Here is a 103,038-nt window from a genome sequence, read left to right as displayed (position 1 = left end):
TTGACTATATACCACAAACCCCCGAGGTGCCTTGCTGCTATTATAAACTGGTTACCAAGTCATTGGAAAAGTAAACAAGTAATTTTGTGTGGTATTTTGTCTGAAACACCACTATTTTTAGTCTCAGCATCCAGTACTTAAACTACTCAATTTATAATTACAATTAGATCCTCTGAACAACATGCAGTAGGCCTAGTATTTATTTATGGTTTTTATTTAACCTTTATTTTAACAGGGAAATCCTACTGAAACCAATGGCTCTTTTGCAAGGGAAAAGAGCGGTAGTCACCGCTGTCCATGGTGCTGAAATGGTCCAGACTCTGCTGTGCGGAGACTTATACAATTGTTTTCAATTTTGTATTATTTTATTTAATCTTTATTATTATTATTATTATTAACCTAGGCAAGTCAGTTAAGAACAAATCCTTATTTACAATGACGGCCTACCCCGGCCAAACCCGGATGACACTGGGCCAGTTGTGCACCGCCTTATGGGACTCCCAATCAAGCCCGGTTGTGATACAGCCTGGAATCGAACCAGGGTTACTAGCGTTTAAGAGCAGTTGGAGGCCACGGAATGAGTGTTGCATGGCATTGAAGCTCATTTGGAGGTTAGTTAACACAGTGTCCAAAAAGGGTCAGATGTATACGGAATGGTGTCGTCAGCGTAGAGGTTGATCAGGGAATCACCCGCAGCAAGAGTTACATCATTGATATATACAGAGAAAAGAGTCGGCCCGAGAATTGAATCCTGTGGTAGCGACTGCCAGAGGTCCGGACAACAGGCCCTCCGATTTGACACACTGAACTCTGTCTGTGAAGTAGTTGGTGAACCAGGCGAGGCAGTCATTTGAGAAACCAAGGCTATTGAGTCTGCCGATAAGTATACGGTGATTGACAGAGCCGAAAGCCTTGGCCAGGTCGATGAAGATAGCTGCACAGTACTGTCTTTTATCGATGGCAGTTATGATATCGTTTAGTACCTTGAGTGTGGCTGAGGTGCACCCATGACCAGCTCGGAAACCGGATTGCACAGCGGGATACAAAATGGTCAGTGATCTGTTTATTAACTTGGCTTTAGATGACTTTAGAAAGGGAGGGCAGGATGTATATAGGTCCATAACAGTTTGGGTCTAGAGTGTCACCCCCTTTGAAGAGGGGGATGACCGTGGCATATTTCCAATCTTTAGGGATTTCGGATAATACGAAAGAGAGGTTGAACAGGCTGGTAATAGGGGTTGCAACAATGGCGGCGGATAATTTTAGAAAGAGAGGGTCTAGCCCAGCTGATTTGTACGGGTCCAGGTTTTGCAGCTCTTTCAGAATATCTGCCATCTGGATTTGGGTGAAGGAGAAGCCGGGGAGGCTTGGGCAAGTAGCTGCGGGGGATGAGGAGCTGTTGGCCGGGGTTGGGGTAGCCAGTAGGAAAGCATGGCCAGCCGTAGAGAAATGCTTATTGAAATTTTCGATTATCATGGATTTATCGGTGGTGACCGTGTTACCTAGCCTCAGTGCAGTGGGCAGCTGGGAGGAGGTGCTCTTGTTCTCCATGGACTTTACAGTGTCCCAAAGCTTTTTGGAGTTAGAGCTACAGGATGCAAATTTCTGTTTGAAAAAGCTAGCTTTTGCTTTCCTGACTGACTGTGTGTATTGGTTCCTGACTTCCCTGAACAGTTGCATATCGCGGGGACTATTCAATGCTATTGCAGTCCGACCCAGGATGTTTTTGTGCTGGTCAAGGGCTGTCAGGTCTGGAGTGAACCAAGGGCTATATCTGTTCTTAGTTCTGCATTTTTTGAAAGGGGCATGCTTATTTAAGACGGTGAGGAAATTACTTTTAAAGAACTACCAGGCATCCTCGACTGACGGGATGAGGTTAATATCCTTCCAGGATACCCGGGCCAGGTCAATTAGAAAGGCCTGCTCGCAGAAGTGTTTTAGGGAGCGTTTGACAGTGATGAGGGGTGGTCGTTTGACCGCGGACCCATAGCGGATGCAGGTAATGAGGCAGTGATCGCTGAGATTCTGATTGAAAACAGCAGAGGTGTATTTGGAGGGCATGTTGGTTAGGATAATATCTATGAGGGTGCCCATGTTTACGGATTTAGGGTTGTACCTGGTGGTTTCCTTGATCATTTGTGTGAGATTGAGGGCATCTAGCTTAAATTGTAGGACTGCCGGGGTATTAAGCATATCCCAGTTTAGGTCACCTAACAGAACGAACTCTGAAGATAGATGGGGGGCAATACATTCACATATGGTGTCCAGGGCACAGCTGGGAGCTGAGGTGGGTCTATAACAGGCAGCAACAGTGAGATACTTTTTTCTGGAGAGATTCATTTTTAAAATTTGAAGCTTGAACATTTTGGTAACCGATCGCTGCAGCTGTACATGGTCCATCTGTAAATAGCCCACCCAATCTACCTACCTCATCACCAGACTGTTTTTATTTAATTTACTTTTCTCCTCTTTTGCACACCAGTATCTCCACTTGCACATCATCATCTGCTCATTTATCACTCCAGTGTTCATTCGCTCAATTGTAACTATTCGCTCCTATGGCCTATTTATTGCCTACCTCCTCATGCCTTTTGCACACACTGTAAATAGACTTTATTTTTTCTACTGTGTCATTGATTTGTTTATTGTGTTATTGGCTTGTTTATTGTTTACTCCATGTGTAACTTTGTGTTGTTGTTTGTGTCACCCTGCTTTGCTTTATCTTGGCCAGGTCGCAGTTGCAAATGAGAACTTGTTCTCAACTAGCCTACCTGGTTAAATAAAGGTGAAATAAACAAATAAATTAAAATTGGGCCTTTAAACACTCCCGTTTCGTTTTTAACTATATGAGCAGGATTTATCCACTCGGCCATTGTGTGCACTGCGGAACATAAAGTGCTGTACTTGTTGACATATTTAGAATTTTTTTGTGACATTGTGTAATGGTCGTCGTATGAAGGAGAGGACCAAAGCGCAGCGTGGTAAGTGTTCATCTTGGTTTTTAATAAGAATAGTGAACACTGAAACAAAAACAATAAAACAACAAAACGAACAGTCCTGAACGGTGAAATAAAACACAGAACAGAAAAGAATCACCCACACCTCAAAAGTGAAACCAGGCTACCTAAGTATAATTCTCAATCAGGGACAACGATTGACAGCTGCCTCTGATTGAGAACCATACCAGGCCAAACACAGAAATCTCAAATCATAGAAAAAGGAACATAGACAACCCACCCAACTCACGCCATGACCATACTAAAACAAAGACATAACAAAAGAACTAAGGTCAGAACGTGACACATAGCCATTGGCCTAAGTGAATGTCGATATTTACTACACCGTGCGGATCTAAATGGCGTATGCAGTGTACTGTGATTTTTCTTACCATCATTCAGGCCTCTGTTGCGGACATTATATATTCTGTTCCCGAAGAGACAAAGACAAAACATGTAATCCAACCTTCGTTTGGATGTTAGGCGACTGAGGGTTCGGAAAGCCCGAGTTGATTACCAGGGACAGAAACTGTACTCTGGAGATCTCATTGTTCTCTATATAATCGACAGGGAGATGCTTTGTGGAACCCTGCCTCTTGCATTTTGAGTTCAGCTTGGAGAACCCTTTGGAACTGCATAATATCGTGGTGGACATACAGGACAATAATAATAATAATGATAACCCTCCCATTTTCCCAAAGGTTTTCATCAAATTGGAAATAAGCGAGACCGCTCCAACTGGGAGTCGATTTAAAATAGCCTTGGCTCGAGACTTAAGTACTTTGTGTTGGAATCAAAAGGCAGTAAAGAAAGTTGTGGAACATGTTTTGAAAAATAACCTTGACCGAGAGAAAGAAGGGGAGCATTCTCTAACACTGACGGCAATTGATGGGGGTAATCCTCGTCATATAGGTTGTCGGCATATATGTTAATGGTAACGCCCATGTTTTCACACAAACTCTTTATACAGTTAACGTGATTAAAAATTTAAGTCCAGGCAACTCTGTTGTCAAGGTTACTGCATCTGATAATGATGAGGGAGCAAATGGTCAAAAAGCGTATTACATGAAATGTGTCTGAAAGCAGCAAGGACAGCAAAGCAGCAAGGACAGCAAAGCAGCAAGGACAGCAAAGCAGCAAGGACAGCAAAGCAGCAAGGACAGAAAAGCAGCAAGGACAGCAAAGCAGCAAGGGTTTATTCCACATTGACCAAAACAGGGGGGAGATTACAGTAGTAGGCGAGCTTGACCACAAAAAGGCCTCGTCTTATGAAGTGATTCAGGCGGAGGTCAAGCTTGGACACTGCAAAGTCCTTGTAGAAATAACTGACATAAATGACAATGCACCCACAATAACTGTAAAATCCGTTACCGATTCCAGAGAACGATCCAGCAGGCACTGAAATAGCTGTTATTAATGTTAAGGACAAGGACCATGGAGAGAACAGCAGAGTGAAGGGCTTCATTGTGGAAAACCTACATTTTAAACACCATTTAGAAACTACTTCACCTTAATGAACAGAGCCCCCCTGGATCAGGAGTAAATATCTGTGTATAATGTCAACATAATAGCAACCGATGGAGGAACGCCGTCCTTGTCATCAAGTGTTATTTTGATTTTCTACGTTTCTGATATAAATAACAACTCACCTGTCTTTGAAGAACAATCCTACAGCACCTATGTGACTGAAAATAACACACCTGTCTCCTCTATGTGTTCTGTTACAGCCAGAGACCCAGACTGGAGACAGAACGGTACTGTGGTATATTTTATATTACCCAATAAAGTCAATGGGGTTCCGGTTTCATCATTTGTATCCATAAACGGAGACACGGGGGTGATCCACACTGTTAGAGCATTTGATTAAGAGCAGTTAAGGAGCTCCAAAGTCCACGTTGTAGCCAGAGACAATGGTTCTCCTCCACTCAGCAGTAACGTGGCTGTGAGTGTCTTCATAACAGATGAGAATGACATCTAGTGGAAGTCCTAGGAAGTGCAACATCATTAATTTCTCAAGGGGATTTTAATGGGAACTGTGGTGAATACATACCAAGCTCAGATTTCTCACTTCCTGTTTTGATTTCTCCTCAGGATTTTGCCTGCCATATGAGTTATGTTATACTCACAGACATCATTCAAACAGTTTTAGAAACTTTAGAGTGTTTCCTATCCAATAGTAATGATGATATGCATATATTAGCAACTGAGACTGAGGAGCAGGCCGTTTACTTTGGGCAACTTATTCATCCAAGCTACTCAATACTGCCCCCCAGCCATAAGACGTTTTAAGGCAGTTATACAATTACAAAATGTTACATGACATTACATTTCATAACACTTTCCACAACCCATGAAGTGTGTTCCCTCAGGCAACTACCACATACTGTATCTACAATACAAAATCCATGTGTATGTGTGTGTAAAGTGCTTGTGTTATCATGTGTGTGCACTGTAGTTATTTATACCCGTTACTATTCTAGATGCAAATTATAATATTCCAGTACTTAGCCAGGACGTCTATATGGTCAGTGTGGCCGACAATTCTCAATTAGGTTCATTAGTTATTACTCTGACGGCAACAGATGCAGATGAGGGAGCAAATAGGGAAGATATGTACAGTTTTGGACCCATCTCAGTGGAATTTAATACATTATTTTATCTTGACCCGAAAAATGGGAGACATCAGTCTAGCTGGACGGATGGACTTCGAAAGAGTCCATTTATGAAATAAGTATCCAAGCCAAATATGCCTCAGGATTGAGGTCATTTGCCAATATAGTCGTAGAAATTCCCCGCTAATACATTGGACATCTCTGACCAATCCCATCCCTGAAAATGTGTTACCTGGCACAGAGGTGGGCATTATTAATGTACAGGGAAATAGGCAGGTCCCCTGCTCCATTCAACAAAATGTTCCTTTCAAACTAAACCCCTCAATCAAAAACTATTATTCTCTGGTAAATACAGATGAGCTAGACCATGAGATAATATCAGATTATAACCTGACAGATTGCATATTATAACATGACAGCATGCTGCAGGCTGATCAGACACTGAAGAGGAGCCCAGGTAACTTATTAGAAGGAGTATCAACGCTGCAGGAGACTTTGAGGTTACCCACTGCACTGAACACAGACGTCAATTCAATATCTATTACACATTGGTTCAACCTAATATCACTGAAATGACGTGGAAACAAAGTTGATTCAACCAGTATGTGCCCAGTGAGATGCCTTTATTTAGGATTTATGGGAATGGTAACATGGTTTTCAGATGAGATCTTACTAATTTGCAGTTTGTCTAATAGCAAACGTGCAAATCTGAAATGCATTACCCTATGTTTTGTTAGCAGGTATGTCAGCAACATATGGTTTGGGTTCTAGTATTAAGAGCATTGGGCCAGTAACAAGAAGGTTGCAGGTTCGAATCACCAAATCGACTAGATGAACAATCTGTCGATGTGCCCTTGATCAAGGCACTTAACCTTAATTTATCCTATAAGTCGCTCTGGATAAGAGCTTCTGCTAAATAACAAAATAAAAAATGTGGTATGGCAGTCTGGAGCAAAATTAAGTCATCAGAAGACTAACTACTGTTCTTCTTTTGGCCTGAATGTATTTATTATTGGTCATTGGCTGCATCTACTGTACTTCTATTAGCCTGAATGTGTCTATTATTGGTCATTGGCGGCATCTACTGTACTTCTATTAGCCTGAATGTGTTTATTGTTGGTCATTGGCGGCATCTACTGTACTTCTATTAGCCTGAATGTGTTTATTATTGGTCATTGGCGGCATCTACTGTTTTTCTATTAGCTTGAATGTATGTATTATTCTAGGCTGTTATTTTGTATCGTGAGAAATAGACTAGAACATTCAAATCAGGCTACGTATTCTATTCCGTCTGTAGCCTACTGGTGCATATCGGCACCTTGTTCACCCCTAAACTGAAATTCAATAATGTGTAAGACACATCTTCTCACTACTACTCAGTAATATCAATGTGGCATGTTCTCCTTTCCAGCACTGTATCCGAGGTTTTCTTTTTCTGCTAAATTCAAGTTTTTCTAATATTTTAATATATTCCGTTTCAGTAAAAATTACTGTGACTTAAATCAATAGATTCACACATTGAAAATACATATCCATCATGGTCAATTCCGAGGAAGCTACGCCAGTAGTGTTTCAGAACCACACAGATGGACAGCGCCACCGAGAAGCGTATTTTTCAGTGGGACAGTGCTCATTCTCGACCTATCAGTTTTTAAAAAAAATATCCCCCTAATACTTAAGTATAACTAGATATATTTTGTAAGTAATGTTTGAAATTGAATAACACATTAATCCCATTTGTATGCTATATTTGTTTTACTTCCCAGCGGGCAATCACGCTCACACTTTTTATTGAAACAGTCTACCCTAAATCTCATGGGACCTTATAGTTTTACGAGGCTTCATTTCTAAAAAAGAAAACGAGTTCAATTACAAATCCAAGAGCCTGTTGGTAGATGAACGCGCTTCCTTCTGAGTGAGCCTCATGATGCCGATTTAGGATAAAACGCAGTTAGGATAAATATAGGATAATATAGGATAAAACACAAACAATTTGTTTTGGGTGTTCATTCAAACCCAGATGGTGGGAAATACAGTGAGTTAGTTGTAGAGAAGGAGTTAGATCGAGAACAACAGCAGGAGGTGACATTGTTACTTACTGTGGTTGATGGTGGGACTACACAGAGATCTGGTACATATACATGTCACTGTTCTAGATGCTAATGATAATATTTCAGTTTTTACAAGTTTTACAGTTTTTACGTTTACAAGGTCAGTCTACCCGAAAATTCTATTTTAGGCACAGTACAGTGACGGCTACTTATGCAGATGAGGGACCTAATGATGAGGTGATCTATGAACTCAGACGTATAAGTAACAAAGCTGGGAAGCTGTTTTCTATGAACAAGACAACCGGGGAAATAAACATAATTGGCCCCATTGACTTCGAAGAGGAAACATATTACGAAATAAGAGTACAGGCAGAAGATGGTTTGGGTCAGCCTTAAATTGTAAAGTTATTATCGAAATCACAGATGTGAATGACAATGCACCAAACATATTTATCAAATCGTTTAGAAATCCCACCCCTGAGAATGTGTTACATGGCACAAAGGTGGGCATCATTAAATGTACAGAATGAAGACTGAGGGAAATAGACAGGTCAGCTGCTCCATTCAACAGAATGTTCCTTTTAAAGTAAAACCCCTCAATCAGAAACTATTACTCTCTGCTAACTACAATCAAATTAGTTTGTGAAATAGTATCAGATTTTAACTTAACTATCACTGCCACTGACGAGGGGTCTCCACCCTTATCCTTCTCAAAGACTATTAATTTATCTGTGTCAGACATGAATGACAACCCACCTGTATTTGAAGAACAATCCTACAGCGCCTATGTGACTGAAAATAACAAGCCTGGCTCCTCTATGTGTTCTGTTACTGCCAGAGGCCCAGACTGGAGACAGAACGGTACAGTGGTCTATTCTCTATTGCCCAGTGAGATCAACGGTGTTCCGGGGTCCTCATTGTTATCCATTAATTGAGACACGGGCGGATCCAAGCTGTTCGATAATTTGATTATGAGCCGTTTAGGATCTTCAACGTCCACGTTGTAGCCAGAGACAATGATTCTCCTCCACTCAGAAGTAACGTGACTGTGAGTGTCTTCATAACAGATGAGAATGATAACTCTCCCCAGATATTATACCTTGCTCCAGGAGGGAACTCCTTGATGACCGAGATGGTCCTTAAAGCTGCTCTGGTGTGTTCCCTGGTTTCCAAGGTGATAGCTGTTGATGCTGACTCTGGACAGAACGCCTGGCTTTCATATCAGATAGTGAAATCGAATGATCGGGGACTTTTCACTATTGATCTCCACAGTGGAGAGATCAGGGCACAGTGGGACATTTCTGAATCTGACCGTATGAAGCAGAACCTTGTGATATCAGTGAATGATAACGGACAACCCTCTCTCTCTACAACCTGTGATGTATATTTACTAATATCAGATAACTTGGCTGAAGTTCCAGAACTGAAAGACATGGCTTCTGAGGATAGTTTCAAACTAACTTCCCATTTGATCATCGCACTGGTTTCTTTCACCACTTTTTTCCTAACTTTCATATTGTCATCCTGGCCATTAGGTTCTGCCATAGGAGAAAGCCTAAAATGTTGTTTGATGGAGGAGTCGCCATTCCCAGTGCGTATTTCCCTCCCAACTATGCAAGTTGAGCCTATTGGAGAAAGTACACTTACTCAGAACAGTGCATAAGATTGTGATGAGGTAAGATAACAGTGGTCTGATATAATTTACTGAGTTACCAAATTGAAATGTGCAGTTTGAATATCCACTTAAGGCTCATAAGCATTTAAAGCATGGTAGGATGGTAGCATGTTTAGCCTAGACTCAATTCAATAAATGTAGTAAACTGTTCCAGTGTGCTTACTGTCTGCCATTGGTTTTGCTCCTCTCTTTAATGATAAATTTGTCCATGAAATTATTTTGATTCAGCGCCCACTTTTTAATGTTTTTAACCATTTCTGGACATAGTGAAACTTGAAATGGGTAGCCACAGGCTCTAAATATTTGCCAAAAGTGTCTTTCTGTCTTTTTTCGTGTAGAGTCGACGCAAGGTTTAAGAGATCCTATGGCAACCGTTCGCCTATTCGAGGTCGTTGGTATTTCAGCACCACTATTATGGACAGCGCCCACATCTCTGCAGGCTTCCGGAATGGAATGACTAAAAGACAATTATGGTTGATCGGAAAATGAGTACGGACGCAATTGCGTAGCCTCCAGAGGCATGCAGAGGACAATTTGAGGTCTGTACCGCGTAGCCGTGCAGATCCCAAATATCGTAACAATGCGTCGGGCTCCGTATAGCTCCTCATTGACATGATAGATTGACGGTAGGTGGGGGCGGGAGGTCCCGTATAAACACAAACTCACTTCCTGGACAACTTCCTTCACAACAGCCCTGCTCAACAGCTCTGCGCTGCTCCGTGAATCGCAAGAAGTATGAATGCCCTGACTTCTGCAGAGGCCATGTCACCATAAATGCTGCATGGCCAATGCAGAGGACAGATTTACCCTCCTGTTGTGTTCGTTTCATGTTAATTAATTATGTGTTCCCGGTCTAAAATGACCGCACCTTTATAGCTGATTATAAATCCATATTAATCCATATATGATCACATAATGTTGTGTTAGATTTTTTTATCAACTTAAGTTATTGTGAACATTACAAGTTTTGAATTTCTATTTGCTATTTGTGGCCCGTAGGCCTCATTGACCTGAGCTCATACAACTCGTTTTTGAGTTTAAAAAAAAGCATAATGTACGGATTATTCTGACTATAACAAATACTCAGATGAAACATATTGTGCTATTTATCACAGACGACTTTGTGTCAAAGTTTAACAAGGTCTCTCTTCTCCTCACCAGTGTCATTATCAAAGATATGATCAAGAGCCTCACATGCAATATATCGTTTGGCCATTGTGGTGCCACAGGCATCAAAAAGCATTGTATACTAGAGCTGCGAGAAAAGTTCTATATATTATTGAAACAATGCTGTGATTGTTTGTGAGAATGCCAACAGGTGTGGTTCCAGTGGGGAAATATTATCTTGGGGAAAGGTTCCCGTGGGGGTTGCAGTGGAAGCCAAGAAGGGGAGTGAGGTGTGTGTGCTCAGACACACATGCATGTGGGGTCTGGGAGAGGAAGTGTGTGCATCTGATGAATGTGCATGTGCCTGAACTCAATTTTCTACACTAATTGTAGTCTCACCCATTAATTTCTAATGACAAGTAATTTTTTTGACAGGGAACATCACAAGTGTACAAACGTTAAATAAAACACCCAGAATGTAGTGAAAATCATCCAAATGTATTTTGGGTGTCCAGATTCCCTGTGTGGACAAAGTCATGGAACCTTATGACAATCAGATTAAATTAACTACATTTTTCAGAGAGAAAACTTGTAAATCCGTCCAATTCGACCGGAACACAGCAGGAAGGTTAAAGATATCGATAGTTTAACTTTTTCTGGTCTTACCTTTTTCTAAGGAATGTCATCAGGGATTTTTACGACCATTTTAAATCATTATTTCATATGATTATTCGTTATTTTACATATCAATGGTGCTTCAGGAAAATGTATCTAATTATTTGAAATCTAGCATAGATACATCCGTTTATAAAATGGAGGATTTACTTGAGACTATACAGTGAATACGGATTTGATTTAGTGTGATGTTTGTTTGTTTGTTAATACTCTGCTGCTGTTTTTGCAATTCTTTGTGATGTTTTCCAACGTCTTGCGAAGTCTTCTGTAGTTCAATGTCGGATTTTATGATAGCAGACTACCGTATAGGCTACCTCTGACTTTGATTGTTTACTATAATATAGCCTAAAGCGTGTGAAGTGTAGACTATCGCTTATTTCATCAACTGTCAGACATAGAAAAATGGGTTTCTAAAAATGTTGAGCCTCAAATCCACCCCCCCCCCCCCCCCTTTTTTTACAGTCAGTAACGGCAGTGTTGATATAAATACTCAGTGTGTCGCTATACACCAGGCGTGAACAGATATATCTCTCCTCAGCCTCTCCTCCCACAACCGTAATATTCAAAGCAAGAAAACACCCTCTGCGTGACATAATAATTTCACTGGATAATCTGGTTGTTGGCGCTGCGTCTCTTCTCTTCGTTTAGCCTACTGCTGTACAACCTATATTATTTCATTTAAATATGTTTTCATCAAGAACAACCAGACTATGCAGCATTTCAGCAGGATTACCTCGAAGATGGGACACAACCTTTTCTCTGACTCAATACTGTGTGTCTCTCCTTTCTCTGTTAAAACTGAACACGAGCCACGGAGATGTGAGCTATTCTATTCCGGAGGAGATGAAACGTGGATCTGTGGTCGGAAATGTAGCAAAGGATTTCGGGTTGGATGCTAAGAGGCTGTTGGCGCGTGAAGCTCGTTTAGACATGGATGGCAGCAGAACCCGCTACTGTGATATCAATGCTAACCCGGGGGATTTGATTATCGCTGAAACAATAGATAGAGCTGTGCGGTCCAAGGTTTCGTGTACTTTGAAATACGAGCTCGAACTTGAAAATCCTTTAGAGTTACACCGTATTACTGTTCAAATTCAGAATATAAATGACAATTCACTGGTCTTTCCTAGTGACCACATAGAATTAGAAATGAGAGAATCAGCGGATAAAGGGCAACGTTTTTTCCTAGATGAAGCCCATGATGAGGACATCGGATTAAACGCAGTTCAAAGCTATACGCTCGAGAGGAATGCACATTTTGTTTTGGCTGTTCGTACAAATACAGTCGGTGGTAAATATGGCGAGTTGATGTTAGAGAAAGAATTGGATCGAGAACAACAGCAGGAGGTGACGTTACTTACTGCGGTTGATGGTGGAACTCCACAGAGATCTGGAACTGTAGTGATACACGTCACTGTGTTGGATGCAAACGATAATATTCCAGTATTTAGTCAAGACGCCTATAAAGTCAGTCTTCTGGAAAATTCTCCTTTGGGGTACCATGGTAGCTACAGTAAGTACCACGGATGCTGACGAGGGACAACATGGGGAAGTGAGCTATGATTTCAGTGGTATATCTGATAAAGCAACGAAGCTGTTTTCTATTCAAAAGGATACTGGAGATATCAGAGTAATTGGACTAATAGATTTTGAATTGGAAACATATTATGAAATGCTTATCCAGGCGAAAGATGGATCTGGTTTAGTTTCCATGACAAAAGTAATTGTTGAAATCACAGTTAGAAATTACAATGCACCTGTGATATTCTTAAATCTTTGAAAAATCCCATCCCTGAGAACGTGTTACCTGGCACAAAGGTGGCATCATTAATGTACATGATGAAGACTGGGGGAAATAGATAGGTCCGCTGCTCCATTCAACATAATATTCCGTTCAAACTAAAACCTTTGATTAAAAACTATAACTCTAAATTAGACCGTGAGATAATATCAGAATATATTTGAACTATCACTGCCACTGACGAGGGTTCTCCACCCTTATCCTCCTCAAAGACTATTCATGTATCTGTGTCAGACGTGAATGACAACCCACCTGTGTTTGAAGAACAATCCTACAGCGCCTATGTGACTGAAAATAACACACCTGTTATGTGTTCTGTTACTGCCAGAGGTCCAGACTGGAGACTGAACGGTACAGTGGTCTATTCTCTATTGCCCAGTGAGATCAACGGTGTTTCGGTGTACTCATTTTTATCCATCAACGGAGACACGGGGGTGATCCGTGCTGTGAGAGCATTTGATCATGAGCAGTTTAGGAGCTTCAAAGTCCACGTTGTAGCCAGAGACAATGGTTCTCCTCCACTCAGCAGTAAAGTGGCTGTGAGTGTCTTCATAACAGATGAGAATGATGACTCCCCCCCCCCCCCCCCCCCCCCCCCCCCCCCCATATTATACACTGCTCCAGCAGGGAACTCTTTGATGACCGAGATGGTCCCCATAGCTGCTCTGGTGTGTTCCCTGGTTTCCAATGTGATAGCTGTGGATGCTGACTCTGGACAGAACGCCTGACTTTCATATCAGATTGTGAAGTTAACTGATCCGGGACTTTTCACTATTGGTCTCCACAGTGGAGAGATCAGGGCACAACGGGACGTTTCTGAATCTGACAATATGAAGCAGAACCTTGTTATATCAGTGAATGATAACTGACAACCCTCTCTCTTTTCAACGCGTGATGTAAATAATTATGAGGCATACCTGACAACGGGCTCACGCACAGTGACTTCAAATTTGTCAGATCTTACAATGACAGTGCACTGCTGGCTGGTCTTGCACTAAAGAGGAGTCCAGATGAAACCGGTGAAACAACTGACATTGAATCAACATTTTTGACTATGGTAATGAAAAAAGTTATGTCAATGACATGTGTGATACTGGTGTAGATAAAGGGTGGGAGAGAGGAAATTTGAGAGGTATTTGTTTGGTCTCCTTCCAGTAGTTTCAACTGTGTGTGATGATCCATACTAGAATTCCTTCATCCATGAGCAAGAGGTGGGATCACAGGTATAACACCATGAGAATTGGGTCAAATAGAACCATGCTCCCAGGTAGAGGTAGACAAGGCTCTTGGCTTGTGGCAGTGGGGAAGATGAGCGGTGAAACACAGGTCAATGATTACTGAAAGTAATGCTCCTTGTCTGTTGCATTCATGCTCCTTGGCTGTTGCATCCTTTGACCCATCATTGGACAACTGGGCGACCCCTGGGTCATCCCGTCATTCCATATTACCAGATTTTCACTTTGGCCTTGGGTCAGAAGAGGCTCAAAGCCTTTAGGGTAAAGTTAACTCATTCTGGAGATGGATACAATTGTCACACATTTAGATTTTTAACCATTGAAGAATGCAAATCAGGAGACATTTTCGTACTCATGCAGCAGTATTTGTTCTGCCATGAAAACATTAGGGACTAAGCTATGTCAGAAACGTTTTAAAGGAAGCTAAATGCTGAAGACATTTTTAACATCTAACTGTGTTAATGCCTTTTATTTTCAGGTAGATCTTGCTGATGATAGCTGTGCACATTTCTATGGTCTTAAAGAAAACCTGAATTTGTCAATCAAGGGCAGACTTTTCAACTCTGGTCTCGAGCAGAATCACCCAGAGTTTAATGTCTCACCCAGAGGTGGAAATGACAATGTGAAGAGGCAGTGAAGCATGAAGCCGTCTATCCCATAGTACAACTTCCACATGTTCCCCAAAACAACCTACACACGTCCTGCTGCAGGCTTACACATCTGTTATTTTGGGCTATGTGAAGACACTAGACTGTTGACCCTGGCATCACACCATGATAAAGCTAGTGTAAAAAGGCCAGCCTGTTTTCCCTGAGGTCAGCCCAGGGTCATACTCGCAGCTTCCAAGTCTCTAATGAAGAACATGTTCCATCCAAGTCTATATGCCAGTCAGAACCAGCCTTCTCTTGCACTCCTCTGTGTAAAGCATACACAGAAAAGTGACACTTTGGCTTAAAAGTGGCTCAAGACTACAGCTTTAGGCCCAATGGAGATAAATATCCAGCTATTTGTATTATTTGTCAGGAACACATACTTTTGTAATGGCTTTTTTTACAGTAGTAATGTGGCTTCTTATAGGGGTCTGAAAGAGATAACCATAGATGTATAACACAATTCTGCTATAGGTCATTCTTCTTGTAAGTGCCTATAAACCTGTATTTTGTTTTTAACACTCTTCTTTCATTTGTTTCTTGTCTTTTTACCCTCTCCCATTGAACCACCATTTGGACATCTGAAGGTAAAAAACATATTTTCTTCTTCTTTACTTGTAGACACAGATGCAAATTAGGGTCTCCCAATGAAATGGGTGGCTCGTGCAGTTGCCATGTAGGCCTACACAATAGCAGGTCATTGTACAGGCCTTACTGTGTAACCCTTTTCATGATTACATGTCTATCTGATGTTAAACTCAGTGGTTCCCTCAGTTCCTTCAACATTGGACATTGACCATTCAAGCACACTGCTCACACAGTAACACACACAGCAGTACGAACACAACTTGTCGTTAGCACACAACACAGCAGTCCATCGTATTTCTCACCAGTTACACACAGGACATTGTACTGAAAAGACATCCCAGTAGTGGCCCACAAAGCAAAATCACTCACACACAATTGACCAGTAACACAAAGTATACTTCACGCTGAACTTCACACAGCTCAGCACTGCAGACACACATACACACATACTGCAGTATGACAACTCTGCTCAGCACTGCCACACAATTCTAAAGTAGGTCGGGAGAATGATTCTTTTTTAGATCCACAGCTTTCCATCCCTGCTCAAATATATTTCTTATTAATTTAATTATGTGGCATCTGATCTCGTTGATCACCAGCAAATCTATGTGGCTTCATGTGTTTAACCCTGACTGCAACATTTCATAATTCACAGCACCAACCAATATACCCAAGTCTAAAATATCTGAAAAGCTGTAGTTAATGTTTTATTCATCAAAGTACATATTTTGTATAATGATCTGGTAATGCAATTTCAATTGTGATATTGGAAGAGGTGTATGAATGTGACAGTGATATTCTAGTGCAGAGGACCCTAGACTATCATGCCTGCCGGTGATTGTTAGACTGTGGTAAAGACAAGCCTTGATGTCTCAAGGATGTGTAAGCCTGCAGCAGGACGTGTGTAGGTTGTTTTGGGGAACATGTGGAAGTTGTACTATGGGATAGACGGCTTCATGCTTCACTGCTTTGACACACTGTCTGTCTCATCCTGTGATGACCTCTGACCTCGCTCTGTGGGAGGCCAGTTTCAACCCTAGTTGGCAACTAAGTTGGCAACTTTGATGAATAAAACATTAACTACAGCTTTTCAGATATTTCAGACTTGGGTATATTGGTGGGGCTGTGAATTATGAAATGTTGCAGTCAGGGTTAAACACATGAAGCCACATAGATTTGCTGGTGATTAATTGTTCGTTATTGATATATGGTGAAACAGTTATAGCATACACATTTTTAAGTCCTGAAACAGTATTCATGTTTAGTATTGGTCTGAAAGAAGCTCTAATTGTGTTGGTTTCAGGTTGGAGCTGTCGCTCTCCATGGTGCTGAAATATCAAACGTGCTGCATTCAAAGACCAGTCTTAGGCTTGTAAGTGCTCCAAATTCGTTTTAAAAAAGAAAGTGTTATAAAAAGTGTTTACTGACAATACACAGTGCAATATTCTTACATTTGCTGATGTAGGTTTAGTTATGGACTGTGTAACAATACAGTCTGTCTTTAGTTGGCTGTGTATGATTTCGACATGATGATAGTCTGCACTCTGGACTCTGAGTGCCGCTGTTGGACAGTAAGACGAGTTATAAGCTTCAAATTCACAGAAGCTCCTGTCTGATGGATTCATATGAGCTGATACAACATTCGGGGAAGATATCTAGAATCAAACAGGAATGAAAATCAACACGGATAGATTACCAATATAGCTGATTTATATGGACTAAGAGAGAGTTGTGCACCAGAAGGCTACTCAACATTTCTGTTCAGAAATGTAAATTTTTGCTCTTTTTCCGAAATGTTTGAGGGAAAGCAAAATCGAACACCACAATGGCAAGCACGATTGATTATTGTGTGTGCCCTCTTGTCGCATATGGTTCGATGCCAGGTGCGACATTCGATTCCAGAGGAAATGGTACGAGGGTCTTTGATTGGGAATCTCTCAAAGCATTTGGGAATAGATATCCGAAGACTAAAATCTGGCCGGGCCCGCATTGTTAGTGAGGAAAAGGATTGTGTAGAGCTGAACGCAGACAAAGGGATTCTGATCGTCAAACAGCGCATAGACAGAGAGGAGCTGTGTGGACACGCATCGCCCTGTAGCTTCAACTTCGAAATGGTTCTAGAAAATCCAATGGAATTATTTAGTATAACTGTGGAAATACTTGATATCAACGATAATTCACCTGCCTTTGCGAATAAGGAAATTACCCTGAATATCAGTGAAGTAGCGTCGCCTGGAGCTCAATTTATTTTAGGCAGTGCCGTGGATCCTGATGTCGGCTTAAATGCCCTGCAAAGCTACAGTCTTAAACCTTCGACTCATTTTACTTTGAAAGAACAAACGTTTGCTGATGGTGGTAAATATGTGGAGATGGTTTTGAAAAGTCCTTTAGATAGAGAGGAGGAAGGTGAAATGTTTCTAACATTGACAGCTGCCGACGGAGGAAATCCGCGGAGAACAGGGACTGTGAGCATAAAAGTGAATGTTTTGGATGCCAATGATAATGCTCCGGTTTTTAGTCAAGCCCTATACAAAGCCTCTGTTTTGGAGAACTCCCCTAAAGGGACTTTAGTAGCAACTGTGATTGCGACCGACGCAGATGTGGGCAGTAATGGTCAGTTAGAATATTACATTGACCAGCTTACACAACAAAATGCTATAGTGTTCACACTAAATCCAAGCAGTGGAGAAATACGAGTATCAGGTTTACTCGACTATGAGAAAACTAAGCAGTTTCAAATTAATGTAATTGCCAAGGACATAGGTGGCCTCTCAAAATCTTGCAAAGTAGTAATTGAAGTGATAGATGTGAATGACAATCCCCCCGTTATAGCATTGACATCTTTTTCCAATACCATCCCCGAGGACTCTCCCCAGGGGACAACTGTCGCCATTGTTAACGTGAAAGACTTGGACTCTGGACAAAATGGTAATGTTAATTGTTCCATCGACCATTCTCTTCCCTTTAAGATAACATCTTCATTAGCGAACTATTACACTTGACTAACAAACAGTGTTTTAGACCGTGAGGTTGTGTCTGAGTATAACGTCACAGTGACAGCGGTGGACAAAGGTCTTCCCTCATTACGTCACAATAAGACCCTTCGCATAAGAATCTCTGATGTGAACGACAATGTGCCAGTGTTCGATAAAAGCGAGTACACAGCTCGGATATTAGAAAACAACTCCCCAGGTGTGTCAATTGGTTTGGTCTTCGCCAAAGATGAAGACTGGGGCCAGAATGCCAGGGTCTCCTATTTCTTGGAGGAATCGCAGGTGGGAGGAAATTCTATTGCATCTTTAATATCGATTAATTCTGAAACAGGATTGATTTATGCAGTGAGATCCTTTGATTACGAACAAATCAAAGATTTTGAATTCCAGGTTAAAGCGCAAGATGGAGGCTCCCCTTCACTTAACAGTAACGTGACTATAAAGTTAATAATTCAAGATCAGAATGACAACACTCCTCAGGTTCTCTACCCAGTACCGACGAGCTCTCTGGTGGCTGAAATGGTGCCTCGTTCAGCAGATGTGGGCTATCTTGTCACTAAAGTGGTGGCTGTTGATATGGACTCTGGACAGAATGCATGGCTCTCATATAAACTGCAGAAAGCGACAGACAGGCCGCTGTTTGAAGTAGGTCTACAGAATGGAGAAATAAGAACTGTACGCCAGGTCAACGATAAAGATGTTGTGAAACAAAAGCTCACTGTTGTAGTGGCGGACAACGGGCAGCCCTCTCGATCAGCTACAGTCAATGTGAACGTGGCAGTGGCGAACAGCTTCCCCGAAGTGATCTCAGAATTCACTGACTTTACGCATGACACAGATTACAGTGACAACCTGACTTTTTATCTAGTTTTGGCCTTGGCTGTGGTCTCTATCCTCTTCATCTCGTGTGTATTAGTTATAATATCAGTTAAGATCTACAGGTGGAGACAATCACGTAACTTCCATTCCAATCTCCCAGTGATTCCATATTATCCACCCCGTTACTCAGACGCTGGAGGGACAGGAACTCTGCAGCAGGTGTACAACTATGAGGTGTGCATGACTACTGACACAAGGAAGAGTGACTGTAAATTCGCCAGACCTTTTAGTCAGCACGTTTTAATAATGGACCCGGGCTCTACTATGACCAGAGACCAAGTGATCTTGCAACCTTCTCAGAATGAGAAAAGTTTTCTGGATGACCCGGATTCTCCTGAGCAGGTGAGACGCTGACATTTTACAACTTCAAGTATTTCGGCCACAATATTTGGAAATACTCAAATACACAGAACATAAGTATTTAAATAGGCATGAACCCAGGTCGGGTATAGGTTATTTAGGTTATTGAGATCATATTTTATCATCTTGTTTGCCTGTCTTCATCCTGAATTAAACCCACGGGGTTTGCTCTTATCCACAATGTTTGGGCTTTTCGAATCGTGTTGTAGAAAAATGACATGCATGTCAAAGTTTTTTGTATTGCAATTCGTATAAAATGTCATATTCATTCTGTCACAGCACACCTTCGTGGACCAAAATAAAATAATAGTCGTTTCTGTTGAGGCTGTACTTGTGAGTTTGCAGTGTTTGGTTATCCATATTGATCCACTGTATGCCATGCATTCGTGTAAAATAGAAATGTCTCATTGGTTCTTTCTGGGCTGGATCTAAACTAGAGTCCTATGGGAGGTTCTGTCTGTAGAGGAATGATCAGGTCTGTAGAGGCATAGTCACTATTAATTCGGTGCATTTTCATGTTTTTAACTGTTAGAGCCGCTGTTGGTTAACAATAAGTTTTTATATTGGCTCATGGGTGGCTGCGCAGTGATCCCTGCCTCAGTATTGCTATACTCTGCAGCCGAGAAGGATACATGCAGGCATTGGCATTATTTTATTTTGGAATTCATCGGGTTGTCAATAGAATTACGACTTTACCACTTAAATAGTCATTACAATGGATAGTTGGCGTTTGTTCGATGTTCCACTCAGCCTGTGGAGGAAAGGCTTTGGTTACAGATGGCAAGTACTGTGCATCGTTTGTTGCGTGATCTAGGTTAACAATGTGACAGGACAAGCACGATACTCCATCCTAGAGGAGATGGCAGAGGGATCTTTTGTCGGTAATATTGCGAAGGACTTGGGTTTGGAGGTCAGTCGGCTTGTTACTGGTAAAGCTCACATTGTAACAAAGGGGAGTCGTCAGTATGTTGATCTCAACAGAGACAAAGGCACTCTGGTTGTGAAAGAGAGAATAGACAGAGAAGAGCTCTGCAAGCAGACTACGCCTTGCAGCTTTAGTTTTGAGGTTATAACCGAAAATCCCATCCAATTGTATTGAATAACAGTCGAGGTCCGGGATATAAATGACAATGCCCCTTCCTTTTTGAGAGATAGTGTTAACCTGAAAATTAGCGAGTCTGCGCTGTCTGGAGCTTCTCATTAGATAATGCAATGGACTCGGATGTGGGCATGAATAGCTTACAAAACTATGCACTCAAGCCATCAGATAATTTTAAATTAGCAGTACATAGGAACACTGATAGTAAATACGTCGAAATGATTCTGCAGAACCCATTAGACAGAGAGAGTCAGGAAGATATTACGTTGCTCCTTATAGCAACCGATGGGGGGGATCCGCAAAAATCCGGAACTGTTCTCATCCACGTTACAGTGCTAGATGCGAACGATACCGCTCCAATCTATTTACAAGGCTGTAGTGAGAGAGAACTCCCCAAAAGGCACACTGATATCAACAGTCAACGCTGCGGATGCTGATAATGGGTCGTATGGAAAAGTATCGTATTCCATGGCCTTAAGAGATGCAAAGGAGTTGTTTCAGATAAATGCGGAAACAGGAGAGATCAGTATCAGACAAATTAGATTACGAAGAGCAAACAATTATCAGTTGAATGTGAAAGCAAAAGACCACGGTGGACTTTCTGATATATGTAAAGTTGTTATTGAAATTATTGACGAGAATGATAATTCTCCAACAATACAACTGATGTCTTTTTCCAATACCATAGCAGATAATTCCCCTCCTGGAACTACAGTAGCCGTGATAAATGCAGAGCATGCAGATGCTGGAAAGAATGGCGTGGTGCACTGTTCTATAAACCCAGATATCCCTTTCAGAATGGAGTCGTCAATGACCGACTATTATAGCTTAGCAACTGATGGCGTCCTCGACCGAGAATCGATTTCAGAATACAATGTCACCATAAATGTATCAGACGACGGGACACCGATTCTCTTCAGTAATAAAACAGTGACAGTGCAAGTGACAGATGTCAATGACAACCCACCCGCCTTTGACCGCTGTGTCTATGAGGCATTTGTACCGGATAACAATTCCCCGGGGATCTCCATATTCATTATCAGGGCGAGTGATGCTGACTCTGGACAAAATGCGCGCTTGTCCTACTACCTGGAGAACAGTGAGATAAATGGGGCACAGGTCTCTTCACTGGTCTCGGTCAATTCAGAGAATGGGGTTATTCATGCTGTGCGCTCATTTGATTATGAACAAGTAAAAGAGTTTCATTGTAATATAACTGCGCGAGACGGAGGGTCCCCGCCCCTCAGTGCTACTGTTACTGTGCACATTTCTATCCAAGACCAGAACGATAACGCGCCTCAGGTTCTCTTCCCAGTACAGACGAGTAGCTCTCTGGTGGCTGAAATTGTGCCTCGTTCAGCAGATGTGGGCTATCTTGTCACTAAAGTGGTGGCTGTTGATGTGGACTCTGGACAGAATGCTTGGCTCTCATATAAACTGCAGAAAGTGACTGACAGGGTATTGTTTGAACTGTTTAAAATAGGCCTACAGAATGGAGAAATAAGAACCATACGCCAGGTCACTGATAAAGATGCTGTGAAACAAAGGCTCGCTGTTATAGTGGAGGACAACGGGCAGCCCTCTCGATCATCATTCAGTCAATGTGAACGTGGCAGTGGCGGACAGCATCTCTGAAGTGCTCTCAGAATTCAGTAACTTTACCCATGACAAAGAATACCACGATAACTTTACTTTTTATCTAGTTTTGGCCTTGGCTGTCGTGTCTTTTCTCTTCATCTCGTGTGTAGTGGTTATAATATCGGTTAAGATCTACAGATGGAGACAATTTCGCAACATCCACCACTCCAATCTCCCAGTGATTCCATATTATCCACCCCGTTACGCAGACGCCGGAGGGACAGGGACTCTGCAACACGTGTACAACTATGAGGTGTGCATGACGACTGACTCAAAGAAGAATGGCTGTAAATTCGCCAGACCTTTTAGTCAGAACGTTTTAATAATGGACCCGAGCTCTACTATGACCAGAGACAATGCGACCTTGCAATGTTCTCAGAATGAGAAAAGCTTTCTGGGTGACCCGGATCCTCCGGAGCAGGTGAGACAGGCTGTACAGAAATATTACATGCTTTGTTTAGTGAAAGTACACTGCTGAGCCTGCAATATGTTTGGATGTTTTTCTTGTCAGTACATTCTGGAAATCCTTTGTGGGGTCCTGATGGGGGGGGGGGGGGGGGGGGGTGTATGTGTATTGTCAGCACATTCGTCAGGCCAATCAAATGATGTATTTGTTTCATAATGTAGTTTATTTAGTAGACCTAGTTAGTCTTGAAAAAATAAAGCACTTGCAGGGTGCTGTTTCGTGAAGAAGAATGGGCCTACTAAACTCAGCAAAAATAGAAACGTCCCTTTTTCAGGACACTGTCTTTCAAAGATAATTCGTAAAAATCCAAATAACTTCACAGATCTTTATTGTAAAGGGTTTATTCACTGTGTCCCATGCTTATTGAATGAACCTTAAACAATTAATGAACTTGCACCTGTGGAACGGTCATCAAGACAATAACAGCTTAGGCAAATAAGGTCACAGTTATGACAACTTATGACACTAAAGAGGCCTTTCTACTGACTCTGAAAAACACCAAAAGAAAGATACCCAGGCTCCCTGCTCATCTGCGTGAATGTTCCTGGCAATTCTGGTGCAGTGCATAAGGAGGAATGGCACTGCAGTACTTAATGCAGCTGGTGGCCACAGCAGATTTTGACTGTTACTTTTGATTTTGACCCCCCCCCCCCCCCCCCCCCCATGATTCCATTTCTGTTAGTCACATGTCGTTGGAACTTGTTCAGTTGTTGAATCTTGTTACGTAAATATACACATTGTTACGTTTGCTGAAAATAAACGCAGTTGACAGTGTGAGGACGTTTTTTGTTGTTGCTGATTTTACATGATAGTAGCAGTGTCTTAAAGTTTCAGCACCACGCTTAGTGGACATTGCCCCAGTCATACTAGGCTGTTCCGCCACGAAGCAGGCAGCTGCAGTTTATTTTTGTAGGTTTTATTTACTGCGTTGTGGGACGCGTCCTTTGAGGCCATTCATTTGCTTTTGTATTTTGTATTTTTCTTTTTGTCTACAAAACTTGATCCTTCTCAGCACAATAAATTATGCCGATGAGGTTCTAGAAATAGCTTCCTAGCTTCATACATTTACATTACATTCATGATATACGTTTCAGGATTGATTTTGTACCTCTGTCTCATCATCAGGGATTTAGCATGGTTGTCACCATTATTTTGTAGATCATTGCGCTATGTTGCTCTATTGGACACAGGGAACTAAAATGTTATACTTGGTGTTGCATGGGTGTCTTTCTTGGATTTGGACTGCAAGGGCCGCTGTTGATCATGGGAGGGAAATAAGAACCAAAAAATTACATTGCAACGATACCTCCCCTCTGTATACAGTTAGAGAGAAGGAAGACAGAGAGAGAGAGTCGAGAGAGCAGCATAGGACACGATACAAATATTTCATTTGGATTCAGGTGGAGACAATCAAGTAAAGTCTATTCCAATCTCCCAGTTATTCCATATTATCCACCCCGCTGGGGGGACAGGGACTCTTCAACACGTGTACAACTATGAGGTGTGCATGACTACTGACTCGAAAAAGAGTGATATGAAATATATCAGGCCCATCAGTCAAAATCTCGTGAGCATAGACGCCAGTGGCAGAGACACACTGGCCCATGTATACAGAGAGAGAGCATTGTTGGCAGATTCACCCGACGAGGTAAGGGCATACTGAACTCTGGCTCTTAAATTATGTTATTTACAGCATTTATGATCATGATGATTGATGTATTTAAACTACGCATAGCATATGTTGTAGGCTGTACTATATTTATACTTGAATACAGCTTTGATCAGTGTATGATGCAACCAGTTGACGGTGTGAACTGACACACTGATTGATGACATCACAATAGGCTACCAACTCAGTCCTTTCTCATGGTTTTCCCGCATGATGTTATAATTCAGGACTGTATATTCCAATTGATAACATCACAAACGGTTGGCAGTTAATCGTTTACTCAATGCTTTCTGTTGTCACATTCAGTTACGCACAATAATGACGCCCTGGGGGAGATGTTACTAATTTATTAACCGGTAACATCTCCCCCAGGGCGTCATTATTGTGCGTAACTGAATATGACACTTGAGCATTGGATCATTTGTCGGCATCGTTGGCACTAACAACAGAAAGCATTGAACCCTTCCGTGCATTTTCAGCAATATATGTTTAGTGGATCTGCTAAGTTAACATGTGAGGATTGTCATTGTTATCAAGTACATGTACGATATCTTATCTAGTTTTGGCCTTGGCTGTGGTCTCTTTCCTCTTCATATCGTGTGTATTAGTTATAATATCAGTTAACATCTACAGGTGGAGACAATCAGTCTTGTCTCCCGGTTATTCCATACTATCCACCCAGTTACACAGACGCCGAGAAATAACACTAATTGTGAAATATGGCTATCAAAAACGATCTGCTGAATGTTCAGGCCAGTGACCGGGGTGGTCTTACAGACAACGCAAAGATCGTTATTGACGTGTTAGATGTGAATGATAACACCCCAAGGATTGCTATGGTGTCATCATCGGTCTCAGAAGACAATGCTACACCACGGACAATCATAGCTGTGAAGATTTAGATTCGGGGAGCAACGGCAGAGTACTCTGTTTAATCAATGATGACATCCAGTTTAAAATGATGATATCGTTAATAATAACTATAGCTAGCAGACTGATGCTGCATTAGATCGTGAAACAACTCCAGAATAAAACATCACCATTACAGCCACTGATCAGGGTGTGCCCCGATTATCTAAAAACTAGACTTTTATGGTAAAAGTGACAGACGTGAACGACAGCATGCCCATCTTTGAACAGAGCGCATATGATGCATTCCTTAGTGAAAACAATTCACCCGGCCTTTCCATATTATCATTACGGGCCAGTGACGCAGACTGGAAACAGAATGCCCGTGTTTCTTAGGTTTTGAAATAATCCTCGGTTAATGGGGTGTCTGTCTCTTAATATGTATCAGTTCATTCTGAACGTGGAGTCATCCATGCAGGACGCTCGTTAGACTATGAGCGGATAAATGATTTCCAGTTCCGCGTAAAAGCGCAAGATGGAGGCTCCCCTCCTTTGAGCAGTAAAGTGACTCTGAAAATAATAATCCAAGACCAGAATGATAACGCACCTCAGGTTCTCTACCCAGTACAGACTAGTAACTCTCTGGTGGCTGAAATGGTGCCTCGTTCAGCAGATGTGGGCTATCTTGTCATTAAAGTGGTGGCTGTTGATGTGGACTCTGGACAGAATGCGTTGCTCTCATGTAAACTGCAGAAAGTGACTGACAGGGTATTGTTTGAAGTGGGACTACAAAACGGAGAAACACGCCAGGTCACTGATAAAGATGCACTGAAACAAAGAATCACTGTTGTAGTCGAGGACAACGGGCAGCCCTCTCGATTGGCTACAGTCAGTGTGAACGTGGAGGTGGCTAACAGCTTCCCCGAAGTGATCTCAGAATTCACTGACTTTACGCACGACAAGGATTATAATGACAACCTGACTTTTTATCTAGTTTTGGCCTTGGCTGTGGTCTCTTTCCTCTTCATATCGTGTGTATTAGTTATAATATCAGTTAACATCTACAGGTGGAGACAATCACGCATGTATCAGTCTAGTCTCCCGGTTATTCCATACCATCCACCCAGTTAAGCAGACGCCGAAGGGACAGGGACTCTGCAACATATGTACAACTATGAAGTGTGCATGACGACTGACTCAAGGAAGAGTGACTGTAAATTTGCCAGACCTTTTGTTAATAATGGACTCGATCTCTACAGATACTTTCCAACATGCACAAAGAGAGAAAAGTTTCCCAGATTCTCCTGAAATTGTGAATTTGCCCAATGTGTTATGTTGCTTAATAATTGTATTAATTAAATGGTTTTATTTAAATTAGATTAGATTGGGACTTTGTATGTGTATTATCAACTGATTTACTAATGTTTTTCAAAGAGAGCCTCAAGTCTTGTTCATTTCAGCACCACCACTCGTGGACAGCGACACTGTCGGACACAGTCCCGTAGCCTCTTTCACGTATTATTTTATAGGGCACCGTAAGTCTGTTAACAGGTTTTATTATAACAGAACGATACTAAACCTTAATTAATATTTTGTTTAACGTTAGGTGTATTTTTACATTTAACTTATTTTAAGTGAGAAGTAGTTCTGACTGGGGATGACAACATATAGGCCTGAATGTGTATCTCGCTCAGTATTGTCTTACATTGACGTGTTTTTTGATCAAATGTGTCACACTAGAAGATATAGTAGGCCATACATTTTACATAATTAATGGTTTGGAGTGTCATTTTGTACAGTAGAAGTGCGCTCCTTGCAATGGTCTGTGAGTGCCGCTGTTGGTTCAGACTGTTGAATGTGGCCCAGTGAAATGTAAAAAGCACCTCCCATATCAGTGAGCTCTTTCTATCTGAAGGTTGCCAGTTGCTTCAGCCATATTAGAAAACAGACTCGCCAGAGTTACACGCCTGAAGCAGGCGGAACGACATGTTTTGTGATTAATTGAAGATCGTTTGGATACTTCTACTTCGTTGTCTTTGGTCTGTGTAGATTAGTTTTTCTGTTGGTCTGGACATTTATGTAGTATATGAACTGGATTTTATAAAATGTCTGCTAGGAATCTGGTATGCGCTTTTGACAGCCATGCGTCACTATGGCTTATCCTCGTTTCATTTGGATGTATAGTCCATGGACAAGTGAGATATTCTATTCCTGAGGAGATGGCGAAAGGCTCGGTCGTGGGTAATGTCGCAGAGGACTTGGGCATTGATCTGAAAAGGCTGAGGAGCGGCCGAGCTCGTATCATAGCCGGGGACAATAGTCCCTATGTGGAGCTGAACACAGACAAAGGAACACTGGCAGTGAGTGAGAGGATAGACCGAGAGCTCTTGTGTAAACAAACTTCTCCATGTAGTTTCAGCTTCGAGCTAATCTTAGAAAACCCTATTCAGCTTTATGAAGTTACCGTATAAATCATGGATGTCAATGACCACGCTCCTACATTTCCCAAAGATGAAATATATATCGAGATTAGCGAGTCAGCCCTCCCGGGAGCGCGTTTCTTACTAGATAGCGCATTTGATCCAGATGTTGGAGAAAATACAATACAGAGCTACACTCTGAAACCCACTGATCATTTCATTCTGAAACAGGAAACTCGTGCAGACGGAAACAAATACATAGACATTATGTTGCTGTCGCCAGTAGACAGGGAGAGCCATGAGGAATTGTCCCTCGTTTTAACCGCAATTGATGGTTGCCATCCACCGAAATCAGGCTTGATGAAAATAAATATCCACGTTTTAGACGTAAACGATAACACTCCCGTATTTTCCAAAAAGCTGTATAGGGCGTCAGTTCCAGAAAATGCGCCTAAGGGAAGCCCTGTGGCTAAAGTAAGCGCAACTGATGCAGATAAAGGCATAAACGGAGAAGTGACGTTTGCTTTCAGGTACAGCGCAGACAGTAACAACGGGCTTTTCCGAATCGATGCACAGTCAGGTGAGATTTTCGTTTTTGGACATCTAGATTTTGAAAAAGCTAAAAAGTACGAGTTAAACATCGAAGCCAAAGATCATGGCGGCTTCACTGATTCTTGTGCCGTGATTATTGACATAATTGATGTGAATGATAACATACCTGTCATATCTTTAACATCATTCACGAATCCTGTTTCTGAAAACTCTCCACCTGGCACAACAATCGCAGTGATTAATGTTAAAGACATAGATCCGGGAGAAAATGGACAGGTGCGTTGTAGCATATCAAAAGATTCCCCCTTTGTCATTAGGTCATCATTACGGAATTACTATACGTTATTGACAGATGAAGAATTAAACAGGGAAATAGTATCAGAATATAACGTTACTATAACTGCCACAGATGAAGGCTCGTCCCCTCTCTCTAGTAACAAGACTATTACCTTACTAGTGTCTGACGTCAACGATAACACACCAATATTTGAGAAGGAATCTTATATTACAAATATAGTGGAAAATAATTCACCAGGTGTATCATTATTTACCGTAAGAGCATCAGACGCTGATTGTTGCCAGAACGCACGCGTCTCCTACATCCTTGAGGACTCCGTGATTAACGGGGCACCAGCTTCCTCCTTAGTTTCAATTAATGCTGAAACTGGTGTTGTATATGCGGTGAGATCATTCGATTACGAACAACTTAAAGCATTCAAAATCAATATTAGAGCGCATGATGCTGGTTCTCCTACTCTCAGTGGCAACGCAAGTGTGCATGTACTTGTCCTGGACCAGAATGACAACCCTCCTCAGGTTCTCTACCCAGTACAGACTAGTGGCGCTATGGTGGCTGAAATGGTACCTCGTTCAGCAGATGTGGGCTATCTTGTCACTAAAGTGGTGGCTGTTGATGTGGACTCTGGACAGAACGCCTGGCTCTCATATAAACTGCAGAAAACGACAGACAGTTTGTTGTTTGAAGTGGGCCTACAGAATGGAGAAATAAGAACTGTACGTCAGGTTACTGATAAAGATACTCTGAAACAAAAGCTCACAATTGTAGTTGAGGACAACGGACAGCCCTCTCGATCAGCCACAGTCAACGTGAATGTAGCGATGGCTAATAGCTTCCCCGAAGTACTCTCAGAATACCCTGACTTTACGCACGACAAGGATTATAATGATAACCTGACTTTTTATTTAATTTTGGCACTTGCTGTGGTTTCACTGCTTTTCATTTTTTCGATTATTGCTATAATGTCCGTGAAAATCTACCGGTGGAAACTATTCTATAAAACTGCAGCAAATCTTCCCGTTATCCCATATTACCCGCCCGTTTACCAAGACGGAAACCTGGGAACCCTACAGCATGTATACAACTATGAGGTGTGTGGAACCACTGACTCTAGGATGAGTGATGTGAGGTTTGCGAGGACTTATAGCCAGAACACACTGGTGGATGTGAGTCGAATGGGGACAATGCAGCGAGAAGAGAGAAAGCAGGAAGACGCTGATGTCGATGGAAAGGTGAGACACCCACCCTCCCCCTATCCCGTCCTCTGTTCAGATGTGTATGTGTATCTGAATGACTGGGTTTATATTCTGTGTACAATCATGTGTGTGCTCTGGCCTCTATATGATCAATTCAAAGTTTACAACTGGAACATACATTTATAATGTATTGTCTGTCCGTACATACTACACTACAATTTTCATCACTTGAGTAGGTTTTTGTAAAATAAGCCAGGTCAAATTCACAGTTTATTTGTGATATTTTATGATGTTAGATACTTTTCAAGATGTGTTCACTTTTAGAGCAAATATGTGGAACAGGCCATGAAGCTGGCAAAGTAATTTGGATTTTTCGGAAATTGTGATTTCTGATAGAAGCTGTGTAGATTGTGAAAAACGTTTTTCTATACACATGTAATATCTCCATTATGCGCTTAGTGCCGCTGTTGACCGGTACAGCAGTAGGCATACACGAGTGTAATTTTGTCCCTGCCTATACAGTGTGGGTGATATTAAAGTCGCAGTGACATGCGCACAATCCTCTTTGCTTTGGGAGAGTGAGAACACTGTCTAAAACGGATGTCACTGGAATAACAGAGGTAGCACATATATTTTGATTTGCTGACTTGCCTACATATGAGTGTTATTGGATTTTAATATTAGATAGCTGTGCAACGCATATTAAGAAAAACATGCATTTTCTTTGTTTTCGTGGAACAAGAGGATCCGCCATTCGGAAATGGCAATTGCATCTTCTCATTTTCTCAGTCTGTTTTTCAGTGTCTGTGAACTGCCAGTTCCGCTATTCATTTCACGAGGAGATGACGACTGGTTCGTTCGTGGGGAATATCGTTCAGGACCTAGGGTTTCAAGTTAAAAGACTCAAATCAAGTCGAGCGCGTGTTTTTACGGAGGATAACCGTGAGTATATCGGTATCAATGTGGACAAAGGGACTGGTTGTGAAAGAGAGGATTGATAGACAGGAGCTGTGTGCCCAAGTGGCTCCATGTTCATTACATTTCCAGATAATTATTGAAAATCCCATTGAACTTCTCCGTATTGACGTAGAGATATTAGATATTAACGACAATACTACAGTATTTTCTAATAAAGATATTCGAATAGAGATTAGTGAGGGGTCTCTTTCAGGAGCCAGGTTTCCGCTAGAGAATGCTATGGATCCTGACGTCGGAATTAATTCCATTCAAACATATTCTCTCCTACCGAGTGATCTGAAACAGCATTCACACGCATAGGGAAGAACATATGTAGAGATGGTGCTTGCAACGATGCTTGTCACGGTGAAACGATTGAGCAACATACCTTGGTGTTAACTGCTGTGGACGGTGGTAATCCACAGAAGTCCGGTACTGTTAAAATATATATAAAAATATTAGATACAACTGACAATGCACCTGTTTTCAGTTCTGGGCTTTATAAATCCTCTATCTCCGAAGATTCTCCAAAAAGAACCGTGATTTTGTGAGTCAGTTCTACCGATTCAGATAAAGGGACACGTGGCCAAATTATGTATTCGTTTTCACATGCTAGTGGCGGTTCAGATCTTTTTAGTGTAGATCCCCTTACAGGGGAAATTACAGTTACTGGACAATTAGATTTTGAGCGTAGTAAACAGCATACACTAATTGTGCAAGCAATTGATCGGGGGCGTCTATCAGATACAACTGATCGACGTTTTAGATGCCCTTTTCTAACCCGATACCCGAAGACGCACCTTTAGAGAATGTTATAGCAATGTTGAACGTTAAAGATTTAGACTCCGGTAGAAATGGACATATCAAATGTTCCATCAACCAGGATTTACCATTCCACATTAAGTCATCATCCTCCAGTTTAGTCACAGATCAGATGTTGGACCGTGAAATGATTTCTGAGTACAATATTACAATAATAGCAAGGGATGAGGGGTTTCCTTTGCGTTCTACAAACAAGACATAGAGAATATTCGATGTGAATGATAATGCACCATTATTTGAGAGGCACTCATACACTGCTTCTGTGATGGAGAACAACTCTCCAGGTGTTTCCAAATTTTCACTAACAGCCAGTGATAAGGACACCGGCAACACAGCACGGATTTCATATTGTATAGATGATTCATACAAAGATGGACTTTCAGTATTCCAATATATAACTGTCAATTCAGAAAGTGGCGTTATACATGCAGTGCGTGCCTTTGATTGTGCCATTAAAGCGCAAGATGGAGGCTCACCGCCTCTGAGCACGGATGTGACTTTAACTGTTTTAATGACTGATCAGAACGAGAACGCGCCTCGGGTTCTCTACCCAGTACAGACTACTAACTCTCTGGTGGCTGAAATGGTGCCTCGTTCAGCCGATGTCGGCTATCTTGTCACTAAAGTACATAATGGAGAAATAAGAACAAAACGCCGGGTCACTGATAAAGATGCCGTGAATCAAAAACTCACTGTTGTAATCGAGGACAACGGGCAGCCCTCTCGATCAGCTACAGTCAATGTGAACGTGGAGGTGGCTAACATCTTCCCTGAAGTGCTCTCAGAATGCCCTGACTTTACGCACGACAAGGAATACAATGTTAACCTGACTTTTTATTTAATTTTGGCACTTGCTGTGGTTTCACTGCTTTTATTTTTTCGATTATTGGTATAATTTCTGTGAAAATCTACCGGTGGAAACAATAAATTATTCTATAAATCTTCAGCAAACCTCCCAGTTATCCCATATTACCCTCCCGTTTACCCAGACGGAACCCTGAGAACCCTACAACGTGTATACAACTATGAGGTGTGTGGAACCACTGACTCTAGGATGAGTGGTGTGAAGTTTGCGAGGCCTTATAGCCAGAAAACACTGGTGGACGTGAGTCCTATGGGGACAATGCAGAGTGAAATGAGAGATCAGGCGGATGCTGATATCGATTGAGAGGTGAGAGGGCATATTGAAATTAATATTTACTCCTGATCAGGGTTGTTTTTATATGCTTTGTTGGGTGTTGATGCATCTCTCTCACCATCGTCTCCCTCTCTTTCGGTCTAATGCTCTCTTCGCTCAATTGCTCTGTCTCTCTTTATCTCTCTGCGTTCGTGTGAGCACAAGCGTTGTCATTACGCATGTCTTTGTATGCGCTCCACTGCATCTTTGTCTTATTTATCTTCAAAACTATTCCTGTAACACATTCTTATCAAATATTTTATGACACTATGGTGGTGAATTTTGTATTACGAAATATCTAAATGTCTCACGTCAACATTTATTCGGTATTTTTAAGTGTGATACATTTACATGCCAAAACCTTAATTTCTCTAGTATTGCGATACTTTGTTTGAACCCTAGGTGCCGCTATGGGTCGCATGTAATATAAAACACAATCACACCGTGGTTCCTCCCACAATAATGCGTTTAGAAACCCACAGAAGCACAGTAAAGTGGAGCTCCAGACGAGAGAGTAAGGACCCTTGTCTGTACATTAGGTGTCCAACTGCTCTTTGTTCAGTTAATGGACGCCACATTTACTGGATTCTTGTCAAATACATTCTAGAATTTATTTTCAGCCTTAATATTGTGCTTTGGCTTCAGATTTTTGTCGTGAAATGGCAATGAGAAAGAACAGACTCTTGGAGTGGCCGTTGTGCGTGTTCGTGGTTTGCGCGTTCTCAGTTTACCCTGTGGCCGGGCAGGTCCGCTACTCCATCCCGGAGGAAATGACCTTGGGATCCTTTGTTGGAGATATAGCAAAATATCTGGGACTGGACCCGCAACGGCTCGTAGCCGGGAGAGCTCGGATTTTCAGCGCGGGCGACAGTGAGTACGTAGGGCTGGACCGAGAGAAAGGACAATTGTTGGTAAAAGAGAGAATGGACCGGGAACAGCTATGTGCGGAGATGCCCGCATGTAGCTTCAGTTTCGATGTGATATTAGAGAATCCAATGGAACTGTTTCGAGTTACAGTTGAAGTACTAGATATCAACGATAATAGCCCCGTCTTTCCGAAGAGAGAAATTGAATTGGAAATCAGCGAGTTAGCCGTACCTGGTGCTCGTTTCTCTATCGAAAACGCGGTAGACCAAGACGTGGGCGAAAATGCACTTCAGAAATACATGTTAAACCCCACAGACCATTTTAATCTTAATGTTCAAGGTAGCATAGATGACCGTAAACACATAGAGATGGTACTTCAAAAACCTCTGGACAGAGAAAAGACAAAGCATCACTATTTGACTTTAACTGCTGTCGATGGTGGAGACCCTCAGCGGTCTGGAACAGTTCAAATTCACATCGTCGTTCTCGATGCAAATGATAATGCCCCGGCATTTAGCCAAGCTACATATAAAGCATTTGTTCCAGAAAATGCAGCGAAAGGCACATTGATTACCACAGTAAGTGCAACAGATGCAGACGAGGGATCTAGCATCAATATAGAGTATTATTTTGAGCATGCCACCAAAAGTATTCAAGAGCTATTCACAATCGACCCGATTTCAGGCGAGGTAAAAGTAGTAGGGGATATAGATTATGAAAAGAACAAACAATTTCAAATAAAGGTAAAAGCCAAAGATCATGGTGGCTTAACAGACTCATGTAGCGTCGTTATTGATGTTATTGATATTAATGATAACATCCCGAAAATAACCGTCATGTCATTTTCTAGTGCCCTACCCGAGGACTCGGTCCCTGGCACTATTATAGCCATGATTAACATCCAGGATCTTGATTCCACGGAAAATGCAGAGATAACATGTTCCATTCATAACAACCTTCCTTTCAAGATGGAATCATCTTTATCAAATTATTACAATCTGGTGACAGAATCTGTATTGGACAGAGAGCAAACAGCAGAGTATAATATAACAATCACGGCAGTAGATGGAGGCAGTCCGCCGCTCTCAAGTAAAAAGACACTCAGTTTAAAGATATCGGATGTGAACGACCATTCACCCCAATTCCCCCAAGAAAGCTATGATGCCTATGTGTTTGAAAACAATGTCCCTTCCCGGTCTTTCTTTTCTGTGAGCGCTACAGATGCAGACCGGGGATCAAATGCTAGGGTATCATATTTCCTTGAGGATGGAAGTTTAAACGGGGCTCCACTCTCCGCATATTTGACAGTAAATTCCGACAGTGGGGTCCTTTACGCGGTGAAGCCCTTTGATTATGAGCAAATCAAATCTTTCAAAATCAATGTCAAAGCACAAGATGGAGGCTCACCCCCATTGAGTGGCAATGTGACTATAAACATATTCATAAAAGATGAGAACGACAATGTGCCTCAGGTTCTCTACCCAGTGCAGACGAGTGGCTCTCTGGTGGCTGAAATGGTGCCTCGTTCAGCAGATGTGGGCTATCTTGTCACTAAAGTGGTGGCTGTTGATGTGGACTCTGGACAAAATGCATGGCTCTCGTATAAACTGAAGAAAACAACAGACAGAGCGCTGTTTGAAATAGGCCTACAGAATGGAGAAATAAGAACCATACGCCAGGTCACTGATAAAGATGCAGTGAAACAAAAGCTCACTGTTGTAGTGGAAGACAACGGGCAGCCCTCTCGATCAGCTACAGTCAATGTGAACGTGGCGGTGGCGGACAGCTTCCCTGAAGTACTCTCAGAATTCATTGACATCACAGTGGACAGGGAATATGACAACAACCTGACTTTTTATCTGGTGTTGGCCTTGGCTGTGGTCTCGGTTCTGTTCATATTCTCCATCATTGCCATTGTCACAGTAAAAATCTACAGATGGAGACAGAATCGATTATTCTATAAATCTGCAGCAAACCTCCCAGTTATCCCATTTTACCCTCCCGTTTACCCAGACGGAACCCTGGGAACCCTACAGCGTGTATACAACTATGAGGTGTGTGGAACCACTGACTCTAGGATGAGTAATGTGAAGTTTGCGAGGCCTTATAGCCAGAACACACTGGTGGATGTGAGTTGCATGGGGACAATGCAGAGAGAAAATAGAGAGCAGGAGGATGCTGATGTTGATGGAGAGGTGAGACCCCCCCTCATACATTCACATACATTCACCCTATTCTCTTGCCTCTGATCAAGATAACATTTACAACTGAAAGATGTTAGTAGCATGGTCCAAACTGTGGTATGTTGTATTGGTGGCTGGACTACAGGCAAGCACACTTTGACCCTCTTCCAATCTGTGTAATGTCTGTCTATCTATATGAAGGGGTGCAGATACACACAATGTATCTTTGGAGACCTTTACCTTTATAATGTGTAACAGGTTCTCCTACTATATATCAGTGAAGGCACTACATGGTGCTGACTAGAGTGTTATCGGTTTCTGTGTTCATCTCAGCTTGGCCTATCAGTACCTAAAGGGCATTTGGGCAGCAGGTAGCCTTGTGGTTAAGAGTGTTGTGCCAGTAACAGAAAGGCTGCTGGTTTGAATCCCTGAACCAACTAGGTGAAACATCTGCCGCCGTGCCCTTGAGCAAGGCACTTAACTCTAATTGCTCCTGTAAGTTGTTCTAGATAAGAGTGTCTGTAAATGTAGAGGTATTAGTGAGGCCAGATGGCTCATCATCAGGCAGCCTGTGATGTCATGATTCTGTGTTAACCTGTTATAATTTTTTCCTGATATACACTGCAACACCGTGACTATGATCCTCAGTTGATTACTCTTTTCCCTTCTTATTTACCCCGCAGGTGTGTAGTTAAAAGAGCATGTTATAAACTCACAGTATCAGTTTCCTTAGGTCTCTTCTGACTGACTGACTGACAGACTGATCGACTGACCTGACTGATCGACTGACCTGACTGACTCACTGCTAATACTATCAAGTCATTGTTCTGAGGAGCCTTCTCCTTGCTCTCTCCCATTGATCTTCCCTCTCTCTCGCACTCTCTCTCTCTCTCTCTCTCTCTCTCTCTCCTGCCCCTCTTTCTCTCATCTTCCATCTCTCTCTCTCTGTAAAACACCATAGCACTTGGACACACTGACCCACTTTCCCGCTCACACACTACTCTAATAATCTGACATACTGCAGTAATGGGCTTATAAGTCTCTTCTATCAGACTCTGGGCTTCGTTCCACAGCAGTGTTACACTCATGCCTGTATAAACACTGCACCGGCTCTGTATTCAGAATGAGTCTGTCTGTCTGTCTGTCTGTCTGTCTGTCTGTCTGTCTGTCTGTAACCTAGGTCACTACTTGTCAGTCACAGTAGTAATGGCTGACAGGTTGTAAGGATTTTTAGATTAGAGCATGTTAGTGAGAGTTAGAGAGATTTATCATCTGCCTGATATCCGCCAGCAACAGCGTCACATCTTTGCCTCCTGTTTAACCACAGAATCCTGCATAGATACTGAGGTATTAGATGTGTTAGAAAAACTTAGGACTTGTTTTATGGTTGTGTGATTGAGTGTTTGTGGTTATGTTCATGTTAGGGTCCCTGTCCCTGAATGTTTGCTGTTGGGTTCACGAGAACAGCAGATTTAGTTATTCTGTATTGGTTGTTGTATTCAGGTGACTTCAAGATTTACAGAGAGAGCTGTGTGACGCAGTCACTAACTCTCCTCTCCAGCATCCCAGAAAGATTCACCTTAAGGACATGCAGGTTGTCATGGTAACACTCTGCAAACAACAAGTGCTGCAGATTCCTGACAGAAGAAATGTTGGTTATACGGTGGAGGACTTGTAAATAATACACATGATGGTCTTGTGCTAGCGCATTTGCAAGTGCAAAGAAAGAGCAACAGAGACAGAGACAGAGACAGAGACACAGACAGACAGACAGACAGACAGACAGACAGACAGACAGACAGACAGACAGACAGACAGACAGACAGACAGACAGACAGACAGACAGACAGACAGACAGACAGAGTCAGACAGACAGACAGACAGAGACAGACAGACAGACAGAGACAGAGATGGAGAGAGTCAGACAGACAGAGACAGAGATAGAGAAAGAAAGAGACAGACATAGAGACAGAGAGAGACAGACATAGATAGAGACAGAGATAGCGACAGAGATAGAGAGAGACAAACAGACATGGAGAGAGAGAGTTGACAAGCAGAGCCACATCTCTTCTGTCATTTAGTCTACCCCTAACTTCTTGTGTGACATGCCACTCAGGCCAGCTGCCTGCATACTCCTACAGTTACACAAAACACCATGATGTTAGGAAGTGGGCTGTAGTCTGTTTGTCCTGACTATATTCTCATTGCACTGGCCTGTTTAATTGCTTCACAATCCAAAACTGACCCAGTTGGACTTGTGTGTAGTTTGTGAGTGATGAAACACTATGTTGTGTTCCATTTTGTTTCCTCTGTAACTATCCATCAACCAATCTGTCCTAACCCCATTACACTGTTGCACTTATTTAATATTCCAATGTACTTATACAACCATACACCTGTAATTACATGCAATCGTATTCTTGTTTATATCTCTGTCCTTCTCTCAGACCTTCACATCATCACAAGCACTCACTTTCCCGTATCGGACCTGGGGGTCCTCAGTGTGTGTGTATTTGTCTGTTTACCAGCAAGTGACTGGGTTGTGTATTAGTGGTGCTGAGCACACTGTGTGGAGGCAGAGGGAGGGAGTGAGGTGTTGTTGTTCATCATGCAGCAGTAGGAGGAAGGCTGTGGGAGGCAGGTTTCACTGCAGCACTCGCTTCTGTTCCTCTTCAGTTCAATCAAAGTATTCTCTTCAGATTAGATGTACTGTACTGTATATGCTTACATACACCTAGATACACGAAGTCACAGGATCTATTCGTTTAGAAAGTCTATCTTGCTCTCTTCCCCCCCCTCTCACTCTCTCTTTGTCTCTCTCACTAACTCACTCAATCTGTTTCTCTATTTTGTCTTTCTCAATCTCTCTCCGGTAACAAAAAGCTTTTGACTATGTCACATCCGTATCCATTTCTACTCCCCATAGCCCTCTAGCTTGGTTCAACACCACAGCTTAATACAGTGAGCTATAGACTAGATGTGTTTTTACAGAACACTTGTCCACAGTAAACCCTGTCCTTACAGAGACTGTGTTTGACAGTAGACCTCTGGCTTTACTCTTATAGCTTTGGATTTTCCTGAGCTATATGTAATAACAGAGAGTTAGAATGCAATGAAAGTGTGCTATGCTCATCTTTAATTATGAACATACACTGCACACAGCCCATCAACACTTAATTTGCACTGCAGCCTTTCCCTTTGGCTCAATCCTTCGAATTGAATGTGTTTCTCTGTGTGTGGTTCTCAGACAGTTCTCAGACAGTCTTCCACCCCACCCTTTCGCTACAACACAGAAGCAATAACATATTCATTTTCAGGAGGAGAGGTGGGATGTGTTGCCATGACGACTGGCCGAGTCATGGTGAAGACTGTACCATTCCTTAAGAATTTTTGGGCGTGGGGGGGTGCAGCTAAACCTCTGCGGGGTGTTTGGTGGAAAGGCACTGGGAAGCAACCCCTGCCATGGGCCATGTTTCAGTCTTCACCAGCCCTAACCTGCAGTGGGGCAGGGCAAGGTCAGCAGGAGAGGGAAATGTGTGTCTGAAACTCTCTATCTTTTTGTCTGCGGGTATATTACCCTCAGTGAAGATGGTGTTGTTCCTGGTGCAGGTGTTTGTGAAGATTGTGATATTTATTACAAAAACATACTCTCCTCTGTTCACTAGTGGATTACAGAGATATTCACACCCTTGCATATCTAACCATGTTCTGTTAGCTATTGTAAGGACCAAACACAGCAAAACAATACAAATAACATGCATAATTGCTGACATATTATAAGATACAGTATATTTTGTGTTTGGTAATAGCAAACGTTTTTCTTTGGTTATGGTAAACATGCTTGTGTTTCCCTGGATGGCATTCAGGCACCAACCTCATGATTATAGGCCCCTGAATTTTCCCTGACAAAGGGACCTGACCAGGAAACCTCAGGGCCCTACTCATGAAGCATAAGGGGAACATGAAGATAACACTAGTATCTCTCTCTCTCTCTTTCTCTCTCTGTCTCCCTCTCTTTCTGTATCCCCCTCTATATCTCTCTCACTATCTATCTCTCTCTGTTTCTCCAACTTTCTTCACCCTCTCTTGTCACCCTCTCTATCTTTCTCCCTCTCTCTCTCTCTCTCTCTCTCTCTCTCTCTCTCTCACACACACACACACACACACACACGCTTAGACCAACATAACATGCAAAATAATCATGTTTAACACACAAGTATGAGTTGTAAAGGGAAAGATCAGCACTGTTCATCATAAATATGTCACAAACAGTCCTACAGATTTTGACCATCTTATTATTGGTTGACATTGAATTATCTCATTACTGAGAAAGGAAGAGAGAACATTCCCATGAGCAGTGTATGAGATAAATTAAAATATATGTAATGAATGTGTTGGTACCTGTATCAATCACATCTTTCTTTGGGTAAAGGACCATTCAATCATTATTTTTATGTACCATAGAAGGGGCTTTACATCTTGTTTATGTATTCAGCTATTGAGGCCCCACTCATGAATGATAAAGAAGTATCTGGTCACGTGACAAATGGTGGCATGAACTGCAGACATATATATATATATACGCAGTTCCTTGAACATAGCGGTTTGGGGCCATTTAAATTAGTATTCTTCCTCAGGAAATGCTACCAAGCTGTTTATCTAAGAAAGTATATTTTCAGTTAGCTCGTGTTTTCCATTCCAGTGAGAGGAAACAGGAGCGCATTGTTTATGCAACTCTCGTGCTGCCTGTTGTCTGCCTCATGCACCAGCGTGAGCCGTCCGCGTGTGTGACGCTGTCCACCCGCGTGGTGCTGAAATGCTCCGCTCGGTCTGTGCAGCGCGTTTGGGTCTCCTTTCTGCCTCAGCCATACCTATTTTCAGGGATTGAATAATGTTGTCCTGCAGCAGTGGGTCCTATTCTGCCTCTGATCATCGTGTGAAATACGACTATATTTATCTTTTGTCGGCCTGGCCCATATTACATGACACTGTGAAATGGTTAATGAGCATGATTCATAATTTAAACGTTATTTTCATCTAACTGCAATTCGAGCTCCCGCAGTTTCCAGGGAGATTTAGATCATCTATGTCCCCTGGTTGTAGCCTATTGTCGTTAAAAATCAGTGTGGACAAATTGATATTGTGACACATAGTTTAAGGACACAGATAGGACAAATCTATATAGCCTAAAGACACAGATTTACATTATCTTTGCTAAATACTTCCTCAATCAGTTAGATAGGCAAATTAGAAAAGTAATGAAATACACTGAGTGTACAAAACATTAGGAACACCTTCCTAATATTGAGTTGCACCCCCCTTTGCCCTCAGAACAGCCTCAATTCGTCTGCGGCATGGACTCTACAAGGTGTCGAAAGCTTTCTACAGGAATGCTGGACCATGTTGACTCCAATGATTCCCACAGTTGTGTCAAGTTGGCTGGATGTCTTTTGGGTGGTGGACCATTCTTGATGCATACGGGAAACTGTTGAGCGTGAATAACAGAGCAGAGTTGCAGTTCTTGACACACTCAAACCGGTGAGCCTGGCACCTACTACCATACCCGTTCAAAGGCACTTCAATATTTTTTTTGCCCATTCACCCTCTGAATGGCACACATACACAATCCACGTCTTAACTGTCTCAAGACTTTAACATCCTTATTTAACCTCTCCTCCCCTTCATCTACACTGATTGGAGTGGATTTAACAGGTGACATCAATAAGGGATCATAGATTACACCTGGATTCAGCTGGTCAGTTTATGTCATGGAAAGTGTATGTTTTCTTCATATTTTATACACTCAGTGTATGTACTACCGCTATGTAAATACACACTACTAAATCGTGTGTGTGTGTTCGTGTGCATGCATGTGTGCGTGTATGTGTGCGTGAAACCTCTATCCTCCTCTTCACTTCCCTCTCTCACGATCCTTTCATTCCCAGCCCGTTACTCCCCCCTCCCGTTCAGATTGAGCAGGCTACTGCGGGGATGAGCGAGACTGGCTTCCTGCTCCTTATGACGCGCTATGAGAACACCACTCTGTGCTTCACTCTCATTGCCACACGACGGCAGAAAGTAAACGGAGGGCTTAAAAGGATACAGTTCTGCTAAAATAATAATATTAATAATAGTACTATTAATGATAACAAACATAATATAGGCCTATATTTGCATTCATTATTTATTATTTAATTAAGCATTTATAGAATTACCACATCTGTTTAGTAAAATAGCACCTTTATTACTTCTGAATCAAAGTAACATATTTTATTGTGAGTGAATACATTGTGCTGCTCATATGTTTCTGTGTTTTAAGCGTTCTTCTCCAGTGTAAACATAGTGTGCCTTTAAGATCAAGTGAACCAGTGATTGGTCTGTAGCAGAGTGTTTTTTGCACCAATACTGTGTAGAGCCATACAAAGGGATCTACTCCCTCCCCTTAGCCTCAGCATCTCATCCCTTAGCCTACAATGCTCTACAATGCTCAGATGTGGGAGCTAATCATGCACTGACTGGAAACAAAACACAGTCTGTTTGAAATTCGTGGAAATGTTTACGTGAATAATTTTTATTTCCATATTGTGTGATGGTATTTCCTGCGAACAGGAGACTGACTGAATGGAACAAAGGACAATGAGTATTCGTGGCCTTTTGAGGTGGCAAGTGTTCTGGATGTATCAATATGTTCTCCTGTGGAATACAATAGAGTCACAGATTCGATACACCATACCTGAGGAATTGAACGTGGGCTCTGTTGTTGGGAATATAGCTAAGGACTTTGGTTTGGGAATACCTGAGCTTTATGACCGTAAACTAAGGATAGCCTCTGATGCTGGTAACTAGTATTTCAGTGTGGATTTGGAAAAGGGTGAACTGGTTGTCAATGAGAGGATAGACAGAGAGGAGTTATGTGGAGAGAGCGTCCCTTGTATGTTACCATTGGAGGTTATCGTTGAACATCCCTTACAGCTGCATCGCATTGACATCGATATACAGGATTTAAATGATAATTCTCCGAGTTTCCTTACAAATGAAAGGTGTTTCAAAATAGCTGAGTCTATCACTGCAGGTGCGAAATTCACAATGGAAAGCGCACATGACCCTGACGTAGCCTCAAACTCCTTACGGTCCTATAGTGTCAGTGATAATGATACGTTCTTGTTAAATGTGAAGACCCAAGATGGCACAAAAATACCAGAGCTTGTGCAAAAGACTTCATTAGACAGAGAGAAGAAGGCAGTTCATAAGCTCGTGCTCACCGCTGTAGACGGGGGGAATCCTGCACGATCTGGCACCTCTGAAATCACGGTCATAGTGTTAGATATTAACGATAACGCACCCCAATTTGAAATACAATTTTATGATGTATCTGTCGCTGAGAATACACCAGTTGGCACTACGGTTCTAAACGTCAGAGCAACTGATTCTGACCAAGGACTAAATGGAGTGATCGAGTATTTCTTTGCAGACCAAACCCCCGATACAATAATGTCATTACTTGATGTTGATTTTAATACTGGAGATATAACTATCAAAGGGCAGCTTGATTATGAACAAATACATTTGCATAAATTCGACATGATGGCAAAAGATAAAGGCAATCCACAAATGGAGGGACAATGCAGTATAAAGATAAAGATTGCTGATGTTAATGATAATGCCCCTGAAAATATTATAACCTCACTCACCAGTCCAGTACCGGAGAATTCTTCCCCTGGAATGGTTATTGCATTGATTAGCGCTAAAGACTTAGACGGTGGTGAGAATGGCAAAGTAAAGTTAATCATGACACCGGGCTCACCGTTCACCCTGAAGCCCTCCGTCTCCAACCATTACGCACTGTTGACCAACGGCCCATTAGACCGAGAGACGTTCCCGGAGTATGATGTTGTCATAACCGCAGTTGATTCAGGGTACCCACCTTTATCTACAAAGAAAACCGTGACTGTGGAAATCTTAGATGTAAATTATAACCCTCCAGTGTTTTCCCAGCCCTCGTATACTGTTTATGTTAAAGAAAATGGCACCCCGGCATCTATCCTGCGCTCAGTGTCCGCCTCTGATACAGACATGGGTGAAAATGCCAAGATCTCCTATTCTATATTAGACTCTAAAGTACAAGACGTGTCAGTCTCCTCCTATATGTACATAAACTCCGATAACGGCAGCATCTACAGCATGCACTCGCAAGAGGCAAAGGATCACGGCTCTCCATCTCTGAGCAGCAACGCCATATTTGTATCATGGACCAGAATGACAATGCCCCCGCTGTTATTTACCCCTCCGCTGTCATGGCCTCTGTCTCCCATCGGAAGATGCCCCGGTCCGCTAAAGCAGGCCATCTCGCCACTAAGATATCGGCAGTGGACGCAGACTCGGGCCATAATGCCTGGATTTCCTATAGGCTGGCAGAGGCCACAGACTCGTCTCTGTTCAGTGTGGATCTTTACACAGGTGAGGTGAGGACAAAACGCACTGTTTCAGAGCAGGATGACTCCTCTCAGAGGCTGCTTATAGAGATGAGGGACAATGGGGAGCCGGTCCAGTCCACCACAGTCACAGTGAATATACTGTTAGAGGACTGGCTACACGAGCCCATATCGGAATACCGCCAGAAAACAGCAGAGCCCATCAGGAGAAACAGTAAATTCACCTTTTATTTGATCATCTCTCTGGCGTCAGTGTCCGTCTTGTCTTTTTTTTGTTTTCTCATCTTAGTGGTGAAGTGCGTTAGAAACAGTAGGAGCAGCTCGAGTTGCTGTATCAGATGGGCTGACTCTGACGGATACAAGAATCCCAAAAGAAACCTGCAGATCCAGCTCAACTCTGATGGCCCTATTAAGTATGTGGAGGTTCTGGGAGGCCAATCATTTAGGTCGTGTCTCTCTCCAATGTCAGAGTTCAGTGACTTCACCCTCGTTAAGCCCAGCAGCACCATTGACTTTAAGGAAATGTTAATCGTGCTTGACGCATCTTTACCTGATAGTACGTGGACATTCGAGAGCCAGCAGGTGAGCATAGACTGAACGAAGTGCTAGACATCCAGCCAGTACTCATCCCTCAATTTTTCATAGGAATTGGGACAGTGCAATGTTATTTATTTATCAATGTGGTAGCCTACTTTGCGCATATGTTTGCGTCAATTTCAAATATTTATTGAATGACTCAATTGACGAAAACTGTTACTTTCGTGGCAATTATATAATAATATCTATATTGTTTAAGTTTCTAGTTGTGGGGACTCATTGAATTTGTCTCCTGGTGGCAAAAAGTTTTACCAGATTTATCAAAGCTTTTGCACATTTTTTTCTCCCGTAAGACCAAGAGAAAACGAAGATAAAGTTGTATTGTCTATTATTATTACCTCCCTCATCCTTTCATTTTTATTTGTGCCTATTCATCTTTTATTTCAGTGTACATAACACGTTTTGATGTGTGTGTGTGTGTGTGTGTGTACTTGTGCGTGTATGTGTTCGCCTGCACGCGCGTGTGTAGCGGATGTGGCCCAACTATTGAGAGTCGCATCCTGCAATTGGAGAGTTTCCTGCCTTTGTTTGGAGACCCAGGCACCTCCTCTGAAAAAGTGTCCTTTCAGAAGCTACAGGACCCTTGCGCGTGGAAGGGAATCGGTGTTACCTTCTTTTTTATTTCCTTTAAATTATCATATTTGAAAGTAATTGTAGCTCTTGGAGCGTTATTTTTGTTACTGCGTGGTTCAATGATAAAATAGGATATTTCCCCGAAATGAGGAGTTGAACAATCTGAGTTTTGGAGACAAGAAGAAAGGCCTTGGGATGGCCGGTGCTCTGGCTCTCCTCTCCGCTTTATACAGCGCATCACTTCCTGCTGAACTTTCTTATCCCGTATTGGAGGATTTAAAACCGGGGGCCTTTGTCGGGACATAGCGAAGGACTTGGGCCTCGGCGTACTAATTCATGTGAACGGAAACCCACAAGTTGTCTCTGAATCTTTTGCCAAGTACTTTGACGTGAACGTGAGTTTTAGCAATCAAACAAACTATGGACAGAGAACGTCTTTGTGTATTAACGTTGCCATGTTCTCTTACTGTTCAACTTGTTTTTCAAAACCCTCAGGAATTACACGGTTTTGTCATCAAAAAATATTTATCTTGAAGTGTCTGAGGCTACCGCAACGGGCACTAGGTTTCGTTTGGTCAGCACACCGGATCTAGATGTAGACATGAACTCATTACGCACATACATCCTCAGTCCTAACGACTTGTTCATATTGAAATTTGAATAAAAAAGTGATGGCAGGAAATCCCCCGAGTTATTACTGGAGAAACCTCTGGACAGTGAAAAGCAGTCAGTATTCCACCTGCTGCAGTCAGTATTCCACCTGCTGCAGTCAGTATTCCACCTGCTGTACTCAGTATTCCATCTGCTGCAGTCAGTATTCCACCTGCTGCACTCAGTATTCCACCTGCTGCAGTCAGTATTCCACCAGCTGCAGTCAGTATTCCACCTGCTGCAGTCAGTATTCGCACCTGCTGCAGTCAGTATTCCACCTGCTGCAGTCAGTATTCCACCTACTGCAGACAGTATTTCACCTGCTGCAGTCAGTATTCCACCTGCTGCACTCAGTATTCCACCTGCTGCAGTCAGTATTCCACCTGCTGCACTCAGTATTCCACCTGCTGCACTCAGTATTCCACCTGCTTCTTACGGCTGTAGATGGTGGACAACCTGAGAAATCAGAGACTCCTTCTGTTCTTATTAATATACTAGATGTCAATGGCAATGCTCCAGTACTTGACCAGCTAATGAAAACAGCTAGTTTGTTGGAAAACGCTCCACCAAGCACATTATTGACTAAACTCAGGGCATCTGGCTCTGATTCTGGTCTTAATGGGGAGATATCTTAACTCTTTAGTAAGTACTGATCCGAGTGAAAGGAGAGGTGGAGTATGAAATGGCTGACATTTATGACATCACTGTGCATGCCATAGCCCCCGCCATGGAAGGCTCCTGTCACATTCAAGTCAAAATCAATGACAAGAACGACAACAACCCAAAGATAATCATAAATGCATGATCTAAAGTGGTCCAGGAGGACGTATAATCAGACACTGTTATAGCCTTCATCACTTGTAGAAATGGGGAGGTTGACGTCCGCATTCCCTCTGATCTTTAATTTTGGTTGATACCCCCTCTGAGGAGCACTATGCCCTGGTTACAGATGGCCCTTTGGACCGAGAGGCTGTGACTGAATACACCATCACAGTGACAGCCACAGACTCCGGCTCCCCCCCTCGCACAACAGTCCATTGTGGTCGCTCTTCCAGGTGTAAATGACAACGACCCCTCTTCTCCCAGTCCTCCTACTCTGTTGATATAGCGGAGAACAATGCCCATGGTGCTCTCATCCTGACTGTGACTCCATTCGACCAGGACCTCGCCCAGAACGCCCACCTCTCCTTCTCCATCCTGGATGTTGAGGTGCAAGGCTCGGCCTTGTCCTCTTTGGTCTACATAAACTCTGAGAACGGCGACCTGCATGCCATTCGTGCCCTCGACCATGAGCAGGTGAATGTGTTCTAGGTGCAGAGCTCCAATGTGACCATGCATTTATAAAATAGACTTAGGATCAATTTTGATCTTAAGTATGACTTATGCAGAAAACCACTTATAAGTAGTTATTTATACAACTTTACATTGACGTGGGAATGTCAAAAGTCTAGACTTGATGTAGGTGATTTTCCTGCTGGTTATGTATGGATATGATTTTTTTCCCTTGCAGTTTGATGTCAGACCATTAATTTTCCACATCAGCCACAGTTCTGTCTTGCTGCTCCACCTGGTTCACTGCAGCGGCGACACACTCCCAAGATACCTGTTTGGCTTTGTTTGTCAACCCACTATTTAGTCCACCGAATAATACGTGTTGCCTGTCTTCAATCTCCTCTACCATCGCTGTGATCTCGTCTTCCAAGAAGTTAGCTTTTCTCTTTTGATCCATGGCTATTCCTGACTAAACCCTCATTTGCGCTAGCATTCTATAAACGGAAATTGCGGATTGTAAGGCACGTTCAGGTGCCGTCAATTTGAAGTTAATTTGAGATTTATAGATCACAGTAAGTTATACATAAGTTACAAATGGGCTTCTTAGAACCTGGTTAAGCAAGGCTTTTTATGCTCAGTATCTTTTATGAATTCAACATAAACACACTGTCGGAAATGATCTTAAGACTAAGTTCAAGTATAAATCTAAGAACATTTTTATAAATGAGGCCCCTGGTCAACAGGGTGGTGTGTGGGGACCCAGACAGTGGGCACAACGCCTGACTCTTCTACAGCCTCTCTGGGAGGGACGCAGGGCTCTACGATGCGCACAGCCCATAGATTTGAAGAAGAAGATGCTACGTTCAGTGCTGGTGCAGGACAGTGGCAAGCCTGCTCTCTCTACCAGTGTGCCAGTCAATATCACTGTGTCTGAGAAGGGTGCAGACACGTCCTCCCAGCTCAGCAGGGCTCTGGCCTTACCCTGGCTCTGATTGGCTATCTGGCCTGTGTCTCGATTGTGTGTTTGGTGACAAGCATTAGTGTGGTGATGCGCTGGATGAGATACAGAGGCTACCTGACTTGGTTGGGCCTGGGCCCCAAGCAGGCCCTTCACTCCCACTCTCATAAAGACCTCCACCTGCAGCTCAACACGGACAGGTCGCTGCGCTACATGAAGTTGGAGGGGGGGGGGGGGGGGGGGGCAGCAGTGACAGGGACAAATGCAATAGCAATGCAGCCTATGTGAGGGCTCTCTCAAACTAATGAGATAAGACCGTGGCAAGACTTAAACGTAAGAGTGCATCTCTGTATGTGTGAATGTGTGTGGGTGTTTAGATGTTAAACCACTTGTGGTTACCTCTCAGGAAAATACTTAGCGATTTAAAGACACTTGTGAATTCTCAGGGAAGTACAGAATGTTTTGTTTGTGATTAAGTGCTTAAATCCCAGTGGTGTATCCTCTTGTCTGCCAGGGGGAGACTGAATATTTCATATGACTGCGGGGGGAACGATCTCTGTACTAGACATGCTATTACACCGAGGGTGTTCTCACTCAACATGTGTTCGTTTGCACAGTGACAGGGATGGGGAGGGACATGGTGAGTGGGATGTGGGGGTATGTGGCAGTATGGGTCATAATAATGAGGATATTGAGGTCAGCTGTTGACCTTTGACTGCTTACTGAATGAGGTAAAGCTAATAGATTGGGGTTGTTGCATTGAACCTATAGCCAGTAGCCACCACTCATGACCTCACCAAACAGAGTGCCTGACTTTCTCTCTCTCTGACTTTATGTGACTCATCCCTTTAATTGGCAACTCCCTGAGTCAAGCCTCAGTCATAAATAGATGGAAATACACCTTCATAGAGAGGAGAGTTTTTTGCTGTATACTATTCACATATTTGACCTGCTTTTAATCAGACCTATATATGTCATATATCGCTGAACATATCTGTTTATTGAACTTCATGACCCCTTGTTGCTTCATGTGAAAGTACAGTAATAACTCCTGCATGGCACATCACCCATTCATAGAGAGTAGTCCAGTGTATGAGAGTATTACAGGCCTGGCCGTAGGGCTTCGCTAGGCTGCAAGCCTGGCAGGGCTCAGTCTGTGTAATCCAGCCCAGGGTTTAGAGGATCAGTGGGGCAGGGCAGAGCTGCAGATTACTGCCCCACTGACGGACTCTCTCGCTCTCGCTCTCGCTCTCGCTCTCTCTCTCTCTCTCTCTCTCTCTCTCTCTCTCTCGCTCTCTTTCTCTCTTTCTTTTGGCTTTGGTGTCTCTCTCCCTCAGCCTGGCTTTGGCTAATGATCCAGGGTTTGGAATGATATATTTCCTAATCTATAGCAGATATAGCTTGAGTGGAAAAGTCCTTTGTCAATAAATTGGGAGAACTGTGGTTAAATATTTAGCACTATTAAGCTTGTTTTGAAGTTGCTTGTAACAGGAGTATGTTTGATCCTTCCTCTCAGCGGACTCACTCAAGCACGTCACTGGCAAAATAGTCTGTTCAATAATTCACATGTTCTCTCACACTGCTTTCTCTATCGCTCTCTCTAGCACTGTCTCTTTCCCTCTTGTCTTCTATCCCATGTGACATCTTGTCTCTTCTTGGCCCACTGAAGGACAAAATGGCTTCCAGAGCTGATGACTGAAGATGACATGCCATCAGTGGCATTCTCTAACAGTATCTCCTCTCTCTCCAGCAAAATCCACCCAACAATGACTGGCGCTTAAACCAGCAGGGACAGAGACCTGGACCCAGTGGGTAGGTGTTCAGCTTCTTTGAACATATACATCACACGTACACACACACACACACACACACACACACACACACACACACACACACACACACACACACACACACACACACACACACACACACACACACACACACACACACACATACACACACACACACACACACACACACACACACACACACACACACACACACACACACGCACACCCTCATTCCTATACACATTCACAATTTAATTGAATTTCCACAATGTGAATTAATAATTTGTGCCTACGATATGCATTCCATTGAAAGACATGAAGACCTAGGCAGTTGTGTGTTTGAACAGAAAGTACACATTGGTGCCCCACTACTCTCCACACAGATCCAATAACACTGAATAATGGGTCATCTCATGGTTGTTATATGGTAGTTGTGATAGTAGTTGTGAGTCCTTCAGTAGTAGTTGAGTAGAAGTGATTAATACTGTAGATAGTGTGATGATTGTTTCGTTGTCAGTGTGCTTCCATAAGAAATCAATCAATAGAGATCGGATGACTGTTGTGTGGGTGAGGTTAGAAGTACGCTAGAGTAGAGGTAGGGTCAGCCCTCTGGTTGTGGTAGTGTTGTGAGTATAAGGCCTGCTTTAGTTTAGCAATGTCTTTCACACTGTATTGTCATTTCAGACAGTAATGGTAGATGTGACTTGCTGCCTCAATTGCTTTTGTAGAAGATGCTTGGATTATCTGATACATCTTGATTAACAGGTTGTGGCTCTATTGGTGGAGCAAATGTTGAGCGTCTGAGTGTCTTGGAATTATTAGCCACTGATTGCATACTGTATCATTCAAAGAAAGTGAGACAGTAGATTCCTTAACGTTATTAGTCATTGCGCAATTTCTATTTTGTGGCGGCACAAAATAGAATGTGACACACCATTGTATTGTAGTTCCTTTTCTAGAAACTGAAAAGGAACCTTCTTGGCTAATGAAGGAGTCCATCTGATTGGCATGGGGCTGAAGGAGTGATGGCCAGAACTGTTTCCCTGTCTGTGTTTCAGCACATACAGGTACAGCACCAGCACCCAGGAGATATGGACACCGTACGGGAAGGCGAGGTAGAGTGGAGTAGGTAGAGCAGAGTGGGCTGTGCTGAGTGTGCAAGGTGGCCCCCTGGTCTTATACGTGATGCTGTCTGACTGACTGTAGGCTTGGTGCAGCTGTGTGTAGTCAAGCCTGGCTTCTGGCTTTTGAGTGTGTGATAATCTGTACATGCTCTTGCAGTCTAGCTGTGTAGCTGAAATGGGTTGAGGCTTTGTGGTGTTTGTTTTATACTTTGGGTTGTTAGGCTTCGCTGAACTGTGTAGTTTGTCCTTTAATTCGTAGTGTAAATTTACGTGTTCCTGTGGTTCTGTCGGTCTGTCTCTGTCTATCAGTCTGTTTGTGTGTGAGTGTATGTGGTTTTGCTAGCGTATGTGTGTGTTACTGACTCCCCTATGGCTGTAATGAACCCAGCAAACTAAAATCAAAGTATCTCCCCAATCCTGCATTTCAAATTTGAACATATTTGATGGGTAAATTAAGGGATTGAGAAGAACCATATAATATCAGATCATCTTCAGCCACTCTCCAATATAAAAACATGCACACATTCTCTCGTCGTCTCCCTCTTTTCTTCCTTTCTCTCTGTCTCTCACTCTCCCACCCACACAGTAACACACTGCATGTGTACAGGACACATAGCATCCAATCAGCTCAGTTAGTCCTCACTCTGTGTGATTGAGTGTGTGTGTGTCAGCTTGCGTATTGTGGATCTGTGCTACCTAATAACATCTATAGCACGTCTTGCTCTAAGGTATTCTCCCAGCGTCCATATTGTCTGTGCTCTGTGATGCTTCGGGACCACTGCCCACTCAAAATGGCTGCTGGAGGCTGAGTGTTGCCATGCTGACAATCATGATGGGAACAGAGTGTCCTCTGTTTTGTGTCTGTGTGAAAGAGCGAGCGAGAGAGAGAGGTTCACATTACATGAGAGTGTGTGTGTTCATGAGAGAGTGCGAGACACAGTGCATGAGAGAGATTTGTGTGTATCTGTTATACTAACTTCTCCCCTTCCTCTCCTCCAGAGCTGGCCCCCATCCTGAGGGGGCAGGTGGTGTCGTAGCTGGAACAGGACCCTGGCCCAACCCCCCCACCGAGGATGAGCAGATCCAGGCTCTGATGTCTGCTGCCAATGGTGAGTCTGCTGCCTACATCTCCCTTGCCTTCTCTGTCTTTAGCTACCTCACAATGTTACCTCAATATACGAGAGAGAGAGACTTTGTCTTTCTGTAATGAAACATTCTCATGTCATTAAAACCTCACCACCATCCCATGAAATAATAGTAAAGGGTATGTTATCCCTCCACCTTTGACCCTGTTCCTCCTTGTTAGCCAAATAGCCAACTTTGCCTGAGCAAACAGAAAATTCAACAAAACACATTTGGCCTTTTCCTTGTTTGAATACCTTTACCCCATAATGAACATTCCAACAGTAAAAAACACCTTAACCTCTCACACAGACATTTCAACAGAGGCATTAATGGCAATAACCTAGCGCACACAGAAAACATATGAATCACAGTTTCTCTCATAATACAGAAAGGACACCCCTGCCAGACTCCCGGTTCAATCTGTGCCAACCAGCTGTTAGTGACCTGGGCTCCATGTAGAACCCTCCACTGGAGGTCCCCTGACCTCTTTGGTATTGGGGGGGTTTGTAGAGCCCCCTCCATCTAAAATCCACCATCCTCTCAGACCCACATAGCCCCTGCCACTGATGTGCCTTCACTCCTGTTAGGCTCCTAATGTTCCTTACCTTAATGCAGAGGTTGTAGATGGCTTTACCTCCCACCCCTTCAAACTACCCTAGGCTCAGAGTGTTCAAATCTAAAAGGTCCTCCAGACCCCCTTATCTATCCCCAGTCTCTGCCATCTCCTGCAGTGGCAGGAAACATTGGTGGCTCCTCCCCCTTTGGCCGCTCAAACACCCCCCTTACTGGCTCAGACAGCGTCTCCTGAACCTCTTCCAGGAATCTCTCCAGCAGCCTAAGATACGTTATTCCTGTTTGTTGTGCCAGGACTTCCAGGGTTTTCCACCGCTCCTCTCCCAACATTCGCAGGTCACCCAGCGTTAGTAAACCCGTTGCAATCAGTTGCCTTTGGTTCAGTCGGCCACCCTGCAATCTCAAAGGGATGGCTGGGTTGTGGAAGATAGGCTCCTCCCACACCCACAGTCCAGGCTCCACACCCCCTCCCTGTGTGGGCCTTAGCAGCTGCCAGGCCCTCAGCACTGCAGAGTAAAAGTCTGAGAGACCTGCTGTACTCAGCTTCTCCAGCTTCATGAGGAACAGCTGCCGGTCCAATCCTAATCCGTCAGCTCTCCTCAGCAGCGCGCATGCTGGTTCCCTCCAGCCGACATCAGTATGGTACAGCAGTCTCTGCACCGCCTTTAATCGGAAAGCAGCAACCCTGCTCTCCAGTTCCACCAGGCCCTGTCCTGCTTCGTGGATGGTCATGTACAACACTGTCGCCCTCAGCCAGTGATAGCCCGACCAGAAAAAGTCCACCAGCTTGCGTTGCAGGTCAGACCGGCGGTTGAGGGCAGCCAATTTATGCCAAAGGGAAGATGCCAGCAGGTTGTTTATTATCAGCACCCTCCCTCTATATGACACTTATCTCTCTCTTCATCACTCAATATCTAGGTTTACCTCCACTGTATTCACATCCTACCATACCTTTGTCTGTACATTATACCTTGATGCTATTTTATCGCCCCCAGAAACCTCCTTTTACTCTCTGTTCCAGACGTTCTAGACGACCAATTCTTATTGCTTTTAGCCGTACCCTTATTTTACTCCTCCTCTGTTCCTCTGGCGATGTAGAGGTGAATCCAGGCCATGCAGGGCCTAGCTCCACTCCTATTCCCCAGGCGCTCTCTTTTGATGACTTCTGTAACCGTAATAGCCTTGGTTTCATGCATGTTAACATTAGAAGCCTCCTCCCTAAGCTTGTTCTATTCACTGCTTTAGCACACTCTGCCAACCCGGATGTTCTAGCTGTGTCTGAATCCTGGCTTAGGAAGACCACCAAAAATTCTGACATTTTAATCCCAAACTACAACATTTTCAGACAAGATAGAACTGCCAAAGGGGGCAGTGTTGCAATCTACTGCAAAGATAGCCTGCAGAGTTCTGTCCTACTATCCAGGTCTGTACCCAAACAATTTCAACTTCTACTTTTAAAAATCCACCTCTCTAAAAACAAGTCTCTCACCGTTGCCGCCTGCTATAGACCACCCTCTGCCCCCAGCTGTGCTCTGGACACCATATGTGAACTGATTGCCCCCCATCTATCTTCAGAGCTCGTGCTGCTAGGCGACCTAAACTGGAACATGCTTAACACCCCAGCCATCCTACAATCTAAACTTGATGCCCTCAATCTCACACAAATTATCAATGAACCTACCAGGTACCTCCCCAAAGCCTTAAACACGAGCACCCTCATAGATATCATCCTAACCAACTTGCCCTCTAAATACACCTCTGCTGTCTTCAACCAAGATCTCAGCGATCACTGCCTCATTGCCTGCATCCGTAATGGGTCAGCGGTCAAACGACCTCCACTCATCACTGTCAAACGCTCCCTGAAACACTTCAGCGAGCAGCCCTTTCTAATCGACCTGGCTGGGGTATCCTGGAAGGATATTGATCTCATCCCGTCAGTAGAGGATGCCTGGATATTTTTTTTAAATGCCTTCCTAACCATCTTAAATAAACACGCCCCATTCAAGAAATTTAGAACCAGGAACAGATATAGCCCATGGTTCTCCCCAGACCTGACTGCCCTTAACCAACACAAAAACATCCTATGGCGTTCTGCATTAGCATCGAACAGCCCCCGTGATATGCAGCTGTTCAGGGAAGCTAGAAACCATTATACACAGGCAGTTAGAAAAGCTAAGGCTAGCTTTTTCAAGCAGAAATTTGCTTCCTGCAACACTAACTCAAAAAAGTTCTGGGACACTGTAAAGTCCATGGAGAATAAGAACACCTCCTCCCAGCTGCCCACTGCACTGAAGATAGGAAACACTGTCACCACTGATAAATCCACCATAATTGAGAATTTCAGTAAGCATTTTTCTACGGCTGGCCATGCTTTCCACCTGGCTACTCCTACCCCGGTCAACAGCACTGCACCCCCCCACAGCAATTCGCCCAAACCTTCCCCATTTCTCCTTCTCCCAAATCCGTTCAGCTGATGTTCTGAAAGAGCTGCAAAATCTGGACCCCTACAAATCAGCCGGGCTAGACAATCTGGACCCTTTCTTTCTAAAATGATCTGCCGAAATTGTTGCCACCTCTATTACTAGCCTGTTCAACCTCTCTTTCGTGTCGTCTGAGATTCCCAAAGATTGGAAAGCAGCTGCGGTCATCCCCCTCTTCAAAGGGGGGGACACTCTTGACCCAAACTGCTACAGACCTATATCTATCCTACCATGCCTTTCTAAGGTCTTCGAAAGCCAAGTCAACAAACAGATTACCGACCATTTCGAATCTCACCATACCTTCTCTGCTATGCAATCTGGTTTCAGAGCTGGTGCACCTCAGCCACGCTCAAGGTCCTAAATGATATCTTAACCGCCATCGATAAGAAACATTACTGTGCAGCCGTATTAATTGATCTGGCCAAGGCTTTCGACTCTGTCAATCACCACATCCTCATCGGCAGACTCGACAGCCTTGGTTTCTCAAATGACTGCCTCGCCTGGTTCACCAACTACTTCTCTGATAGAGTTCAGTGTGTCAAATCGGAGGGTCTGCTGTCCGGACCTCTGGCAGTCTCTATGGGGGTGCCACAGGGTTAAATTCTTGGACCGACTCGCTTCTCTGTATACATCAATGAGGTCGCTCTTGCTGCTGGTGAGTCTCTGATCCACCTCTACGCAGACGACACCATTCTGTATACTTCTGGCCCTTCTTTGGTCACTGTGTTAACAACCCTCCAGGCAAGCTTCAATGCCATACAACTCTCCTCCAGTTGCTCTTAAATACAAGTAAAACTAAATGCATGCTCTTCAACCGATCGCTACCTGCACCTGCCCGCCTGTCCAACATCACTACTCTGGACGGCTCTGACTTAGAATACGTGGACAACTACAAACACTTATGTGTATGGTTAGACTGTAAACTCTCCTTCCAGACCCATATCAAACATCTCCAATCCAAGTTAAATCTTGAATTGGCTTCCTATTTTGAAACAAAGCATCCTTCACTCATGCTGCCAAACATACCCTTGTAAAACTGACCATCCTACCAATCCTCGACTTTGGCGATGTAATTTACAAAATAGCCTCCAATACCCTACTTAACAAATTGGATGCAGTCTATCACAGTGCAATCTGTTTTATCAACAAAGCCCCATATTCTACCCACCATTGCGACCTGTATTCTCTCGTTGGCTGGCCCTCGCTTCATACTAGTCGCCAAACCCACTGGCTCCATGTCATCTACAAGACCCTGCTAGGTAAAGTCCCCCCTTATCTCAGCTCGCTGGTCACCATAGCATCTCCCACCTGTAGCACACGCTCCAGCAGGTATATCTCTCTAGTCACCCTCAAAACCAATTCTTTCTTTGGCCGCCTCTCCTTCCAGTTCTCTGCTGCCAATGACTGGAACGAACTACAAAAATCTCTGAAACTGGAAACACTTATCTCCCTCACTAGCTTTAAGCACCAACTGTCAGAGCAGATTACTGCACCTGTACATAGCCCACCTATAATTTAGCACAAACAACTACCTCTTTCCCTACTGTATTTAATTAATTAATTAATTTTGCTCCTTTGCACCCCATTATTTTTATTTCTACTTTGCACATTCTTCCATTGCAAATCTACCATTCCAGTTTTACTTGCTATTTGTATTTACTTTGCCACCATGGCCTTTTTTTGCCTTTACCTCCCTTATCTCACCTCATTTGCTCACATCGTATATAGACTTGTTTATACTGTATTATTGACTGTATGTTTGTTTTACTCCATGTGTAACTCTGTGTCGTTGTATGTGTCGAACTGCTTTGCTTTATCTTGGCCAGGTCGCAATTGTATATGAGAACTTGTTCTCAACTTGCCTACCTGGTTAAATAAAGGTGAAATAAAAAACATAAATAAAAAAAACATGGGACAGGAAACACCTCCACCTGGCCAGTCTTGACACCACTGCCTATGTTAGCCCCTTCCAGTTCTTCCTGACCCACCTCTCCGAGCCCAGGTATGTTTTAATCCCTTCACAACCCCACGACAAACCCCCTGGATGCAGATAAGGTGCCCTATCCCCCCATGCCCCACACAACAGAGCTTTGCTCTTGCCCCAATTTGCCTTAGCTGATGAAGCTCTCTCGTACACCTTCAGTCTAGTCTCTAGTGCCTGCATATCCTGACCATCCCTGACCGTCACAGAAACGTAATCTGCATATGCTGACACGGCTATGCCTGTCAACACACCCATGCCTGTCCAGCAGACTCCCTGCAGTCTCCTACAAAAAAGGCTCAATGGCTAGTGTATATAAAGACCCCAATAGAGGGCATCCTTGTCTAATGCCCCGTTTCATCCAGACTGGCCTACTGAGCCCCCCTCCCACCTTGACCATACATGATGTCCCAGCATACAACATCTTCACACTGGTCAAAAAACTTTTCCCGAACCCCAAAACAGATATCACATTATACAGATACTCATGGTCCACTCTATCAAAAGCCTTCTCTTGATCTAAAGAGACCAGTCCAAAGTTCACATTAGAACCTCTCAACAAGTCCAACATGTCCCTGATTAAGAACAAGTTGTGTGTGAATGACCGTCCCGGTACACAATATATTTGGTCCTTGTGTACTATAGAGTCCATATGGGACTTCATTCTGTTAGAGAGGACCTTGGCAAATATATTGTAGTCCGCACAGAGCAATGCCATAGGCCTCAGGTTCTTAAGTTCACACAAGTCTCCTTTTTTGGGCAGGAGAATCAGAGCCGCCCGACGGCAGCTCATCGGCAACTCTCCTACCCCGACGCATTCATGCAACACGCAAAAGAAGTCCAGTCCAATTATTACACAGAATATTTTATAAAACTCCACTGGGAGTCCATCAACCCCAGGTGCAAGGCTAGGGGACATCTGGTTTACGGCCTCTGTCAGTGGATGGGACAACAGAGGAATGTCCATTTCATCCCTCTGTGCCAGAGAGAGCTTAGGGAGTTCTGCAAACAAAACAAACATAGGATCACACAGTTCTGCCCTTTACAACTCAGTATACAACTCCACAGTTCGCTCCCACATCTCCCTCACCACAGAGGTCACTCGCCCATCAGACAGCCGTAGACAATGCATACCCTTGGCTTCACCGCTCTGTTTCTCCAAACCTAAGAAGAAAGAGCTGGGAGCTTCCATCTCTTTGAGCATGGAGAACCTTGCTCTTACAAGTGCTCCCTTCACTTTAACCTGGAAAAAACTGCCCAGGTCCCTACGTAATTCAGCTAAATTAACCTACATTGCCTTGCCCCACCGTCTCTATCTCCCTCTCATTAATACAATGCTCTAGTTTCCCCAATACTCTCCTAGCCTCTGAGGATGACGAAGCTGTATACTGTTGACAGATAAGCCGAATTTGGACTTTCCCCACATCCCACCATTGACTCAGAGACTCATACTCCTCTCTTTGCTGCCTCTACCTTTCCCAAAAAATCTGCAAACCTGAGCAAAAAGTGGCATCTTGTAAGAGCTTTACATTAACTTCCAATAGGATGCATGCCGAGGCCCTGGTGAAACAGACAGCCGAGCCATGGTTAGGTGGTGATCGGAAAAACCCATCGGGAGAATGGTAGCGCCCAACAGCCTATTGCTCCGATTCCTGGACATGTAAAAATGATCAAGTCGGGCTGCACTCACCCTAGCCCCAAATACCTTCACCCATGTATACTGTATTTTGTCAGGATGTTTAGTTCTACAAACATCCACTAGGTCGAACTGATTAATCATGGCTCTTCACACTCCCACTGAACGTAAACAAGGCTCATCCCCATTTCTGTCTTTCTTAAAATCTATTGTAGAGTTCCAGTCACCCGCCAACCACCAGTGTCTCCTCAGGCACTACCTGTGAGAGTTCCTGTCTAAGACATCCAAATAGAACCCCCCTCTCTCTCCCTGTGTTAGGCGCATACACATTTATAAAGACAAAACCCATGTTGTTAATTTCTGATTTTACAACAAACAACCAACACACCTCCTTTGAGGAGCAAATTTTTACAGACAGACCCTGCACTAAAATGTGTCCCATGGCTCAACACATTTGCCCCTTTCCACCAGATCCCCCAAATCAAGTCCATTCACTACATCACTATGCATCTCCTGCAGATACAAAACCTGTACTTTCTTTTGTTTTACATATTCACCCAACACACTCCTCTTTCCCGCATCTCTGGTGCCATTTATATTAAGCAAGCCTACCCAAAGAGTCTCCATAAGAAGTGGGAGAAAAGTCAGCAAAGTAAGAGACCAATAGTAAAGCTCAAAAAGCCACAGTGCCAGAAAGAAACTATTAATCTAAACAGTGTCTGAAGGTAGACCTTACACACTGTTGTGACCCACTTCCTCAACCTAAGCCGTTTCCTGGGTGAGAGGACACCATGCCCCTCATTTTTCATAGCATGTTGTACTGATCTTATAAACTTTCTCGGATCAGAAGAAAAAGCCTCAAGATTAACTTTTTCACTTGGTCTCATTCAGGAACCTTGTCAGTTCCTTCACCGTGTACTTTGACCCCTCTGCTTGACTGGCAGTCAGCTCCGGAGTCTGAAAAAAAGCCTCATCATCCTCTTCCTTAGACTCACTTTCCTCTTCCTCATCTCCATCTCCCATCCTGACAACTTGCCCTTCCTCTCTGGTGAGGGCCTCCCCCCCCCAGCACCAGGAAAAGGTTCCCTGGTGCCTTGGACCACAACAGACTCTCCCCTCCCAACTTCTTTATTCTCCCCCTTTTTCCTTTTCCACTTGACAACCTCCTTCTCCCCCTAGTTTCATACACTTCACCACTATACTCTCCTCATCCACTAGCATAACCTGACTAGACCAGCCTCATCTACACCACCATCCATAACCTGACTGGGCCCAGCCTCATCTACACCACCATCCATAGCATGACAAATCCCAGCCTCAGCTACGCCACCATCTCTAGCCTGACTAGGCTCAGCCTCATCTACACCACCATCTCTAGCCTGACTAGGCTCAGCCTCATCTACACCACCATCACTAGCATGACTAGGCCCAGCCTATGCTGCCTGTATCTCATTGCCCCCTGCACATTGACCTCGATTTCACCCACTGGTGTTTGTACCCTCACCTTATCTACAGCCTTTATGTGGGCACGCAAAGCTCTATTGCCCCAAATCCCCACACTCAAAACCCCCGTAGACTATCTGTGCTGGCAAACCCTGCGTAGAACCCATCCGTTTATTACGGATGACGTGATCATCATAATAAACTGAGGCAAATTTGCAACTACCACCCTGGTCGAAGGGGTAAAAAGAGGCAAAATTGGCACCAACACACCCCTTACCAATATTCCACTAGCAATGAGCCTACCAACCAAATTTGCTCTTTTCTTGAACACAACCAACAGCTTTGTTCATTCCGGAAGTATAAATTCAGCTCCTACCTGTTCACCCACCGAGAGCAGGACCTCCTCCACCTTAACTTCATTCTCAGGAACACACCTGAAACCATGCCATAGTGACAGCCTCTCCTCCACACTAAGCTGAGAAGCCATCAGACACACCACACCAAAACTCTGTCCTTGTCATGTATTGTCCTGTTCCTGTTCTTTCTCTTCACCCTGTCTCCCTCTGCTGGTCGTATTAGGTTACCTTTTCTTCCCCTCTTTCCCCCAGCTGTTCCTTGTCTTCTCTAACTACCTCGTTCACCCCTTTTCCCACCTGTTCCCTTTTTCCCTCTGATTAGGTCTCTATATCTCTCTCTGTTTCTGCTTCTGTCTTTGTCGGATTCTCGTTTGTGTTACTCATGCCTGAACCAGACTATCGTTGTGTTTGCTGCAACCTTGTCCTGTCCTGTCGGAATCTGCCTGTTAATCTAACCTTGTCCTGTCGGAATCTGCCTGTCCATCTGAGCCTACGTGTGTTTCGTCATTAAAGAAACTCTGTTTTGTTAATTCGCTTTTGGGTCCTCATTCACGCACCTGACAGAAGAATCCGACCAAGAATGGACCCAGCGACTTCGGATCCTCTCCACTCAGCCGTCGAGATCCAGGGAGCGATGCTAGGCAGACACGAGCAGGAATTGTCTGCTGCTCGACATGCCGTTGAGACCCTGGCCACCCAAGTCTCCAACCTCACAGAACAGGTTCACCATCTCCGCCTCGATCCACCGGCCACTTCCAGGGCTTTCGAATCTCCGGAGCCCAGAATCAATAACCCGCCGTGTTACTCTGGGGAGCCCACTGAATGCCGCTCGTTCCTCACCCAGTGTGATATTGTGTTTTCTCTCCAGCCCAACACTTACTCCAGGAGCACTGCTCGTATCGCCTACGTCATATCTCTCCTTACTGGACGGGCTCATGAGTGGGGCACGGCAATCTGGGAGGCAAGGGCTGAGTGTACTAACCAGTATCAGGACTTTAAGGAGGAGATGATACGGGTTTTTGATCGATCTGTTTTTGGGGAGGAGGCTTCCAGGGTCCTGTCTTCCCTATGTCAAGGTAATCGATCCATAACAGACTACTCTATTGAGTTTCGCACTCTTGCTGCCTCCAGTGGCTGGAACGAGCCGGCTTTGCTCGCTCGTTTTCTGGAGGGTCTCCGCGCAGAGGTAAAGGATGAGATTCTCTCCCGGGAGGTTCCTTCCAGCGTGGATTCCTTGATTGAACTCGCTATTCGCATTGAGCGACGGGTTGATCTTCGTCACCGAGCTCGTGGAAAGGAGCTCGCGTTCTCCGTTGCCCCCCTCTCCGCATCACTACCATCTTCCTCTGCCGGCTCGGGTGCTGAGCCTATGCAGCTGGGAGGTATCCGCATCTCGACTAAAGAGAGGGAACGGAGAATCACCAACCGCCTCTGTCTCTATTGCGGTTCCGCTGGTCATTTTGTCACTTCATGTCCAGTAAAAGCCAGAGCTCATCAGTAAGCGGAGGGCTACTGGTGAGCGCTACTACTCCTGTCTCTCCTTCAAGATCCTGCACTACCTTGTCGGTCCATCTACGCTGGACCGGTTCGTCAGCTTCCTGCAGTGCCTTGATAGACTCTGGGGCGGAGGGCTGTTTTATGGACGAGACCTGGGCTCGGGAACATGACATTCCTCTCAGACAGTTAAGGGAGCCCACGGCCTTGTTCGCCTTGGATGGTAGTCCTCTCCCCAGGATTCAGCGTGAGACGCTACCTTTAACCCTCACTGTCTCTGGTAATCATAGCGAAACCCTTTCTTTTTTAATTTTTCGTTCACCTTTTACACCTGTTGTTTTGGGCCATCCCTGGCTAGTTTGTCATAATCCTTCTATTAATTGGTCTAGTAATTCTATCCTCTCCTGGAACGTCTCTTGTCATGTGAAATGTTTAATGTCTGCTATCCCTCCTGTTTCCTCTGTCTCTTCTTCACAGGAGGAGCCTGGTGATTTGACAGGGGTGCCGGAGGAATATCACGATCTGCGCACGGTGTTCAGTCGGTCCAGGGCCACCTCTCTTCCTCCACACCGGTCGTATGATTGTAGTATTGATCTCCTTCCGGGAACCACTCCCCCCCGGGGTAGACTATACTCTCTGTCGGCTCCCGAACGTAAGGCTCTCGAAGATTATTTGTCTGTAGCTCTTGCCGCCGGTACCATAGTCCCCTCCTCCTCTCCCGCCGGAGCGGGGTTTTTTTTTGTTAAGAAGAAGGACGGGTCCCTGCGCCCCTGCATAGATTATCGAGGGCTGAATGACATAACAGTGAAGAATCGTTATCCGCTTCCTCTTATGTCTTCAGCCTTCGAGATCCTGCAGGGAGCCAGGTTTTTCACTAAGTTGGACCTTCGTAACGCTTACCATCTCGTGCGCATCAGGGAGGGGGACGAGTGGAAGACGGCGTTTAACACTCCGTTAGGGCACTTTGAATACCGGGTTCTTCCTTTCGGCCTCGCTAACGCTCCAGCTGTCTTTCAGGCATTAGTCAATGATGTCCTGAGAGACATGCTGAACATCTTTGTTTTCGTTTACCTTGACGATATCCTGATTTTTTCACCGTCACTCCAGATTCATGTTCAGCACGTTCGACGTGTCCTCCAGCGCCTTTTAGAGAATTGTCTTTTTGTGAAGGCTGAGAAGTGCACTTTTCATGCCTCCTCCGTCACATTTCTCGGTTCTGTTATTTCCGCTGAAGGCATTAAGATGGATCCCGCTAAGGTCCAAGCTGTCATTGATTGGCCCGTCCCTAAGTCACGCGTCGAGCTGCAGCGCTTTCTCGGCTTCGCGAACTTCTATCGTCGTTTCATCCGTAATTTCGGTCAGGTGGCAGCTCCTCTCACAGCCCTTACTTCTGTCAAGACGTGCTTTAAGTGGTCCGTTTCCGCCCAGGGAGCTTTTGATCTCCTCAAGAATCGTTTTACATCCGCACCTATCCTTGTTACACCTGACGTCTCTAGACAGTTCGTTGTCGAGGTTGACGCGTCAGAGGTGGGCGTGGGAGCCATTCTTTCTCAGCGCTCCCTCTCTGACGACAAGGTCCACCCTTGCGCGTATTTTTCTCATCGCCTGTCGCCGTCGGAACGTAACTATGATGTGGGAAACCGCGAACTGCTCGCCATCCGCTTAGCCCTAGGCGAATGGCGACAGTGGTTGGAGGGGGCGACCGTTCCTTTTGTCGTTTGGACTGACCATAGGAACCTTGAGTACATCCGTTCTGCCAAACGACTTAATGCGCGTCAGGCGCGCTGGGCGCTGTTTTTCGCTCGTTTCGAGTTCGTGATTTCTTATCGTCCGGGCTCTAAGAACACCAAGCCTGATGCTTTATCTCGTCTCTTCAGTTCTTCAGTAGCCTCCACTGACCCCGAGGGGATTCTCCCTGAGGGGCGTGTTGTCGGGTTGACTGTCTGGGGAATTGAGAGGCAGGTAAAGCAAGCACTCACTCACACTCCGTCGACGCGCGCTTGTCCTAGGAACCTTCTTTTCGTTCCCGTTCCTACTCGTCTGGCCGTTCTTCAGTGGGCTCACTCTGCCAAGTTAGTCGGCCACCCTGGCGTTCGGGGTACGCTTGCTTCCATTCGCCAGCGTTTTTGGTGGCCCACCCGGGAGCATGACACGCGTCGTTTTGTGGCTGCTTGTTCGGTCTGCGCGCAGACTAAGTCCGGTAACTCCCCTCCTGCCGGCCGTCTCAGGCCGCTTCCCATTCCCTCTCGACCGTGGTCTCACATCGCCTTAGATTTTGTCACCGGACTGCCTTCGTCAGCGGGGAAGACTGTTATTCTTACGGTTGTCGATAGGTTCTCTAAGGCGGCTCATTTTATTCCCCTTGCTAAGCTTCCTTCTGCTAAAGAGACGGCACAAATCATCATCGAGAATGTTTTCAGAATTCATGGCCTTCCGTCAGACGTCGTTTCGGACAGAGGTCCGCAATTCACGTCTCAATTTTGGAGGGAGTTTTGCCGTTTGATTGGGGCTTCCGTCAGTCTCTCTTCCGGCTTTCACCCCCAGTCTAACGGTCAAGCAGAACGGGCCAATCAGACTATTGGTCGCATCTTACGCAGTCTTTCTTTTCGCAACCCTGCGTCTTGGTCAGAACAGCTCCCCTGGGCAGAATACGCCCACAACTCGCTTCCTTCGTCTGCGACCGGGCTATCTCCTTTTCAGAGTAGCCTCGGGTACCAGCCTCCGCTGTTCTCATCTCAGTTCGCCGAGTCCAGCGTCCCCTCCGCTCAGGCTTTTGTCCAACGTTGCGAGCGAACCTGGAAGAGGGTCAGGTCTGCACTTTGCCGTTATAGGGCGCAGACTGTGAGAGCTGCTAATAAGCGTAGAACTAAGAGTCCTAGATATTGTCGCGGTCAGAGAGTTTGGCTCTCCACTCAGAACCTTCCCCTTAAGACAGCTTCTCGCAAGTTGACCCCGCGGTTCATTGGTCCGTTCCGTATTTCTCAGATCATTAATCCTGTCGCAGTGCGACTTCTTCTTCCGCAATATCTTCGTCGCGTCCACCCGGTCTTCCATGTCTCCTGTGTTAAGCCCGTTCTTCGCGCCCCCGCTCGTCTTCCCCCCCCCCCCCCCATCCTTGTCGAGGGCGCACCTATCTACAGGGTCCGTAAGATTTTGGACATGCGTCCTCGGGGCCGTGGTCACCAGTACCTAGTGGATTGGGAGGGGTACGGTCCTGAGGAAAGGAGTTGGGTTCCCTCTCGGGACGTGCTGGACCGTTCGCTGATCGATGATTTCCTCCGTTGCCGCCAGGTTTCCTCCTCGAGTGCGCCAGGAGGCGCTCGGTGAGTGGGGGGGTACTGTCATGTATTGTCATGTTGTGTCCTGTTCCTGTTCTTTCTCTTCACCCTGTCTCCCTCTGCTGGTCGTATTAGGTTACCTTTTCTTCCCCTCTTTCCCCCAGCTGTTCCTTGTCTTCTCTAACTACCTCGTTCACCCCTTTTCCCACCTGTTCCCTTTTTCCCTCTGATTAGGTCTCTATATCTCTCTCTGTTTCTGCTTCTGTCTTTGTCGGATTCTCGTTTGTGTTACTCATGCCTGAACCAGACTATCGTCGTGTTTGTCCTGTCCTGTCGGAATCTGCCTGTTCATCTAACCTTGTCCTGTCGGAATCTGCCTGTCCATCTGAGCCTACGTGTGTTTCGTCATTAAAGAAACTCTGTTTTGTTAATTCGCTTTTGGGTCCTCATTCACGCACCTGACAGTCCTCTTCCACCCTAACTTTGAAAAAACCTGTGGATACTGCATTAACCCTCCACCATAGAAAACAAAAATTGAAAGAAAAGACCAAGGACAGGATCAAGAAATGTTAGGACAGGGCCCTCCACAACAAACTCTCAGAGAGAGAGAGAGAGAGAGAGAGAGAGAGATGAAGAGAGAGAGAGAGAGAGAGAGAGAGAGAGAGAGATCTCCTCTGAGGACTGATGGTGAGATAAAGAGCTCTCTGCCACTGGGTAGAGCTACAGAGAGAGCCCTGTTGGAGAGCAGCATCTCAGGCACTAGATTCTTAGTGCATACGACTTTGTTAGATCATGGTGTCAGTTGTTAAGGAAACAACCCATCCTTCCTGTGTTTGCCTCCATTAGGACACACAGAGAGAAATGCTGCCAATTACACATGTGTAGAGCACAGTGTGATTCACTACAGTCCCTGTGTATGAATGAAGCAACACAGAGGGCTATGGGACACAGAGCTCTTTGTTTCAATGCTCCCCAGCTGCAGTCACTCAGAAACCTGTGCACTGCCTCTCTCTCTATTACTGTGCGATTTGTCAGTGTAGCTAATCCTCAATTCTAAATGATATTTGATTATATCTGAATGTGCTGTGTGAAGTTATTTACATCTGATCTCTGTGTGAGAGAGCGGAGGTTCTATATGTTGTGGGGAGGGCCTGCCTGGCTCAGAACGCCAGTGCTGAGTGCTGAGCTGGAGCTGCAATGCAGTGCAGCAATGACTCTCAGTGAGTAACGAGTCACTCTCTCTTCATAGCAGCACAACACACCCAGCTATAACCCTCTCTCCCTCTCTCCCGTCTCTCTCTCAGAGGTGAGCGAGGCGACGGCGACCCTTGGACCCCGCTACAACGCCCAGTTCCCCATGCAGCATGTGCCCGATTACCGCCAGAACGTCTACATCTCTGGCAGCACGGCCACCCTGACGGCCAACCCCCAGCCGATGATGCCCCAGCCGGCCCTGCAGGGCCCGCCACAGGCCATGCCCCAGGTTGACGTCCCCAACGCTGCCCAGACCCCCGCCAGCAAGAAGAAGTCCACCAAGAAGGACAAGAAGTAAGCCAAGCTAACACCAAACCCAATCGCCACGGACACCAAGACCCTTTACCCCCATACTGCAGAGCATACTCCCTCAATAGAAGCCTTGATCCTTCTTTTTCTTATGCCATTCTATCTGATAGTTCAATCTGATATTCCCAGCGTTGTGGATGTAGTGAGCTTATGTCAAAATGTTGGTCGTGGGCAATTGCTGTACTTCTTACTCCTATGGTCATCACAGCTCTCTTCAGGCAGAGGTTACTGGTTTGTGGTGTATGTGGGATGGGAGGGGTGGAAGAGTGGAGAAAAGAAGAGGGCATGAGCTGTATTTTGGATTCAGATGGATTTCAGGTACCTGGAATTCATATAGTGATCGAGCTCTGCGTTATAGCATTCTAAAGAAAAAAACATCTGGTTGTTTGTTTTCATTGAAACCTTTGATGTTTCTCTAAAATGCCAAGTAGTTGCTTCTTATGGTGACATAAATTACGCTACCTTCTTGTTTATTTTGAGAACTTTCTTTAGCTCTTTAAGGAATGAAGTAGACAAGACGTGTTGCATGATTCATCCTAAAGATGAAGAACCACTGAAGATAAGCCTACACTAACATACATTTGAAGAAAGAGGCTAGCTCAACTTCGTCACAAAAATACAAATTTCATGTGAGAATGCACACCGTGGCATTAACATTTTAAAATGAAAGGTTCATTGTAGTTATGTGACTAGTAAGCATAAGAACAGATTCTGATTTTGTGTTACTTATAATGGTGACCATCAAAGTATATCCAGCTGCTTTTTAAAATCTTGTCCAAGCAGGATTCTGTGGTAACTTAAATCATTTATCCACGATTGTAACCTTTTTCCATCATTATTGGTAGATTCCTGTACTGCATTCAAACTGAACTTTGTTTAAATAATGTAACAGTGTAAAGGTGATGGATCAGTGTTTTATAAACTTAGAACCAGCATTATTTCGATATTGTATCAGCGTTGTTGTAATGTTCTATTAGCGTTATGCCGAGCTTGCCCAGTGTGATTGGCTCTGCACTGTGGCCCTCTCTAAGGCTCATAGACAGAGTCCTGTGACCACTACCCCAGGGTTGTGGGTTACGGCTAGGGTTAGACAGAGTCCTGTGACCCCAGGTTTGGGTGTGTGGTAAAGGCATAAGGAGGGGAAAGGGTGGACAGTCTCTGTCCTCTTGCCACATGTACAGTATCTCTATGACAGCCTGTAAATGTGCTCTAATCACTTCTTCAGCCCAGACCACAGGTTCAGTACACTACAACTCCAGGCACTGTAGGACGTTCTGTAATGGACAGTTTACAGGAGCCTCTGTAGAAGCCTTGTTGTGCGTTCAAGGCAATATCAGGACCATGGACAGAGACCACCTCCCTCTCCTCTCTTAGAAGCAGTCTGGGGCACAGAGAATGTTTTCAGCCCATCCTTAACCCTGCCAAATCCTCAGCTGCACTGACACTCTGCCCCCATGTAAATAAGACACAGCCAATCTGAGAGAGAGACATCACTCTCTCACCACAGCCACACAGTTGGCTAGTACTGGAATGTTTTGAATATTTTTCAGGAAATAAATCTGAGAAGAAAATAGAAAAAAAGAAGTTATTAAATGTAGTGGTGTAGTGACTAAGATTTGAGTAAACTGACTCGACCAAGATGTAAATAAAACTTTCAAAAGACAGTCGTAACTAGAGGCTTGTGAAATTTTTCTTGCATATTTTTGTGTTTTCTCTCAATCACTTTCTTTCTTTGGTCACACCAAACTTTAAATCTTAACACACAACACCCACATGTCTTTTAAAGTGTGATTCCATTTCCCTGCACCTCTTCCTGTGTTTGTGATTTTGATCAATTGTTTATGCTACTGGAATGCTCTTCTAATCCTCTTTATTCTATTGTATTATCTTCCGGATTAAAATGCTTAGCGCTTCTTTCTCCCTGTTACACTTATTTTATATGCTAAAATTTATATCGCTGTTTATTTCTTTATGGTTTTTGTTTATTCTCTGCTCACTGACATTTCCAAATAAAAATATATTTTGAAATGATGTATGTGTGTGGCCGTCTCTTTAGAATTGGTGTGTTTTTTACTGATGAATGATGCTTTGATAGCTGGTAAGAGGCAGGGGATTATCATAGCTAATGGCAGTGTCCTTATTGGATCCTGTCTGTTGGAGTGAACTGAACTGGAGCCATGGCTCTGTTAGAAGTAATCCACTCTTTGTTCAGCACAGTTCAGCCACAAACGATGGAGTGGAGCGGGACCCTAATCCTGTACCTCACACACGCCTAGTCCCTCCCACTTTATAACATTCTAAACCTCAAATGCCTAGTCTCTCCCCTTTTATAACATTCTAAACCTCAAGTGCCTTGTCTTTCCCCCTTTATAACATTCTAAACCTCAAATGCCTAGTCTCTCCCCCTTTATAACATTCTAAACCTCTCACATACCATTAGAGTTAATAAGGTACCTTGCAAACTCAGCATGTAGCAAGACCATCAAAGTAAGTGTGTCTCTGCAGCTCACATATCAACAGCATAGAATGACACGTGTGTGGATGAACTGCTGTCTGAGTGATGGATCCCAGTCCATTTTCCCCTCTATGCTCATAAATCACCATTATACCCAGATCAGCAGTTCTGTGGGCTCTTTAAATCCATAGCGCTCTGAATCAGACCTGACCCATTTTCAGCCCACATTTAGTCAACTGGGGAATGTGAAGGCAGAAAAACGTCAGAGAGACATGGAACAGAACAAGGCTCCACAGAGAGTTCGGAAGTAGGATATAAACTCAAAGCCATTTATAGTTATTTTATCCTCAGAAGATCTGCAGGGGAAGGAGATACCCTAAACTGTGGACACTTTATAATGCCATTATAATGAATTATATCCTAATGACATCTTTCAACAACTTACATATGCTTTTAAAATATGATATACATACATAATGCCTTCATATAGACAATAAAATGTTGCTTGATTTAGGATCAAATACAGTGACCTTGTTTTGGGCGTTCAGCCAGTAAACTAATCCAATCAGGTAGTTTGATTCCATCATAAAGGTGTGAGATTAAGGACTTCTTAAGGACACGTTTTATGACAATGACAACGTCCTTTACAGCACAACCTATAAACTTTCATTGTGTAATGAATTCTACATCAGTGGACACAGAGGACGCAGGCATCTCACTGTAGGTCCCACATTAGCACTGGCCTGTCTATATATAGCTACAGGAACTGCTGCAGTGGCAGACACACTCACTGAGTCACTGGGAGTGACATTGGGAGGAATTGGAATGTCAATGTGAAACCCCTCTCCCAACGATATACAGTATGGGAAGGTGTTAACAATTATTTAACACAGGTTGGTGATACACAATTAGATACAAAAATGCTCTTATAAAAGCAATTTGAATTATTATTATTATTATTATATTATTTTCAACTATTGTGAAATATTATTTACAAAACAATGCAATACACTTCTGTCTTTAGTAAAGCAGTAACATTAATTTCAGAGCATTGCTTTCATGCAAGTCATCAATTCCCATACTATTCCACTTTATCTGGCTGATGAAGTAAGCATAGCACATCTATCTTAATACAACAACAAGGATGAATACCACGTGATATTTTAACAACATCTTTATTACAGTTGTACGACATAAAATTAGCAATAATCCTACAAAAAAACTATATTTTGAATATTCTATACCTTGAAGAAAATAAGGCCTCCATTTTCTTAAATCAGATGTTCTCGACTCTCCTGCTGCGGACACAAACTGTCTGCCACCTGACACACTAGAATTACTTCAGAGCTGCTGTGGTTGCCAAGGTAATGAGAGAAAGCCTGGGATTTGATGATGCAGATCACTATTTCCTCAGCTGCTCATGAGGCTGGGAATAGAGCGGGGGTAGAGCACATGAAAGACTGTGTTGACATCAGCCCTAAATACATGCACAGAGGTTAAATCAGAGGTTCTATGGAAAGTAAGGGGATTGAATAGTTTAATAGAGAGAAGAACACAATAAGGTACATGGAGAAAATATATGAATGTAAGACTGCATAGTAGGCTAAACTAATGTTAAGTTCCTTGCCTATGCACCATAGATGAGGGGAAATCTATCTCTATCAACTCAAACCAAACTGAACTACAGTTATAGACTAATAGAATATAGTTTGCAGTCATCTCTCTTCCTCCTCCACAGTCTCACCATAAACACCACAGGAACGCAACGTCAAACATCATGACGGTGTTCTTTCCCCAGAAACCCTTAAATCCTGGTGCACGTGTAACCCAATTAAGAAACAATCCCCTCATCGGAGGACTGGAGGGGTTGTTGTTGTAGGGGCTGAAGTGGGGTTAATCAAATCAAATCAAAGTGTATTTGTCACGTGCGCCGAATACAACAGGTATTCACCTTACAGTGAAACGCTTACTTACAGGCTCTAATCAATAGTGCAAAAAAGGTATTAGGTGAACAATAGGTAAGTAAAGAAATAAAAACAACAGTAAAAAGACAGTGAAAAACAGTAGCGAGGCTATATACAGTAGTGAGGCTATATACAGTAGTGAGGCTATAAAAGTAGTGAGGCTACATACAGATACCGGTTAGTCAGGCTGATTGAGGTAGTAAGTACATGTAGATATGGTTAAAGAGAAAATGGTTAAAGAGTAAAAATGTTTATTATATTTAGCAGCATTGGAGGTCCCCAAGAACACAGTGGCCTCCATCATTCTTAAATAGAAGAAGTTTGGAACCACCAAGACTCTTCCTAGAGCTGGCCGCCCAGGCAAACTGAGAAATCGGGGAAGAAAGGCCTTGGTCAGGGAGGTGACCAAGAACCAGACGGTCACTCTGACAGAGCTACAGAGTTCCTCTGTGGAGATGGGAGAACCTTACAGAAATATAACCATCTCTGCAGCACTTCACCAATCAGGCCTTTATGGTAGAGTGGCCAGACGGAAGCCAATCCGCAATAAAAGCACATGACAGACCACTTGAAGTTTTCCAAAAGGTACCTAAACTCCATGAGACCATGATTGAAGAAACAAGAGAGAAACAAGATTCTCTGGTCTGATGATACAATGATTGAACTTTTTGGCCTGAATGCCAAGCGTCTGGAGGAAACCTGGCACCATCAGTACAGTGAAGCTTGGTGGTGGCAGCATCATGCTGTGGGGATGTTTTTCAGGCAGGGACTGGGAGACTATTCAGAATCGAGGGAAAGATGGTCGGAGCAAAGTACAGAGAGATCCTTGATGAAAACCTCTTCCAGAGCACTCAGGCGCTCAGACTGGGGGCGAATGTTCACCTTCCAACAGGACAATGACCCGAAGTACACAGCCAAGACAACGCAGGAGTGGCTTCGGGACAAGTCTCTGAATGTCCTTGAGTGGCCCAGCCAGAGCCCGGATTTGAACCCATCGAACATCTCTGGAGAGACCTGAAAATAGCTGTGCAGTGACACTCCCCATCAAACCTGACAAAGCTTGAGAGGATCTGCAGAGAAGAATGGGAGAAACTACCCAAATACAGGAAGAAGACTCAAGGCAGTAATCGCTGCCAAAGGTGCTTCAACATAGTACTAGTAAAGGGTTTGAATACTTATTTAAATGTGATATTTCAGAAGTTTATTTGCAACAATTTATCAAAACATGTTCTTCTTTGTCATTATGGGTTATTGTGTGTAGATTGATGAGAGAAAAAAAACAATTTAATCAATTTTTGAATAAGTCTGTAATGTAACAAAATGTGGAAAAAGTTAAGGGGACTGAATACTTTCCAAAAACACTGTATTGTCACGCCCTGACCATAGAGAGCCTTTTATTCTCTGTTGGTTTGGTCAGGGTGTGACTACGGTGGGTACTCTAGTTTTTGTATTTCTATGTTGGCCTCATATGGTTCCCAATCAGAGGCAGCTGTCTATTGTTGTCTCTGATTGGGGATCATATTTAGGCAGCCTTTTCCCACTGGGTTTTTGTGGGATCTTGTTTGTGTTTGGTGGCCTGTGAGCACTCCATGACTTCACGTTTCGTTTTGCTCTTTATTGTTTTTGTGAGTTTCATTTTAATTAAACATGTGGAACTCTACGTACACTGCACCTTGGTCCATTTATTTCAAGGATCGTGACATGTATACAGTATATAGCTACGTCTCCTTGGGGGGATTTTGGTTCTGTCAAAAAAGACAGGAATTCACCAGGAATTCATCTTAGAATTAGTTTATTTTGGAAATTGGTGCCCAAGTATTCCCACAAATAAAAAATAGACCAGTTTCTTTCTCAGTGCAATCAAGATAATACAAATATTTCTTTTTGGGCAGAGTTGTGGTCAATTTGTCAATTTGCAGTGTACAAATTCTATTATAATTATGTTCCGGCCCCCTAATCATCCTCTCTGACAAAAATCAGCCCGCCTCCGAATCTAGTTGCATACCCCTGCACTACACATTGTAGAGTCCCTCGATTATGTGTAGCAGTTACTATAGAATTTTGTAGTATACTACAGTATTATCTACCAAAAAACACTGTAGTAAATATTGCCGTAATGACTGCAAAAACACTACAGTTTTTTAACAATAGTAATACTACAGTATTTAACTTGCATACACTACATGACCAAAAGTATGTGGACACTCCTCGTCAAATATCTCATTCCGAAATCATGGGCATTAATATGGAGTTGGTCCCCCCTTTGCTGCTATAATAGCCTCCACTCTTGTGAAGGTTGGAACATTGCTGTGGGGACATGCTTTCTTTCAGCCACAAGAGCATTAGTGAGGTCGGAAGCTGATGTTGGGCGATTAGGCCTGGTTCGCAGTTGACATTCCAATTCCTCCCAAAGGTGTTCGATGGGGTTGAGGTCAAGGCTCTGTGCAGTCCAGTCAATTTATTCCACAAATCAAATCAAATCAAAATCACATTTTTATTTGTCACATACACATGGTTAGCAGATGTTAACGCGAGTGTAGCGAAATGCTTGTGCTTCTAGTTCCGACAATGCAGTAATAACCAACGAGTAATCTAACTAACAATTCCAAAACTACTACCTTATACACACAAGTGTAAAGGGATAAAGAATATGTACATAAAGACATATGAATGAGTGATGGTACAGAACGGCATAGGCAAGATGCAGTAGATGGTATCGAGTACAGTATATACATATGAGATGAGTATGTAAACAAAGTGGCATAGTTTAAAGTGGCTAGTGATACATGCATTACATAAAGATGCAGTAGATGATATAGAGTACAGTATATACGTAGACATATGAGATTAATAATGTAGGGTATGTAAACATTATATTAAGTAGCATTGTTTAAAGTGGCTAGTGATATATTTTACATCAATTCCCATTATTAAAGTGGCTGGAGTTGAGTCAGTGTGTTGGCAGCAGCCACTCAATGTTAGTGGTGGCTGTTTAACAGTCTGATGGCCTTGAGATAGAAGCTGTTTTTCAGTCTCTCGGTCCCAGCTTTGATGCACCTGTACTGACCTCGCCTTCTGGATGATAGCAGGGTGAACAGGCAGTGGCTCGGGTGGTTGTTGTCCTTGATGATCTTTATGGCCTTCCTGTGACATTTCGGGTGGTGTAGGTGTCCTGGAGGGCAGGTAGTTTGCCCCCGGTGATGTGTTGTGCAGACCTCACTACCCTCTGGAGAGCCTTACGGTTGTGGGCAGAGCAGTTGCCGTACCAGGCGGTGATACAGCCCGACAGGATGCTCTCGAATTGTGCATCTGTAGAAGTTTGTGAGTGCTTTTGGTGACAAGCCAAATTTCTTCAGCCTCCTGAGGTTGAAGAGGCGCTGCTGCGCCTTCTTCACAATGCTGTCTGTGTGGGTGGACCAATTCAGTTTGTCTGTGATGTGTACGCCGAGGAACTTAAAACTTACTACCCTCTCCACTACTGTTCCATCGATGTGGATAGGGGGGTGTTCCCTCTGCTGTTTCCTGAAGTCCACAATCATCTCCTTAGTTTTGTTGACGTTGAGTGTGAGGTTATTTTCCTGACACCACACTCCAAGGGCCCTCACCTCCTCCCTGTAGGCCGTCTCGTCGTTGTTGGTATTCCACACCAATCTCGACAAACCATTTCTGTTTGGACATCGCTTTGTTCATAGGGGCATTGTCATGCCACAACATTGGAATCACATAATCGTCTAGAATGTTATTGTATGCTGTAGCGTTAAGATTTCCCTTCACTGGAACTAAGGGGCCTAGCCCGAACCATAAAAAACAGCCCCAGACCATTATTCCTCCTCCACCAAACTGTACAGTTGGCGCTATGCATTCAGGCAGGTAGCTTTCTCCTGGAATTCGCAAAACCCAGATCTGTCCATCGGACTGCCAGATGGTGAAGTGTGATTCATCACTCCAGAGAACGCGTTTCCACTGCTCCAGAGTCCAATGGCGGCGAGCTTAACACCACATCAGCTGACGCTTGGCATTGCGCATGGTGATCTTAGGCTTGTGTGCAGCTGCTCAGCTATGGAAACCCATTTCATGAAGCGCCTGACGAAAAGTTATTGTGCTGATGTTGCTTCCAGAGGCAATTTGGAACTCGGTAGTGAGTGTTGCAACTGAGGACAGAGGATTTTTATGCTCTATGCTCTTTAGCACTTTCGGGCGGCAGGTAGCCTAGTGGTTAGAGCTTTTGGCCAGTAACCAAAAGGTTGCTATATCAAATCCTCGAACTGACAAGGTAAAAATCTGTCATTCTGCACCTGAACACGGCAGTTAACCCACTGTTCCTAGGCCATCATTAAAAGCACTCAGCAGTCTCATTCTGTGAACTTGTGTAGCTTATGTTTCTAGCAGAGCAGAAATTGTACAAACTGACTTGTTGGAAAGGTGGCATCTTATGACTGTGCCACGTTGAAAGTCACTGAGATCTTCAGTAAGGCCATTCTACTGCCAGTGTTTGTCTATGGAGATTGCATGGCGGTGTGCTCGATTTTATACACCTATCAGCAATGGGTGTGGCTGAAATAGCCAAATCCACTCCTTTGAATGGGTGTCCCATAACCCAATTTGTGCCACCCATGAGTGAGAAACCTACATGCCATGTATAGACCATATGTTGTCTTCCCTACAGGTTATAGAAAAGCTCTGTACTGTCCATTCAGACGCTAGTCCTTCCTATTTACAGTTTATGGATCATTTGCACTTTTAGTATTTTTCCAGTAGGTTTCCTCAAGGAGAAAGCCTCCACTTCTCTGTCAAAGATAATACAACTAAAACACTATAGTTAAAACTTCAATATACTACGGTAATGTCTGCACCACACTACAATAAGCAGTACAGTAAAGTGCACAAAAACAATACGGTGAATAATATAGTATATAAATGCAGTAATACTACAGAACTTATACCATGGTATACTATAATATATTTTCATGCAGGTGATGACAGGCAGCTCTACACACTCAAAGTTCACACACTGTAGATATGGACATAGCGACACTTAATAAGTCACTTGTCACATCCTGACCTTAGTTCCTTTTTTATGTCTCTGTTTTAGTTTGGTCAGGGCGTGAGTTGGGGTGGGCATTCTATGTTTTGTAGTGTAGCCTTTTTATTTCTATGTGTTTGGCCTGGTATGGTTCCCAATCAGAGGCAGCTGGCAATCAATGTCTCTGATTGAGAACCATACTTAGGTAGCCTGTTCCCACCTGTGTTTGTGGGTAGTGTTCTGTCTTTGTGTGTCTGCACCAGACAGAACTGTTTAGTTTGTGCCGCTTTGTTGTTGTTTTGTTCTAGTGTTCAGTTTCTTTATTAAATCTACCATGAACACTTACCACGCTGCATTTTGGTCCTCTCCTTCCACCAACGAGAATCGTTACATCACTGGTAACAGCTACTTTATATACTTTACGCTCACTCACAGCTACACACACACTGGATCACACTTACAGTAGAACTGTTGCTCCATAGACCCATATAACAAATACAAATGTATTTTCGATAAAATATTGTCAATGCGTATCATTGCAAAAATCCTTTATATTCCATGTTATCCTGTATACATCTACAAACATAGCTGTAAATGTATATATCTAACAGTATTTTCTCAGTGAGGGCACAAGAAGACGAGAGGGAGAGAATGAGAGAGGGGTCTCCACCCAGTGTGTTGTAGCATTGTGACAGCCATGTTGGATTATGTCGGTCACTGGGAGATTCTAAGAGGGTGGGGCTTAACCCCTTTAGAACAAGTGTGGCTATTCTGATCATTTCAAACAGCGTCAGTTCTTTGGGGAATAGACTATACAAGGTGTCAAAAGCATCCCACAGGGATGCTCGCCCATGTTGGCTCCAATGCTTCCCACAGATGTGTCAAGTTGGCTGGATGTCATTTTGGTGGTGGACCTTTCTTGATACACACGGGAAACTGAGTGTGAAAAATCCAGCAGCGCTGAAGTTCTTGACACAAACCGGAGTGCCTGGCACCTACTACCATACCCCATTCAAAGGTACTTCAAAATATGTTGTCTTGCCCATTCATCCTCTGAATGGCACACATGCACAATCCATATCTCAATTGTCTCAAGTCTTAAAAATCCTCCTTTAACATGTCTCCTCCCCTTCATCTACACTGACTGAAGTGGATTTAACAAGTGACATCAATAAGAGATAATAGCTTTCACCTGGATTCACCTGGTCAGTCTATGTCATTCGTAATGTTTTGTACACTGAGTGTATTGCTCACACACTACTGTAGTTATGTATGACATTGACCTGTTATTGGAATACAGGTGTGTGGGTGTGCATTTTTGCGTATGTGTCTTGCAAAATTATGTGTATTGGTAGTAATCTAATTTCATGATGGATCATGTACTATTTGTTTGTCGACTGTATTAAGAGCAGAGATTTACCAGTGAAGTGGGAACAGTGTTCATCGCTGGTCCTGTACTGTCAGCGGGGAATGTGGGAATCTGGACTGGTTTTAATGAAGAGTCCTGTAGGGAGGGAGGGGGCATATGTACCTCTTTCTGCTGAAGAGCTGCGTTGTGCTTTATGATGATTACCATCAGGCCAGATGTCGGTCCCGCAGGGGGTGGAAGCACTTTAATTAAACTGATTTAAGATGTTTTTACTGGGTGGACTGGGAGGACCTGAAGGCTTTCAACTCTGTCAATCACCGCATTCTTATCGGCAGACTCAAAAGAATTGGTTTCAAAATGACTGCCTTGCCTGGTTCACCAACTACTTCTCAGATATAATTCAGTGTGTTAAATCGAAGGGCCTGTTGTCCGGACCTCTGGCAGTCTCTATGGGGGTGCCACAGGGTTCAATTCTCGGGCCGACACTTTTCTCTGTATACATCAATGATGTCGCTCTTGCTGCTGGTGATTCTCTGATCCACCTCTAAGCAGAGGACACCATTCCGTATACATCTGGTCCTTCTTTGGACACAGTGTTAACAAACCTCCAGACGAGCTTCAATGCCATGCAACACTCCTTCCATGGCCTCCAACTGCTCTTAAACGCAAGCAAAACTAAATGCATGCTCTTCAACCGATCGCTGCCTGCACCCGCCTGACCGACTAGCATCACTACTCTTGGACGGTTCTGACTTAGAATATGTGGACATCTACAAATACTTAGGTGTCTGGTTAAACTGTAAACTCTCCTGCCAGACTCACATTAAGCATCTCCAAACCAAAATTTCATCTAGAATCGGCTTCCTATTTCACAACAAAGCCATCTTCACTCGTGCTGCCAAACATACCCTTGTAAAACTGACTATCCTACCGATCCTTGACTTCGGCGATGTCATTTACAAAATAGCCTCCAACACTCTACTCAGCAAATTGGATGTAGTCTATCACAGTGCCATCCGTTTTGTCACCAAAGCCCCATATACTACCCACCACTGCGTCCTGTATGCTCTCGTTGGCTGTCCCTCGCTTCATATTCATCTCCAAACCCACTGGCTCCAGGTCATCTAAAAGTCTTTGCTAGGTGTAAGCCCCACCTTACACCTAGGTGTAAGCCCCACCTTATCTCAGCTCATTGATCACCATAGCAGCACACACCCATAGCACGCGCTCCAGAAGGTATATTTCACTGGTCACCCCCAAAGCCAACTCCTCATTTGTTTGCCTTTCCTTCCAGTTCTCTGCTACCAATGACTGGAACGAGCCACCGGCTGCTGCACACAAACACAGTGATTAACTTTCACATGACCCAACGTCAACGAAAGGAGGAGGATCAAAAAGAAGATGAGGAAGAGGAGAAGAAGAAAAATGAGGAGAAGGAGGAAGAGGTGAAGGAGGAATAGGAAGAGGAGAAGGAGGAGGAACAGATGGCAGTGCCAACACATGACCCTGTTAGTGCATCCAGGGTCCTCGGATATCCAGAAATAATTAGCTGTTGAGACTGTTCACTACAAAGCTACCATGCCCATTAGGGTTGAGCTGGGGTGTGGACAAGCTAGGGTTGGTTGGGGTTAGCATTCTCTCTCTCTCTCTCTCTCTCTCTCTCTCTCTCTCTCTCTCTCTCTCTCTCTCTCTCTCTCTCTCAATTCAATTCAATTCAATTCAATTCAATTCAATTCAAGGGCTTTATTGGCATGGGAAACATGTGTTAACATTGCCAAAGCAAGTGAGGTAGATAAAATATAAAGTGAATATATAAAGTTAAATAAACAATAAAAATTAACAGTAAACATTACACATACAGAAGTTTCAAAACAAAGACATTACAAATGTCATATTATATATATAGTGTTTTAACAATGCACAAATGGTGAAGGACACAAGATAAAATAAATAAGCATAAATATGGGTTGTATTTACAATGGTGTGTGTTCTTCACTGGTTGCCCTTTTCTCGTGGCAACAGGTCACAAATCTTGCTGCTGTGATGGCACACTGTGGAATTTCACCCAGTAGATATGGGAGTTTTTCTCTCTCTCTCTCTGTCTCTCTTTCAGGAGATAATTAGTCCCCAATCGATGTTCATACTGAGACATTGAGCAAGACTTCATTACACTGTGACAGAGTCTCTGTAATCAAATAGATAGATAGTATCACCTTCCAACATGCTTATGCCACCACGTGCTGTACGTTTGCATGGTACAGAAGCAACCCCCATCTCTTGTTGGAAGTTACAGACCTCCCAGTGAGACTGTGCGTGCTGATTTTGAAACCTCACACTAAAGATATAAATATCTGTTTATACACTTGAGACTGAAGAGTACAGACAGAAAGTACAGATACACTACTGCCTGGTATATAATGGTACAATGGTGGCAGACTAAGGGATTACCCAACTAAAGAGTCAAGCTGATGTGAGAAACAACCTCAGAGGAAGGACATGAAATCCCTAGATTATATCAACGAGGACGGTAAAGAGAATCAGATGGTTACACAGGAAACTCTACCAGCAAAGTAGAAGTTACACCGGTTGACTTTCTGTACATGCAGTTCACTGACAACCCCAGGATCCACTGAACTCAAACAATGAAGACTATGTCCCTCCCACAGGGAATATTACCGTATACTCAGTTTGAAGTTGTCTGTAACCTTTATCGGATACACACAGACCTAGGGCCAGGGGACAGTGGAAAGATACAGTAAGACTCATAGCCCTTATGCGCACATAGACAACAACTAGCTACATAGACAACTATGAAGAGGAGTACCCAAGTCACTGACTGTAGCTAACTAGTTATTTCGTAAAATTATGTAACATTGACAGACTACCTGAGAATGTGTGTATTTTCGTTAGCTTACTTTAAAAATGATGCTTAATAGCTATATTTGCTAGCTAAAAATAATTGTTATTCATGTCTTCTACAAAGATAAATTGACAGGGGAGATCACACATAACACTTTGAGGCGGCAGGTAGCCTAGTGGTTAGGGCATTGTTCCAGTAACCGAAAGGTTGCTAGTTCGAATCCCTGAGCGGACAAGGTACAAATCTGTTGTTCTGCCCCTGAACAGGGCAGTTAACCAACTGTTCCCCGGTAGGACACAATAGAAAACAGGCTCCCTAAATATGGTTCTCAATCAGGGACAACGATTGACAGCTGCCTCTGATTGAGAACCAGGCCAAACACAGAAATAGCAAATCAAAGAAAAACTAACATAGACAACCCACCCAACTCACGCCCTGACCATACTAAAACAAAGACATAACAAAATAACTAAGGTCAGAATGTGACAGTGCCCATGGTCTGCATACCAGATCCCTTGAACATCTGCTCAGCTAGGCGGTCAGCTGAGGTCTCTCCCCGGACATGGAAAACCTGTCAGAAACGAGAGGATGTTGTCACGTTCTGACCTTAGTTCTTTTGTTATGTCTTCGTTTTAGTATGGTCAGGGCGTGAGTTGGATGGGTTGTCTATGTTAGTTTTTCTATGATTTGCTATTTCTGTGTTTGGCCTGGTATGGTTCTCAATCAGAGGCAGCTGTCAGTCGTTGTCCCTGATTGAGAACCATATTTAGGTAGCCTGTTTTCTATTGTGTTTCGTGGGTGATTATTTTCTGTTCTGTGTTTTATGTATGCACCATACAGGACTGTTTTGGTTTCAATTTGTTCTCTTTGTTGTTTTATTATTTAGTGTTCTGAGTTATAAATAAATATAATGAACACTTACCACGCTGCGCATTGGTCCTCCAATCCTTCCTACTACTCCTCCTGTCACCTGTTGTATTCGGCACATGAGATTAATACATTGATTTGATTTGAAATAACAATGAACATGTTCTTAAAGGTAAAATGGACTTTGTGATAATAATAATAAATAGTAAATAATAAACAATAGTAATGCTGGATAATAATAAATAATTACTGTACCTTAAAATAATTTAAACGTAGTCATTGCGAACTATTTCAGTCAGAAATGCATCGACGACAGTTAGCTAGCTAGTAAGCTAATGATAAAAACAATAGCGGAAATCACTCCGGAAGTCAGCAACCCGGTAGGAAGCAAAATAGAATGTGGGAGGCGGTATAATGCATAAAGCCTATTACACATAAAACACAGCAACATGTAGCATGACAAATAAATAAGGAAATGGATACTCCCTGTTTATGCACTCACAAGCACAGATGCACACACACACAGGGGGTTGCTGATAGAATTAAAGCACTGAATTATACTTAATCCTGAGATCATGCTCTCATCATCTCTGTTGAAGGTTAGTAAACATTTAGCCTTTTCCACAATATGAGATAGACCACAGAAATGATAGCTCCTCCCCTGTCCAGAAGGAAAGGATGATGTTTATTTTTTTATTTTTTTAATTTTTATTTTTACAGGGACAGTGCACATTAATCAACGTTTCAGTAAAAGTGCCGGTTTTAGCCAGCCGGCTAATTTTCAACCGCAGTCCCTGGGCAGGTTATTAAAAACAATTACAATATAGACAATAGCAGCATAGAACAAGCAAGACATAGCAACATAGGACAAGCAAGACATAGCATACAGAGAGAGCAACATAGGACAAGCAAGACGTAGCATACAGACAGAGCAACATAAAACAAAAAGCAGCAAGACAAAATTCATAAAAGCAACAAAGTGTTTCCACACCTCACAAGCTACAGACAACAGACAACATGGAAAGCAGCAACACACAGCTAGGGACCATGTTCACAAATCTGATTGACCTTTAGCCATGTCTTCAAGCATTTTGTGAAAGTGTGATATGTGGTGCAGTTATGTGTGTCTGATGGCAGTGTATTCCAGACATGGGAAGCTCTCACAGAGAATGCAAATGTACTAAAGGTGCTTTTCCTTAGGGGAACTATACAGTCACCTCTCATGGCAGACCTTGTGGATCTGCTGCCATATGTCTGGGTTTTCTGTTTAACAAACATATTGAGTGGAGGGGGAGCCAGGCCATTAAGGATCTTGAATACAAGACATGCGTCGGTGTATTGCACAAGATTTTCCCAACTCAAGAGCTCATGCTTTCTAAGGATGTGACAATGATGATGGCTATTGGGCTTCCTATCAAGCACTTTGAGAGCCTGTTTGTAGACAGACTGAATAGGTTTTAATGTTGTACAGCAAGCTTGGGCCCAACTAGTCAAGCAGTATGTTAAGTGGGGGAGTATCATAGATTTGAAGTACAGTTTTGCTACCTCTGTAGTCAAACAATTTCATATAAATCTGAAATTAGCTAGGTTGAATTTGGTTATTTGAATTACCTTTTTCACATGCTTTTTAAAAGAGAGGTTGGAATCAAGTATGATGCCAAGGTACTTAAAATCGGACACCACCTGGAGCTTCTCCCCTGACACATAGACATCTGGCTCAGTAGCATCTGTTGCCCTCTTTGTGAAGAACATGCAAACAGTTTTTTTCACATTGAGATGCAAACACGAGTCACTGAGCCACTTTGTAACCTGGACCATTACAGTAGTGAGTTCTTGTGCAGCTTGTTGTTTGCTCTTTGCATGCACATATATCACTGTATCATCTGCATACATTTGAACTTCAGACCCAGTACAGACAGAAGGCAGATCATTAATGTACAGGCTGAACAGGAGGGGCCCCAGTATTGACCCTTGGGGCACGCCCACATCATAGCTACGAGTGGGCGACAGCTCATTGCTCACTCTGACACACTGAGTTCTGCCTTCAAGGTATGATTTCATCCATCTCAAGGCATCAGGGGAAAAGTTGAACTTGGACAATTTTGTGATGAGAATCTCATGGTTAACAGTATCAAAAGCCTTCCTTAGGTCCAGAAACACAGCCCCAACAGCACCCCCTTTGTCCATCTTGGACTTCACATTTTCCAGAAGAAAGCAGTTGGCCGTTTCTGTGGAGTGTTTCGCTCTGAAGCCAAACTGCATGGAGTGTAATGTGAAGGGGCTGTTGTTGAGGTGGGTAATCAGTTGTTCTGCTACACACTTTTCAACAACCTTTGACACCACAGGTAGTATACTAATGGGCCTGTAGTTACTCACGTCAGCAGGGTCGCCTGATTTAAAGATGGCCGTTATTATGGCCGACTTCCATACCCTTGGAAACACACCGAGACCAATAGATGTGTTGGGGCCAATGAGTGACTCTTTGTAGTTTTTAAGAAAGGTAGAGTCCATCCCAAACACATCTTTGGCTTTAGAGTTCTTTAGTGAGCTAATCACCTTGTTCACCTTTGACTCAGAAACCTCCCTTATGATGAAGACAGGTTGAGTGTCATTCACTAGCACTCAGCCCAAGAAACAAGTGGAGGGGTTCTGTGTCAGTACCCTGACAAAGTCAATAAAGTAGGAATTGAAGGCTATTGCTATTTCGACTGCATCCTGTGTTAGATTGTTATTCACCATGATTTCTAGTCTTTTTGCAGTGTTACTATGGTCTTTCCCTGTTAACTTTTTTAGATTATCCCATATCAATTTAGAATTTCTCTTTGCTTCACCAATTATGTTAATAAAAAAGTTTGCCTTGGCCTGTCTGATTTCTTTCATCACCTTATTTCTCAACATGGTAAACCTACGTCTGTCATGCTCTAATTTAGATTTTAGGGCTATTTTTAGAGCATAATCTCGTTCTTTCATCAATTTCCAGATTTCTCCATTTAGCCAAGGAAGAGTACTCTTTTGGCCAGGTTTGGATTTGATTTTCTTTAGGAAACCATTTATTGTCGTCTGGATTGTGGATAGAAAAACCTGACTATCAGCTTCCACTGTCATGTATTGTCATGTTGTGTCTTGTTCCTGTTCTTTCTCTTCACCCTGTCTCCCTCTGCTGGTCGTATTGGGTTGCCTTCTCTTCCCCTCCTTCCCCCAGCTGTTCCTTGTCTTCTCTAACTACCTCGTTCACCCTTTTCCCACCTGTTCCCTTTTTCCCTCTGATTGGGTCTCTATTTCTCTCTCTGTTCCTGCTTCTGTCTTTGTCAGATTCTCGTTTGAGATTCTCATGCCAGAACCAAACTATCGTCTTGTTTGCTTCAACCTTGTCCTGTCCTGTCGGAATCTGCCTGTTCATCTGAGGCTACGTGTGATCAGGTACCTCTGTCCTCTACAACCCAGCTAATCCCCTCTGCTGCTAGAAGGGGAACTCTTCTGTGATATTCAGAAGGACTTTATGTTTCATTTGTCGCCCTCTCTGCGGGTTGTTTATTTTGCCATCATATCCATTTGAAGAGGATCTATGTCTTACCTGTGTTTCGACATTAAAGAACTCTGTTTTTGTTAAACCGCTTTTGGGTCCTCAATCACGTGCATTACAGAAGAATCTGACCAAGAATGGACCCAGCGACTTCGGATCCTCTCCACTCAGCCGTCGAGATCCAGGGAGCGATGCTAGGCAGACACGAGCAGGAATTGTCTGCTGCTCGACATGCCGTTGAGACCCTGGCCGCCCAAGTCTCCAACCTCACAGAACAGATTCACCATCTCTGCCTCGATCCACCGGCCACTTCCAGGGCTTTCGAATCTACGGAGCCCAGAATCAATAACCCGCCGTGTTACTCTGGGGAGCCCACTGAATGCCGCTCGTTCCTCACCCAGTGTGATATTGTGTTTTCTCTCCAGCCCAACACTTACTCCAGGAGCACAGCTCGTATCGCCTACGTCATATCTCTCCTTACTGGACGGGCTCGTGAGTGGGGCACGGCAATCTGGGAGGCAAGGGCTGAGTGTACTAACCAGTATCAGGACTTTAAGGAGGAGATGATACGGGTTTTTGATCGTTCTGTTTTTGGGGAGGAAGCTTCCAGGGCCCTGTCTTCCCTATGTCAAGGTAATCGATCCATAACAGACTACTCTATTGAGTTTCGCACTCTTGCTGCCTCCAGTGACTGGAACGAGCCGGCTTTGCTCGCTCGTTTTCTGGAGGGTCTCCGCGCGGAGGTAAAGGATGAGATTCTCTCCCGGGAGGTTCCTTCCAGCGTGGATTCCTTGATTGAACTCGCTATTCGCATAGAGCGACGGGTTGATCTTCGTCACCGAGCTCGTGGAAAGGAGCTCGCGTTCTCCGTTGCCCCCCTCTCCGCATCACTACCATCTTCCTCTGCCGGCTCGGGTGCTGAGCCTATGCAGCTGGGAGGTATCCGCATCTCGACTAAGGAGAGGGAACGGAGAATCACCAACCGCCTCTGTCTCTATTGCGGTTCTGCTGGTCATTTTGTCACTTCATGTCCAGTAAAAGCCAGAGCTCATCAGTAAGCGGAGGGCTACTGGTGAGCGCTACTACTCCTGTCTCTCCTTCAAGATCCTGCACTACCTTGTCGGTCCATCTACGCTGGACCGGTTCGTCAGCTTCCTGCAGTGCCTTGATAGACTCTGGGGCGGAGGGCTGTTTTATGGACGAGACCTGGGCTCGGGAACATGACATTCCTCTCAGACAGTTAAGGGAGCCCACGGCCTTGTTCGCTGGTAGTCCTCTCCCCAGGATTCAGCGTGAGACGCTACCTTTAACCCTCACTGTCTCTGGTAATCATAGCGAAACCCTTTCTTTTTTAATTTTTCGTTCACCTTTTACACCTGTTGTTTTGGGCCATCCCTGGCTAGTTTGTCATAATCCTTCTATTAATTGGTCTAGTAATTCTATCCTCTCCTGGAACGTCTCTTGTCATGTGAAATGTTTAATGTCTGCTATCCCTCCTGTTTCCTCTGTCTCTTCTTCACAGGAGGAGCCTGGTGATTTGACAGGGGTGCCGGAGGAATATCACGATCTGCGCACGGTGTTCAGTCGGTCCAGGGCCACCTCTCTTCCTCCACACCGGTCGTATGATTGTAGTATTGATCTCCTTCCGGGAACCACTCCCCCCCGGGGTAGACTATACTCTCTGTCGGCTCCCGAACGTAAGGCTCTCGAAGATTATTTGTCTGTAGCTCTTGACGCCGGTACCATAGTCCCCTCCTCCTCTCCCGCCGGAGCGGGGTTTTTTTTTGTCAAAAAGAAGGACGGGTCTCTGCGCCCCTGCATAGATTATCGAGGGCTGAATGACATAACAGTGAAGAATCGTTATCCGCTTCCTCTTATGTCTTCAGCCTTCGAGATCCTGCAGGGAGCCAGATTTTTCACTAAGTTGGACCTTCGTAACGCTTACCATCTCGTGCGCATCAGGGAAGGGGACGAGTGGAAGACGGCGTTTAACACTCCGTTAGGGCACTTTGAATACCGGGTTCTTCCTTTCGGCCTCGCTAACGCTCCAGCTGTCTTTCAGGCATTAGTCAATGACGTCCTGAGAGACATGCTGAACATCTTTGTTTTCGTTTACCTTGACGATATCCTGATTTTTTTCACCGTCACTCCAGATTCATGTTCAGCACGTTCGACGTGTCCTCCAGCGCCTTTTAGAGAATTGTCTTTTTGTGAAGGCTGAGAAGTGCACTTTTCATGCCTCCTCCGTCACATTTCTCGGTTCTGTTATTTCCGCTGACGGCATTAAGATGGATCCCGCTAAGGTCCAAGCTGTCATTGATTGGCCCGTCCCTAAGTCACGCGTCGAGCTGCAGCGCTTTCTTGGCTTCGCGAACTTCTATCGTCGTTTCATCCGTAATTTCGGTCAGGTGGCAGCTCCTCTCACAGCCCTTACTTCTGTCAAGACGTGCTTTAAGTGGTCCGTTTCCGCCCAGGGAGCTTTTGATCTCCTCAAGAATCGTTTTACATCCGCACCTATCCTTGTTACACCTGACGTCTCTAGACAGTTCGTTGTCGAGGTTGACGCGTCAGAGGTGGGCGTGGGAGCCATTCTTTCTCAGCGCTCCCTCTCTGACGACAAGGTCCACCCTTGCGCGTATTTTTCTCATCGCCTGTCGCCGTCAGAACGTAACTATGATGTGGGAAACCGCGAACTGCTCGCCATCCGCTTAGCCCTAGGCGAATGGCGACAGTGGTTGGAGGGGGCGACCGTTCCTTTTGTCGTTTGGACTGACCATAGGAACCTTGAGTACATCCGTTCTGCCAAACGACTTAATGCGCGTCAGGCTCGTTGGGCGCTGTTTTTCGCTCGTTTCGAGTTCGTGATTTCTTATCGTCCGGGCTCTAAGAACACCAAGCCTGATGCTTTATCTCGTCTCTTCAGTTCTTCAGTAGCCTCCACTGACCCCGAGGGGATTCTCCCTGAGGGGCGTGTTGTCGGGTTGACTGTCTGGGGAATTGAGAGGCAGGTAAAGCAAGCACTCACTCACACTCCGTCGCCGCGCGCTTGTCCTAGGAACCTTCTTTTCGTTCCCGTTCCTACTCGTCTAGCCGTTCTTCAGTGGGCTCACTCTGCCAAGTTAGTCGGCCACCCTGGCGTTCGGGGTACGCTTGCTTCCATTCGCCAGCGTTTTTGGTGGCCCACCCGGGAGCATGACACGCGTCGTTTCGTGGCTGCTTGTTCGGTCTGCGCGCAGACTAAGTCCGGTAACTCCCCTCCTGCCGGCCGTCTCAGGCCGCTTCCCATTCCCTCTCGACCGTGGTCTCACATCGCCTTAGATTTTATCACCGGACTGCCTTCGTCAGCGGGGAAGACTGTTATTCTTACGGTTGTCGATAGGTTCTCTAAGGCGGCTCATTTTATTCCCCTTGCTAAGCTCCCTTCTGCTAAAGAAACGGCACAAATCATCATCGAGAATGTTTTCAGAATTCATGGCCTTCCGTCAGACGTCGTTTCGGACAGGGGTCCGCAATTCACGTCTCAATTTTGGAGGGAGTTTGCCGTTTGATTGGGGCTTCCGTCAGTCTCTCTTCCGGCTTTCACCCCCAGTCTAACGGTCAAGCAGAACGGGCCAATCAGACTATTGGTCGCATCTTACGCAGTCTTTCTTTTCATAACCCTGCGTCTTGGTCAGAACAGCTCCCCTGGGCAGAATACGCCCACAACTCGCTTCCTTCGTCTGCGACCGGGCTATCTCCTTTTCAGAGTAGCCTCGGGTACCAGCCTCCGCTGTTCTCGTCTCAGTTCGCCGAGTCCAGCGTCCCCTCCGCTCAGGCTTTTGTCCAACGTTGCGAGCGCACCTGGAAGAGGGTCAGGTCTGCACTTTGCCGTTATAGGGCGCAGACTGTGAGAGCCGCTAATAAGCGTAGAACTAAGAGTCCTAGATATTGTCGCGGTCAGAGAGTTTGGCTCTCCACTCAGAACCTTCCCCTTAAGACAGCTTCTCGCAAGTTGACCCCGCGGTTCATTGGTCCGTTCCGTATTTCTCAGATCATTAATCCTGTCGCAGTGCGACTTCTTCTTCCGCGATATCTTCGTCGCGTCCACCCGGTCTTCCATGTCTCCTGTGTTAAGCCCGTTCTTCGCGCCCCCGCTCGTCTTCCCCCCCCCCCCATCCTTGTCGAGGGCGCACCTATCTACAGGGTCCGTAAGATTTTGGACATGCGTCCTCGGGGCCGTGGTCATCAGTACCTAGTGGATTGGGAGGGGTACGGTCCTGAGGAAAGGAGTTGGGTTCCCTCTCGGGACGTGCTGGACCGTTCGCTGATCGATGATTTCCTCCGTTGCCGCCAGGTTTCCTCCTCGAGTGCGCCAGGAGGCGCTCGGTGAGTGGGGGGGTACTGTCATGTATTGTCATGTTGTGTCTTGTTCCTGTTCTTTCTCTTCACCCTGTCTCCCTCTGCTGGTCGTATTGGGTTGCCTTCTCTTCCCCTCCTTCCCCCAGCTGTTCCTTGTCTTCTCTAACTACCTCGTTCACCCTTTTCCCACCTGTTCCCTTTTTCCCTCTGATTGGGTCTCTATTTCTCTCTCTGTTCCTGCTTCTGTCTTTGTCAGATTCTCGTTTGAGATTCTCATGCCAGAACCAAACTATCGTCTTGTTTGCTTCAACCTTGTCCTGTCCTGTCGGAATCTGCCTGTTCATCTGAGGCTACGTGTGATCAGGTACCTCTGTCCTCTACAACCCAGCTAATCCCCTCTGCTGCTAGAAGAGGACTCTAACCCAGCTATTCTCCTCTGCTGCTAGAAGGGGAACTCTTCTGTGATATTCAGAAGGACTTTATGTTTCATTTGTCGCCCTCTCTGCGGGTTGTTTATTTTGCCATCATATCCATTTGAAGAGGATCTATGTCTTACCTGTGTTTCGACATTAAAGAACTCTGTTTTTGTTAAACCGCTTTTGGGTCCTCAATCACGTGCATTACATCCACGTCTGTATAGGACAAGAGATCATTCCAGTTTATTCCCTTAATTGCTTTTTCAAAATAGTTTAATTCACTCTTATGTATTCTGAGTTGATCCGGCTTTCTAACAGTAGAGAGGTTAAACCTGCTCTTAGACAGCTTTCTGGCTATAAGTGTCAGATTATGATCAGACAGCCCAGTAACCATATTGAATGATTTAGTCACTCTCTCTGGTTTATTACTGAACACCAAATCAATCTGTGTTTTAGAGCAACAAGTCACCCTGGTTGGCCCTTTAACTAGCTGTGTAAGGTCAAAGGTATTAGTGATCCGTTTGAGGGTTTTCCTACAACATTTGTCTTCATAATTAATGTTAAAATCTCCCATTAAGATGACCTCTTTCCCAAAATCACATTCCCTAAGCATGGTATTAAACTGATCAAAAAACACACTTTTGGTGGAAGGTGGCCTATACATTCCAATGAGGGTAAAAGACATTTGGGGAGACAGTGTAACGTTCAGGCCGATACATTCTAGTTCATTATCACATGACCACTCAATTTGTTTACATCGGATATGTTCTTTAATGTAAATCATCACACCCCCTCCTCTTCCTTCAATCCTGTCTCTCCTGAAAACATTGTAGCCAGGCACAATCAAGCAGCATATGGAGAGTGTTTATGGAGCCATGTCTCTGAGAGGCAGAGAAAGTCAAGGTTGGAGTCCGTGAGTAGATGTTGAATTTGATCACTTTTTGGAATGACACTACGAATGTTCAAGTGCCCCCCTAGTAGTCCCTTGGGCTTAGCTCGTGGGTCCCAGATGACTTGAGAGTGATTGACACATTGAAAAAAGTTAAATTTTCTGTGTTTTCTGACGGCTGGGTTTAGGCCGTTTTGTTTCGTTTTGATTAGGGGCAGTTCGGTAGCGCAATTAACAATCCCTCCCGCCTGCACTGGATGCGGGGAACTAATTAAAATAGCTTGCGTACCAGAAACGGAGTCAGGGATCGCATATAGCGACTCTGGTATGTTTGAAGAGTCAAAATCTATCCTGGAGCCGGGTGAGTCGAGAGAAACCATAGGACCATAGCACTCACCCACCTCCACAGCGGCGACGACCAGTGGACGAGGCCATCCACCGCTCTCCACTCCGGTGCGTATCACTGGCTCTGTGATATTGGGCCCAGGATTGAGTTGTACATCCCCGGAGAGCAGGAGGGTAGTGAACAGGTAGTTTAACAGTTTCCGATAAATGTTGGACTTGTGTTTGTTACGCCTAAGCGGTTCAGTAGAATAAGGAGCGAGGTAGACTTGGCCATTATTCAGAACATTATGGAACATTAGTGTACTGTGCCACACTATGACTGAAAGGACTAACTGTTATTTTTCTCGCAGAGACACACAACACATGCACACCCTCATCTGTACATCTCTTGTGAGACTTCAACAATGTCATCAAGATTACAAACTCTAAAGTCACTCAATTTTTAAAAATTCAAACGTAGGCTACTGATGATTGGCATCAGGCATAACCCAGGCAAGTGGCCATCTCTAATAATCCATCAGATTAAAGGGTGAAGTGCGTACGTACTGTAGTCAGCACATCCCTTTAACACTATCAATCAGTCAATCCTCTCCCTCCACTGACACCATTCTATCCTCTGTGCCTTGGTACAGAGAAGATGGCCTTTGTCATAGAGCCTGCTGATGTCATAGACACACACACATTCCTTTGGCCCTCATATGCCACACTATGGCTGAACTATGCCACCCTATGCCTGAACTATGCCACAATATGACTGAACTATGGCTGAACTATGCCACACTATGACTGAACTATGGCTGAACTATGCCACACTATGACTGAACTACGGCTGAACTATGCCACACTATGGCTGAACTATGCCACACTATGGCTGAACTGTACCACACTATGGCTGAACTGTACCACACTATGACTGAATTATGCCACACTATGGCTGAACTATGCCACACTATGACTGAACTATGCCAAACTATGGCTGAACTGTACCACACTATGGCTGAACTGTACCACACTATGACTGAACTATGCCACACTATGGCTGAACTGTACCACACTATGGCTGAACTATGCCACACTATGACTGAACAATGCCACACTATGACTGAACTGTACCACACTATGGCTGAACAATGCCACACTATGGCTGAACTGTACCACACTATGGCTGAACAATGCCACACTATGGCTGAACTATGCCACACTATGGCTGAACTATGTCACACTATGGCTGAACTGTACCACACTATGGCTGAACAATGCCACTCTATGACTGAACTATGCCACACTATGGCTGAACAATGCCACACTATGGCTTAACTGTGCTACACCATGACTGAACTATGGCTGAACCATGCCACACTATGGCTGAACTATGTTACTGCAGTAAATTCCTTCTCACTGCAGTGTGAAATTGAACATTTGTGTTCAACATTTCACAAATACAACTTTGGCATTTAATAAAAGACCTGAGGAAAGGTATACTGTTATATTATCTATATATTTACATTTCAGAGATGACCCACTGCTAAAGATAAACCCCCCCCCCCCCCAAAAAAAAATGTATTCCCTGTACTGACTATTGCTTTGCAATAATTAACTACTGCTCCTCTACTGTCTGTAGAACAGGTGTGTTTGTGAACCATGAGGCATTGTATGACTAGATCAATACAATGACCAATTCCACAAAAAAACATCAGTTGACACACACACACACACACACACACACACACACACACACACACACACACACACACACACACACACACACTGTTGTGATGTGTTGTTTTCCCCAAGCAGAGCTGACTGGGTCAGTGTGCCTGTGCCTTCAGCTGTTCTCCTGAGGCACGGCTCCATCTGGTGGGAGAGTAACAGCATGACAATCCCATTCAGACGTCAGTTCCCTACCCTCTCTCCTCTCTCACAGACAGCCTCCCTCTCCAGCAACACTGACAACTGCAGGCCCAGGACGGGAGCTGCATCTGACCCAAATTTGTCAAAAAGAGATGTAATATCCCTTTAAGTCAGAGTTCTGCGTCACATCCACACACTTGCGCACAAACTCCCTCAAACACAGACACACACATTCACAACAGTGTTCCCTGCTGTCTAAAACAGAGTTACTGCAGGAGATGGATGCACGTGATACTGGGATGCTTTGATAGGACCATGACATCACAAACAATTTGACTTTATTATGGTTGGGTACAGCGTCACACCCAAATCACATACACATCACACAGCTGTGTTGTGAGCCGAAACAGAGTGTCTCTATCTGTTTATGGCACTTCAAAGAACTGTTCAACTACTCAACATAGAGAAAAGGTATTATTTTCTAATCTATCTGAATGTGAATGTGATGATGATGATGATGAGTAGAAGGAGATGGAGGAAGGAGAAGAATAAAGATTATGAAAATTATGAAATTTCATGCAATTAGCTCAACAACCCCTTTAGCTTCCTCTATTCAACAACCCCTTTAGCTTACTCTATTCAACAACCCCTTTAGCTTAGTCTATCCAACAACCCCTTTAGCTTACTCTATTCAACAACCCCTTTAACTTACTCTACCCAACAACCCCTTTAGCTTACTCTATTCAACAACCCCTTTAGCTTACTCTACCCAACAACCCCTTTAACTTACTCTACCCAACAACCCCTTTAACTTACTCTACCCAACAACCCCTTTAACTTACTCTATCCAACAACCCCTTTAACTTACTCTACCCAACAACCCCTTTAACTTACTCTATCCAACAACCCCTTTAACTTACTCTATTCAACAACCCCTTTAACTTACTCTACCCAACAACCCCTTTAACTTACTCTATTCAACAACCCCTTTAACTTACTCTACCCAACAACCCCTTTAACTTACTCTATCCAACAACCCCTTTAACTTACTCTACCCAACAACCCCTTTAACTTACTCTATTCAACAACCCCTTTAACTTACTCTACCCAACAACCCCTTTAGCTTACTCTACCCAACAACCCCTTTAACTTACTCTATTCAACAACCCCTTTAGCTTACTCTACCCAACAACCCCTTTAACTTACTCTACCCAACAACCCCTTTAACTTACTCTACCCAACAACACCTTTAGCTTACTCTACCCAACAACCCCTTTAACTTACTCTATTCAACAACCCCTTTAACTTACTCTACCCAACAACCCCTTTAACTTACTCTATTCAACAACCCCTTTAACTTACTCTACCCAACAACCCCTTTAGCTTACTCTATTCAACAACCCCTTTAACTTACTCTACCCAACAACCCCTTTAACTTACTCTACCCAACAACCCCTTTAACTTACTCTATTCAACAACCCCTTTAACTTACTCTACCCAACAACCCCTTTAACTTACTCTACCCAACAACCCCTTTAACTTACTATATTCAACAACCACTTTAGCTTACTCTATTCAACAACCCCTTTAGCTTACTCTATTCAACAACCCCTTTAACTTACTCTATTCAACAACCCCTTTAGCTTACTCTACCCAACAACCCCTTTAGCTTACTCTATTCAACAACCCCTTTAACTTACTCTATTCAACAACCCTTTTAACTTACTCTATCCAACAACCCCTTTAACTTACTCTATCCAACAACCCCTTTAACTTACTCTATTCCACAACCACTTTAACTTACTCTATTCAACAACCCCTTTAACTTACTCTATTCAACAACCCCTTTAACTTACTCTATCCAACAACCCCTTTAGCTTACTCTACCCAACAACCCCTTTAACTTACTCTATTCAACAACCCCTTTAGCTTACTCTACCCAACAACCCCTTTAACTTACTCTACTCAACAACCCCTTTAACTTACTCTACCCAACAACACCTTTAGCTTACTCTACCCAACAACCCCTTTAACTTACTATATTCAACAACCCCTTTAACTTACTCTACCCAACAACCCCTTTAACTTACTCTATTCAACAACCCCTTTAACTTACTCTATTCAACAACCCCTTTAGCTTACTCTATTCAACAACCCCTTTAGCTTAGTCTATCCAACAACCCCTTTAGCTTACTCTATTCAACAACCCCTTTAACTTACTCTACCCAACAACCCCTTTAGCTTACTCTATTCAACAACCCCTTTAGCTTACTCTACCCAACAACCCCTTTAACTTACTCTACCCAACAACCCCTTTAACTTACTCTACCCAACAACCCCTTCAACTTACTCTATTCAACAACCCCTTTAACTTACTCTACCCAACAACCCCTTTAACTTACTCTACCCAACAACCCCTTTAACTTACTATATTCAACAACCACTTTAGCTTACTCTATTCAACAACCCCTTTAGCTTACTCTATTCAACAACCCCTTTAACTTACTCTATTCAACAACCCCTTTAGCTTACTCTACCCAACAACCCCTTTAGCTTACTCTATTCAACAACCCCTTTAACTTACTCTATTCAACAACCCTTTTAACTTACTCTATCCAACAACCCCTTTAACTTACTCTATCCAACAACCCCTTTAACTTACTCTATTCAACAACCACTTTAACTTACTCTATTCAACAACCCCTTTAACTTACTCTATTCAACAACCCCTTTAACTTACTCTATCCAACAACCCCTTTAGCTTACTCTACCCAACAACCCCTTTAACTTACTCTATTCAACAACCCCTTTAGCTTACTCTACCCAACAACCCCTTTAACTTACTCTACTCAACAACCCCTTTAACTTACTCTACCCAACAACACCTTTAGCTTACTCTACCCAACAACCCCTTTAACTTACTCTATTCAACAACCCCTTTAACTTACTCTACCCAACAACCCCTTTAACTTACTCTATTCAACAACCCCTTTAACTTACTCTACTCAACAACCCCTTTAACTTACTCTACCCAACAACACCTTTAGCTTACTCTACCCAACAACCCCTTTAACTTACTATATTCAACAACCCCTTTAACTTACTCTACCCAACAACCCCTTTAACTTACTCTATTCAACAACCCCTTTAACTTACTCTATTCAACAACCCCTTTAGCTTACTCTATTCAACAACCCCTTTAGCTTAGTCTATCCAACAACCCCTTTAGCTTACTCTATTCAACAACCCCTTTAACTTACTCTACCCAACAACCCCTTTAGCTTACTCTATTCAACAACCCCTTTAGCTTACTCTACCCAACAACCCCTTTAACTTACTCTACCCAACAACCCCTTTAACTTACTCTACCCAACAACCCCTTTAACTTACTCTATTCAACAACCCCTTTAACTTACTCTACCCAACAACCCCTTTAACTTACTCTACCCAACAACCCCTTTAACTTTCTATATTCAACAACCACTTTAGCTTACTCTATTCAACAACCCCTTTAGCTTACTCTATTCAACAACCCCTTTAACTTACTCTATTCAACAACCCCTTTAGCTTACTCTACCCAACAACCCCTTTAGCTTACTCTATTCAACAACCCCTTTAACTTACTCTATTCAACAACCCTTTTAACTTACTCTATCCAACAACCCCTTTAACTTACTCTATCCAACAACCCCTTTAACTTACTCTATTCAACAACCACTTTAACTTACTCTATTCAACAACCCCTTTAACTTACTCTATTCAACAACCCCTTTAACTTACTCTATCCAACAACCCCTTTAGCTTACTCTACCCAACAACCCCTTTAACTTACTCTATTCAACAACCCCTTTAGCTTACTCTACCCAACAACCCCTTTAACTTACTCTACTCAACAACCCCTTTAACTTACTCTACCCAACAACACCTTTAGCTTACTCTACCCAACAACCCCTTTAACTTACTCTATTCAACAACCCCTTTAACTTACTCTACCCAACAACCCCTTTAACTTACTCTATTCAACAACCCCTTTAACTTACTCTATTCAACAACCCCTTTAGCTTACTCTATTCAACAACCCCTTTAGCTTAGTCTATCCAACAACCCCTTTAGCTTACTCTATTCAACAACCCCTTTAACTTACTCTACCCAACAACCCCTTTAGCTTACTCTATTCAACAACCCCTTTAGCTTACTCTACCCAACAACCCCTTTAACTTACTCTACCCAACAACCCCTTTAACTTACTCTACCCAACAACCCCTTTAACTTACTCTATCCAACAACCCCTTTAACTTACTCTACAGAACAACCCCTTTAACTTACTCTATCCAACAACCCCTTTAACTTACTCTATTCAACAACCCCTTTAACTTACTCTACCCAACAACCCCTTTAACTTACTCTATTCAACAACCCCTTTAACTTACTCTACCCAACAACCCCTTTAACTTACTCTATCCAACAACCCCTTTAACTTACTCTACCCAACAACCCCTTTAACTTACTCTATTCAACAACCCCTTTAACTTACTCTACCCAACAACCCCTTTAGCTTACTCTACCCAACAACCCCTTTAACTTACTCTATTCAACAACCCCTTTAGCTTACTCTACCCAACAACCCCTTTAACTTACTCTACCCAACAACCCCTTTAACTTACTCTACCCAACAACACCTTTAGCTTACTCTACCCAACAACCCCTTTAACTTACTCTATTCAACAACCCCTTTAACTTACTCTACCCAACAACCCCTTTAACTTACTCTATTCAACAACCCCTTTAACTTACTCTACCCAACAACCCCTTTAGCTTACTCTATTCAACAACCCCTTTAACTTACTCTACCCAACAACCCCTTTAACTTACTCTACCCAACAACCCCTTTAACTTACTCTATTCAACAACCCCTTTAACTTACTCTACCCAACAACCCCTTTAACTTACTCTACCCAACAACCCCTTTAACTTACTATATTCAACAACCACTTTAGCTTACTCTATTCAACAACCCCTTTAGCTTACTCTATTCAACAACCCCTTTAACTTACTCTATTCAACAACCCCTTTAGCTTACTCTACCCAACAACCCCTTTAGCTTACTCTATTCAACAACCCCTTTAACTTACTCTATTCAACAACCCTTTTAACTTACTCTATCCAACAACCCCTTTAACTTACTCTATCCAACAACCCCTTTAACTTACTCTATTCAACAACCACTTTAACTTACTCTATTCAACAACCCCTTTAACTTACTCTATTCAACAACCCCTTTAACTTACTCTATCCAACAACCCCTTTAACTTACTCTACCCAACAACCCCTTTAGCTTACTCTATCCAACAACCCCTTTAACTTACTCTATCCAACAACCCCTTTAACTTACTCTATTCAACAACCACTTTAACTTACTCTATCCATCAACCCCTTTAGCTTACTATATTCAACAACCCCTTTAACTTACTCTATTCAACAACCACTTTAGCTTACTCTATCCATCAACCCCTTTAGCTTACTCTATTCAACAACCCCTTTAACTTACTCTATTCAACAACCCTTTTAACTTACTCTACCCAACAACCCCTTTAACTTACTCTATCCAACAACCCCTTTCCTCTTTTTATAATTTCTCATTTCTCAACTCTCTTTCTCTTCTTCTCCTCACATGGTTATCTTTTCCATGTTATGGGCTGCAATCCAGGCTTTCGATGTACTTCAACACTTTAACAATCCACTTCCCCCCTCCCCTTGTTTTTTTTGTAACCAGAGACTAAATAGTACTCTATGAAAAAGACCCCTACTTCACTACTGGAAGAGAAATACGATCCTCCCCCACCTTTGCTTTTCTCTCCATAGTACACATACAGAGGCTACTCAAGATGAGGGTGTCAAATGACATGGATTCTGGAGTTTGGGGGATGTACAGGCAGCGGGAGAGAGAGCGAGATTGGGTGAATAAGTGTGTTATTCTTCTTATATTAATTGTCTCAACATTGTAAACACGGTGAGCTCATACACACACAGACAAAAGCTCATTGTCCATCCCAGGGAGAGGCAGCAGCAGGGGAGACTGAACTGAGTTGAGTTGAATGTAGTAGCCGATGATTAGAAACAGATGTGCAGCGTCATGCAACTGGAGTCAAAATGGAGCAGGCTCTCTGATAGGCTGCATAATGAGGCCAACCTTAAACTGTCCTCTCTCTCTCTGTCTCTCTACTACACAGATACTTAAACATACAGTCAGGACCAGTATCATGGTATGATGCTGCGGGGGCCTCAAGAGGCCAGACAGTTAGTGTCAGATTCGGTGTGTAGTCCTACCACTACTTCAGGATTACAGGGTTACACAGAGGAACAGGAGTCATCTCCCTCTCTCCTGTGCTACTACCCTCTCTCCTTGGTTGCATGTCCCCCAGCTCACTAATGTGTTTAAATTCTCACTTTATACCACCTCCCTTGGGGGACAGAGTTTCCACTCTCTTTTTCATCCCTCTGAAGAGATTTCACAGAAATAACCTTAATTTCACTCCCGGTTTATAGCTAGTACTCAGAGACCATGTCCCGAAGATTATCTCCCCATATTCCCAAAATACCCCCCACCCCCCAATCCACACAAACACACTGAACGGTGCATGAGGATGAGAGCCGATTAACCCCTCCCTGGTGTGTGCCCACTTTCCCAGCAGAGCAGCAGTACGAGGGTTGTAATCGCGGGGGGACCCCCAGCCTCAACATCCCCAAACCTTACATCCCTGTCCTCACCACTGTCTCCTACTCTGATAAGAGGATTTACCATCTCTCTCCCTCACTCTCTCCCTTCATTTCTCTCTCTAGCTCTCTCTTTATAAACCCCACATCACTTAGCTCCCCATAAAACCATTCCACAGATGACACTTGCGTATTTTTGTGTCTAAAGATGTTTCTTATTGTGTGGATTGTGGCCAATGTGCTGGTATTTGTGTGGAAACTGTGTTGAATGAGTACTGTTGAAGATAAGGAATCAGCTTACTTCAAGGCTCTTCCCAGCATGCTACATTCCATCAGTAAGCCTGCAGTGTGGGTAGAGGAGGTATAATATGGGCTTGGAGCTCCCCCAACTGGCTTCTACAGAGACCATGCAGGCCTGGGGAAAGGCCCATTAGAAACCAGGTGAAATACTGTCATAAAAAGCACAGGATTTTTGCTGACAATGAATAACAAACACACACCTTACTTACACAGATTCACAACACACAGACAAAGGGCTGTTTAAGGTATAAACATGTTCCCTTTTGATTTGCAACTTGGTAAAGTGTCTCATCTCTAATGGAAATGATGCACTCCCACATGAAAGGGTTGAGACAAAAGGAAAGGGGGAGGTGTGTGTGTGTGTGTGTGTGTGTGTGTGTGTGTGTGTGTGTGTGTGTGTGTGTGTGTGTGTGTGTGTGTGTGTGTGTGTGTGTGTGTGTGTGTGTGTGTGTGTGTGGTGTGCTCTCTGCGGTATGTGTGTGTGATGTTTAATACAAGAGTCAGACTGTGGTATATGACTCAGACTGCTGGATGGCTAAAATAGACTCTGGGCTACAATTGAGTCTTTGTTATCTCAGGATACAAGAGTGACCTTGTCTTTGACATTTGTCAATGAAGTCAACAGAGTGTATGTCCCTGATTGTCCCCCAGTGACTTTCCCATGCTCACTGAGCATGCGAGTCAAACACTGAGTACAGTGGACAGAGAATTAGACCTGAAGTTTACAAAGAGTATGTCCCTTCTAATCTCAAACGAGAGTTACCATATTTTCAAGGTTAAGTAGAGAGAATAAGAGTAGGATGTTTGAAGTGAAGTAATGAGTGAGCTATGCAGTTGTCTGAAGCCACTTCAACATTTGTTTATCATCTGCCATACACATGCTGGTTTGTATGTGAAGTAATCACTCCATCAGGTTCAGAACATGGAGTGTGGGAGAAGGGGAGGGGGGGGGACAGCGGAGGGTGTAAGGATGCAGGGACAGGACTGACAGCTACAGTATCCCTGGTTGGGGAGTGAGAGAGGAAAGAGAGGAAACCCTATTGTTAGGTTATGTCTGGTGAACAGTGGGAGAGAGAGCATGCAGGGAGAACTCCATAAATAGTCATAGCTTGGTGACTCAGTGTTGTTACCAACAGTGGCAGAGTAGACAGGAACACACACATACAAATACTTTTTCCATATACAGGCACTTGTATTTTAATCCAGGTCTGATACACTCGTGGGTCTACAAATTGCAAAATTGCACCGTGAAATTGTCAAGTATTTTCATAATCAAATTACACCCTTCCGCTTTAATGGAGCCCCAGTCATCCATCTCCATAGAAACATGATTCTGGGCCATTGAGCTATTTTCTGTCCAAATAACCCCTTCAATGTGTCTTCAGATAACACTATACACTGAGTGCACAAAACATTATGAGCATCACAAATCAAATCAAATTGTATTAGTCACATGACCCGAATACAGCATGTGTAGACCTTACAGTGAAATGCTTACTTACAAAACCCTATCCAACAATGCAGTTTAAAAAATATGAATAAGAATAAGAAATAAAAGTAATAAGTAGTTAAAGAGCAGCAGTAAAATAACAATAGTTAGACAAAATACAGTGGTACCGGTACAGAGTCAATGTTTCCATGACAAAGACTGATCAGGTGAATCCAGCTGAAAGCTATGATCCCTTATTGATGTCACTTGTTAAATACACTTCAAATAGTGTAGATGAAGGGGAGGAGACAGGTTAAAGAATGATTTCTAAGCCTTGAGATAATTGAGACATTAATTGTGTGTGTGCCATTCAGAGGGTGAATGCGCAAGACAAAAAATGTAAGTGCCTTTGAATGAAAATCCAGGTCAAATCAGGAATTCCCCAGGGCAGCTGTCTAGGCCTCTTACTTTTTTCAATCTTTACTAACGACATGTCACCGGCTTTGAGTAAAGCCAGTGTGTCTATGTATGCGGACTCAACACTATACAAGTCAGCTACCACAGCGACTGAAATGACTGCAACACTTAACAAAGAGCTGCAGTTAGTTTCAGAATAGGCAGCAAGGAATAAAAAGTCTTAAATATATATAAAAAAAACTAAACGCATTGTATTTGGGACAAATCATTCACTAAAAACGAAGTCTCAACTAAATCTTGTAATGAATAATGTGGTAATTGAGCAAGTTGAGGAGACTAAACTGCTTGGAGTAACCATGTATTGTAAACTGTCATGGGGGAGAAGTCTGTCCATAATAAAGTGCTGCTCTGCATTCTTAACAGCACCATCAACAAGGCAGATCCTACAGGCCCTAGTTTTGTCGCACCTGGACTACTGTTCAGTCGTGTGGTCAGGTGCCACAAAGAGGGACTTGCAATTGGCTCAAAACAGGGCAGCACAGCTGGCCCTTGGATGTACACAGAGCAGTAACATTATTAATATGTCAATCTCTCCTGGCTCAAAGTGGAGGAGAGATTGACTTCATCACTCCTTGTATTTGTGAGAGGTATTGACCTGTTGAATGCACCGAGCTGTCTGTTTGAACTACTGGCACACAGCCCGGACACCCATGCATACCCCACAAGACATGCCACCAGAGGTCTCTTCATAGTCCCCAAGTCCAGACTATGAGAGGTGCACAGTACTACATAGAGCCATGACTACATGGAACTCTATTCTACATCAAGTAACTCTAGCAAGCAGTAAAATTAGATTTTAAAAAACAGAGAAAAATACACCTTATGGTACAGAAACATAAATATGGGCACAGACACATGCATACAAACACACAATAAAAATGTATAACTGCCTTAATTTTTCTGGACCCTAGGACGAGTAGCTGCTGCCAGGCGCACCTAGTTTGTGTCAAGATCTGCAACCACCCAAAGGACATCCAGCCAACTTACCACAAGTGTGGGAAGCATTGGAGTCAACCTGGGCCAGCATCCTTATGGAATTATTTTGTTATTTTTTATGGAATTATTTTGTTACTGATA

The 103,038-nt window shown here is 43.8% G+C and overlaps 2 protein-coding genes and 2 pseudogenes across 13 annotated transcripts; all 4 read left to right on the top strand.

Moving 5' to 3' along the window:
• The first annotated feature begins 11,734 nt into the window (after positions 1-11,734).
• On the top strand, positions 11,735-69,172 carry LOC110536820 (protocadherin gamma-A5). Of its 12 annotated transcripts, none has more exons than XM_090192039.1 (5): positions 11,735-13,974; positions 50,049-50,110; positions 51,147-51,203; positions 52,212-52,321; positions 66,883-69,172. In XM_090192039.1, exons 1-5 carry the CDS (start codon positions 13,972-13,974, stop codon positions 67,128-67,130), a joined length of 480 nt encoding a protein of 159 aa, XP_090048165.1. In that variant the 5' UTR covers positions 11,735-13,971; the 3' UTR covers positions 67,131-69,172. The 12 variants fall into 12 exon arrangements, with proteins under 12 accessions (XP_090048165.1, XP_090048167.1, XP_090048163.1 ...); XM_036937225.2 differs by lacking the exon at positions 11,735-13,974 and adding an exon at positions 18,515-19,604; XM_036937226.2 differs by lacking the exon at positions 11,735-13,974 and adding an exon at positions 20,222-22,780.
• Positions 11,801-13,915, top strand: LOC110537219 (protocadherin gamma-A11 pseudogene; annotated as a pseudogene).
• LOC118937647 (protocadherin gamma-A9-like) lies at positions 17,184-18,392 on the top strand. The gene has a single exon (XM_090192042.1). It carries the CDS (start codon positions 17,184-17,186, stop codon positions 18,390-18,392), a length of 1,209 nt encoding a protein of 402 aa, XP_090048168.1.
• Positions 31,533-32,756, top strand: LOC118937649 (protocadherin gamma-A10-like; annotated as a pseudogene).
• Positions 69,173-103,038: the final 33,866 nt, after the last annotated feature.

This window comes from Oncorhynchus mykiss, chromosome 12 (assembly GCF_057628025.1).
Source record: "Oncorhynchus mykiss isolate SJ-2025 chromosome 12, ASM5762802v1, whole genome shotgun sequence".
In the NCBI taxonomy this organism is placed as follows: domain Eukaryota; kingdom Metazoa; phylum Chordata; class Actinopteri; order Salmoniformes; family Salmonidae; genus Oncorhynchus; species Oncorhynchus mykiss.
This window is presented reverse-complemented; position numbering and strand designations above follow the sequence as displayed.

What these genes read in the sequence shown, in the direction of transcription:
- LOC110536820 (XM_036937222.2), top strand. Translation starts at nt 33,425, where the DNA reads ATGGCAATGAGAAAGAACAGACTCTTGGAGTGGCCGTTGTGCGTGTTC. An exon ending in ATGCTGATGTTGATGGAGAG is followed by an intron (nt 35,828 to 50,048) that starts GTGAGACCCCCC and finishes CTCTCTCTCCAG; the next exon opens with CAAAATCCACCCAACAATGA. An exon ending in CAGAGACCTGGACCCAGTGG is followed by an intron (nt 50,111 to 51,146) that starts GTAGGTGTTCAG and finishes TCTGTGTTTCAG; the next exon opens with CACATACAGGTACAGCACCA.
- LOC118937647 (XM_090192042.1), top strand. Translation starts at nt 17,184, where the DNA reads ATGTTTGAGGGAAAGCAAAATCGAACACCACAATGGCAAGCACGATTG.